The sequence below is a fragment of the Taudactylus pleione genome, unplaced genomic scaffold (assembly GCF_031769625.1).
Source record: "Taudactylus pleione unplaced genomic scaffold, aTauple2 ptg000309l, whole genome shotgun sequence".
In the NCBI taxonomy this organism is placed as follows: domain Eukaryota; kingdom Metazoa; phylum Chordata; class Amphibia; order Anura; family Myobatrachidae; genus Taudactylus; species Taudactylus pleione.
The window spans coordinates 428,359-572,537 of NW_028284710.1; positions in this window are offsets into that span (position 1 = coordinate 428,359).

A 144,179-nucleotide genomic window follows, 5' to 3' on the forward strand; every position below is an offset into this window, starting at 1 on the left:
ACTGCACTAAGAGTACTATTAAATGAGGTCATTAAGAAATTGTATAACATAACTGTATTAATATAATAGAGTCACTATAGCAGTGTCACTAGAGATCATGAGTGGTATAGCGTTGCCCTGAGATCTGTATGGTATCAGGGTGTTTTTGTTGATAATACCTGTGGGCATTGAGTGTACTAACAACCCCATGTGTAGGTGTATGGGAGAGGATGTCATAGGCTGTATCAGATTTTTTAATAAGAACAAACATCAATAAACAGCTACATCATACCTGGCGTGTAGATGTACTCCTGCACACTTCATATACCCTAATGTGAATGACAGTATAATACGATTGCAATATTTAGGAACATATGAAATATACAGTTGGATAATTGTGAGCCACCTAAATATATTATATAATACTGGATCTACAAATGTGATAACATCAACCCTATCTCAAATTGTTTGGAATTTGAGACAAATGGTGACATATCGTTTATATTGTAAATTGAGGGATAAAAGGCTATACAGAATTATAGCCTCACTGTAGGACTCTATATAATAATAAAGCCCATGTAGTTGGGTAAATAAAGAATATACAGCAGTGGTGTAGACCTACCAATAAGTGGAGAGACAATATATAGATGTTATATGGAATTTATATGACTCCTAAATAGGTCCCCTGATTTGGTATCTGTTATAGAGTCTCCAGACATGAGGTTGACTTTGTAGAGCAGGGATGGGAACCTCAGGCTCAGGGGCCGTATAAGGCCCGCGGAATAATTTGGTCTCGCCCTCTAAGCTCCCTCTAAGCTATTTTCTGCTAGCCTCATCGGGCTAGCAGGGTGCCTAGAATGGCACCCTGCATCCAGAATCTATGCAGCAGTGCTGCCTGGAGCACCCTTAGGATGCTTCAAATGGTTCCCCCTCTGCCTTTACAGCTACCCCTGAGCATCCTCAGGATGCTCCGGGCATTGCTGTAATCACCAGCGGTTTTGGCCCGCCCCAATGTGACATCACACAGAGGAGGCATGGCCTGCACCAGGCCCGCAAATAATGTTATATATATCAAAATGGCCCTTGGCAGAAAAAAGGTTCTCCAGCCCTGCTATAGAGAATAGTCCCATGTATTTTGGGTAAAGACATACTGTATGCATTCTGAATATTATACCATATGAACATTAAAAAAATCTAGGTCATCTGTTTTGCATTAATTAATATTGTCATTCCTAATGTAGTATCTATTAAAATAAGGCACTATAGGCATCTACCATGCGAATATGACTACATACTAAACTAGACTATCAGTTTTGAAACTATCTTACCGTCAGGGTATCACTGTGTGAGCAAAAGTATACTGCTTTATATAATTTAACTAACACAGTATTATGTGTATAGAGGTATTGTGACTGTGCACAACTGTATTTGTAAAAAAAAAATTCCTAATGTAAGTTTTTTTTATATTGCGGTATTTTATGCAACCACGTAAGTGGCTATTAAATTTGAGAATAAAAGTTATGTTTAGTGAAACTTTTATTGTGAGATATTGTGCACTCATATTGGGATTCTTTGCTTCTTCTTTGTATTGTTGAACTGGGTACCCCTGTCAGACACAATGTCCACCGGCAAGCCATGCATCTTAAAGATATGCTTGATTAAACAATGAAGTGAGTTCTTTGGCTGAAGGAAGCTTGGTCAGTGGGACAAAATGAGCCATCTTGCAGAAGTGGTTCACCACCACCCAAATGGTATAACAACTGGAGGATATGGGCAATTCAAAAAAAAAAAATCAATTGAAATATGTGACCATTGTTTGGTGGGAACAGCCAAAGGCATAAGTTGTCCAGCAGGAAGTGTTCGAGGACTTTTATTTTTTGGGCAAACCAATGGCTACATGAAGTGGAGGAGTCTCATACTTGATCTTTCCGTTCAGGAGAGAATTACCATTGAGACCACAAATGTTAATTGCAGGAGTTAGTGTAATTCCAGAAATGGTATTTGTAGAGACTGCGCAAGCTCAATGTCCAGAACATTTCCTGCCACTCTGATATCCACAAAGGCAGAGATATCCACTGCATGTTACTTGAATGGTAACTGAGCAGGTACTAATGCATAATTTTTAGAAGACATTAGATGTATGCCCAAATTAATGTCCTCCACTTCATTTAAGCTTTGTAATTTCCCGACCTGTTAGGACAGTCATGAGTAATGTGGCCCTTGCTGCCACAATATAAACATAGGCCTAACGTCTGTCTCCTGTGTTTTTCTCCTGCTGTAAGCTAGAACGCTCCAAGCTGCATAGACTCTGCTGTACCCTTCATTGTTACTGGAGAGGCAGTCTGGGGAAAAAGGAAGGACATTCTTTCTCCATCCTATGTTCCTTGATCTGTCTATCAATTTTAATGGCAAGCTGTATGAGCTTATCCAATGTCTCAGGAACTGAATATTGCACCAAACAGTCTTTAATTTGTTTAGCTAACCCCAGATGGAATTGGCTACGGAGAGCCAGATCATTCCATCTGCAGTCAGTGGACTGCAATAAGTCTCTGCAGTGTTATGATCCTGCCTCAGGGTGTGCAGGTATGCCTCTGCCGATTGCAGCCCGGTCAGGATCATCATACAGCAGACCAAAAGCAGTAAAGAAAGCATATACAGACTGCAAGGCAACATGATCCTGACTCAATCCAAAACTCCAGGTCTGTGTATCTCCTTGTAGCAAGGCAATAATCACTCCTACTTTCATGTTCCATGTTCTAGTGTGTTGTCTGAATGGAATCGGTATGAAATGCTGGTGCTCGGAATCCCGGCCCTTAGAATCCCGATGCCAGCATCTCGAAAGGGTTAACATACTGACACTTGTTGGTCGGTATGCTAACTCTTCCCCTCTCCCTCATTAACCCTAACCCCCCCTCTTTCATGCCTAACCTTACCCCCCCTAGTGCCCGAACCTAAACTCCACCTCCCCGGTGCCTAACCCTAACCCCCCTTCCTTAGTGCCTAACCTTAACCCTCCACCTAGTGCCTATCCTTAACCCCTAAACCTACCCCCCCATAACATCCCGATACTTAATGTTGGAATGTGTCAGTGGAATTGTATTAAAAAAATTGAGTCAGGCTAAATAAAAAACAAAGATAGCGTGCATTGTTGTGTGTGGTCCTTGCTGTCAGGAAAAGGGCACTCAGTCATTTCCACTTGTTAAAAATACTTAAATTAGCAAAGATCAGTTTTTGTAAAGATACTGATAATGAGAATCACTTTTGCACCATCTACAATTTTATGAGAAACATTATGCACTTAACGATACTGAATTAGAACCTCTATACACTCCTTCTTATACCTTCTAATATCCTGCCTATATCTTCTAATATCCTGCCTATACCTTCTAAGGATGATGCTAATTTGCGTTCGCAGTCATATAGTAAATAAAGACTTCAGACCTGGAATCTGTGGTTCCAAAGCACAAAGTATTATTCAAGTAAAAGTACAGTCAGTTACACGCTATTGATCCAGACACAATTCGGCGCAAAGGAATTACACAGACCCAAGTACAGTATACATACGCAGCGCTTCCGGAATCAGATGTTAGGCATCAGCAAGAAACCCCACGTCAATCAGCATTCAGCATGAAGACTAAGACCCAGTGTTGGAGCACACATATTTGTACCCCCCAGAAATAGACAACAAAATAGAGAAGTTTGTTGCTGATGCCATTGGTTCCCAAGGGGGATGCATCTGTTACAGAGCATTTAACAGGCTTATTCAAATAGACCCAACCCAGTCTCTAACAACTGGGGGTCTCTGGATTCCCGCCTCATGCAACATCCTAACAGTTGTTCATATAATATACATTTTATTGCTTGAAGTCTCTGCGGTCCATAAATTGAGAATGCATGATGCGATCTCCACACCGATAATACCGGATTTCTGATGAAAGAGTACGCATCAGTACAAAACCAAACACGGCTTACTTAGCATGTATAAAACCTTATTTACAAATAATCTTTATTTCACAGCATTTAAACTAAATGAATAAACTTAAGTCTTATACCTTAAAGCTTATGGAACCTTGTATGTGGATATGTAATGTGTGAGTATGCGGGGTTTGATATAACGATGCTAGTTAACTTGGAGCAGATCCGTGCGCATAAAGCTAATAAACAGCGTTTTCATATAGGATCTTATGCATTCGCTAATATGCGACTAGTTAACAGCGCAATTGTGCGTATTAATGTGTATATGAGGAATGGTGAAAGATGCAATCGCATGGTGCTAATAGTAATATCGCCATATGTACTTAATTGTGAGTTTATTAAAATGGCGCTTGGGCGGCCATTCGCAATATGGCATCTTGCAATCTCATTTCCAAGATGGCGTCTTGCGGCCAGTCGCAAGATGCTGTCGCTGCGATCCAATTTTAAACTGATCTTATCTCAGCCAATAATATAGCTTTGACAGTCCACCCTTTGATAGCGAACAACATGCTATCACAATCTGATTTTAAAATATAATTTAGGCTTTTATTTATATACTATTTAGTGTTATTATGGGATGGCACAAGGTGGTTCTTAATCCACCAATAATGTGCCTCTGGGTGGGGACATAAAACTACTATTATACGCACACCGCGGATCTTGGAAGATCATGCACCATTCTTATAAAGGCAGTCTTGAAGAGGAATTGAGACTTTACATTATCTGAGGTGTTTTAAAAATAACATTTCAATTATACCTTCTATGCACATCTAAGTCTAAATATAATACATTAAATGATGGTATTTCCTAGTTCAGGGTTGTAATGCAGTTCTATATTTACCTCGGTATTCATTTTGTCATTACTGACCACCATCATAGTTTCGTTCTTGCATTTTACTCTATTTTTACATTTTCCACACTTCAACACAATAGGAACATACCGGACACATATGCCAATTATTATGATGACAATCTTTATAAGGATCAAGAATTTGCCTATGCTGGCGCTCACTTCCTGAACCCATTCCCCTAGACCTGAGAACCATTTCACTGGGTTCAGCCATGAAACCCATCCTTCTATCTTTTCCCCTACTTCAGCCACTGAAACGTTATTGTTCTTATGAAACTCGCATTTTAGCTGCAGAATTTCATCCATCTTCCAGTCTATCACCTCCTTGGGGTCGCTGGTATCATTGGTGACATAGGTGCAACATTTTACTCCAAATTGGGTGGCTAACGTTACGCAATACCCTCCAGGTGCAGCAGTTAAATAATTTAATACTAGCCTGTGTTGCAGCAGTTCTTTCTTGTATGCTTGCAATTCTCTCCCTGTATACCTGAATGTGTCATCGTACATCTCGGTGATATTATCTATCAATTTAGCAAGTTCCTGAATATATCTAAAATTTAATGTACCCCGAGCAATCCTGGTGGGATCCAGTGCGACTAAAACTTGAAAGCCAGGTGTCTCACTAATTAACTGAGTGGCTTTATGCATGTCACCAGGTATCATATTTATTTTGCCTCTGTGTATTCCAAGTATTTCAACATGTGTGAGGGTCATAACTTCTGGGACTACTCTTCCCAGGTAACACAAACCTTTGGAACTCGGGGAGAGCCACTTATACGCTTTTCTTCCACATATAAAATATGCATTATCAGGGAGAACATAAGGAATGGTATGCATCATTACCATTAAGCACATTTCCCTTGCAAACAATGCTATTTCTGGGTCTTCCATCTGGTTCATGCAAGTCTCTGGCTGTATTATATTAGCACAATAACCATCTGGCACCTTACCAATAATTTCTTTGGTGGAACTCAATGTATACCGATACCTAAAATATTTCCCACCATATTTCATTGAGCGTAACAGATGATGGTTTATGGACTCATTATCAGCTCTTTGTGAGAAGGTCATCATCTGATTATTCCCCGTCACTTCCCAACTCCCGGGTTTATTGGGGTTGGTTATGTTTAAACACAAAAGTGATCTATCTACTTGGAATTGATAGAGTTTGAAATGAGGTAGTTTGGATGAGAGGAATTTTCCATCCAATGTTTTCCCTTTTTGTAATTCTAAAATTTCCATGATATTCAGCAGAAATGGTACCAACCCTAAGTTATGCTGTCCCTGTGGTACATGTGAACACACCCAGCAATCAGTTTGATTTAACACTTTGCCTACCATGCTATGATAATCCTCTAAAGGATACCCACCCCAGTACGGGTTATATTTAGGTTGGCACCGTTGGATACAGTTCTCATCAACTTGGGACCCACAAAGCTCACAAATACAGGAATCTTCAGACAATAAACCTCCACACCATCCCCAAGTATCCGGAATGACAGCTCTCTTTACAATAACAGTACTAAGATTGGTCAGACACTCCCCTGATTGGCATTGAATTCCTCCTGACTCCACTCCATAAGCACTGCCATCAGCTCCCATTTCCTCAATCGGTCTCCCATCACAGAAACTGGATATTCCCGAACCGACCAGGATGGTGAACACTCTAAAAGAGAATATGAAAATGAACACAGCAGGCCCGTCCATTGTCACAACAAGACTTGCAAAATTCTCTTAGTTCAGGTATCCCACTACAACCTTTTCAATCCTCCCAGAACAAGCTCGCGAGCGACAGGTCCACGCTATCAGCCTTGTCTCAGACTTGTTTCTCCACTGGTTGATTGACCTTTTTGCAGTGAGTGGAATGGACCCAGGTATCTTTCTCAGCCACCTTCAAAGATGTAGTACTTGTCAGCAGCACCTGGTACGGACCTTCCCACCGATCAGTCAAACAACCTGAACGCAAGAAATTTCTGATCATAACATATTCTCCTGGTTCAACATCATGACAGTTAGTTTCAGGCATATCATGGGACAACAGTTTCAGTTTCTGCTGCTGTTGCTTTAACTGCTTACTCATAGGTATAAGATACTTTACAGTTACCTCATTGTTACCCTTCAGGTCTTCCTGTGGACTTATAATCAAATGAGGTTGTCTACCGAACAGTATTTCAAATGGGGACAGATTTAGAGGAGGTCTAGAAGTGGTCCTTATGCTATGTAGGACCAAAGGAAATGCTTCTGGCCATCCTAGTCCAGTCTCTGCCATAATTTTACTTAACTTATTTTTAATAGTCCCGTTCATCCTCTCTACCTTGGCACTGGCTTGTGGTCGGTAGGGGGTATGAAGTCGGCTAATAATACTCATCAGCTTACACATATTTTGAAAAACATCACCTGTGAAATGAGTACCCCTGTCACTCTCGATGATTTTAGAGATCCCGTACCTGCATACAAATTCCTGAACTATTTTCTTGGCAGTAAATGCAGCAGTATTAGTGGCCGCTGGGTAGGCCTCAACCCAATTAGAAAATACATCAGTGCACACTAATACATACTTAAGGCTCCAGCAGGGTGGTAATTGGATGAAATCAATTTGTATCACCTGGAAAGGTCCATCGGTCGGTGGAATGTTGGATGGTTTGGTAGGGATCGCTTTCCCTATGTTCTTCCTCAAGCAGGTCAGACAGGACATTGCTATCTTTTCTGCTTGTGAAGAAAAACCTGGTGCACAGCAGTATGCTCTCACCAACTTGCACATACCTTGTTTTCCCAGATGAGTCAGACCGTGTGCTGCCTCAGCCAGGCTGGGGTAATATGCCTTGGGGCTACTGGTTTACCTTGTCCGTCCCTCAAGAGCCCGGAGGACTCTTGCCAACATCCCTTGGACTTCCAAATGGATCTTTCCTGAATTGAACACAAATTTTGCATCTCAATTAATTTCAGCATATCAATTGCTTGGAAAGACATAATTTTTTCAGTTGGAGAAAACATTTTTAACCCTGCTGCCCATTTTGCGGCTTCATCGGCTCTGTTGTTGCCCAGTGACACCGGATCATCCTCACATGTATGGGCTTTACATTTAATTACTGCCACCGCTTTGGGCAGTTGGATTGCTTCTAAAAGATGTTTTATGTGTCGGGAATGTGCAACTGGTGTGCCTGCTGCTGTCATAAAATTTCTCAGACGCCATAGAGCCCCAAAATCATGCACCACCCCGAACGCGTACCTCGAGTGTAAATGTTAGCAGATTTGCCTGCTGCCAGTTCACATGCTCTAGTTAGTGCTACTAACTCTGTCACCTGGGCTGAGTGAGGAGGACCAAGAGGTTTAGCTTCTATGATGTCTGTGTCATTTACAACAGCATAACCTGTACATAATTCACCTGTGTCTGTTTGTCTATGACAACTCCCATCCGTATAAAAAGTCACATCCACATTCTCTAAAGGTGTGTCATGTATGTCAGGTCTAGCAGTAAAGGTCTGATTCAGATATTTCATACAATAGTGCGTATCATTATGTCCGCTGAACTCACCTCCCACCAGCAACTCACCTCCTTCCACCCTTTGAACATCATGTTGCACATATGGTAAATACGTTGCTGGATTCAGCGTGCTGCAACATTTAACAGTGATGTTTGCGGGTGCGATTAGAGCTAGTTCCCATTTGGTAAACCTAGCCAAAGAGACGTGTCTGGTTTAAGCTGAGTTCAACAGAGCAGATACAGCATGGGGAGTGTAGACAATCATATCATGACCCAGTACTACGTCCTCACTTTTACTCACCATTAGAGCGGTAGCTGCTACACTTCTCAAACAAGTGGGGAGTGATCTTGATACAGTAACCAATTGGGCACTGTAGTATGCTATGGGCATACTGGCATCACCATGTTTTTGTGTAAGGACACCTGCAGCACAACCATTGGCTTTCGTACAATACAAATCAAAAGGTTTTTCATAATCAGGTATTCCCAATGCAGGAGCTTTTGTCAGACTATCCTTAAGATTAAGGAAAGCCAGCTCTGATTCCTCTGTGTGTATGACATGATCGGGCTTTGAGGAGGAGACTAATTCCTGTAAAGGCAAGGCCAAAATAGAAAAACCTGGGATCCACATTCTACAGTATCCACACATTCCCAAGAAGGTACGAATTTGCTGTTGATTCTGCAGCAGTGTCATGTTCTGTATGGCCTGGATTCTATCATTTGTAAGATGTCTTACCCCCTGGGTTAGGCAGTGTCCCAAATATTTTACTCTGGATTGGCAAGGCTGTAGTTTGTCCTTAGCCACCTTGTGTCCTGTATGCGAGAGATGAAGTAACAAAAGTTTAGTATCATTCAAACATGACATAAATGAGTCAGAACATAGCAATAAATCATCCACATATTGAATTAGAAAAGATCCAAAGGCAGGTTGAAAAGATTGTAAACAGTCATGCAATGCCTGGGAGAAGATACTGGGGCTGTCTATGAAACCTTGGGGTAACTATGTCCATGTATATTGTACACCTCTGTATGTAAATGCAAATAGATACTGGGTGGAGAGGCACAGAGAAAAAAGCAGAACAGAGGTCAATGACAGTGAAATGGGTTGCATTTGGTGGGATCTGCATCAGAATGACAGCTGGATTTGGCACTACAGGGAATTGGCTCTCTACCACCTTATTAACACCTCTAAGGTCTTGTACCAGCCTATAACCCCTACTACCACTCTTCTTCACTGGAAAGATGGGACTGTTGGCTACACTAGCTGTATGAACGAAAATTCCCTGTTGCAATAATCGCTCAATTATTGGAAAAACCCCTACCTCTACCTCCTGTTTTAGTGGGTACTGAGGAATTTTTGGCGCTTGCCTAATGTTTTTTAAATTCACCATTACAGGGCTTACGTTTGCTATTAATCCAGTGTCCTGTCCATCCTTAGTCCAAAGGGAATCTGCAATTTGGGACATTTCATCTACCTGAGATGGATTTTCATTTAAACCTGTAGAGTGACACATTATCCTTTGGGGAGTGTCCAACATATCCCTCACCTCGTGTGCAACTCTCTCTGAGATATCTAAAAATACACCATCAGGGGTGCAATATATAACACATCCCATTTTACATAACAGATCTCTACCCAGTAGGTTAGTAGGAGTCGCAGCAGCCAGAATGAAAGAATGCCTGGTATGCGATGGCCCAATCGTAACCTCTGTGGACTTTGTTAAAGGATAATGTTCCACTTTACCTGTTACACCCATTGTTGGTACTGTCTTGTTGGTCACCTGTAAATTAACGGGAGATTTTATCACTGACCTGGTCACCCCTGTGTCTACAAGAAAAGGATATTCAGTACCAGCTACATCAACCATCATGACCGGTTCTTCCCTAGTACTTCCTGTTAACCTGACTATCTGTAGACTACAGGAATGACCTGACCCCTAGCGTTGGCTACCATTCTCCAATAAAGCATTTACGGCCACAATTGGAGCTGGTGCCTGCTGGACATTTGTTGGTGTCTGTGCATATCACTTATGGGGATGTCCAGGTCTTCCCTGATGTGGGGTTCCTACTCTTTTTACTGTACAGTTTCTACTTAAGTGTCCTGTTTGTTTTCAATGAAAACATGTTCATGGATCAGGTGAAGACATGTGTTGTTGTGAGGTTTAAGCAAAGGGTAAAGGTGGTGGATATGGGTAAGGATAGGGAGGGTAAGGGTATTGTGCGGGATATGAAGTTTGTGAGTAATATGGGACCTGTGGTTGTATTGGGGTAATGGAATAGAGGTGTGTTTTTTGTTGTGTGGGGTTAGTGAGGGCATATAACTGTTCAGATGTAAGTGTGTGTGCAGGTGCGAGTGTGTCTATTGGCTGTGATGTTACCGTCATTCCCTCCAGAGCTTGTATACTGACAGCCATTAGTTTTTCGCTCTGGGTCTCTCTCTTCTTTGAGATGTTTTTATCATGTTCTATGGCAGATTCTATGAGGGTATCTATTGTGAGTCCCCTCCAGCCAGGCTGTGAGGTCTGAACCCGGGTCTTTAAATTCTCTTTCAGACCGTCCATGAGTATCGTGACTATCATTCCCCTGTGGTGAGTGCTATGTACTGGGTGATAGCCTGCAGAGCCCAGTCGCAATAATCTTCTGCAGATTCACTCTCCTTTTGCTTACTTGGTCTGTTAAGGGAACGTCACCATCCAATACACAATCCGTGATAAATTTTGTCACGTCGGTATTGCGTGGTAGACAGGCCCTTAACACCACATGCCAATCTTTATTAGTTGGCTCATGAGAACTACCCAAATTTCTCAAAAATCTTTGACATTTGGCAAGTTCCTTTTTGGGATCGGGGAAATCATTTATGATGGAATTTAGTTCTGCTCTTGTCCAGGGACAGCACATAACTACTTCCCTCATGGGCGTTACACCGTTCGCATATGCATTTCCATTCGGAATGGTTATTGTCCGAATGGGATGCAGACCGACAGCGATGCTACCTTTGACCTTGTTACTTGGCTGTGGGTTTAATCTGTTGCTGCTACGTATGGTATTAACAACTTCCTCTCCGGGTGCAGAGGGTGTTAGCACTTGCCTTGCTGTTACCGATGGAGATGGCGGTACCACTCGTGATTGTGGTGATGCAGCATCTATCATTTGCACAGCATGGGAAATGGCAGACATTACAATAGGCTCATCATCCACATCATAAACATTTTCTTTATGGTTGCTTAAGAGAGGGTATAAATTGCTTGTTACATTTTTATGGGTATTTTTGGTAACTGTACTTGCACCTCCATCCACACAAGGTGGGGGAGGTGAGCGTGAACTGCTGGCAATACTCTCCACAACACTACCTTGCTGCACGTGCACGCCATTTTGTGGCTCGCCCATATTGCAATTCAGCGTCACGGATGTATTCTCTGGCAATGCGCTTGCAATGCTAGTTTGCGTTGCTTGCGCATTTTTAAGCCACGCATCCCCTTCATGCTGCCACAACTTTAAACATTCAGAATATTTGACCTATTTCTCTCGGGAGCGCATCAGACTGATGTGTTCCCGGACATTATCTAGTACATTTTTATCAAAACTACCAATTCTGGGAAACGGTCTAACAATCTTCATCATCATTTTAAATCATACATCACAATACCTAATCGCGTAAGTACCGTACTTAGTCTGCATAATACGATGGGCCGATCCAATTGGCGCTTCCATTAGCAGCACATCATTATCTAACATCTCTACTGTTTACGCGGCTCCCATTCTGAGACAAATCCTACGTTTTTCAATAAAGATTTAAACTGGTGAAAGACAATCAAGATACTTTCACTTACCTGTGGACGATTTAAACAGCAGCGCCCAACACACCTGGATAAGATTTGAAAAAGACAACTTCAACACCTGGATAAGATTTAGTAAGGCAACTTCCACACCTATGGAAGTTTATGTCGGCTACTTCCATGCCCCTCTCTACAACAAAGACAACATGTACACCTGCTACTGTGTATAGAATGGTAAGCTGCTTACCGAGCGACTAGCACTTAGCCCTTAAAGGTCATACGGTACCTCTAACAGAAGGGAACAAGTTACCCCTACCAACAAATACTCACTGTTACACACTTTTTCCTGTGCAGACAAATACACTTTAAATCAGATATTGATAACAATTGAAAAATGTAAACCTCAACAGCTTTATTTAAACACGTGGCAGCACAACCGGAAGTATGCATACGCTATTGTGCGACCAGTCGCATACACAATACTGCGACTACCACACAAGTGTATGACAACTTTATAGCTGCATACGCAAAAGTGCATCTTTACTGTGCGCAAAACTGCGACTCAGCCGCGTACTCAATACTGCGGCACCCCTTTAAACGTTAGGTTCTATCAACAAAGGAAAACAAATTTTTTCCTCTCTTGTCCCTGGATTCTAGTCAGCTTCCTTGGCTCACACAGAAATGGATAGCGATCTTTCAGCACAAAGCAGTTGCAGGTAAACCCTGCATGTTGCCACTCCACCCTTTGCTGAAATATCGATAACCTTATCTACTGTGTGTATAGGTAAGTGACTTCACTACGAGCCCCAAATAACGATACTGAATTAGAACCTCTATACACTCCTTCATATACCTTCTAATATCCTGCCTATACCTTCTAATATCCTGCCTATACCTTCTAAGGATGACGCTAATTTGCATTCGCAGTCATACAGTAAATAAAGACTTCAGACCTGGAATCTGTGGTTCCAAAGCGCAAAGTGTTATTCAAGTAAAAGTACAGTCAGTTACACGCTATTGATCCAGACACAATTCAGTGCAAAGGAATTATACAGACCCAAGTACAGTTTACATACGCAGCACTTCCGGACGAGATGTTAGGCATCAGCAAGAAACCCCTCGTCAATCAGCATTCAGCACGAAGACTAAGACCCAGTGTTGGAGCACACATATTTATACCCCCCAGAAATAGACAACACAATAGAGAAGTTTGTTGCTGATGCCATTGGTTCCCAAGGGGGATGCATCTGTTACAGAGCATTTAACAGGCTGATTCAAATAGACCCAACCCAGCCTCTAACAACTGGGGGTCTCTGGATTCCCGCCTCATGCAACATCCTAACAGTTGTTCATATAATATACATTTTGTTGCTTGAAGTCTCTGCGGTCCATAAGTTGAGAATGCATGATGCATTCTCCACACCGATAATACCGGAATTCTGTTGAAAGAGTACGCATCAGTACTAAACCAAACATGGCTTACTTAGCATGTATAAAATCTTAGTTACCAAATAATCTTTATTTCACAGCATTTATACTAAATGAATAAACTTAAATCTTATACCTTAAAGCTTATGGAACCTTGTATGTGGATATGTAATGTGTGAGTATGTGGGGTTTGATATAACGACGCTAGTTAACTTGGAGCAGATGCCTGCGCATAAAGCTAATAAACAGTGTTTTCATATAGGATCTTATGCATTCGCTAATATGCGACTAGTTAACCTCGCAATTGTGCGTATTAATGTGTATATGAGGAATGGTGAAAGATGCAATCGCATGGTGCTAATAGTAATATCGCCATATGTACTTAATTGTGAGTTTATCTAAAATGGCGCTTGGGCGGCCATTCGCAAAATGGCATCTTGCGATCTCATTTCCAAGATGGCGTCTTGCGGCCAGTCACAAGATGGCGTCGCTGCGATCCAATTTTAAACTGATCTTGTCTCAGCCAATAATCCAGCTTCGACACACTCTTTGCCCAACATAATTAAACAAACTCAATGAGGCTAAGCCAAGCGGTATGTTGGGACAAAATGTTTTAATGAGTGGGATGACTCTACAGTAGTAGGAGGCTGGACTTTGCACTATAGAATCTTCAGATTTGTGTCCCTATCCACAAACTTCAGTGCAGTAGATATTTTCTGCCAGAACATATAATTCAGCAATTTGACCCAGCAAATCACTGGTGCATAATAATAACTACATATGAAGATAGTTATCAGTCCTTTTTTATCTTCTGATGACTTCTAAAAGTTTCCCTTGGTTATTAAGAATCTAAAATAATATATGACAAAATAAAAATAAAAAACAACAAAATCCCTCATTACTACATATATTTGGCACCACTGTCAGGAGTAAAGAGTGTATTTTATGTGATTTTTGTTTGTTTGTTTGTTACATATCAAATAATAAGCTATTTCAAAATCTTAACAAGATAAATCTATCTATCCATCTATCTATCTATCTATCTATCTATCTATCTATCTATCTATCTATCTATCTATCTATCTATATATATATATATATATATATATCTCCCTCACAAAGATGAATAGATGCTGAGGTAGACTAATAATTTGAATGTAATTCCCAACAAAACAAATGCTGAGCAAACATAAAACCAGTTATGTTGTTATAAACCACCTTTGATACACTATTTCCCATGTCTGAGTTTATTTCCTTTTGCCAAACCATCCTGTTGCACTAACTCAAAATCAATGTTTAGCACCTGTAAATAGTACATGAATAACACACAAATGGCATGTCTTTATGTTCACTGTTATATGTTGATGAACATATTACTAATAACTACTTATGATGGTTCAAAGTGAACCAAGGGCCAGATTCAGAGTTGAATGCTATTCAGATGTTCATGCAGTTGAGCAATTATTGGTGGTCTGTGCATGCGTCCCAGCCATATAATGCATGCTCTGTGATCGAATTGTGATCGCTCTCGCTGTGAGGATTCACTCACAATTGATTGACAGGAAGAGACCGATTTGTGGGTGGTTACAGGGAGTTCCGGCCAAATCGCAAGCGTGTCAGGGCTGTTGCCTGGGCGAGTACTAGCCAGTGTCTGCCATCGGGCACACAGAGAACAAAGCTCCAGCGTCTCAGTTACCACGAACATTCTGAGTGACCATAGACTCACTCCAGAACTCAGGGCCTGATTCAGAGCCGAACGCTCTGGCCAGAGCACTCGCTCTGAATCAGTGCCCTCCTCCATGAAAATGGAGCGGCCTCCTGGCCGCTCGCATAGCTGTGGGATACCACCCACAGCATATGCGAGCGTCCATGATGATGGTCGCGATGGTCTTGACCATCACGACCATCGGGCTTGCGACGGAGACCCTGCGGTAGGGTCTCGCTGCCGCAAGCCCTGGAGTGATTTTGGCTCTATCAGAGCCAAAATCACTCCCACTGACATCACTAGTGATGTCAGTGGGGCCGGCTTCAGACGGTAGGCGTTCCCATGGGAACGCCTCCGTCTGGCAGGCACGCCCCCGGCACGCCCACCAAAGGGGGCTTGCTGTCAATCAACATCGACAGCACGCCCCCTTTGGTGCGAGACCCGGAGCGATGGAGAGCCCGTCGCTCGCCGGGTCTCACGCATGCGCATGACGGAGATCCCTCCATCGTGCGCATGCGCAGTGGGGGAACATCGACCCGCTTGCGTGCATCCTGCGCTCGCGAGCGGGTCTGAATGACCCCCTCAATGTTTTCAGGATCTGCGTCCAATGCTGCGTTTGTGTACACAGTTGCGGGAAGCTGTGAGGGCTCCGGTGGGTGTCTCAATACAAAATCTACTGCCTGATGCATTGGCATATTTTAACAACTGCTAAGCGGCACAATTCGCAAATGCGTTTCAATTAGCGTACAGCTCTGAATCGGCCCTAAGTGCTGTGATTACCACTTTCACACTGTAAATTTTCATTCAGATATGGGCCTGCTACATGCAAATATTGGAATACTGAATAAGATATATTTTTTATTGAGTAACCAGAAATCATGGATCTTTCACAAAAATATATTTTGTGATTGCAGAACATGATTTAAACTGAAAAGGGGTACTTTTAAAATCCAGCTTATTTTATATCAAATTTGCTGGCAATAGAACAGTTTAGAGACAGTATCTATAAGAAATCAGTTTCACTTAGGAATAGTGAAGTGTTTTACCTTTCTATAAAGTCTTAGTCAGCTCAGCTTTAGGGCATGACATCTAATTACAGGGCATGATGAAATTGCATCTAAGTTGCAATAAAAGCATTTATAAAGATTGATACTGTCTTAACTTGTGCTGCATAGCAAGTGGTGAGTGGAAAGAAACCCAAACTGCCGAATTACGGTTGTATAAGACATCTGAAGGCACAATAGTGTTAAATAATTATATTTGATAGATTCTTACATTTGAAGGAATAACAGACAATTGCGGCAGGATGTATGTAGTATCTCTTTATTATACATTGTTAATTTATATGCCTTTACCATTTTTTCCATATCATTAATATTTGTCCTCAATATGGAATATCGATGCTCGAGGCCAGAGTTAGAGCTGGGCAATGCGCCATGTAGAAATGATGGGTTGGGTATGAAATCTCGACAGCTGAATAGCCGCTGGTTCATAGCCCGATGGCGGAAGATGCTGACAGGGGTGATAAATAGCCTAACACTAAACCTCTACCCCAACTTACCATCCATTATTGGTGCCTAACCCTAAACTACCCCAGGGGGTGCCTAACCCTAACCTCCCCCCTGGGGGTGCCTAACCATAACCACCCCATCTCGCTCCCTAAACCTAACCCTCCCCAGGGGGGTGCCTAACTTTAACCTCCCCCCAGGGGTGCAAAACCCTAAACCCCCTCTCCGTAAACCTAACCCAAACCCTACCTGGGGTGTGCCTAACCATAATCTTCCCCTGCTGTCCCTAAAACGAACCCTCCCACCACTGCTAACAGCTTACAGGGCCCACTTACCTTCGTTCAGGATACCAGCTGTCGGTATGTTGGTGTCAGGATTTCGACGCCTATCTTTAGTCCCCTGTCAGGCTTCTGATGTCGGGATTCTGACGGCCGGCATCCTGGCCACTGGAAAATTAACTACACCCCGAACTACAGTTGAACTTATGTTACATATATTTGCACTTGGAGAGGTGGAGCTGGGCATTCACATGTAAGTGGGGCATGAAGATTCAAATCAACCACACCCCATAGAGATGCATCTGATTTTCACTTACATGTATATCAATTGTGCCTTTTAAGAGCCTTATCTTTGTGTATCCCAGATGCCTGGTACAAATTTCTGACATCTGATAGTGAAGGCACTATTAATGAGCTGGATGCACCTATACACAGGATTAAAAGAGTACATATGTTAAAAAAAAGTTGTGCTTGCAAATTCAAATGTGAATATGTGTAGCCCAATAGAAATATCATGTAGGGACATATTTTATCAAAACATTGACTCTCACAACACAAGATCAAGATACCTAATTTCTGTGATTCCCTGCATACACATTTATGATCCATCATCATTACTGAAATCCATTTAAAAACATGTGCACCCACTACATAGAAAGCTAAAATGTGCCAGGAAGGTTGTTTTTTAATCCATACATGAATAGCTCATATTAGCCTGACCAGACAACAGCCAGAACAACATTAGTCATTATTAGGAAACAATGAGATATATACCTGTGCTCAACTTCATCTGCGTATTTTAGGGGCCAAGCTGCTTGAAAATATAAATCCACAATGGATACTTTTACCCAGGCACATTTTTGTGAATATGCATTTGTCACATCCTTATGAACTCAGGTCCACCCTCTTTATACGCATCTTAAACATTTGTTACAATTATAGGGCCTAATGCTGAATTGAAGTATCTTACACGTTTTCACACTGTGCATGCTGTGGAACTGTGGCCCTGATTCAGAGCCGGACGCTCTGACAGAGCACTCGCTCTGAATCAGGGCGTCTTTTTTTCTTTTTTATGGATCGGCCTCCTGGCCACTCGCATTGCTGTGGGTTGCAACCCACAGCTAATGCGAGCGGCCAGGATGATGGTCGGGATGGTCAAGATCATCGCGACCATCGGGCTTGCGACGAGACCCTTGTGGTAGGGTCTCGTGGCCGCAAGCCTCAGAGAGCTTTCAGCTCTAACAGAGCCGAAAGCTCTCCCACTGACCTCCGTCTGGGCAGCCATCCCCCCAGCCCGCCCAGCAAAGGGGGCGTGCTGTCACTCAACATCGACAGCACGCCCCCTTAGGTGCAAGACCCGGAGCGATGGATTGCCCGTCACTATCCGGAACTCATGCATACGCACGACGGAGCCGGCTCCGTCGTGCGCATGTGCTCTGGGCCACCATCGACCCGGTTGCGAGCGCTCAGCGCTTGCGACTGGGTCTGAATCATGCCCTGTGAGTACACAAATGCAGGTTATGTATTTCAATTGCATTCTCACATATGACTGAAGGGACTGTAATGGGGCATTCTCATGCAGGCAAGGTACAGTGAAGGTGTGTAAATACAATGAAAGGCTATGCAGAATGGACAAAAGCTTAAATACGCTTGTGCTAGGGGTATCCATTTCACCTAGCATAGTACTTGTACAAATGTGCATTGATGATCAATACAAGTATCAAAATTAGTTAAATGACAGGCACACCACAAGATATTTACAATCTGCATATCAGAATATGGGCAAATATCAGGGTCATAGCTAGGGTTGTGCCACATATGACATCGCAAAGGTCAGAGGGTCCTGGGGGAGGCACTGTGAACGCCTCACAGCCATTGTTACCCGCTAGCAGGTTGCCTAGATTGACACCCTGCAGCCAGAATGGCATTCTTGGGGCACTCCAGGCAGGCATTCTGAATTCTGTGCAGCCGCTCAGAGCATCTTCAGGACGCTATGGGCAGTGCTACAATTCCTGTTGCTGGTGTCCGAGCACCCCTCTGTGCATCATCATCATGATATCATGCTCAGAGGGCAATACTGGCACAGGTCCAGCCAATTTGTTACAGTGCTGGCAAATATACATATTTAAGGTGCATGCAATTTCCGTGCAACTCAGCATGAGACCCATAATATCTAAAGAAAATATCTACATTTCAAACACAGCCTGTAACATGGCAGTTAGGAGCTGTGGCTGATACTTTATCTCCATCCAAGGCTTTCTACATAGACCCCATTGTATTGGATATTGTGCCGTGAGTAAAGCTAGTTACACACTGACAGATATATTGGCCGATCAATTGATCAGTAATTATATCTACTATCCGTTGGCCAGTGTGTGCCCGCGATATGTCTGTGAACTATGTCGTTGTCTGTGAACATATAGCATTGGCTGTGCTGCACAGTCGATGGACAGATATGTCTGCAGACATATCTTTACCCGCCCACAGACCAGCAGGACCCGTCCCCTCCTACACACTGAACACAGATGATGGTTGTTCAGTGTGTACGAACAACCATCATCTGCAGATATATCTATTTAGTGTGTATCCAGCTTTATAAAACTGGACATTTTTTTATGACCTTAACTTACGTGGATTAGATATTTATATTTAAATAGTGAATTACTTGCAGATATCATTCAGTACAAAACCATATTTGAAATGATTATGGTATATACTTGGTAATATAGGGCCGTATTCAATTAGTTTCGCATCTGCAAAAAAGTTCCGCCTGCCCGACTTTTCACCTACATCATGTGTTTTGAACGTGAAAACTTATCGTGCACGTCCCCGCTTTTCACCATATTCAGTTGTTAAATAGGTGAAAACGGCAACTGGCGAATGCAAAACAGGCAGAAAGTACTGTCAGAATTGGGGAAATCAGACTGAACCCCCCAAAAAGATGGACTAACATTGGGGATCAATGTAGAAGGGTTTCAATAGCCCTAATAAAACTAATTTGGGGACTGAAATTGTTTAAAATGCTTGTTATTAGCATCCTTGCAAAAGTGGTGAAGAGTGGCATTGAGCAGTATTTTTTGGTGAAAATAAGTAGTCTTGTCAAATTTGGGGTCTTGAAAATGGGTACTAGCATATTTTAATGTCTCTAAAGTGAAGTTTTAGAAAAGTCAAATTCCTCCATCATACAAGCACCTGCAATCCCAAAACACTTGGTCACTTCTTAGAGCACCCCCAGAGGCTTATTTGACTAGTTTTTCAAGTTGTCCCCCCACTTTTGTCATTTTTGCCCCAAATTTCAAAGGCGTTTTTTGGGATTTTTCCTGGAATTTTTTAATTCTATTTTTGGGGCGAATTGTCCATTTGGGGGGAGTGTACCAAGGGTTTTGAGTGGTTTCCGAACATCTGCACCCCAAAATATAGATTTTACACTTTTTTTCACCTGCTATTCTGTGGAGAAAAAGTATCGCCTATTTCAGTGCCTTGACTTTTCGAATAGGCAAAAACGGAATGGAATTGAATACGGAGAAAAAAAAACAGGCAAAATTTGAAAAAAAAAAACCACGCAAAAACAGCTTTTTGCTCCGAATTGAATACGGCCCATAGTGTCTCACAGAATACCAAAATCAATATTATATTTTTTTTTTTAAAGAGTGTGTACAGTGTTTGCGTGACCAGTATGTACATCAGTGGCTTCACTATGGGAGTGCGGATTGCACCCTGGTGTCACCCTCGGAGGGGGTGACATCAAAATGCTGGCTTCTTCTCAGTGACAGGAGCCGAGTGCTGCAGTGTGACATTATCATGCAGCACCCGACTCCTGTCACATAGGAGGAGCTGACAGTGCAGGCACTATACATAGAGCATATATGGTGTAAAGCAGGGATCTTCAACCTTAGCCCTCCAGCTGCTGTGGAACTACACATCCCAGCATGCACTGCCATAGTTTTAGCATGCTGTTATATCAAAAAGGTGGCAGTGCATGCTGGGATGTGTAGTTCCACAGCAGCTGGAGGGCCAAGGTTGAAGACCCCTGGTGTATAGTATACATTTGTATATACTGTATGTGCGTGAAGTATGTAGCTAATGTGGGTATGTGTGTAATTTGTATACAGTCTGCACAGTATGTATTCTGTGCATGCAGTATGTATTAAATTGTGTTTACAGTGTATTTATAGTTGACGTGTTTGTGCAAGGTTTATATAGTGTAAATAGAGTGTAATATCATGTATGTTATGTTTATATTATAACATTCTAGTTAGTCCTGTGTAGTTTTCATATTTTTATTTTTGTCCAAATCTGATGAATTCTAATTAGATTTAAGATTCATTTTTGATTTGTATATGCTACTGGCACGTTGTGGTGCAACTACAAAAATATATTTTCTTGTTTCAGTTTTCACTACTTTTAGAAAAGCTAACCTTGTATTTATCTACAGAAATCAGATTTTTTTTTTCTGGTAGCAAAATGGTCATGATACTGTAATTGAAATAATGACTGTATTTGTATAATTGTTATATAATAAGGCAATTTAAAGTTAGCTGTGTAATTACTTTTTATTTTTAATGTAGTTGATATTCACTCCAGTAGGCACTTGTCTGGTAACTTGATTGCAAAACTTAGTAAGAAGCTACTACCTATTTAAAAACATACATATACATTTATAGCGCGTTACATAAACTACAGGGACAAATTAGGATAATTGGATTTTGTCTGTGTGTATATATATTCACCAGTCCTCAATTACAAGTGATTTAAGCATTGCCACTTAGTGCTAGTAATTACCAATTCATCTCAAAGTAAACATTCACATTAACTGTTTTATTACAGACTTTTCAATATAACTCATAGGATTTAGTAATTTAATGTCGTCAGTGAAAATAGATTTTAAAACCTTTAATTTTTTTAGGGAACCAGCACTGATAATTACCATTTTGTACTGCAGTAATGCAGTTATGATTATGCATTAAAGATTGTAACGATTGATTAGTTTGGCTTTTCTAATACTGTATGTTTTAATTGTTTTCCCCTTTTCTTTTTCTGAAAGTTTCTCAAGAGTCACAAACAAGAGAACATGGTTAGCAACTTGAATTGTTTACAAATTGGAGACTATTTAAGCTGTACTATAGATAATTTGGGGCTCAAGTGGAGTTGGATGTATTTGCTCTCAAGTCATATACAGTAAAAAAAAAAAAAAACATGCATGAAAAAAAGCATTTATGTGCATTTGTTCAGTTGCATTTGAGCCAGGTATATGTAAACAGTAACAAATGTGTACTTATCCCCTATGATAGAAAGATGTTTCCTTATAGATTGTAAGCTTGCGAGCAGGGCCCTCTTACCTCTAATACTGCTTTTATACCTAAATTCCAGGTCTGACCCGGAGGTTGGAACAAGGTTCCGAACCGGATCAGAAGCTGAATTTAGCCAGCGCCGACCCAGGAAATTCCCGAGTTGGTGCCGTTCACATCGGAGCAAGGTCTGCAGTGAAGTGGATGCTTGGAGATAACGTCATATCTAAGCGCCACTGAAGCCGGCCAATCGGCCGGGATGCGGTACGCTCCAGGTCATCGTGACCCGGATTTACACTGCAGGGTTTCACGGGTTATTCCCGTGTTAAACCCTGCAAGTTACCTGGGTTGGATTGCCGGGTCACTCGTCCCAGAAATCCAGCCCTGTCCCCTTTTACACCAAGAAGCTACCCGGGTTAACCATGCAATAACCCAGGTTTTAGCTCTGGTGTAAAAGGGGTATATGTCTGTCTGTTTTTACATAGTCTTGTTATTTTAGTGTTCCCAATTGTAAAGCACAATGGAATATGCTGGCGCTATATAAGTAATTGATAATAATTAGGGGCGAGCGGGTTCGGATTTCTGAAATCCGAACCCCCCCGAGCCCCTCCGATCCGAGGCCGATCCGAGTCAGGCTCGACTTTTCTCGCCTGACTCGGATCTGAAATCGAGGCAAAACGTCATCATCCCACCTTCAGGGAGTCGCGGGTTTTGGATCCTATATAAGGTACCCGCGTCGGCGCCATTTTCTCACTCGGCTGTGGACAGTGAAAAGGGAGGGTGGGAATTAGGGCTGGCTGGGCTGTGTAGTGTAGTGTAGTGCAGTATATTGTTGTGATGTGCTGTGCTGCGCTGTGCTGCTGTTGTCCATAGGGGGTGTGTCCACTACTTCAAAGTCCATAGGGGCTGGCTGGACTGTGTTGTGCAGTCAGTTGTCCATAGGGGCTGTGTCCACTCCAAAGTCCTGTGCAGTGTCCCAGTCCTAAAGGGGTGCTGTAGTGTTGTCCAGGGGGTGCTCTGTCCTTCAGGGGTGCTCCCCTCAAGTGCAAAAAAAAATAATATTTTTTCTGTGTTTGTGAATTGTGTGCACTGTGGCTGCACGTACATCAACAAAGGAGCCGTGCCACGCGTGCGCCTCTGTCCCATAAGTAAAAGGCCGGCTGGCTTGTCCATTAAAGGGTGCTGTAACCCCCAAAGGGCACTCCAAACAAAATAAAAAAATATTTTTTTTGCGTTTGTAAATTGTGTGCACAGTAGCAGCACGTGCATCAACAAAGTAGTGCCAAGTGTGCGCCTGTGTCCCATAAATAAAGGGCCGGCTGGATTGACCGCTAAAGGGTGCTGTAACCCCCAAAGGGCACTCCAAACAAAACAAAAAAATATTTTCTGTGTTTGTGAATTGTGTGGGCTGTAGCTGCATGTGCATCAACAAAGGAGCAGCGCCAAGCGTGCGCCTGTGTGCCATAAGTAAAGGGCCAGCCGGCTGGCTCATTTCTTAAAGGGTGGTGTAACCCACAAAGTGCACTAGTCTCTAACAAAAATAAAAAATTATTTTCTGTGTTTGTGTGCGCCTTAGCTGCACGTATATATCAATATAACATAAATGGAGGACCAAACTTTCTCCGATAAAAATAAAATAGGGAAAGATCAAGAACCACTTCCTCCTAGTGCTGAAGCTGCTGCCACTAGTCATGACATAGACGATAACATGCCATCAACGTCGTCTGCCAAGGTCGATGCCCAATGTCATAGTAGAGGGCACATACAATCCCAAATGACAAAGTTCAGGAAAATGACCTTGAAAAAATCATTTAAATCATCTGAAGAGAAACGTAAACTTGCCAATATGCCATTTACGACACGTAGTGGCAAGGAATGGCTAAGGTCTTTCCCTATGTTCATGACTAGTGGTTCAGCTTCACATGATGATGGAAGCCCTCCTCCCACTAAAAAAATCAAATGAGTTAAGCAGGCAAAAGCACAGCAAAGAACTGTGCGTTATAAGAAGATATCACAAATCCCCAAGGAGAGTCCAAGTGTGGAGGTGGTTGCGATGCCTGACCAGGGCCGAAACTAGGATTTTTGTCACCAGGGGCAAGACAGTAATTTGGCGCCCCCCATGTAATTCCCCCTGCAGTATTGCCCATATTGTAATGCCCCCATAGTAATGCCCATATGTTAATACCCCCATTGTAATGCCCCTGTAGTGCCCACCATACAGTAATGCCCCTGTAGTGCCCATGCTCCCATATTAATGCCCCTGTAGCGCCCATGCTTTCATAGTAATGCCCCTGTAGTGCCCATGCTCTCATAGTAATGCCCCTGTATTGCCCATGCCCCATAGTAATATCCCTGTAGTGCCCTTACAGTAATGCCCCTGTAGTGCTCATGCCCCCACAGTAATGCCCCTGTGGTAATGCCCCTGTAGTGCCCATGCCCCAATAGTAATGCCCCTGTAGTGCTCATGCCCCATTAGTAATGCCCCTTATTGCCTATGCCCCCATAGTAATGCCCCTGTGGTAATGCCCCTTCCCCCATAGTAATGCCCCTGTGGTAATGCCCCTGCCCCCATAATAATGCCCCTGTAGTGCAGCTTATTAAAAAAAAAATACTTACCTTGAACCCCGCTCCTGCATCCAGCGTCGCGTCCGGTCCGCCGGCTGCTCCTTGGAACTATGGGGGAGATGTCATGACGTCTCCCCCATAGTGCCCGTGGGGAGAGCCGGAAGCTGGAGTTCGGGAGAGAACTCCGGCTTCGGCTACACCGCGTCGCTGCAGAGAAGGAGCCGGGCGCCCACTGGTAATAAATATTACCAGCGGACGTCCGGCTTGGAGCCTCTCTGCAGCGCCGGGCTGGAGGTCACTGGCACCAGGTACAGCGGCTCACCCGGTGCACGTGCACCTCCAGCCCCCCCCTAGTTGCGGCCCTGGCCTGACCTTCCCAGCACTGGACGGGAAGAGGTGGCTCTTTCCACCATTTGCACGCCCCCTGCAAGTGCTGAAAGGAGCACCCACAGTCCTCTTGCTGATATGCAAATTGAAGATGTCACTGTTGAAGTACAACAGGATGAGGATACTGGTGTAGCTGGTGCTGAGGAGGAAGTTGGCGAGGAGGATTCTGATGGTGATGTGGTTTGTTTAAATCAGGCTCTGGGGGAGACAGTTGTTGTCCGTGGGATGAAAAAGCCCATCACGGTCATGCCTGGGCAGAAGACCAAACATTCCACCTCTTTGGTCTGGCAATATTTCTATCCAAATCCGGACAACAACTGTCTTGCCATATGTACCATATGTAAAGGTGAAATAAGTAGGGGTAGGGACGTTAACCACCTAGGAACATCCTCCCTTATACGGCACCTGCAGCGCGTTCATAAAAAGTTACTGTCAAGTTCAGAAACTTTGGCTAAGACCGTAAGCAGTCCAGGGACACCTAAATCCCGTTGTCCTGTTGTATCCAAGCACCTGCAAACCACACCGTCAACTCCCTCCTCGTCAATTTCCTCCTTAGTCAGGATCAGAAGTAGTCCTGCAGGCCATGTCACTGGCATGACTGACTCTCCTATCCGGGATTCCTCCGGAGGATCCTGCATTGCTATGCCTCCTGCTGCTGCTGCTGCTATTGCTGCTGCTGGGAGTCATTCATCATCCCAGAGAGGATGTAGGAACACCACTACTTTTACTAAACAATTGACCCTCCAACAGTCCTTAGCGAGGAGGATGAAGTATGACAGCAGTCATCCTGAAACAAAACGTATAACTGAGGCCTTGACTGCTATGTTGGTGTTAGATGTGCATCCGGTATCTGCCATTAGTGCAGTGGGATTAAGACAATTGATGGAGGTAGTGTGTCCCCGGTTCCAAATCCCATCTAGATTCCACTTCAGTAGGCAGGCGATACCGAGACTGTACAGAAATGTCAGAAAAAGTGTCCTCAGTGTCCTGAAAAATGCCGTTGTACCCAATGTCCACTTAACCACGGACATGTGGACAAGTGGAACAGGGCAGACTAAGGACTATATGACTGTGACAGCCCACTGGGTAGATGTATCACCTTACGCAGCAACAGCAGCAGCGTCACCAGTAGCAGCATCTCAGAAACTCCAGCTCGGTCCAAGGCAGGCTTTAATGTGTATCACTGGTTTCAGTAAGAGGCACACCGCCGACAACCTCTTAGAGAAACTGAGGGAAATCATTGCCCAGTGGCTTACCCCACTTAGACTCTCCTGGGGATTTGTGATATCTGACGCCACCAATATTGTGCGGGCATTACATCTGGGCAAATTCCAGCACGTCCCATGTTTTGCTCACACAATAAACTTGGTGGTGCAGAATTTTCTGAAAAGCGACAGGGGTGTGCAGGAGATGCTTTGGGTGGCCTGAAAAATTTCTAGCCACTTTGGCCATTCAGCGACTGCATGCCGAAGACTGGAGCGCCAGCAAACACTCTTGAACCTGCCCCGCCATCACCTGAAGCAAGAGGTTGTGACGCGGTGGAACTCAACCCTCTATATGCTTCAGAGGATGGAGGAGCAGCAAAAGGCCATTCAAGCCTATACATCCACCTATGACATAGGCAAAGGAGGGGGTATGCACCTGACTCAAGCGCAGTGGATAATGATTTCCGTGTTGTGCAAGGTTCTCCAGCCCTTCGAACTTGCCACAAGCGAAGTCAGTTCAGACACTGCAAGCTTGATTCAGGTCATTCCCCTCATCAGGCTTTTGCAGATGCAGCTGGAGAAAGTGAAGGAGGAGCTAAGATGGAGCGATTAAGCTCGGCATGTGGGACTTGTGGATGAAGCACTTCATTTGCTTTGCCAGGATTCCAGGGTGGTCAATCTGTTGAAATCAGACTACTACATTTTGGCCACCGTGCTCGATCCTAGGTTTAAAGCCTATGTGGTGACTCTCTTTCTGGCTGACACAAGCCTGCAGAGGTGCAAAGACCTGCTGGTGAAAACACAGTCAGCTGAAGCGGAACGTGACACGTCAACAGCTCCTTCTTCATTTTCTCCCGCAACTGGGGCTGCCAGGAAAAAACTTAGGTATCCTAAGCAACCCGCTGGCGGTGATGCAGGAGCAGGCAGGACCAAGTTTGGACATCTGGTCCAGACTGAAGGACCTGGCAACAATTTCTGACATGTCTACTGTCACTGCATATGATACTGTCACCATTGACAGAATGGTGGAGGATTACATCGGTGACAGCATCCAAGTACGCATGTCAGACAGTCCGTACCTGTACTGGCAGGAAAAAGAGGCAATTTGGAGGCCCCTGTACAAACTGGCTCTATGTTACCTGAGTTGCCCCCCCTCCAGTGTGTACTCCGAAAGTGTTTAGTGCAGCCGGGAACCTTGTCAGCGAAAGGCGTAGGAGGTTGCTTCCACAAAATGTGGAGAAGATGATGTTCATAAAAATGAATTATCAACTCTTCCAGGGAGACCAGCCTTCAGAACGTACAGAGAGACCTGTGGTGGTGGATTCCAGCTGGGACGAGTTAATTCTCTGTGAGGATGAGGATGTACAGAACACTGAAGAGGGTGAGGAATCGGTGGATGAGGAGGATGAGGACGACATCTTGCCTCTGTAGAGCCAGTTTGTGCAGGGACACATTAATTGCCAGCTTGTTTTGTGGGGGCCCAAACGAACCAATCATTTCAGCCACAGTTGTGTGGCAGACCCTGGCGCTGAAATGATTGGTTTGTTAAAGTGTGTATGTCCTGTTTATACAACATAAGGGTGGGTGGGAGGGCCCAAGGACAATTCCATCTTGCACCTCTTTTTTTTCTTTGCATTTGCATTATGTACAGTTTGGGGCCTAGTTTTTCAAACTGCCATCCTGTCTGCCACTGCAGTGCCACTCCTAGATGGGCCACGTGTTTGTGCCGCCCACTCGTATCGCTTAGCATAGTCATCCAGCTACCTCAGTGCAACCTTTTGGACATAAAAACACTATTGTGAGGTGTGAGGTGTTCAGAATAGACTGGAAATGAGTGGAAAATAAGGTTATTGAGGTTAATAATAGCATAGGAGCAGAAAAACCCACAAATTCTGTGATTTTAGCTGTTTTTATGCTTTTTTTAAAAAAAAATACAGATCCCAAACACAAAACCCAGAACCCAAAACACGGAAGGGTGGTTTTGGCAAAACCAATCCAGATCCAAAACACGAAGAAAGATCCAGATCCAAAACCAAAACACGAAAAGTGGCCGGTGCACACCCCTAATAATAATAAATATTTTTTTGCAGTGCAGGTTGAGTCTCCCATATCCAAATATTCCAAAATATGGAATATTCCGAAATACGGAATATTTTTAGCATGACTGAGAAAGTGAAACCTTTGCTTTCTGATGGTTCAGTGTACACAAATTTTGTTTAAAGCACAAATTATTAAAAAATATAGTATAAAATAACCTTCAGGCTGTGTGTATAAGGTGTATATGAAACATAAATGAATTTCATGTATGTACACAAACTTTTTTTGATGCACAAATTTATTAAAAATATAGTATAAAATGACCTTCAGGCTATGTGTATAAGGTGTAAATAAAACATAAATGCATTCTGTGTGTATATTTGGGTCCCATTCCCAAGATATTTAATTATTTTATGTAAATATTCCAAAATACGGAATATTCCGATATCCAAAATACCCCTGGTCCCAAGCATTTTGGATATGGGAAACTCAACCTGTATTAGTAATATACAGTATATGCACCTTTTGCATTAGCCAATTTATACAGAATATAATAATGCAATGAAGTGTCTCATACATAAAAAAGAATGTTTCTTGACAGTTACTGATAAATGCAAAGTCCTCTTTCTTCCTCCCTTATTATTTCAACTTCTCTACTTTCCTTCTTGCTAGTGTGTACCCAGAACTGTTTTGTATTCTGCACCTATGAAACTCATAATACATAAGGAAGAAACCCTATACCCATCAACCTAACATGAATCCTCTAATGGATGCTATTGACAATTCAAACTATCTATTCACCTTGTACTTCTAATCACTCCAACCTAATCTACTTATCTCCAATACGGGATATAGTCAGCATCCCGGCGTGCAGGATGCCAATGGGCGACATACCAGTGTAACATCTTGACAGCATTGGGATCCCAGCACCTGAATCCTGACCACCGGCATCCCGAAGGCAAGGGAGAGGGTTAGAGTTTGGGAGAGGGTTAGGGTGTGGGGTTAGGCATTAGGGTGAGGCTTAGGGTTAGGCATTATGGGGGCGGGGTAGATTTAAAGTGCGGGGAGGGGGACATTAGCTTTAGGCACTAGAGGGAGGTTAGATTTATGCATCGGGAAGGGAGTGTTAGGTTTAGGGTGAGGGGAGGGAGAGGTTAGGTTTAGGCATTGGGGGGAGGTTAGGGTTAGGCAATGGGGAGGGAGGGTTAGGGTTAGGGGTAAGGGCTAGTCTTACCTTGTTCTGACTGTTGGGATGCTGCTCTCGGTATGCTGACCAGCAGCATCCCGACCTTCAGGATCTCATACCCAACCCCTCCACTATGATCTTATCATATTCCTGTGCACTGTGGAAGGTGTTATGTTATTTTAATTTCAAAATCCCTCAACTTCCTTGCCATTACAGAAACCTGGCTGGCATTGGCGTAACTACAGAGGGTGCAGGGGGTGCAGTTGCTATGGAGCCCGTGGCCTGGGGGGCCCGAGTGCAAGCAATCTTATTTTTTTTTAATTTAAAGTTTATTTAATCTGGTGTGGGCCCCCTGTACCCTCTGTAGTTATGAGGCAGCCACCGGAGGTTTAAACCGCACTGGAGGTGGGCCCGGCCAGGAGGATTCCAGTAAAGAGAGGTGAGCCGCCCGCAGCCGCCCGCTAGAAGACTTGCGAGATAATGACAATGACGTCATCATCTCGTGAGTGACGGTCCAGGAAGGAGAGGAGATGGTGCGCATAGGCAAGTAAGAGCACAGAAACCGCTCTCACCACACCACCTGGGCCCGGGCCCTCCGGCCATTACTGCTGCTGACCCGCAGACCTCAGCTGCATTCAGTTGCGGGCTGGGCCGGGGGGCAGGCTGCTATGGGCCCCCCGAGCCATAGTGCCATGCATGTGACACAGGCTGCACCGCGCGTGTAGCGCTGACGGAGTTCGGTCAGCGCTACACAGTGACAAACACACAGCCGCCAGCTCCGGCAGCTGTGTGTTTGTTTCAGCAGCTGATGAGAGTCTGTCATCTTCTGGCTCCCGCAGTGGGTAATGGGAGAGACGACATGATGTCATGACGCCTCTCCCATAATGCAAAGCGGCTCGGGAGGACAGACGGAGGAGCTGATAGCAGCGGCGGAACCAGGAGCGGGGCATCAGGTAAGTGTTTTTTTATTTACGTGTCTCTCTACTGCGGGGGGGCTACTACTGGGGGCACTAGAAAGGGGATTACTACTGGGGGCACTACAAGGGGGGGCTACTATTGATTGCATTACAAGGGGTGACTACTACTGGGTGCATTACAAGAGGGGGACTACTACTGGGGGCATTACAAGGGGGGGACTACTACTGGGGGCACTACAAGGGGAGAGCACTACTAGGAGCATCACAAGGGGGGACTACTACTGGGGGCACTTTAAGGGGGAGAGCACTACTGGGAGCACTACAAGGGAGGGCTACTACTGGGGGCACTACAAGGGGGAGAGAACTACTGGGGGAATTACAAGGGGGGACTACTACTGGGGGCACTACAAGGGGGAGAGCACTACTGGGGGACTGCAATGGTGGACTACTACTGGGGACTCTACAAGGGGGAGAGCACTACTGGGGGCACTGCAAGGGGGGGACTACTACTGGGGGCACAACAAGGGGGACTACTACTGGGGGAACTACAAGGGGGTATTACTACTGGGGGCACTACATGGGGGAGACTACTACTGGGGGCACTACAATGGGGGGCTACTACTGGGGGCACTACAAGCTACAAGGGGGACTACTACTGGGGGCACTGCACAGTGGGGACCACTACTGGGGCTTAAGGGGCTTACTACTGGGGGCACAAGGGGCACTGCACAGGGGGGACCACTACTGGGGGCACTGTATAAGGGGCATTGCATAGGAAGATCACTACTAGGGGCACTACTGGTGGCATGCATAAGGGGGTCCTCTCCTGGGCCACAGGGGGCACTGCATATGGACACCACTACAGTGGGCTGCCCCATATCATATCTTTATTTTTACTTTACATTAATTCCAAATGGAGCCGCCTCCTCCCTGGAACACTTGTTGGGGGGGCACCTAAGCATGCACATGCTCCGTGCCCCCTGGCTACATGCTACTCCTCTGCCAGGGCCACCTGCATGCATTTGCCCCCCAGGCTAAAAGTTGCCAGCCAGCCCCTGCATTAGTCCTTTATTGAGTCAAGGTGGACGCGGCTGGGTCCGGAAACACTCGGCTATAACCGCTGCTGCCCCCGGGCCGGGACACTACCATCTACAGCAAGAAATGAGTCTTTACTCCAGATGATGGTGTCAAGGCCCGCGGTCAGCAGCGGTAATAGCTGTTACCATATGTAAAGCAGGACACAGTGTACAGGCATACCAGCGACATTGGTTGCCTTAATAGGCTTTGTGCAGGAGAAGGTTTGTACATTGCATAAAAATGATAGTCAATGTTAAACTCGCCTCTAGTGCGGCAGTAGGCATTGCCACTGTGGTGGATACCTGACTTGGGGGGCCCATTAGAAATTTTGCTATTGGGCCCAAAGAGTTCTAGTTATGCCCCAGCTGGCTGGCCTCCTCTGACTCTACATACACTGCAACTCTCATAAGGGCAGGACTGTAAGCTCTCATGGACTGTAAGCTCTCACAAGCAAAGCCCTTTTACCTCATGTGCTCTTCCTTTCCTCATGTAAATTAGCATATCCTTCTTAATGCCTTCAACATCACCTATCACTTGGGCTCTGCCACCCTGCTGAGTATTTAGGTATTATGGGGTCTAGTTACTAAGCAGTGTTATGAGACAGAGTGAAAAGTGATAAGTCTGTGATAAGGTGCCAGCCAATCAGCTGCCAACTGTCATCTTACAGGCTGTGTTTGAAAAATGTTAGTTGGGAGCTGATTGGCTGGCACCTTCTCACAGACTTATCACTTTTCACTCTGTCGCCTAACACTGCTTAGCAACTAGACCCCTATGACTGGTGATGCAGCAATATTTTTAAACCATGTCCATATCTTGCAATGTTATGTACTGTAAGTCACTTTTTTCTAGTTTTGTTCACACTGTTTCTGTTTATGTACTTTGTACAGTGCTGTGGACCGCTGGTTGTGCCATATAAATGTAGCCATATTGATGTATGGCTGGTATAAGTTATGCACAATACATATTTACTAGGGTACTTTTAGTGGAAGAGAGAAATAAAAATGTTGGTATTGTAAAGAAATTAATGTATGTACACAATTCTAGAGGGATAAATATTTAAAATAGTAAATATATATGTAAGAGCATGTGAACTAAAACTTATGTGGTAAATGATGTTAAAATGTCTGTATTGTAATTCAGAAAATATATATTTCATGTATTTGCCTTATGCATGAGGTAACATGTGTATGCTTGTATATGTCATGTATTTGCATATTGGTTTGTGTGGTACTCCTTTCTGTGGTGAGGATGTGCCCCAGTGTAAGAGATACACATATACTATAAAAGAATGGGCGGAGGAGTATGGCTAGGAGTGATTTGATCCCATCAGGGAAAGAAGGGCCAGGGACAGAGAGAAGTATGCAAAGGAACTGCCAGCAGACTAAGCAGTAGTCTGCAGATCCCTCCCTCCAGTGCTCACCCCCCCTGTGTCCCAGGCAGCAGCTGAGCAGTGGATAGGCTGCCCGGCACAGGGGGTGGAGTTGGAGAGGGAGCAGGGAAGCTGGTGGGAGCAATGGTACTCACTCGGCCAGAGAAGAGGCTGATGGTGCTTCAGGCAGCTGCAGCAGTGAGCAGAAGTGAAGGCGAGTGTGGCCAATGACAGCCATGGCAGAGTAGCAGAGCAGTGCAGTTGGAGCAGTCAGCTGTGACAGAGAGGTGGAGCTGTTCTATCACTGGGGCTATCCTGGTGATAAATGGAGACTGCTGCTTACCACCAGTTTCTACAAACTCCAGACTGCAAGCCAATGTCAGTTAAGTGTTGGAGCTAACCCTGAAGACGTATCCCATACCTCAGGAGGTGGTGAGACATTACTGTGGTTTTATTTATTCAGCAGCCTATTAATATATGTCCCAGTAGCCACAAATTCTTCCCATTAGTGGATTGGAGTGGGTGAATTAATTGGATTACAGTGGTGTTAGGAATGCAATACATGAAAAGAGAAAAAAATACTGACCATAGAGAGTTTGTCCTTCAGAAGAGAAACAAATAACAATCATGTCAACATACTATAATGCCTGCTGAACTAACATTATTATAGGGAATCATTGGGAGAGGAGTATATGTGCAACTACTGTAATTTACAGTCAGAGGCGTAACTAGACTTAGGGGTGCCCCATAGCAACATTTTTCATGGGCCCCCCTAGGTCAATCACTCCCCCCTCCGACATTCCTGGCACTCCATCCATTTATGCATATACTATATCTATCAATATATAGAATGTTAACTATTAATATACTCTGTGTGTGTGTATATATATATATATATATATATATATTGTATATATATAAATCTTTCTATTTGTGTATTAAATGTCCCCCCACTCCTTTCATTTTTTATATATATATATATATATATATATATATATATTTATATATATATATATATTTATATATATATATATATATTTATATATATATATATATTTATATAAATAAAAAAAAAAATATATATATATATATATATTATAAGGGCCATGTCATGCCCTTATAGTAAGGTTGAATTTTATATATATAATATATATATATATATATATATATATATATATAGATATGCAGGGTTCGACACTCACATGGTCTCCATGATGCAAACTTCCCCAGTGTCCCCTATAACAACAGTCAGAGTCACTGTTGGGCAAATACCATAGATATGGGCAGCACTCCGGTATAATAAATCACTAGAAATGTAGCATTTTCATATAAACGTTTCAGCGCTTTAATGTAGCACCTTCATCAGGAACAGCATAACAAATACAGTACAATAAAACTCTCACCTTAAGTACCCTTCACCAGTGTTTGCTTGACGCCGCTGCCCGTAAACCTGTCCGTGAAGACGTTGAGGGAAAGTGACGTCAGCAAAGCGCACCCTGTTGCTAGGCAACCTACGTGCACAAAAAACATGTTATAGCAATAATCAAATTGATACATTTTAGCTACACAGACACATACACATGGTTGCTGAAAAAAGACCAGTAAAAAAGACATGGCTAGAAATACACATGAGGTTACATAAACAAATACATATACCAGATAAGTCGTACCTACTTAATCTGTCCATAGTAAAACTCAGATACTAAATACTTGATAATATTATTATTAAGTCAAATAACAGTTATTACTAACCTAACTGATAAATCAATGATATATATGGTGTATACTTTTACACATTTCACCTGTTCAGAAATTCATGTCATACAAGGACCTCATTTACTTCAAAGAAAGCAATGCAGTCCTAACATCTCATTGAGACCACCAGAAGCTAGAGTCCCAAATCTATGTATCCATTTTGTTTCTAATTGAAGTAGCAGTTTGCCCCTATCACCTCCCCTAGGCAAGGGGGGAACCTGATCAATGATAATATATTGTAAGGAAGATAAATTATGTTTTGCCAGTGCGAAATTATGTTGTTCACTGGTTCCTTTTGGCTTTAGCTTCTCTAATAGCGGACCTATGTAGCGCCATGTGCTCTTTAAATTGGCCCTCTTTTTTACCCACATATTGTTGGGCACAGGGACAAGAGATAATATACACAACAAACTTGCTTTGGCAAGTTAGATGATGTCTAATTTTAAATTTCTATCCTTTATAAGGGTGATGGAAAATTAGACCATTTGTTACAACAAGCTTGTGAGAATTTGTTTATTACTGAGCAAGTGAAGAAGAGTCTGTCAGTTGCATGCCCTATCAGACCATTGTTGTGCACAGTCCCTAAAGTACACAAGCACCCTACTAGACCACCAGGGAGGCCGATTATTTAGGCTAGAGGCTAACATTCTCAGCCAATTTCAATCTATCTCGATGCTTTTCTACAACCATGTGTGCAAACAAAAACCACATTCCTTAAGGACACTAATGCCCTTCTGGTAGTATTTGAGAAACTTTCCAACTTTTCACAAAGCAACCATGTGTATGTGTCTGTGTAGCTAAAATGTATCAATTTGATTATTGGTATAACATGTTTTTTGTGCACGTAGGTTGCCTAGCAACAGGGTGCGCTTTGCTGACGTAACTTTCCCTCAGCGTCTTCACGGACAGGTTCCCGGGAAGCGGCGTAAAGCAAACACTGGTGAAGGGTACTTAATTTGAGAGTTTTATTGTATGTACTGTATTTGTTATGCTGTTCCTGACGAAGGCGCTACATTAAAGCTCTGAAATGTTGATATGAAAACGTTACATTTCTACTGATTTATTAGTGCTGCCAATATTTATGGTATATATATATATATATATATACACAGGTTGAGTCTCCCATATCCAAAATGCTTGGGACCTAGGGTGGTATTTTGGATATCAGAATATTCCGTATTTTGGAATATTTGTCTACCATATTGAAATGTCTTAGGAATAGTGCCCAAATCTATACACAGAATGCATTTATGATTCATACACACCTTATAAACACAGCCTGAAAGTAATTTTATACAATATTTTCAATAATTTTGTGGTTCAAACAAAGTTTGTGTACATACATGAAATTAATTTATGTTTCATATATACATTATAAAAAAAGCCTATAGGTCATTTTATACTTTATTTTTAATAATTTTGTGCCTTTAATAAAGTTTGTGTAAATTGAACCATCAAAAAGCAAAAGGTTTCACTAGCTCAGTCATGCTGAAAATATTCCGTATTTCGGAATATTTGGATATGGGAGACTTAACCTGTATATATATATTATATATATATATATATATATATATATATATATAAATATATATGTGTAATATATATTATATTTAAATTATTTAGACTCCCCTTACCCCCACTCCTATATAATGCATTTAATGCCCCCCCACCCCTTAAATAATTTAATTATTCTCACCCCCAGCCCTTATATATTTAATGATTCCACCCCCTCTCCCCTATATTAAATATATTAATGATTAATTCCACACCTAGCTTTAAAGTTTTACCTACTGACCTGTGGTGGGCTGTGATAAGATAAGTCCTCCCATATTCCACTCCCAGCATGTGAGGCAGCTCCACAGTCCAACCTCTGTCTACTGCAGTGTAGCTCGGCTCCTCTTCATCTTCTTTGGTGATGAGACGTCATGATGTCTTATCCCCTAGTGTCAGTAGTGCAGCGCCGCCACCGCCGGTGAGTCATTACCGCACAGGAATCAGGAGGGAGGGAAGTAAGTAGTAAGTAGACAGGCAGTGGTGACGGGGACAGATTCTGATAGTCTCCAGCCTCCGCCATCAGCGGTAGAGGCTGAAAATAAGCAGAATCTGCTCCTGAGAGCAGCGCCATAGTTAGGATGGATGAGCTCCCCTGCACCTACAGTAGTTATGCCACTGGTTACAGTACATGCTGCCTGCAGCAGTTAATGGTTAATATGATCTATATTTAACTCTGGAGCATTGAAGCATATAAATAGTTAACCTATAAAAGCTAATAGAGGTATGGGGAATATAGATAGCTGAGAAGTTGCAAGGAAGTACATGATAAACCTACCCAAAGACAACAGGGAGGGAGAACAGTTAGCCTTACCACCAGGAGCACATCTTCTACTATATGAAGTGTGAGTTAGGAACCCTTTACAACTTACTTCCATAAGTAACACATAACTTTATTCCTAAAGAAACACTTATACATTCTTTATTTGTGCTTCATACAATAATTCATGGATTCACAGGCACAATAAAGACGACAGAGCTACAGGAGGATTTTCAAGACTCAGTATTAAAGAATCTTATAAATATTTCATCATAAATTAATTTTTCAAATACCTCTGAAGGTGTTAAAGTGTGTATTATTTTGTTGTAATATTCTGTAATGTGGTAATATCTGTTTATCCTACGTTGAACTAATTATATAAATGAAACTGTTAAAATATATATTCAATGTCTTATTATTTACCTAGAGAAAGGCGTGAGGTGTCCAGCCCAGCAGAGTGTAGAAAAACAAGGAACAGGTGGTCAATTGTTATATATGTATATCAGGGTTTGACAAATTTTTGTAAAAACTAGAAGCCAGCTTAAAAGTTTAGGAGCCAGACCATCGTCCATGACCAAAACATATGAAAAGTCATAGCACAGGAGGCAGGGAGGAGGACTGTACTGTATATGAAATGGGGCAGAGAGGGAGGACTGTATATGCACAGGGAGACAAGTAGGAGGGACTGTATATGCACAGGGGGGCAGGGAGGAAGAACTGGAGGACTGTATATGCACAGGAGGGCAGAGAGGGGGGACAGTATATGCACAGGGGAGCAGGGAGGGAGGACTGTATATGCACAGGGGGCAGGGAGGGGGGACTGTATATGCACAGGAGGGCAGAGAGGGGGGACAGTATATGCACAGGGGAGCAGGGAGGGAGGACTGTATATGCACAGGGGCAGGGAGGGGGGACTGCATATGCACAGGGAGCAGGGAGGGGGACTGTATATGCACAGGGGGGCAGGGAGGGAGAACTGGAGGACTGTATATGCACAGGGGGACAGGGACAGAGGTCTGTATATGCACAGGGGGCAGGGAGGAGGGACTGTACAAGCACAGGGAGCAGGGAGGGAGGACTGTATATGCACAGGGGCAGGAAGGGAGGACTGTATATGCACAGAAGGACAGGGAGGGGGGACTGTACATGCACAGGGGGCAGGGAGGGGGGACTGTATGTGCACAGGGGAACAGGGAGGTAGGTCTGTATATACATAGGGGCAGGAAGGAAGGACTGTACATACACAGGGGGACAGTAAGGAGGCACTGTGCATGTACAGTAAGTGATAGACCTGGGAAATATATATTTAGTTAACCTTTTCCCTCCTGATGTGGCTGCTCCCAGTCACTCTCTCATGGCTCTGCTCCATCCTCTGGCTCCTTGTAGTCTATGCACTGCGGCCTCTGTTGTTCAACTGGTTGGCTGTGTCTCCCCTGCTGGCAGATGGCAGGGACCATTAGCTTCAGGGGTACTAGGCTCAACTGGTCTGGCAGGATTCGAACAAATTGTGCACGGTGGTAGCAACTCAGCAAGTGACATCACATGTCACAATGAGGGGGCAGAGCTGATCCTACCTCTCTGCCAGGCAGGCTCCATTGTGACTGTAATGCCTGACAGTGCCGTTGATCGTGGCCCCGAGATGCCGCCTCCTTCTTAATTCCCACAGTTACTGACTGGCCAGCATACTATAATGTGTCACTCAGACTCATTTTTAGAACTGCTAATGCCAATTAGCTTTATTTTTTACAGTACCTGGCTTTTGTAAAATCTGGTCGCCAGGAGTAAAAGTTTAGTAACCATGGCAATCTGGTTCCCTGGATTGTCGAGCCCTGTATGTATATAGTGGGTTGAGTTTATGTTATGCGACTTACTCAGTACACTTCACTATATGGGACAGTAAATATATTACAAGTTTATTAGGCTCAAACCTAAACTGCTTAATAAGCTTTTCCCAAGTAGGCCCAGGCCGACTACCAATACTTGGATGGAGGCACTGATAAAATGGTACACCACTTGAAGGACAGTTAAAGGTGGGTATATCATAGACTTCAATGGAATTAGTTACCTAGAGTCGCTTTATAGAGTAATGGGGGGTTAAATAAATTGAGGATAATAATAATAATAATAATAATAATAATAATAATAATAATATAGACAAAATGGTGGAGTAGGCAATGTACAGTACTTCATCCAAACTGCACCTTTCTAAGTCATACCCCTGGAATCCCCGTCTACTCTATATTTAGATTGTCCAACTTGGTCTTTCAATAATTTTCTGTGTTTCCACCTCACCTTACATTATGAACCTCAGATGTACACAAATCCTCATGAACCCTGCAGTACTTAAATACTCTCAACCCAATCTAATTCTCATTTTCAGTAAAACCTTTCTATCCTACAGCATGACTACTGTGTCCTGCCCTGATCAGGATATCTCTTTCTACTACAAAACACTCACTTCAGCCTTCGACCGCTGCATACTTCATAAGAGACACAGGGGTAGATTTACCAAGCCTTGGAGAGAGATAAAGTGGAGAGCGATAAAGTATGAACCAATCAGCTTCTGTCATTTTTCAAACACAGCCTGAACCAATCAGCTTCTGTCATTTTTCAAACACAGCCTGTAAAATGAATTGCCCTATCAACGCTTTACAATCACAAATTTATTGGCTACCTCTCTTCCACTGCATGCTCACTACCTGCTCTCCTTTTCAACCTGTCCCTGGTACACTAGCACATTTCCCAATCCTAAGGAAACCATATGTATACCCACCGTTTCTCTTAACCTATTACCATATTTCTCTCCTGCTTTAAAAATTACATTGTGAATGTAATGACAAAAGTGTTCAATGATCTCACAGCAGTCTTTTCTGCATACTTATGCTTTTGGACCATTCTGCTGTTTTTGATACTGCTGATCGCCCTCTTCTCCTGCACACCATTTACTCCATTGGCCTGTGTAACAAAGTTCTTTCCCTCTCACAATGTGTTGGGACCATAAGTGATCATTAGTTTATTGAATATTTCAGTAACACAAATATACAGTAAGGGTGACACTGGTCTGATTCAGATATGTACATAACACTGATGGTTTACGTACATATCCAATTGTTGTGGGTCTGCGCATGTGCAGAACCTATTCCGCAGTCCCTCTTTAGCCACAGTATGATTGACATGCTGCAGCTTTTGGGGTGCAGAGAGGGGGCTGAGACCAGGACCGTTGTACAAAAAGGGGGGAAGCGTCTCACCAATTTTGTATGCGTGCCAAGCCCAGAGTCTTTGTCATGGGATGCAGACTTCTTGGTCCTAGCAGAAGGGTTCTGATCACCAGGCTCTAAAAAGCTTCAACTTACACAGACTGGCCAATGTCAGCGACCATTCACGATGGTCGCGATGGTGTTCTGAAGCAGCATCTGTGAATGCTGCATTCAGATTGCAGAATTAGCATTTTAGTTGGACAGTATTGTACAGTAGCTTCCCAATACCATCCACATCTAAATCAGGCCCTGTGTGTGCATGGTGATTTGGATTTCTTGAAACTGACTTTAAAAAGAAAAAAAACCCTTAAAACAAACCTCCTCCAGACTGACCTAATTCTGCACAGGTATTTTTACAGGATTTTACTTTATGAACTATGCGTTCTCAGGAAATGACACACCTGTTACAACATGAGAACACTGCTTTAAATGGATAGAACATTATTTTCCAGTGTCATAAATTGCAAATGAAGATAAACATTTATTTGATGAGGGTGTAAACCTTTGTTCAGTACATTTTCATCTTGGCATGATTTTCACATTTCTAAATATACAGTAGATGTAATAAAGTGTTCTGGTATCTGATATACTGGTATATAATGAATTCTGTCAGCTAATGTACTGTTTTAGTATGCAACTCTCATAGATGGTTTGTGGAAATCATTTTAGTGATACCTGTATGTTTTGTCAACCAGCTCAGTGGGTACTGCTACATAAATTGTTACTACTATTGTGAAAGGACCATGGTCAGCACAGCTTTCATATTCCCTGCTATTACTTGGTGGATTACAGGACTTTGTCCACCTAAGGTAAGATGGAGGCACTGATAGACCCTGGATGGTCTGCAACCTCACTCATACCCCTTTTACACCACAGCTAATTGCAGGATTAACCTGGGTTGCTGCTAGGTGTAAAAGGGACAAGGGTTGGATTCCCAGGTCTAACCTGGGTAGCTTGCAGGTTTTAACAAAGGAATGACCCATGTAGCCCTGAAGTGTAAACGGGTAACCCGAGTCGTCTGAACCGGGTCCCATTTACAGCATATGGACTCCCAGGCTTCACGACACTTGGAGATCATGTCATTTCCAAGCACCAGAAGAACAGTTCCACTGCACCAGTGTGCAGTGTGAATAGCTCCGACCATACCCTAGGTCTATACTTCAGTGGGAACAGGGTCTGTCCAAATACCAGGTCAGACGTGGGACTTTAGTGTAAAAGTGGTATTAGTCTCTACCTCTCTTATGCCTGCCATTGCAGTGATAGCAAAAACAACAGCCACAAACCTGAATGTGGGAACATCAAGTCAGAAAACCTGTGGAGGCCTGAGGCCTTTTATTATTTAGGCCAAATACTCTATTGAACAACAGTGAATAGTAGAGAACTGAGCTGACTGACTAGGAGCCTATACCGCCCTCACAATATTTAGCGCTGTCTAGTTACAAAACAAGAATATAACACAGCCTGTAATAGTAATAATCCAGTGAAAACAGGGCATTACTGTCCAATAATGCCTAGACTAGGCTCCACCTCAGCCATCAACTCCTCCTACAAGATCAATCTCACTCACCAAATCACTCAATGTCTCAAAATTGATGGATGCTGGTCTCACAGAGACCGGGACCACATGAGTGTTATCCTCTGATTAACTGGACAGTTACCCTTGGATTTGAGCCTCTACTACATCTGGAGAGTCACCATCATGCTATACAATACAGCAGGCATTGCTCCTAAAACCACCAAGAGGACGCACCAGTTTGAACACTCTAACTGAGGTACTCTACTTACTGGTCCTACTATACTAAAAATTAATAAATCCTACTATCAGCGTGCATCAATTCTGAAACTTTGGAGAGTGATTTGGCTATTGATATTGATATTTCATATTTATTTATTACATTTTTAATTAAATTTATTTTTCAACTGAACGCTATTGCTGTTTATCAGTTAAATATATATATATATATATATATATATATATATATATATATTTATATTTATGTTAATGGTTATTATTGGCATGTAATAGCGATGCAAATTCTCTGTTTCTAATTTATTGTTGTTGTGAATTACCCAGAATTTACTTTTAGTGCCAGAGTTGCTAGAATAGTTTGCATATTTTTAACATCTACCATAGATAAGCTCTACTCTGAGATATACAGACAGCATAGCATGGACATAGGAGACATGCAATGCTCAGAGCTTACAGTTATTAACATGCAGTGTGTTGTTATGGAATAATAGTGGTGTCAGATACTTTTTAATGACTGTTATTAGGTAATCTTATATTTTATCAGTCTGATTAATAAAATATGTAGGACACTAACCATTGTGTGGTGTGATCAATACATTGTGCATGATCTGTATACAAGCATCAGTTCAAATGACTTGAACATGTAAACAAGTAATATGGAATGCATTATAATTAATTACAGGCTAGTGAGCTACCTACAGTATGTGGCAACATCATATGTCTACACTCTATCATTATATTTTATAAGGTGTACAATTAATCTGAAATAATTTAAACATGCCATAATTTATATTATTACACCAATCCTATAATCTACTTTACATGTGCATAATAATTAAGTTTGCATTTTAATTTTCTAAGGAGTAGTTAACTATTATTTCATGGGACTGTTCTAATTGCACATTTAACAAGCTTCTATGGAAAAAAAAGTTCTGACTATCATGGGACTGGTCTGTCTGCATTTATCTTTGTCTTTATTATTTTCTACTTTGACTTTATGTTTTGATATGTATAAGTGTTGCAGGTAATATACTTTTAAGCCAAGTCCATTTATAATGTGTAATATGAAAACATAATGATTAATATTAGGCCTGATCAGAGTCGTACGCAAAGCTGGTGATTTACATACAACTCCGAAGTTTGGCAAACAGGATTTGTACTGTGCACTTGCAGATCTGTCTCTGTGACAACTACGATTGCAGTGCCCCCTAACTTTAGGGGTGGGGAAAGGATGACTACACAGAGATTCACAGAAAACAGGGGGCGTGTCTTCCCAGACCCCAGCAGTGTGATTTACCAAGACAACCTGCATAACCTGAGAAGCCAGCTTTGCATATTGTAGCACAGTCGTTGCGTAAAAAGATGCAGCATCTGTACTAAAGCATACAGCTCTGAATCAGGCCCATTATTGCAATAGATGTACTCTGTTAAAAGAAACTATTTTATAATCTTCTTTTGTTATACTGTAGATATATATAGAAATATTATACAGTGATTTCAGCGTTGACTTTTTGTAATTGGTTTAAATCTTTTATCTATTTTTTTATAATTGTTTATTGAACAAATTTGGGAATATAACAAGTTGGTAAAGTAGCACATCGTTATATGTCAAAACATAATAAATCTGGAGGAGCACATAGGTACATCCCAATAGTAAAAAGGACAACAAGAAGAGGATGTAAACCCATAAGAGAGGGCAAATACAACTACAATTGGAGAAACTATAGTGGATCAAAGAGAATAATAAGAACAAGTATAGGTTGGGGATGAAGTAACAGGGAGGGAAGAAGGAGTGGAGGGGGGGGAAAGGGTGTTGGGGAGAGAGGATGAGGAGATTTATGATTATAGGGGAGATGTTCTGAAAAGGATCAACCTGGGAGAGGTACATTATGGTAGGAATACCAAGAGTTCCAAACAGATTGAAATTTTTGTACAGTGTTGTTCTTTAGACTAGTAATGTATTCCAGTTTTGATACAAACCAGAGGATGGAGCTCAATCATGACTAAACTCCACCTTCTGGCTCCTGCAGTGGGCATTGGGAGAGACGTCATTATGTATGTTTATGTGTGTCTGTCTGTGTAAGGGGCACCACTACTATTACTATGGGCACTTCTACAAGGGGCACTACTAGTACTACTGTGGGCACTACAACAAGGGGCACTACTACTACTGTACTACTACTGTGGGCACTACTACAAGGGTCACAACTACAAAGGGCACTATTATTGTGGCCAATGTATTGGGGGCACTATTACTCTTACGGGTAATGAATAGGGGGCACTACTACAAGGGGCACTACTACTGTGGGCAACGTATGGGGGCACAATTACAAGGGGCACTACTACTGTGGGCAATATTTAGGGGGCACTACTATTGTGGGCAATGTATAGAGGCACCACTACAAGGGCACTACTACTATTGTGGGCAATGTATAGGGAGGCACTACTACAAGGGCCACTACTACTGTGGGCAATGTATAGGGGGCACTACTACAAGGAACACTACAACTGTGTACATTGTATAAGGGGCACTACTATTGTGGGCATTGTATAAGGGGCACTACTATTGCGGGAATTGTATAGGAGACTATTGTGTGGCATAATGTGTATAAAGGGGTACTATGGTGTGGTACACTATACTGATGTAAAAGGGTCATGCCCTAAGATACGCACCCTATTAAAGTGGCCACATAAGTACAATCTTGGATTTTTCATACCCCCACTTCAAAATTTCCACTTCAACCACTGATACAAACCATATTCTGTTCAGGAGTTCCTGTTGACTGGGAGTATTCAACACCTTCCAATTATGGGCTATCTGATACTTAGCTGTGCAAGATATGTGGAGAACCAATAAATTGGATGCATTAGAAATATGATCAATCGGGGCACAAAGTAGTAGATAGGACAAATAGTGGACATGTCTACCAGATATGAAAAAAGTTCTAATTTGGCCGCAACATCTCCAGCATAAGTTGTAAGTGCTAGGATATATCTGATGGAGGTGTTCTGGCACCAAGTACCATCTGGTATATACCTTGCAGGAGTTCTCTTGGATAGCACTGCTGATAGAGCATTTTGAAATAGCCACATATGTGGCTTCCCAAACTTCATCATCAAGAGATAGGCCAAGATCTGATTCCCAAGCCTGTTCATGAGCTTCAAGTGGGGGTGACTCAATGCCAGGATAGAATGGTATAAGTATGTGATAGCCCCTTTATCATTAGATCTATAAATACAAGAACTTTCTAATGGGTAGGGTATGGATGATGAAATGGCAGGAGGGATGCGATGACAAAGTGGCAAATTTGTAAGTATTGGTAATGGAGTGAGTTGAAGATCCTGTATTTTTCTTGAATGCTGGCAAAAGACGTAGGGGCAAATTTCCCAACACATGATGGGATCTTGTAATGCCGTCCGGAATCCAAGGACGAGCCATTGTATGGGATAGGCCCAGGGGAGATGCAGGATTGTTCCAAATGACGATTAGGGGGGACAGGTGCAAGGAGAGATTAATTTTTTTGTTGAGCGAGTCCCAGCTGCTGAGTGTCAACACAACAGTAGGAAACAAGGAAGCAGATTTGGGTCTGTGTTTTTGGGGCAACCATGGTAAGTAGGAGATTGAGTATGCATCCACCAGGTCACTTTCTAGGTCAACCCAGCATTTAATGTGATGGAGGGAATGCCAAATGATCATCTGGCTAAACCAGGAGGCATTATAATACCGATGAAGGATAGGTAGTCCTAGCACCCCATTCCATGGGCATTTGAGGAGGATATCTATTCGAATTCAGGGATTGAAGAGTGTTGAGAGTATGTAAAGGACAAAGGAGTTTCTGAAAGAGATATAGCAGCTTGGGAAGGATGTTCATTTTTACAGCATTGATGCGACCTACCCATGAGAGGAAATACGTACACCATTGTTGTAGGTACCTGTCAATTGATTTAATGAGGGGGGAGTTGGTTTTGAAGAGGGAGCCATACGATTTTGTAATAAAAACCCCAAGTAATACTTTTATATTTTTTTAAGTGTAAACAAACAATGTGACAAAAAACTGGAAAGGTTATCAATGGGATATATCTATACCCCAGGTTTTTAGTTTCTTTTCTGGAATATAGAACTGATTAGCAGCCAGACCACCAGTGAGAGGCTTATAAAGGGTGTGTTAATCTCTGTAGTCAGTTTCTCACTGCCTGGGGAACAGGTCAGAGGCCTGTTGAAAGACATTGTGAATACTGAATGTAAGTACTATGCTAATGACTTCTGTAATGTGAGCAGGACATTAGGTCCCTCCACTCTGGGAGAGGGAATCATTTTATTTAGTTAGAGCCGAACAGGCCAAGATTTACTTTTATGTTTTGTTTTTTATTGTGCTGCTAATAAAAACTATCTACTTTACTTAAACCAAGGAAGTGGACTGGTGTATTACTACTTGGCTGCTGCAACTATTTACCCCATGAGATTTTTGCCACAAACAAGTTTGGATAGTCAAAGAACTTCCTAATTAATGAAGTACTTAGATGACAAATGAAAAGCAGACAAATATATTTGACTGGGGGCCCTATTTATCACATTCTGTAGCTCATATGTGGATGTAATGTGCTAAATTTGCCAGGATTCACAATGTAATATCAAATATCACATTCAGGGACAGAGCTTGAGAAAAAGCACAGTCCCTGTGAATCTTCTAAATTTAATTTTATACAGTATGCTATTGTATGGTTTGTGTATTATTAGTGTATGGTATTATACATTTAGTTTATACCCCTTTTACAGCACAGCTAAAACCTGGGCTATTGTCAGGTTCACTGGGTTGCTGCTCAGTGTAAAAGGGGCCAAGGTTGGATTTCCAGATCCAATGTTCTGGTAATTTAATATGAGAGCGACACGTATAATGCTGCAGTGTAAACGGGTAACCGGGGTGGCTGTCATGTTATGTTAAGAGCATGGGGAGATCCGGATTTCCCGGCGCTGGGAGATGATGTAATATCCAAGTGACGGCAAAAGAGTTCCACTGCACACGGGTGCAGTGTGGACAGTGCTGACCTGGAAATACCCTGGCCTGGGCACCACAGTGTGAAAGGGATCTGCCTGGGTCTGACCTAGTTTGAAACCATATTCCACAATCCATGTATGTTCCAAATCTGGTGTAAAAGGGGTACTACTCTAAGACACATGATTTTCTAGTGTGAAATAGAAGCGCAGGTCCTACACTATAGTTGTTTTTTCTGTTTTTAAGGGCTCTATTCATTATCACTTAACTTCTACAAAAGCAGGTGAAAATTAACATTTTCATCTGCTTTTGTAGAAATTACGTTTTCAGATAATTCATCAAAAAGGTAATGCAGGAGATATCCCAGAATAGCCCAATGTCCCCATACCACTAGTATGGGGACAGAAATTAATCAAGATCCAAAAATACTATATATTCGAGCTTAACTGTGGGGGCATTCACCATCTTCAGATGGCATTTGCTCCAGCAACCTGCTCCTTCCCTATGGGAAAGTGTCCTGGGTTGCTAAGAGGCATCCGTCCACCCCTGTCTGGATCTTTCCAGCGGACGCTGGGGCTTTTGTGCACCTGCGTGACCTAGAGTTCCGAAAGGAGCAGTGAAAAGTTTTGGGGAGACAGCCGGGAGCGTAGGAATTATGTTATGTTAGGAGGCAACATAAAATCGTTCCAGCGCCACCCCCCTTCCATCTCTGCTCCCCTCACTCTTACCTAAGCGGCGGCCACGGGCTGTCAGGGGCTGTGCTTTAAAGCAATAGGCTGCACCGCACAGACGATGAAGTGTAATGTGCAGCATTTATCCACATGATAAATTTCAACGTGATCAATGCATGGTCAATGTCGACATGATGCGGACTGTCAGGGGCTGTGCTTTACAGTAATAGGCAACACCGGCACATTACACCTCCTCCGTGCGGTGCAGCCTATTACTATAAAGCACAGCCCCTGACAGTCCACATCATGTCGACAATGACCATGTCGCCATTTATTGTGTGGACCCTGATGAAATGTCGACATGATAGGCTGTCGACAAACTGTCCCTTATGGCCCAGCTTTCTTTTTCCCAGTCCCAGCAGCAGCGGCTTCCTCGGTAGCAGCTTCCAAGTCTGGGTGCTCACGTATGGAACATATCCAGTGCACATATCTGACAAGTGGCATTTCAGAGAGTGTTTTCCCCCACTCTTAACCCTAATCCCTACCCCTAATGCTAACCCTCTTCCTGGTGCTAAACCATAAACCCACCTGCTGAAATGTGCAGTACCACACATCAGACACTATATGGGGTAAATTTACTAAGGGTCGAGTTTGTGTGAGTTTGCAAACTCACGTGAGTTTAGCCATTTTTTTAATCTCGCAAATTAACTAAAGACAAACTCGAGTGAGTTTGAAGTGAGTTCTCTTTTTTTACTGTTAAAACTCATGTGAGATTGCAAACTTGAAAAAACTCAATTTGGCCAAATTAGGAAGTACTTTAGATGAAAAAGATGCAACTTGCAAATTTGCTAAAATAGGAGTTTACAATTATGTGTGAGATTGAAGCGAACTCACTGTGAAAAAGAAGTTTTAAACACTCACCTTCTGAGCTGCGAGTTTGGCAGAAACTTACACAGATCAGTGTGATTTGTGTATGTTTCAGTCTGTATACCTAATATAAAGTGTTTTTATTTTTTTTTAAATGACATAGGGTCCCCCTTCCTAAAGCATAACCAGCCCCGGACTTGCCAGATAGTCCTGGTTCCTAAAATTACGGGGAACAAAATGAGTAGGGTTTCACTGTAATTTAGGAACCAGCACCAGGCTGCAGGGCCAGTCCTGGTTTTAAATATAGGGGGTAAAAAATTGCATAGGGTACCCCCTATATTTAAAACCAGCACCAGACCAAACCAACCCGGGTGTAATGACACAGCCTGGAGACCCTTTCACCGGAGCTCCGTGGCCAAAGCATCACAACCCGGTCAGACCAAGCCTGGGATCTCAGGGGAGGTGGAGGCCCCCCAAGAAGGGACCCCCCTTCTCCCAATACCCCAGGCTTGTTCTGAAGCCTGGGGCTCTTCCCCACACCCCTGAAGCGTTGGGGATGGGGGTAAAAATGGTTTAATAGTAGCAAAGTATTGTATTTTACAGTGGCACTACAGGTGCCAGCATGCCTGCCCTTTGGCACTTGTGGAACTACAAGTGCCAGCAGACGGGCAGCACCCACTGTAAAATAAATAGTTAAATAATGACAGGACACATACACCGTGACAAGTAAAAGTTTATTACATACACCTACCCACGCACACATACTAACCTGCTGCCAGGTGATCTGTCCACTTGTCCGAGTAGAATCCCATTTCAGTACCTGCAAGAAAGTTCCTATACTCACCTCCTACATCGCGCTGGTCTCCATAGCATCCAGGGGGGTCTTTGCAAAAAAAAAAAATTAATACCCAAACCATTTACTAAGGTTAGCGCTGCATATGTGTGACCACCTACTGCGCTAACCTGCTCCCGACTGACAGTGAGTCCAGAGCTGCCAGCCAATCAGCGGCCGCTGATTGGCTGGAGGCTCCTGACTCACTGAACAGCCCACGTGGGAACTGTCAGTTGCAGGAGCCAATCAGTGGCCGCTAACTGTCTCTCTTTCAGCTAAACTCACTTCTTAGTAAATTTGTGAGTTTGATAAGGGAAAACTTACCTGAGTTTTGGTGAAGCAAAGTGAGCTTAAAAACTAAAAAACTCGACCAAATTCGAATCTTAGTAAATTTACCCCTATATGTGTGGAGTTTGTATGTTCTCCCTGTGTTAGCCTTTGACCAGTTAAATTTCCTCCCACAGCCCATAAACATACTTTCATTTATTTATTACATGTAGATAATTTACTGTGTGCTACACAGAAGCACTGAATTATAAACAAATATATGAATCAAATGTCCTCACTGACTCATAAATGCCTAGCCCAAACCCCTGGACCTTGAAACATAAAAATAGGGGAGTATATGCTATCCAAGACATAGGTAACCAATAAAAAGGGATTTTTCAAAATTTGACTCCTAGGTGGGTTAAAAGGGCTAAAATATTTATTCCCCCTGAGCAATGTTCTGACAAGTACACAGGTGAGGGAGGGTAATTTCTTACTATAGCAGTGAAGGATGGAATGAATTACTATAGAGGTGAAGGATTAATGTGTTACTGGAGTGGTGAGATGGAAATGGAAACAGTAAATATCTAAGGTATACCCTGGTAAAACCAGGTACATCAGCTAGTATGTCTATATAAATTACAGCTATTTATGATAAACAGTGGAAATTTGAATTTTCTTGATCCAAACCTGAAATCTATTACTTAAAAGTACTTATTCTATTGTAAACATTTGAAAATGAATGTGTTTTCTACAATGCTGTGCTCAGTATTGCAAATTTAAAATTACCATTGTTTAAGTAATCTACAATTTAATATCTATGTAAATGAGGCAATTACAAATAATCCAAGTGATCTGTGGTCTGAAGCTATATAGGTGATAAGTCATATCACAGAAGAGTTCTGATAATTGCTAGCATTATGGATGGAGTGCTGTATACATTTGTAAAAAGTGTATAAACAGGATGATACATGTTCTAAATATACAATAAACAAATGTTGCAGTATCCATTTGGTTCTTCCACAGAGATACACAAATAGCCCTCTTAACGTGCCAGGTCCCATGTGTATTTGCTGCACAGGGTGTCTTTCTCACTCAAAGAGCCAAATGTAATAGGGTGAGAGTTTAGAAAATGTGAGCAGTAAACTCTAACACTTTTTATACTCGCCCAGTGTTATAGAATCCGAGAACATGCATACTCACATGTTTTTAGACTAAAAACTCTCACGATTTAAACTCTTCTCATCCAGATGTTTTAACATTTTTGAGATAAAACTCCACCAATGTGAGAGATTACTGCTAAAGACTGACATTTTTTAAACTCTCACCCTATTACATTTAGCCCAAAGTGTGCATCTTATTTAAAACATCTGGAAGCAACAAAACTACTTTGCTCGTTTACACTGATCATTTTTATGTGCCACATTTGTACATCTGTTTGTGAATGAGTCTACAATGCAGCGGCCACATTTTTTTTTCCTCAATTTGCTATGGCTGTTAAATTATTACTGGTCTGACTGAAACGGGAACTTTAGTTCATTATTAAAAATTTTAAGCTCTCCCCCCACTAAGTACACCCTGTGTTTGGGTGTATTATTTTGTTATAATTATCCTAGGTACAATTGTATTGTTAACCCCTGCACGGTGCGGAGGATACCTTGTGGCACCATATACAAGAAGTTTTCTGTATTTTGAAGATTTGCATATTGTGGCAATACTGAATACCTATTTGACATCTATTAAAGGTTTTGCGATATGTATTCTTACATCGGAATGGGTATGATATACCAGCGGCAGCCCGACAGGAGCAGAGTGTGAAGCAGCGGAAGCCCGACAGCGCTGGAAATCCCGATCGTGGATAGGTAAGTATCTGCTAACCTAACCCCCCTAACCCTAACCCTCCTTAGGGGTGCCTAACCCTAAGTTCCCCCCAAGTGCCTAACCCTAATCCCCGCTCTAAGTGCCTAACCCTAACCACCCCCTTCCCCGCTGCATAAACCTAAGTCCCCCGGGGGGTGCCTAACCCTAAGTCCCCCCCGGGGGTGCCTAACCCTAACCCTAACCCTCCCTCCCCCTAGCCTAACCCTAACCCTCCCGGGGGGGTGCCTAACCCTAAGTCCCCCCCGGAAGCCCTAAACCTAACCCTCCACCCCATGGCTGTCCGCTCACGGCGCCCAGCATCACTACGATCGTGATGCCGGGCGCCGGTCTCCCGGCATCGGGGAAATGCGGGCGTCTACTTCTAGACGCCTGGCATTTCACCCATGCCGGGATAAGACAGTCGGGAAGCCGGCTGCCGGTATTTAGGCAGTCGGCTTCCCAATTGCTTCCCCTTACATCAAATCCTTTTGTGCTTACATAGCCTTCTTATGTGGAGATCGTCTTTCTCTATCTGCCATTGTACGATCCCCTCCAGTAATTGCCTGTCTGCATTGTTTGTAGATTAGATTATGACAGGTGTCTGATATCCTGGAACACGACACAAGACTTGTTTAAAGAATTCCATTGTTGAAAAGCAGGTAACATGGGAGGAGTAGACACTGAATACAATATACAGTAGTGATTCAATGTTTCTTTTGTTTTAAGGCCAGAATCAGTTGCATCTCCTACTGTCAATTTGTTTCTGTAATTTTTTTCTTGCAAAAAGAAAAACAATTATTGTTTATATGTTGGATAATTAGTAAAGTAATATGTCTTATAATAATTACTATGTCAAAAGTTAGTGCAATATATCATATAGAATCATCAAGCATCATTTATTTCGAAAGTGTAAAACTGCAAATATGTCATACACAATCTTACCAGGTTTTAAGGGGTAATACATGGTTTTGCAGGTCAAAATAAAGTTGTTGATTGGAGGAGATGGTACTTGCCTTGCGTCAGTGAGCTGCCAGGTCTCGTGCAACTCTAGCGTTTGGAATCTTTTGTTAAAAAAAGTCAAAATGAGATGTGACTAGGATGCACCAGCAGACAGTGCTGATTCAATTGATATGTGACACTTGTATCAGGGCCGTAACTAGGGTAGTGCGACCTGTGCCATGGCACAGGGTACCGCCAAACAGGGGGCGCTGTTTGGGCCTGTCAATTTTCTGTTTATTATCATTCTCACTTAAATATTCCCCTTATTTTATCCCCAGCATCTTCTAACCTCCTCTATCTCTACCCTGGCCCTTCCCCATCAGGCTATGGCCCCTTTTGCGGGTGTGTTATGTTCCTATTTTAAAAAATAGGGGGGCACCACTGCTCTTTCTGGCACAGGGCACCAAAAAGTCTAGTTACAGCTCTGCTTGTATATCTGTGTGCAGCTGAGGGCCTGATTCATTATGGATCACAATATTGCGTACGCACGCAGTTCAACTGCGATAGAATGCTAATCCATAGCGATCGCAATGCAAACTCAGCAAAACATAAGGACGCCCACGTTACCTTACACACATCCATAATGCTTAGCAGAAAAGCAAAACCATTGGTACAATCGCGTACCATTGCAGCCTCATGCACACTTGCAGAAGCCCTGAGCTTACTCAGAATTGCTAACAACCACGCACACTATGAGACCTCACACTGCATATGGCATCGCAGTGGATCATTTATGCACGCACTCACACACCTGCGTTTCACCAACCACCCACCCGTCACCACCCACAAATGGTGCTTCCTGTCAATCACTCTGCGAGGGGTCTGCGTCTGTGATTGCAGTACTGATCGCAATAGCTAGTTTGCACATGCGCTCTGCAACGTATACACAGTACGCAACAATCAGCCTGGGTTCCTTGCTGAATCAGGCCCCGTGTCTATATATGAAGCGCAATGGAACCTGGAATTAAAAAAGCTGTGGGAGCTACATAGTAGCACTTTGTATGCAGAGTATTTTTTTTTTTTCCTGTCCGCTCGTTAAGCTGTGGGTGCCCACCCACAGCTAGTGCAAGCGGGCAGGAGATGGTAGCGATTATCGTCCCCAGTGGACTTCGAGCTCTAATAGAGCCAGAAGTCCACTACTGACATCACGAGTGATGTCAGTAGGGACACCCACAAACGGCAGGCGTTCCTTCGGGAATGCCTCCGTTTGTTTAGCCACCCCCCTTACCCACCTACAAAATGAAGCGAGCCATCGATTAACATTGACAGCCACCCGTTTTGCTGCGAGCTCCAGAGCAAGTGAAGGTCTCACTCGCTACAGGGGCTCACGCACGTGCATTGCGCATGTCGTGCATGCGCACTGGGCCACCATCGACCCACTTGTGAGCGCAGTGCACTTGCAAGCGGGTCTGAATCAGGCCCTCAGAGAGTCACACACAGATTTGCAAGTGTCACATATCAAATTAATCAGCGCAGTCTGCTGGTGCATCCTAAACTGGGTACAAACTGAAGCAATGTCTGGCCAATATGCCATTTTGTAATGACATATCTCAGACATACATCGCTCAGTGTGTGCCAGAGATTGCGTGCTCCCGCAGTCGCTAGCGACGGTCGCCAGGTTTGATGTGCTGCAGTCATCCAGTGTGTATGCACAATCACTTTTCATGGGCATTCGTTCCGATGTCGGAACAAATGCATGGCTCCAGTGTGTATGCAGCCCTAGTCGCATCACATTGTGACAGACACATTTTCAGCAAATAAGACTCAAAAAAAGACACCCATCGCTAGCAAAGTCTCATGGACCTGGCCCATAGAGAGGGGCTTTTACTGAGACTGCAGCAAAGATGTGTAAGGACACTGCAGGTGTGAAACTCCAGAATATAGATTGCAAATTATGGAATGGAATGATTGAAATAAAATAAATTGACAGATATAGCAATGTCTTATGTGTCTTATCCCTATAGCCATACGACTCACTTTATACCTTCAAATTGCCCTTCTGCTGGAATATGTATTTATGTATTGTGCAGGATACAAACACTGCTGTGGTGCTCAACATGTAAGTTTAAAAATAATAAGTTATTTGGAGACACAAAGCAGTATTATTAGAAACAAGTGACTTGTCAAAAAGAACAGTTTGCTGCTATGAACCCATAGGCAAACGCAGGGGGGGGGGGTTCCATCTGCCTAGAAACCCCCCTCCCCAGCACACACTAAGAACACAATCGAAATAGTAATATAATAGAATGTTACTAGTGCTGCATGTTGTTCTCAGTATCACAAATGAAAAGATTAGCACCACCTGTAGATCTTTTAAAATGTGTCAGCTAGTAATAAATATACCTGTGCACCAACTAGGACATGTGGAAAACATGCACTGTTATACCACTTTTACACCGGAGCTAAAACCCGGGTTTTTGAAGGGTTAACCCCGGCAGCTCCCTGGTGTAAAAGGGCAGAGGGTTGGATCGCCGGGTTGAGTGACCCGGCAATCCAACCCAGGTAACTAGCAGGGTTTAACACTGGCGTAGCCCGTGAAACCTTGCTATGGGAACAGCGCACTCCGGGTCACGATGACCTGGAGTGCGCTGCTAGCCGGCCGATTGGTCCGGCTTCAGTGGCGCTTGGAGATGACATCATCTCCAAGCGTCCACTTTCACTCCACAAAAGCCGGGTCTATGCAGACCCGACTGCGGTGTGAGTGGCGCAGACTCGGGAATATCCCGAGTCAGCGCCGGCAAAATTCCAGGTCTGATCCGGATAGGAACTTTGTTCCAACTCCGGGTCAGACCCGGAATTTAGGTGGTAAAGGGGTATTAGAGGTACACTGCTATAAACCATCAATAGGGTTAATTATTAATACTCTATAATAACACAGTATCCAGTACATAAGGAAACCGATATCTATATATATGTCCAAGGCAGTGCTAGATTCTTCTGCCGCTCCCCCAGACTCCTGGACTTGCTCCAATGCTCTGGAACGGTGCCCACATCTGAAGAAAAACATTCTGCTCAGACAGGATGGACCTACTGCAGCATCTAATGGCATACTGTGATCACTGGTCCTGTATATGCTGGAATTATGATACACAATATACTTTGTATGTAACATATTAAAGCTGGATAAGTACTAATTCTACCCTCTTCATGGACTGGCCACACTCGCTCTAAAATCAAGCATTTGGAAATACCCCTCTAGAAATCCTGCGTTTGCCACTGGAACCAATGCAGTTTGACCATTTGGATGTGCCATCCCCAAAAGTTAGCTGATATCAGTTTCAGTTTACACTGAATCTACAAATGAGAGAACAGGGATCATTTTACTAAGGAGCAGTTTGTCAAAGCTGCCTATCATTGGCGACTTTGAATAAATAGTTTTACAATGGCAATAGGAATAAATGTTAAACAAGCCTGGTTTAGCATTTATTCCTGTTGCCATTTTAAAACTTTCATTTAAAGACACCGATGATAAGCAGCTTTGCCAAACTGCTCCTTAGTAAATTGATCCCTGGTCTCTCATTGGTAGATTCAGTGTAAATCAAACCAGGGCCGAAACTAGGATATCTGTCACCCGGTGCAAGGCAGCAATTTTGCGCCCCCCTCCCTTCCCGTACCTGGATTTTGTCCTTGCTCCTCCATAAGGCAGTGCATTACTCAGACGTCCCTGGTATAGTGACTTACATTATTCCATACACCATAATGCCCATTACACATTATGCCACACACTGTAATGCCTATTACCAAAGTGCCACTTACATATTTGCCCGACACCATTTTATGCCCCACAGTAATGCTTCTAATTACTTTAAAATTACCTGCTCGTTGCCATGGGGTTTCATGCTTGTTGTCAGGGGATTTATGCTCATTGCCAGGGGGTTTCATGCTTGTTGTCAGGGGTTCCATGCTCGTTGCCATGGGGTTCCATGCTCGTTGCCATGGGGGTTTATGCTCAGCCAGGGGGGTTTATGCTCGTTGCCAGGGGGGTTTGAAGGGAGAAGATGCAGCTCTCAGCATCCTCTCCCTGCAGCGCCAGTGTTCCCGGCACTTCCGGGAACGCTGTGTGCATTGCGATCTGCTAACAGACACTAGAGGTCCAGTAGGACCTCTAGCATTAGTCTCCTCTTTGGCAGCGGCCATTTTCAGATGGCAGAGTCTGCTTTTTCACCCCCCCGCAATCCCCTCCCGGTGCACGTGCACCTCTAGCCCCCCCCTAGTTGTGGCCCTGATCAAACACAATAAATAAAACCTGATTTTATGTTATTTGTAAACTATATAACTGTCAAACGTCACCCAACATGTACACATTTTATATTATTATTCTGGGGAAAACAGGACAAATTAATTGGAGGCAACTTTTTAGATTTTCACTAATTAGGTAAAAGTAAAAACACACATTATCAGCAGGAAATCAACAAAGGCCTAACAAGGTATCAAGCTTGATACATAAATACACTATGTAGACAAAAGTGATTGGACACCGACAGCAAATAGATAAACAAGATTTTTTTTTTACATCAGTACTTTGCAGGCACACCCTGTGCAGTGATTACTGCAGACACCCTTCTTGGCAAACTGTCCACAAGCTCCTGGACAACAGCAGGTGATATTTTTTGCCATTTTAACCTTAAGTACAGTGACCAACTGTGACACTGAAGAAAGTTGAGTCGGCCTAGGATGCACCCATCATTCCAATTCATCCAAGAAGCCAATGCATCTGGGTTACCAATTTTCTGTATGCCAGTCCAGCGTCGCCCTGGAAACATGACAGGTTGTATTGTTATCCTGATAAAAAAAATAATTGTTTCCATAGAATTGCAAGTGCATGGGCCTCCCTATGAAGTATTCTTGTTGAAACCACCACATTAGTGGCCTTTTGGAACTTGTTTGCAATGCTATGCATAGTATATTTTTCACTTGCAAGAGATTGTCTAATGACTTTTTTGAACATAGGGGCATATCCAATTACCCGCTGAACCTCTCCTGCGAGTAATTGGGGCTTGAAAGTCCCGCGGCCCGGGATTAAGCTATTCAATAAAATAGCTTTCTCCCTGCGCCGTTAACTCTGCTGTCATGCGCGGGAACACACTGTTTCTGCGAGCAACGCGGAAACAGTCTGTAATACCCTCTCGCGCGAGGCCGAACAGGGCGGCCTCACGATGATTTTACCTCGCACCTACAAGAGGTGCGAGGTAAAGTCAAACAGCGGGGACTTGCACGCGGGGTCTCAGGGACACCCGCGCGTGGAATCCCCGTTAATTGTATCCCGTCCAGCGCGACAATTAGCCACGGGGTAAACCCTGCGGCTAATTGAATATGTCCCATAGTGTAGGACAAGTGAATCATAGGTGCCCCCATTTTTTCTTGGGTAGTGGGAAAAACCAATACCAAGAAAAGCATTTGCATGGCGAAAAAGCAGATCCTGACAAACTGGAACATTGCCTGGACCCTTCTGCAAAAAATCATCTAAGTAGTAAGCAATTACAGTTCCCAGTTCCCACCTATACACACCACGATAAAAAAAAGAACTAAAACATGCCAAATAGGTATAAGAAATGAAGTAGCCATATCTATGTAATAGAGGCCATCAACTCTGAGTCCCATGCATTTAAAAGAATCCAGATGCAAGGGGAACAGACAAAAAACAGATTTATTATCCATTTTAGCCAATAGTGCCCCAATCCCAAATCCTTACAGAATACACAGAGCTTTATGAAAAGACTGGTAGAAAACACAGCAATCAAATTTGATTCAATGCATCATTTACCGACCCCTCAACCGGGTAAGACAGATTTTGCATCAACCTAAATCTCCTTCTTTGCACCACCCCCAACTGTGAAATACATAAACCCTCCAAAGAAAGAGAAAAATATGTACCACACATGCAGTCGAGTCAACTTCTGCCTTCACTTTAGCACTAACTATGCAGGTAAAATTCTTGCTGACTTACGGTTTCTTCTAGCAGCAACTCAAATAGGATGAGACCCCATACTGCGGTCCGCTGGGCATCGGTGGTTGCTAGGTGACAATCTGAGGTCGCCCTGCTTCCGCCAGAGGTCCTGCCTTCCTCAATCCAGGGACGTACTGCGTTCAGACAGCCTGCATTCATTTGTACTTCACTTCTTTATAAGGTAAGCACTTATTTGTATACACTTGTTTGCTATGTTATAGTCCTGATGAAAAGGACCTTGAAATGTTGACTCTTTGTACTTATGCTGTTGGTCACTTGAATACACATCTTCTTGGATACTGAACACAGGAGTGGCGCCTTATTTCCTTGAATTTGTGGGGCTGCTATGCCTTGCTATAGGAATATGTTCTATTATATATATATATGTATATATATATATATACAGTGGTGGCCAAAATTGCTGACACTTTTAGAAACTTGAATGTTTTTCAGCTTCGAATGCTTATAAAAACTGTTACACTTCACGCAGTGCAATGATTCATATATCAAATTATCAAATGAAAGGAAATTTAATACTGAATTCAACACAATAAACATAGGTCAAATATTTGCATTACAAGGGAAGTTATGCAGTGACATCAACACTTAGGGTGAAAATCCCTGTGTACTTATGATGTTACTGTCCTATCAGTATTTCATTGGGATCCTTTATTTTTCAGGACAGCAGCACAGCAAGGTGTCATTGAGCCAACCAATGTTTGGAGCTCTTCCTTCTTTTTTATGTGGTGCCATGAGACAATTATAGCCTCAATTAATTGTCTTTTATTGGATGGACGCCTCAGATGTACCAGTTTTTTCAAACAGAACCACAAATGTTCTATGGGGTTCAGGTCTGGGCTGTTTCCTGGCCATCCCAGCACCTGTATGTCATTCTCCGTGAACCCCTTTTTGCATGTCCGTGCAGTGTGGCAGGGAGCTGAATCCTGCTGGAAAAAAAATGGGGCATTATCTGGAAAAAGATCCCTGATAGAAGGTAGAAGTTTTGGTTGTAGGATGGTGTCAATGTACGTTCTGCTGTTCAGTGTGCCATCTATGACATAAAGGCGGCCTACAGCATCTGCTGTCAAACATGCCCAGATCATAACACTTGTAGGTTTCTTTGTTGTCGCTTGAATAAAATCTGGATGTACCTCTTCCCTGATTCGACGTCTCACACATTTTCTCCCATCACTACCAAATATCGATATCTTAGTTTCGTCACTCCATATCACTTGTTTCCACTGACCTTCTGTCCATGCAATGTGTTCTTTTGCCCACTCTATTCGTTTCTGCCACTGCTTTTTATTCAGCAATGGCTTTTTTTGGGAAATCCTACCTTTTAGGCCAACCTCCGTTAGTCTTCTCCGTTCCATTCTTGCACTGACAAAAACACCAGATGCACTCAGTTTACTGCTAATGGCCGCAAATGACATCCATCTGTCCCTGATACAAATTTGTTTATTCTCCTATCATCAACAGCTGTTGTGCACTTTTTCCGGCCTTTTCCTTCTTTGTTTTGTATAGATTGTGTTTCCTGATAGCGTACATAAAACTTTCGGACTCCTGATGTTGTCACATTCCCACCAATTTCTCTCGCAATTGCTGCATACGAAAGACCATTTTTACATAACACCACAATCCTGGATCACGTCGCTGTGCTGCGGTCTTGAAAAATAAAGGATACCCAACGAAATACTGATAGGACAGTAACATCATAATTACACAGTGATTTTCACCCTAAGTGTTGTTTTCACAGCATAACTTCCCTTGTAATGCAAATATTTGACATCTGTTTATTGTGTTGAATTCAGCATTAAATGTCCTTTCATTTGATATATGATTCATTGCACTGCGTGAAGTGAAACAGTGTTTATAAGCATGATAAACATGCAAATTTCAAAATGTGTCCGCAATTTTGGCCATTAGTGTATATATTTATATATATATATATATATATATATATATATATGCATATCTATCTTCATACTAGCTAGTGATGAGTGGGTCCAATTCACCAAAAACTGGACCTACCCAAATATAAGGGATCAGAGTAGGATCCAAGTCTGGCTTGGTTTTAACCATCTAACTCAGAATCCAAAACAAGGCAAAACATCATCATCCCACTATCAAATTCTAGTGGATTTTGGATTCTATAAAGGTCCCGGTGACTCCGGCTGTGCAGAGTATACAGCACAGGCGTGAACTGTGCTGCTTTGTCTCTGCACATGTTTTCAACTTCTCAAGGGTGGAGTGTTGTCGGGCTGGGGCTGCTATCACTGATGTCCTGTCAGTCAAGGGGCTGGGACTGCAGTACATAAAGGGGTGCTGCTACATTGTCCTGTCATCAAGGGGCTGGGGCTGCAGTACAATCAAGGGGCTGGGGCTGCAGTACCATCAAGGGGCTGGGGCTGCAGTACATAAAGGGGGGCTGCAGTACATAAAAGGGTGCTGCTGCATTGTCCTGTCATCAAGGGGCTGGGGCTGCAGTAAAATCAAGGGGCTGGGGATGCAGTACATAAAGGGGTGCTGCTGTGTTGTCCATAAAGAGGCTAGGCTGCCGTACATAAATGGGTGCTTTGTCACCCAGGCATGTTCTGTCAATCCAGGGGTGCTCTTCCCCAGTATACAAAGGGGTGCTGCTGTGTTGTCCTGTCCATCAAGGGGATGGGGATGCAGTACCATCAAGTAGCTGCAGTACATAAAGTGGGGCTTCTGTGTTGTCCATAAAAGGGACTGGGGCTGAAGTACATAAAGGGGGGCTTCAGTACACAAAGGGGTGCTGATGTCTTGTCCTGTCCATCAAAAGTCAAGGGCTGCAGTACCTAAAGGAGTGCTGTGCCATCCAGGGGTGCTCTGTCAATCCAGAGATGCTCTTCCCCAGTGTAAAAAAAATAAAAGTTAAATAATTTATCATTCCACAAAAAATGTTTTTTTGTGTGTGCTAGCTAAGCTATTATTGTTTGGTGACATGGCCGTCCAGACCACAGTTTATCATCCACATATTGTTACACTATAAGACATAGCATAGTGTATTATTCTTATTCATAAAATATCTTGTGACACTATAAGTGGGCGTGCTGTGTTATTCTTTTCTTATTCATAAAAAATATTGTGACACTGTATGTCTCTGATACTGCAGTGTAATATTTAAAATTGGTACAAATTGATGTGTGTGCGGTACCCAACTTTTTTGTGTTTGTTTATATGGAGAACGATCAGTTGAGAGGGGAGCAGAAACAACATACTAGTGCTGGAGCTGCTGCCAGTGCCACCAGTCATGACGATACTAGTCTGTGTATGTCATCTACTAGCCAATGCCCAAGGGAATACAGGGCTTAAGTCAGTGCATCTAAAATCTACTAAAGCCAATGCCCAAGGGAATACAGGGCTTAAGTCAGGGCATCTAAAATAAAAGAAGCAAAGTGGTAAAGAAAAAAACATCAAAGGGAAAGTTTTCTGCAGAAAGACTTAAAATTGGCAATATGCCTTCCACCACATGAAGTGGCAAAGAAAGGCTAAGGCCATGGCCTTTATTTATGACTGGTGGTCCTGCCTCTTATGATGTTTTAAGCACAAGTGAACATGCTAACATAGAAATTGAGGATGCTGCCGTGGAAGTGCTCCAGGATGAGGAGGATATTTGTGTAGCGGACGCTAAAAAGGATGCTGATGATGATGTTGTTGTTGATGAGGATGTTATTTGTGTAAATCACACACCAGTGGAAGAAACAGTTGTTGCCCATGATAAGAAAAAATCCCATTGTCATGTCTGGGCATACGACAAAAAAATCCACTTCTTATGTGTGGAATTATTTCTACCCAAATCTGGACAAAAATTGTCAAGCAATCTGTACCCTTTGTACAGCCAAAGTAAGTAGAAGTAGGGACCTTAAACATCTAGGAATCCTTCTCCCTGCTATGTCATCTGCAGCACATCCATCCAAAAAGTTTTTGTAAAATTCAGAAACATTGGCTAAAAAAAGGAACAAGCAGTCCAGCGACAGCTAGCTCCCTTCTCTCTGCTAGATCCAAGCCCCTGCCATCTTCACCACCAACACCTTCATCAACAATATCCTCAATCATGTTGTGGTTTGTTTGGCGCTCAGAATACAAGCTACCAATGGGCAGCTGACATTGCTGGCAATGATCTCTACGTGCACAAACTGGCTTTACAGAGGCAAGATGTTGTCACTATCATCATCCGATTTCTCACCCTCATCAGTGTCTACATCATCTTTCTTCACAAAATATTAATTAGTCCCCACTGAAATCCATCATTACAGGTGCCTCTGTAATTTTTGGACATAATTGGCGGTAAAGGTCTTCCTCGTGGAATTTTTTAGTTAATTTTAATGAACATCATCTTTTCCATATTTTGAGGAAGTAGCCTCTTACGCTGATCGCTGACAAGGTTCCCAGCTGTGCTGAGAACTCTTTCGGAGTACACACTGGAGGGTGGGCAACTCAAGTAAAGCAAAGCAAGCTTTTGCAAGGGCCTCCAAACTACCTTTTCTTACTGCTATTTGTCAAATGGACTGTCTGACATGCCTATTTGGATGCTATCATTAAAAATAGTCCTCAACCATTCTTTGTATTTATGACCATATCAGAAGGAGTCATGGTAGAGGTCTCATTCATTTAATTCTAGGAAATTTTATACCCAAGCAGATGTCAAAACTTGGTTGTATTGACTCATCTACATCACCAGTGGGTTTTTTGGGAAAGTTTAGTTTTTCCATGGCAGCCGCACTTGCTGGAGAAACTGAAGGAGCAGCCATCTCTCCATCACAAGCCACCTTAGCTGACAATTTGCTTACCAACAGGTCTTTGCATTTTTTCAGATATGTGTCCGTTGGGAAGAAAGACACGACATATGACTTAAACCTAGGATACAGCATGTATTGATCATATATTGAACTGATTGAAAGATCCTGACAACCCCTGGATCCTGGTGAAGTGATTAAAGGACTTGATCTACAAATCCAATGTATTTTGCAGAATTGCTTCATTTCAGCTCCTCCTTCAGTTTCTCAAGTTGCTTTTCCATCAGTCTATTTAGGGGAATTACCTGACTCAAGTTGGCAGTATCTGAACATACGTCACAGGTGATTACTTTGAAGGGTTTCTGCACTTTGCACAACACAGAAAGTATTTTTCACTAAGCTTGAGTAAGGTCATGTCCCCTCCTCTTCTTATGTCATAGTTCACTGTGTAGCTTTGGATGGCTTTTTGCTGTTCCTCCATCCGCTGAAGCATATAATTGGTTGAGTTCCTCCTTGTAATTACCTCTTACTTTAGCTAGTGGCAGGGCAAATTCAACATTTCTTGCAGGTGCTGCAATCTTCTACATGCACCTGCTGAATGGCAATAAAGTCCAGAAATTTGTAGTGCCACAGAGAGCATCTCCTGCATGGCCCTGTCATTTTTTTAAAAAATTTGCACCACCAAGTTGATTGCATCAGAAAAACATAGGACTTGTTGGAATTCACACAGCTTAAATGCTTTCACAATATTTCACAAATCTGAGGAGAGTCCAAGTGGGGTATGCCATTTTGCAATAACTTCCCTGAGTTTTTCTAAAAGATTGTCAGTGGCATGCCTCTTAGTGAAACCGGTGATACTCAGAGTAGCCTTCCTCTGAATGAGCTGCTTTTTCTTATACAGTATGCTGCTGCTGCTGTTGGTGCAGCTGAAGGCAATACACCCACCCAGTGGGCTGTTACAGTCATGTAATCTTGTGTTTGCTCTGTTCCACTTGTCCACAATTCTATGGTTAAGTGGACAGGGGGTACAATGGCATATTGGAGGACACTAATTAATTTTTTTTTAACATCCCTGTACAGGCTGGGAATTGTTTTTCTAGTGAAGTGGAATCTAGATGGGATTTGGTAGCGGGGACACAGGACCTCAATTAACTGTCTAGATCCCACTGCATTATTGGTGTATATTGGATAATACCAGCATAGATGTTATGGCATCAGTGATCCACTGTGCAACTGTGTGACTGCTGTCCTACTTACTCCTCCTTGTAAAGGATTGTTTAAGTCAATTGATTTTTTTAAAACTACTACTAGTAGTCTTCCTGGTCCCCTTCAGGGATGGAGATACACTCCCAGCTGCAGCAGCAGATGTAGCGCTCAAGGATTCTTCTGGGGCAAGAACTGATGTCAATTATTTAAATATTTTTATAAATGCCTCCCCTCCCTCATAAATTTGCTACGGAATCAAAAAATGTAATTAAATTTACTACTAATCAAACCTTCCTTTGCCTGCCTTCAAGTACATATATACTCCAACTTCCTCGGGCCTCTGAACAAATGTACATGTAATAGAGTGAGAGTTTAGAAAATGTGAGAGTTTAGCAGTAAACGCTCACACTTTTTAAACTTAACCAATGTAATAGAGTCTGAGAAAATGCAAACTCGCATGTTTTTAGATTAAAAAAACTCTCACAATTGAAACTCTGAACCAGATGTTTTCCTATTTTGAAGATATAAAACTCGACCAATGTGAGAGTTCACTGCTAAACTCAATTCCATCTCTATAACCTATTACATTTGGCTATACAGTAAATATATTTCAACAATTCACATATGGAGGGGTTGTGTCACGACTTGGTCTGGATTTGGATCCGGAGAAGAGACAGGAGACGTCAGTGGGACGGTTTTGCTGGTATTGGAATGAAGCCGGTTTCAGGGGGGTGCAGACTGTGACAAACTGCAACAGCACAGAGGCTAGGGAGCTCAGGTACTAACACACAGCTTGCGCTGTGTAAGACGTTGCACTGGCAAGGAAAGAGTGTGTAAAACACCCTTAAGTACCAAGGGACATGCAGGGATTGGCTAGACCTCCCAGGGAGAATGCAGGAATGGGATTGGTTCCCCCAGGTCACATGTCACATCAGAGATGGCGGCGCCCAGCAGCCGCCGGTGCTACTCCGGAGTCCCCTGCCACCAGTCCCTAGTGCCCGGATCACCTCCAGAAGCCTGCACCACCACAGGAAGGGCCCTGCCAGAGCTCCCGGACAGGTAAGGTCCGAGCTCTCCGTGGCCGCGCAGCCTGGGTCATGACAGTACCCCCTCCTTTAGGGATGGCCTTCGGACATTTCATAGGCTTCTCTGGGTTCTTGGAATGGAAATCAAGGATCAAACGAGGTGCCTGGATATCTTCAGCTTTCACCCACGACCTTTCTTCAGGACCGTAACCCTTCCAATCCAACAGGTATTGTAATTGACCGTAACGGAATCTTGAATTTAAAATTTGTTTAACCTCGAATTCCACTCCTCTCTCGCTCTTGATTTTGGGAGCTGGAGATAGAGCTTGGAAAAATCGATTGAGAATCAATGATTTTAATAGGGAGACGTGAAAGGAATTTGGGATTTTGAGGTAAGGGGGAAGCTTCAATTTGTAGGCCAGGGGGTTGATGACTTCAATGATAGAAAAAGGACCAATAAACCGAGGAGCGAATTTCATTGAAGGAACTCGGAGACGTAAATTCCGGGTAGATAGCCACACTTGATCTCCCACCTTCATACTGGGAATGGCCCTTCTTTTTGTATCCGCCTTCAATTTGTATCGTTGAGATATTTTTCGAAGAGAGGAGTGAACTTGACCACAAATTTTAGAGAAGTCTCGTATAGTGGAGGTCACAGCAGGAACATCGAAGGCTGGTAAGTCTGTAAACTCGGGCACTCGAGGATGAAGACCGTAGACAATCATAAAGGGAGTTCATCCGGTAGAAGAGTGGTAGGAACTATTGTGCGCGAATTCCGCCCATGGAAGAGAATCGGACCAGTTATCCTGGGATGATGACATATAGATCCTTAAAAAGGTTTCAAGATCTTGGTTTACTCTCTCCGTAGATCCATTGGCTTGAGGGTGATAGGCGGTAGAAAATTTTAATTTAACCTGGAACATAGAGTACAGAGCCCTCCAGAATTTAGCCACGAATTGGACCCCTCAATCAGAAACAATCTCCATTGGAAGTCTGTGTGGGTGGAAAATATGGAGAACAATGAGTCGAGATAACTTGGAGGCAGTGGGCAGCTTGGTGAGTGGAATGCAGTGTACCATCTTCGAGAAGCAGTCTATTACGACCCAAATGTTTGTAAAGCCGTTGGAAGCAGGCAAATCTGTCACAAAGTCCATAGACAAATGAGACCAGGGTCGAGTTGGAATGGAAAGCGGCAAAAGGGTTCATGCCTGGGGTAGCCTGGACGTCTTATGTTGAGCGCATGGGGAGCAGGAAGCAATGAATTCGGTTACTTCGGACTTCGTGGTGGGCCACCAGTAGAAGCGGCATAAAAATTCCAGCGTCTTGCAGATGCCAGTATGCCCAGAAAAACGTGGTGTATGTGCCCAAGTGAGAAGTTGTTTATGGAGGGCAGGAGCTACAAAGGTTATCCCGGAAGGTGGCTGGATATGAGTAGTAGCGATAACCTTCGATTCCAGGACCATAGTTTCCTTGGGAAGGCCAGAGAGAGCTTTGGAGGAGTATGAACGGGAAAGAGCGTCTGCCTTCTGATTCTGAGATCCTGGACGAAAGGTCAAAACAAAATTAAATCTGGAGAAGAATATAGCCCATCTGGCCAAACGAGAACTGAGGCACTGGATGTTTTTCAAATACAATAGATTCTGATGATCCGTGTAAACAGTGATGGGAAACTGGGCTCCCTCGAGGAGATAACGCCACTCAGAAAAGGTCGCCTTGACTGCCAACAGTTCCTGTTCCCCAATCGCATAATTTCTTTCTGTGGGTAGAAATTTTTTGGAAAAGTAACCACAAGGATGGTTTCTGTTATCTTCGATCTTCTGGGATAATACCGCCCCTACAGCTTCGGATGAGGCATCAACCTCCAACAAAAAGGGTCTGGAAATGTCGGGCTGTTTCAGGATGGGTGCTGAATTGAAGGACTGTTTTAGCTTTTGAAAGGCTGTCTCAGCTTCTGGGGACCACTGCGAGGGATTAGCCCCTTTATGAGTTAAGGTTGAAATTGGCGCCACTAGGGTTGAGAATCCTTTAATGAATTTTCTGTAATTTGTGAACCCCAGGAATCTTTGTACTTCTTTCAAGGAATTCGGGCAAGACCAGTCCAAAATGGCTTGTACATTCTTGGGGTCCATCTCCAACCCAGAACCAGAGATGACATAACCCAGGAAAGGGATGGAAGGGACCTCGAACACACACTTTTCCAGCTTGCAGTATAAATGATTCTCTCTCAGGCGTAACAAGACCTCCTTCACATGAGACCGATGTTTTGAAAGAGTCGAGGAAAAGATCAAAATGTCATCCAGATATACGATCACGGATACATATAACAAATCTCTGAAAATTTAATTCACAAAATTCTGAAAGACGGCGGGAGCATTGCAGAGTCCAAATGGCATTACAAGATATTCAAAGTGGCCGTCTCTGGTGTTAAAGGCGGTTTTCCATTCATCGCCGGTACGGATTCTGATGAGGTTATACACTCTTCGTAGATCCAGTTTGGAGAACACTGTAGCTCCTTTAATACGGTCTAACAATTCAGTGATAAGGGGCAGTGAATAACGTTTTTTTTATTGCAATGTCATTCAGACCCCGATAATCAATACAGGGCCGGAGGCCCCCATCCTTCTTGGATACAAAAAAGAATCCAGCACCAGCAGGAGAAGTGGATGGGCGAATAAAGCCCTTCTGGAGATTCTCTTGAATGTAATCTGACATTGCCTTGGTCTCTGGTAACGACAGTGGATAAATGCGTCTTGCCAGGTACCAAATCAATTGGGCAATCCCAGTCCCGATGCGGAGGAAGTTCATCAGCTCTGGTTTTACTAAACACATCACTAAAAGACCTATAATGAATGGGAATGGAAGAACTTTCTGATAATTTAATTTCTTTTATACAGGGAAGACAAGAGGCAAAACAGGAGTCTCCCAAGGCCGTGACTTGCATGGAGTTCCAGTCGATTCGAGGGTTATGTTTACGTAACCATGGATACCCCAAAATTATTCCATGAGAAGCTTTGGGAATCACTAAAAAATGGATGAAGGGCACCCACACGAACACGAAAAGCTTGGGATTGTAAGGAGACATTCCCGTTGATAATTTGACTACCGTCTACGGCTGACAGGGTGATGGAATGGGTGAGGGGTTTGACGGGGATCTGGAGTTTCTGAACCGACTCTGTAGAGATGAAATTTTCAGCGGCTCCTGAATCAAGAAGAGAAGAAATAGTTTGAGGTCCTTGTTTCAACTCTAGTACAAGAGACATAACAGATTCGTTCATATTTGGAGACAGAGACATGACTCCTAACCTGGTGTCTCCAGTGCCAGTTGGGAGCGGGGGTTTCCCGGACGCCGGGTACAGGAGGCGACCAGATGTCCGGACTCTCCGCAATACAAGCATAGATTCTCGTGGCGGCGTTTCTGCCGTTCTTCAATAGAGAGTCGGGCCCGGTTAATCTGCAGAGGTTTGTCAGCCGGAGATTCGGACACAGGCGTCACTGAAGAACTAGTAGCTCGGAACCTAAAACGATCTCCCGTAACTCTCAGCCTGTCTCTCACGGTAACGCAGGTCCACTTTATTACAAAACAAAATCATATAGTTTAATTTTGCTGGAACATCCCGAGTGGCTAGATCATCCTTTAATCTCTCCGAAAGGCCATTCCAGAAGGCAGAGACTAGGGCTTCCTCATTCCATTTTAGTTTGGACGCCAAGGTCTGAAATTGTATAACATACTGGCTGACTGGTCGAGTTCCTTGGCGGAGACGCATAATCTCGGTGGAGGCGGAAGTAGTTCTTCCCGGTTCATTGAATATTCTTCGAAAGGATGCCAAGAAATCCGTGTAACTGTCCAGCAAGGGATCCGATCTTTCCCAAAGTGGGGATACCCAGTCTAGGGCTGAGCCGGACAGAAGGGAGACGATGTAGGCCACTTTAGACTTCGCAGTTGGAAAGTTTGTTGGTAGGAGCGTAAAATGAACATCACACTGATTTAAAAAACTGCGGCACATCTTGGTATTCCCATTGAACTTGCTAGGAGTGGGTAGATGCAGATGCGATGGGGTGGCAGGTGAGGTAGTGACTGGAAGAGATGGCGGGTTGGCAGCAGCGGGCATGTTCACCGTAACAAGGGAGGCTTGCAGAATGTCTTGCCGAGAGAGATGTCTTGCAGGAATTGAGCCAGCTGCCGCTGCAAGGCTTACCAGCTTTCTAGCCAGCTGGCAATACCTTGTAAAAGGTCTACACCTGGACTCTGGGCCTGATTCAGAGCCGGACACTCTGACAAGAGTGCTCGCTCTGAATCAGGGCCCTCCTACCTAAAAATGAAGCGGCCTCTTGGACGCTCGCATAGCTGTGGGTTACCACCCACAGCTTATGTGAGCGTCCATGATGACCCCATCGGGCTTGTGACGAGACCCTGTGGTAGGGTCTCGGTGACCGCAAAATCACTCCCACTGACATCACTAGTGATGTCAGTGGGGCTGGACCCAGACGGCAGGCGTTCCCATGGGAACACCTCCGTCTGGCAGCCACGCCCCCGGCACGCCCACCAAAGGGGGCGTGCTGTCAGTCACCATCAACAGCACAACCCCTTTGTAGCAAGACCCGGAGCGACAGCTTGGCTGTCGCTATGCGGGTCTCGCGCATGCGCACGACGGAGCTTCCTCCATCGTGCGCATGCGCATTAGGGCACCATCGACCCACTTGCAAGCGTCCTGTGCTCGCAAGCAGGTGTGAATTAGGGCCCCTGCCCACTAGCCGTATCCATGTGGCCAGTGCAAACTGTCACGACTTGATCTGGATTTGGATCCGGAGAAGAGACAGGAGAAGCCAGTTTCAGGGGGGTGCTAATCATGAATGAAGAAGCAGAGGGGAGGTCTGGACGAAGGGTCTGTCGAAGTGAAGGTAAGTCGGACCCTGGAGCTGGAGTGGGAGGCAGAAAGGACCACAAGTCCTGGGGATGGCAGACCTCCCTGGGGGGTAGGCAACAGAGCAATGCTCACAGGAACCGGGAACAGTGGTGGAGCAGGTTGGAACTGATAGCGGATGTTAGGCAGACTGTGACAAACTGCTGCAGCACAGAGGCTAGGAAGCTCAGGAACTAACACACAGCTTGCGCTGTGTAAGACTTTGCACTGGCAAGGAAAGAGTGTGTAAAACACCCTTAAGTACCAAGAGACATTCAGGGATTGGCTAGACCTCCCAGGGAGCATGCAGGAACGGGATTGGTTCCCCCAGGTCACATGTCACATCAGAGATGGCGGCGCCCAGCAGCCGCCGGCGCTACACCGGAGTCCCCTGTCACCAGTCCCTAGCACCCGGATCACCTCCAGAAGCCAGTGCCACCGCAGGAAGGGCCCTGCCAGAGCTCCCGGACAGGTAAGGTCTGAGCTCTCCGTGGCCGTGCAGCCCGGGTCGTGACAGGTTGGGTATGAAATACCGGTGGGTCAGTAGCTGCCAGTTCAAATCCTGACAGTGGCAGCCCAAACATGAAGATTCCTGATGGTGGCTGTAAGTGTACTAACCCTACCCCTGTCCACCCTAGCCCTAACCCTTCCTTAGTTGTGCTTAACCCTAACCTCCCTGGGGGGTGCCTAACCCTAAACCCCCTGGTGGTGCCTAACCCTAACCTCCCTCCACGCAGCCTAATCCTAACCCTCCCACCCACAGCTAACACTTTCCTGGGTCCACTGTCTTATGATCAGGATCCTGGCTGTCTGGATTCCGACGCCGGTATCCCAATCCCTAACGGGATAGCGGCATTGGCATTTTGCTGGGTGGCAGGACTTCGGCGTTGGTATTTTGAGGCTCGGCATCCCGTCCTCAAGCAATATAATTATATCTCCATATGGAATAAAAGGCAAAATGGAAAATAACCTTTTTTTCCATTATATATCCATTCTTTTTATATATATATATATATATATATATATATATATATAGGGTCTGACATTTTTACTGTCTTGCTTTGCTGTAATATTGATATTTGTAAAACTGTTTAAAATTCTGAACCATTGATAAATGTGGGAGGCAGTTTAACACTGAGGTCAGCTAAAGACTGCATGTTCCTATTGGTTAGAGAGGGAAAAGAGACTTTGGGGCCCATTTATCATTGAATATTTTGAGGTAAAATCCCCAAAAACACCAATTTTCGGGAGTTTACCTCAAATATTAAGTATCCCCCTGATGTATTAAGGAGGGGCCGCAGCAGCTGTGATCCCTCCATTCCTGCAGGCAGCCGCACCCCCCATAGGTTTCTATGGGGAATACGATGCTGCCAGATTTTCCTATATCTGGAATGTGCTGCATTCCCGATATTGGCCCCCTGAGCTAACGCCATCTGAAGATGGCATTAGCCGCTGTAACCTTTGGATACACACCACATAATTAGTTGGGGAAGGTTCCTCTGGAACCCTCCCCCAGCAATGACCGTCAGTCACCAGGAATGCACATGCTCAGCAGCCCTGGCACTGGCCAGCAACTCTCTGGAGACATTGCAGGGACAGGCTCCTTTTAGAGCCCGTGTCCTTTAATGTCCCGGATGATACATCCGGCCATTATGATCACATTTTGTAATGCGATCATGGGCGGTACTGACATGCCCTGACTGCATTACAAAAGCAATCATTAATAAATAGGCCCCTTAAAAGTTTTGGAGAAGCCATTAGAAGGGCAACTAGGTTTGTTGATGAATTCAAGGCCAGCCAGCGAAGGTGTCAAGGTCTCACCTAGCCATAGCAAGATCTTGGAATGAATCAGTGCAGGGCTGTATTAAGGTCTGTGGGGGCCCCTAGGCAACAAGTGTGTGGGGGCCCCTATCAATAAAAGTTGTGTGTGTGTATATATATATATATATATATATATATATATATATACACGGAAAACGCATATATATATATATACATATATATATATATATATATATATGTGTATATGTGCGGTATATATATATATATATATATAAATACATATACATACACACATCGGACTACCTGCCTGATGTCCAATGCCCCCTGTAGTTGTGCCCCTTCTTCAATGCCCCCAATTGTTGTGCCCCTTCTCCAATGTTCCCAGTAGTTGTGCCCCTTTTCTAATGCCCCCAGTTGTTGTGCCCCTCCTGCAATGCCCCCTGTAGTTGTTCCCCTTCTCAAATGTTCCCAGTAGTTGTGCCCCTTCTCCAATGCCCCCAGTAGTTGTGCCCCTCCTGCAATGCACCCTTTAGTTGTGCCCCTTCTCTAATGCCCACTGTAGTTGTGCCCCTTCTGCAGTGCCCCAGTTGTTGTGCCCCTTCTCATATACCCCTATAGTTGTGCCTCTTCTCCAATGCCCCCAGTAGCTGTGCCCCCTATAGTAGTGCCCCCAGTTCTAACTCCTCCCCTCCGCCCACACCCCTGTGATAAAAACTTACCTGTCTTCGCTCCATGCTGTCAGGGCTCCTGAGTCCCGGCGTCGCTGCTGCTGCAGCTGACTGCTGGATCTAACTGGAGATCCAGTAGAGGCACGCAGGCTCCTATCATCGCGGGTGATGTCACACTGCATCACTGGGAATGCTGGCCTCTGAAGCGAGGCCAGCATTCCCAGTTACCTTAAGTAAGTTGGTCGCGATCTACCGGCGGGAGCTCCGGGAGCTTCTAGTAGATCTCGATCAACCTATTTGCCATGCCTGATCTGGGTGTGGATCATTAAGTCTACATTGTCTAGATAGATAATGTTTGGGTAGACAATAGAAGATAGATAGGCAATAGAGAGACAGGGACTGAAGGTTGACAGGGTCTGAAGGTCGACACACTAAAGGTCAACTGGTAACAAGGTCAACATTTACAGAAGGTTGACAGGCAATAGGTCGACAGGTACTGAAGGTCGACAGGCAATAGGTCAACTGGGACTGAAGGTCGACTGGGTCAGAAGGATGACACACTAAAAGTCAACTGGTAATAAGGTCAACAGGTATGAAGGTCAACAGGCAGTAGGTCGACAGGGACTGAAGGTCAACACAGTAAAGGTCGACACACTAAAGGTTGACTGGTAACAAGGTCGACATGTATGAAGGTTGACAGGCAGTAGTCTACAGGGACTGAAGGTTGACATGGTCAGAAGGCCAACACACTTAAGGTCGACTGGTAACAAGGTCGACAGGTATGAAGGACAACAGGCGGTATGTCACTACTCATATAGTCAAATGGTCGACACATTTTTCTTTTTTAGGGTTAGTGTCGGGGTTAGGGTTAGGCACTTACTCCGATGGATCGACTAGTAACAAGGTCAACAGCTATGAAGGTCAACAGGCAGTAGGTCGACACTCATATAGTCAAATGTTCAACACTTTTTTTTTTAGGGTTAGAGTCAGGGTTAGGGTTAGGCACTTAGGGTTAGACACTTACTCCGACGTTTAGGCACTTACACCGACGGGTCAACCAGTAACAATGTCAATAGGCAGTAGTTCGACACTCATATAGTCAAATGGTCAACACTTTTTTTCTTTTAGGGTTAGGGTTAGTGTAAGGCACTTACTCCGACGGTTAGGGACTTACTCCGACGGGTCGACTAGTAAGGTGGTAAACACTTTTTTTTTTTAGGGTTAGTGTCAGGGTTAGGGTTAGGCACTTACTATGATGGTTAGGGTTAGGCTCTTACTCCAATGGTTAGGCACGTACCCTGATGGTTAGGGTTAGGCACTTACCTTGACAGTTAGGGTTAGGCACTTACCCTGACGGTTAGGGTTAGGTACTTACTCCGATGGTTAGGGTTAAGCACCAGGAGGGAGGGTTAGGGTTAGGCACCAAGAGAAGGGTTAGGGTAAAGATTAGGGCTCAAAAACAAAACAAACCAAGTGTAAACCATTTGTATGTCGACCATATGAGTGTTGACCTAATGACCATGTCGACCTTCAGTCCCTGTCGACCTACTGTCTGTCGACCTTCAGTACCTGTCAACCTTGTTGCTAGTTGATCTTCAGTGTGTCAACCTTCAGACCCTGTCAACCTTCAGTCCCTGTCAATCTATTGCCTGTCTATATTCCATTGTCTACCAAAACATTGTCAATCTAGACAATGTAGACCTAATGACCGGATACCGCCTGATCTGGGGCATGTGGCCAGGGGTCGGGGAACAGTCTGTGGTAGTCCCCTATGTGTGGGGGCCCCAGGACGACCGCCCCTGTTTCCCTGCCTATAATCCGGCCCTGAATCAGTGCTTTACACATGCTCCCAGAAACATTACATTTAGGTTTCTAAAGTGCATTGAAGTTTCATGTATCTGATGCAATAATGCTAAATAATGTCAACAGTCCTGCATCAAATAAATTATGGGATACAGATTGATGCACAAGCTTTATTGCTCCTCGGAAACAATGTATGATATATATTTATCTATGATGTGTAGGTAAACTTGCAATTGACTCATTTATTCAGAGGAGATTAAATATATTTTATTCTTTTAACATATAGGATTCTTTGCTTGTTAACACAACAAAACTGGTTTTCTGCAATCATTTACAAAATTCTTATATATTACTGTTTTATATTGCGTTATTTAATTAATTAATTTTTTAAAATTGAAACACAAAGTACAGGCTCATTTAGAGTCCGCTGTATTTGTGTCAAACGTGCTGGTACATTTTCAGTTCCATATAAAAACATACATTATTTCACATGAATTTACTGTACTTTAAAAGCGCAATGTGATATTCTGAAGCGTAACATGATGCCATATTTTTGAACCACAATTCATCATCATCATCAATTAAAAAAAAACATTATGTTAAATATAATTATATTCTATGCATGCAGCAATAGTGCCTGCTTTTCATGTATAGTTCCACATATGGCCAAAGTTACCATTAGATGAACCTGCTGACAAGAAGGAAAATTGGTCAGCAGTTTCATACTGTATATATGTGAAGCTATTGGCAACTGCAGACCAATGTCTGTATGACAAAAATCCAAAGTGGGATATGTAATGTCTGAGGGGTTGAGAGCCAAACTGAGGACCTCATTCAGAGCCGGTCGCACAGAGCGTGCGGTCGGTCTGAATGAGGTTAGGACGTCTTGAATTTTTAAGACGTCCTCCTTTGCGGTGGTAAGGCTGTGGGTCAACACCCACAGCCTTACGACTGCCTAAGGTGATGGTCGCGATGGTCAAGACAATCGCGACCATCGGGGCTTACGACGAGACCCTAGGGTAGGGTCTCCCTTGTCGTAAGCCCCGGAGAGCTTTCGGCTCTATCAGAGCCGGAAGCTCTCCACTGACATCACTAGTGATGTCAGTGGGGCCACCCCCAAACGGTAGGCGTTCCCATGGGAATGCCCCCGTTTGGGCTGTCACCCCCCCGGCCCGCCTTCCAAACGGGGCGAGCTGTCAATCAACATCGACAGCTCGCCCCCTTTGGATCGAGACCTGCTACGACGAGCGCTGTTGGTCGTAGCGGGTCTCACGCATGCGCACGACGGCGCCGGCGCCGTCGTGCGCATGCTCTGTGGGGGGCCATCAACCTGGTCCGAGCGCATCGGCGCTAACGACCGTGTCTGAATTACCCCCTGAGACCCCATGGGCTTTTGGCAGTGTTTTTTGCTGCCATATTGGCTACGGTCCAGACACAGTCACTCATGTGAGAATAGTAATAAACTGGAGCATTTACCAGGTGAGAACTGAGGACGGAAAGGTTTCAGGGAAACCAGGGGAATGAAATGGGTGTCACCCGATATGTGATAACTGGAGCAGCTATTGAACTTTGAGAGCAATGGAAGTAATATATAGTACTGTGCAAAAGTTTTAGGCAGGTGCGGAAAATATGCTGCAAAGTAAGAATGCTTTCAAAAATAGAAGTATTAGTCTATTTGTATCAATTAACCACTTAACTGATGAATACTTTTTCCAAAAACCGCTCCAAAATTGTCGGTTTCTTTTATGATTGAATTAGGTCAAGAACATCATTTTAAACTTATCCATCACTATTTTATTTGAAAAAAATATTTTTTTAAAACACAGTATACCATAAAAATAGCAATTTTTATGTTATTCTCTAGTGATGGCCGTTGACAGCTGTACCATCGATGGTTCAACCATCGTTAGAAGCCATCAATTCTTTAGCGATTGGTCAAGATCTGTGTAGACCACAACTGCTGATGTTTCCTAAACATCGATTGAGGGTTACCATCGATGGTGCAACATTGATAGTCACCAGCAATGGCAAACCACTTGTTCTCAGTCATACCATCGATGGTCCACAAACCATCGATGGTCGGCTGCCATCCCTATTCAGAGGCTCTGTGATATCTACCAATATATATATATCTGTATACAGATATATATATATATATATATATATATATCGAACATGTATGTGTGTATATATATATACACATACATGTATATATATATATGTATATATATAAATATATATATATATATATATACATACACGTGTATATATATATATATATATATATATATAGGTATATAGGTATATATATATATATATACACATACATACATAAGTATATATATATACATATGTATGTATGTATGTATGCATGCACACATATAGATATATATATATATATATATATATATAGATATATATATATATATAATAGCCCTTATAAAATCGGACATCATTGGGGAGGAGCTGAGTCCGGATGGAGTGTACTGGGCTACCTGGAACTGGAAGCAGCAGCCAAAGCCGCGGCTGCTGATCCTTCACACACAGTGATCACATAGTGATCACTGTAGTTCCTAAGCTGCAGTGGGAGGGTGTCCCGCTTGCGGTCCGGATACATAGTAGCGGCGGTGGCTACCAGAGCCACCGCCGCTGCTCCTTCACACACAGTGATCACTATGTGATCATTGTAGTTCCTGAGCCACAGCGGGAGGGTGTCCCACTGGTGGCCCGGATACATAGCAGCAGCGGCGGCTGCTAGAGCCAGCGGCTACTAGAGATTAGCTTCCCACAGCTGCCTAGTGGGCATTGCTGACTTGTCGTATCAGATACGACCATGTCAGGGAAAGCCCAGCCTGGTGTGGTCGTATCTGATACGACTGTGCCAGGCAAGTGGTTAACAAAATGCACGTGAATGAACAGAAGAGAAATCTAAATCAAATCAATATTTGGCGTGACCAACCTTTGCTTTCAAAACAGCATAAATTATTCTAGGCACACTTACACACAGTTTTTGAAGGAACTCGGCAGGGAGGTTGTTCCAAACATCTTGGAGAACTAACCACAGCTGTGGATGTAGGCTTGCTCAAATTCTTCTGTCTGATCAGGGCTCTGTGGGGGCCATGTCATCACTTCCTGGAAAACTCATTCTGCTTTATGCTGAAGATAGTACTTAAAGACATTGGCTGTATGTTTGGGGCTGTTGTCCTGCGGCAGAATAAATTCGGAGCCAATGTTAGCATGGAATGCTTATTTAGATTATTAAATGCTCTATCTATGTGTATGTCGCTTTAAGAGTGCTTTTAAGAGTTACATAAGTTTGAAGTTTCAGAAAACCATATTATTCACCATATGGTCTGGAGTAGAGAAGATAAAGTACTATCAAGGGTGGAGACCTTTGGACAGTATAAAGATAACAAGATAGAAGATGTTGACGAAGATGGCAGGTGAGGAATACAACAAGAATATGCGTCATAATGTCATATGTTTATCTTATCTATATGTCCAGCCAGTATTGGGGGGCACAAACAAGTTGTTTGTGCACATGCATAAAGCTGACTCATGATGACTAACATTTTCAGACCCCTATAAATAAAGGCAGCACTTGTACCATTCTCCAGAACGGTCTATGCAGTGCTATGATGTGTAACTACATCATTGTCTGTTTCTGATTTGTTCTCCAACCATGGTTGTCTGTTTGTCTGCTTGCTTTGTCTTATAACGTAAGCTACTGCTGATTCCAGATACATCGAGGAAGTAGTACAGCTCTCAAAACTACGCTCACTACTGGTGACATTGGCCGGGAAAAGCTTATTCTGGAAACATTGACAGATCATCTCCTGCCTGCCGAGGGATATGTTGAAAGCAAAACTGGTGAGTACATGAAAAGCTTTACCATTTGATGCAACTGTGTACTCATTTCTGCTAACCCTCTGGCAGCTGGGAGCGTTCAGTGGTAAGGATAAAAACGCTTTTCGAACGGGTTTACCCGATGTGTTTGTAATCTACTGTTTGATGTATGTGTGTACGCTTAAACTGTCTTTTTTCCTGCTCACTCTCACGTTTCCTCATCCAGTATCCTTATATGTGCTGCGCAGATGGGGTTTTGTAAGTAACTAAAGATTAAAAGTGCCAATTTGTGGCATTTTTCCAGTATAACCTCTCATATGCAAAGTGCAGTATGTGTTAACATTTTAAAGTTATGATTGGGAATATATTTTTTTATGGGGAAATGGTCAGCGGGATGGTTAAAGATAACTTGTAGAAAGTGTACATGCAATGTTTTGATGTTTATGTTTTTAAATGAGAACTGCTAGAGAATATAGTTTGTAATTAATAGATCAAAAGAAACAAATGACATTAATGCTTGTTAGAAGTTATGTAGGAATTGCAGTATTGATGAAATGTTTGTTTAGATTTCATTGCACCAACTGTACATATTGCTGGGTAAAGTTAGCCAGAACAAACGCACTACGAAAACCCACAATACGTATTGTAAAGAGAAGACAGTACCACTACCAATGCAAGGGGGAAAAAAGGGAGATTTCAGTGGTCATATAATGTGTTCATGCACTGACCTCAGAAGCAGGATAGCTGCTCATATAGAAGCTGGTATTTTGTCATGGGATTACTTGTGGCATTAAGAAGTAATAGAGGTTCACCTTCAGGAGTCCCTCAATAATAGCCCCCTCAAGAATAAGCTGGTCATATATTATAGTCATGCAGAGGAAAGAATTTAAGTACATGCCGACTCAGTTGTGTACAGCCCTAATAGGACAGAGATCAAGTATACGGTGCCACAGCTGTGTCGGGACCCTAGCTATGATTATATATACTGGCAATTGGTGCCCACACCAGGCATCACTTAACCGGCTCCCCGCTTGTGCTGGATGGCCCGAAAGAGGGGTTGGGAGCCATAGCACCAACATGGTGGGACTCTAGAGACAGAGTGGGACTCTAGAGGCCCGCTGGGGAGTATGACCAAGTGCCAAAAAAGGCAAAAGGGAATACTGGCCATATTCCCTCATTTGGTAAGGAAAGTAGGAATGTAGGGATGTAGGCAACATCCCACAGTTGCAAATTTCTGATCCAGCAGCATCCAGTGGGTTGCTTAGATAAAAGCAAGTGGGGAGTGGTCGCACCGGGTGGGCTGCCTTGGCTCCGGGCTAAGTATCCGGGCGAGAGGCGCCTCATGCGTTGCTGATCAATATCCCACAGTATTTTTATATAAGGGGAAGGAGGGAAAATAGGGTAATGGGAGAGAAACAATTGCACAGGAGAATCCACTAATTGTACATGGTGTTATAGTTACTTATAAAGAGGTGCACCCTCAGAGTATAAATAGCATGTAGAAAAAAGAAGAAAGAAGCACTCCTATAGTGGGGCACACTCTAGTTGTATATATGGGATCACATAAATAAAATATACCTTTTATTAATTAATCATTAAAAATATTACTGCCAGGCAAGAAAAACACATACATAATGAAAAGGTGCAAAAATAGTAGTAAAAATATAAAATACAAAATATGTAGTACACACAAGGATGTCACCTATATTTGGGCCCAGATAGTATTAATAATCTCTGAGAATAATATACAATATGAATTGGTGATATTGGTCAACACTAATAATCCTTTCAGGTGGAATATATCCTTCCTAATAATATGGGGTTTACCAATTCATAAAGAAGACATACCTTCTATGCATACATAACAAACCAAAAAAATACATATATACATGTGTGAAGTAAAGATCTTCAAGTGTTTAAGTGAGGCGAAATATGTGAGACATAACATAAACAGTGAACATGTTAAAAAGCTGATCACCACGTATAATATATAATATCAAACACAATTGGTCAATAATTGGAGACGTCCCTCCCTTCTGCCTGGGAGAAAAATTTTAGAAAAAAATCCGGACTGGATAGTCATGAACAATAGAAGGTGGGTGCACTTATAAGTCAGATGCTGCTTTTCCACGTCATACAAGTATCAGGCAAGGAATGAGTGTCACTGACATATGGCACCTATAAGAAAGTCCAGATTGCCTCTGCTGTTAATGTCTTCATAGTCTAGGGTCCCTGTTGCCAATTGCAGCGCAAGGAGTCTGGTTAGTGACAGCTAATGAGAGAGCAATGAGAAGTAGATAAAGGCAAGATACCTGTCACTTAAACTCCCAAGGCAGGAACGTGGTGTGGGGATCCTACAGTGCGCACTGGGTCCCCTCCAGCTCTGTGGCCGACGCGCGTTTTGCCGGAGGCTTTGTCAAGGAAGCTGTTGGCACAGTATGTGTAGGCCTGGTTAAATAGCACCGGCTATCCAGTAATTAATTATCAGGATTAGCTTCAGCCTTGTAGAATGATGTCATGTATATGGGCGGAGCTCCATGAGTCAGGAGTCAGATGATCGGTTAACAAACCACCAAGCTAAACAATCGGCGGAGCCATGTGAGTCAGTGATCACATGATCGGCAATTACCCAATCAGATTATGTAAAGTCCTTGCTGCCTAGTAAAGACTATAACAGATACTGACATAAAGTCAGTGTCTAAGTCTAATTACCGTATTGGAACAATTTGAAGATCTGTGCCTATTCCTAATAAAATGTTTAGGTCAAGTGATCAGGAAAATCCACTAAGATCGGTGCAAGGGACCATATAGGACAGTGGTCACGTGATCGGCTATGCCGGGGGTTGCGTAGCTATACCCGATCAGACTTAATAGTATCCTCGCCTCATAGCAGTGTCTAAAACTACTTTTTAATTTTAAAGCATTTGAGGATCAGCGCCTCTTCATAATAATAATGCTCAGATCACACGGTCAGAAAAATCCACTTTGGTAGGTGGAATGGTTACCAATGTTACCAAGCTATACAATAGGTGAGACCATATAAGACAGTGGTCACATGATCGGCAATGCCGCATAGCCATACCGGATCAGACTATATGGTATCCTCGCTGCATAGCAAAGACTATAATAGATACTGACTATGGGTCAGTGTCTAAGCCTACTCCCCCTATTAAGGGCATGTGAGGATCTGGTCTCTTCATAGTAATAATGTTCAAGGCAGAACTACATTACTTAGGACAACTGGTCAGGGAAAACCCCTTAGTAAGTGAAATGATTGCCAAAGTCAAATGATAGGGAGAATCCCGATTTAATAGTTCTAATCAGAAGCATATCAGGATTTTTTTAGAAAAAAGGAGTTTATAACATGATTATAGTTATCCTCTACCACAATCAAGAAGTAAGAGACGGGGAGGCATTTTAGCATAAGGGACAAAAAATAATATTAATTTATATGACATCCACATAACAGTGAATCAGTCTAAGATGAATAAAATCAAAAACAATTGTGAAAATATCTGATTGATAAATCCATAAAAATATTCATAAGAGTATACAAATAACAATATATCAAATAATGTATCAATAAAAATTGTGTATCAAAAACAATCAACAATAAATGAAAATAAAAATTTAAAATTTAAAATTAGCACCCTGCAGGGTATAGGGTATATTGATGCTCATTAATAATAGAAGCAAAATAAGTCTATATTAGTGATGACTGAAAAACAAACAAAAATGTGCACGTATATAATAGTGTTCATGGTGTATATGCATGTGTACACATACAGACACTGATATACACATACAAACACCACTAGTAATAAAATTGAAAAACTATGAGTATAAATAACCATAATTTATTTGTTATATAGCTCTAATAAGTGTATAGGCAATTGTATACACACATGCAAACGCATGTATATATATATATAAGTAAATATATACATACACACACACATATAAACAATTGACCCATAAATGTAGTAAAAGAAAATGTAGAAAATTAATACTATCAAAATGTAATAAGTTAAAATATTTAGAGTGATATGAGATTGAAATGTGTAAATAAAGAGATAATATACATATATATATATATATATATATATATATATATATATATATAAAAATATATGCACACATATATATATATATGTACACATAGACAGATATATAAAGTGTCACATTAATATATTCAATCAGGTATCAAGGAAAGGACTATAATTAATCATCTCATTCATACCATGTGGATTCACTGTACCCATTTTGAAGATCCATTCACACTCCTTCTTGAGGAGTTCTTTAGTTAAATCTCCTTTTCTCAAACCCATGGATATCTTGTTGAGACCAAAGGCTTTAAGGTCTTTCCAAGATCCCTGGTGATGTGTATAAAAATGTCTTGCTACTGTCGTGATCTTCTTCATCCGTTGGATATCCGTAGCTGAATTCCTGGTGCTTCCAATATGTTCCAGTAACCGTTGTTTCAAGGGTCTAGTTGTCATTCCAATGTATCTCTGTACACAAGTACATTCAATGCAGTAAATTACTGCCGAGGTGTTGCAGTTAATAAAGTGCTGAAGAATCAATTTCTTACCAAAACGGTCTATTATTTCCTTCCTCTTAATCATGGTAGGGCATGCTTTGCATTGTCAACATGGGAAGGAACCCTTCACATCCAGATTTTTCTTGGATTCACCTGAAAAATGGCTACGAACACACATATCTTTTAAGTTTTGTGCCCTTCGCCAACTTATCTGGACTTTAGGATCCAGATGTTGCTTAAGATCGGGATCCAACATCAGGATTTCCCAATGTTTTTGTATGATCTCTCGTATAAATTGCCATTCATAGCAAAAATTCCCAGTGACTCTAATTGTATCCATTTTTTTCTCCTTCTGTTTGTTATTAGGAAAGATAAGTGTTTCCCTATTGATTTTGGATACCATATGATATGCTCTTTTTATAGATTTATTACTATATCCTCTTCTCTTGAGTCTGTTGGACAAATCTCTACTTTGTATGTGAAATGTGATGTCATCTGAGCAGTTCCTTCTCAGCCTGAGATATTTCCCTTTGGGAATGTTTTGAATTGTAGATGGAAAATGGCAACTGTCATGGTGCAATAAACTATTTGTTGCGGTAGGTTTCCTGTATAGATCTGTTTTCAAGTTCCCTTTTTCATCAACCAATATTCTTAGGTCCAAAAAATTAATTGACCTATTACTAGTCTCATAGGTAAACTTCAGATTGAGATTATTGTTGTTAAGCTTCTTCATGAATTCATGGAATCTCTCAATTGTTCCATTCCAAATTACCAGGATGTCATCTATATATCGTATCCATAAAGGAATCAATGTGTTAAATGCCTCATTCTCATCATTAAAGACATGCGTGAGCTCCCACTACCCCATTAAGAGGTTAGCATAGGTGGGAGCGCACGCTGATCTCATGGTTGTCCCTCTTGTTTGCAAATAGAATTTATTATTAAACACAAAATAATTCTTGTGCAATATAAATTCTAACAGCTCCATCAATAAATCATGGAATTCAGATGTCTCATCCATGTTCAGAAGTCTTTTAACTGCCTCCATACCATGATGATGGTGAATGCTGGTATATAAGGATTCAACATCAATACTTGCCAGTATCTGTCTCTCATCAAGTTTAATGTCATTAATCTTCCTCAATACATCCAAAGTATCCTGTGCATAGGATAGCTTGGTAACATTGGTAACCATTCCACCTACCAATGTGGATTTTTCTGATCGTGTGATCTGAGCATTATTATTATGAAGAGGCGCTGATCCTCAAATGCTTTAAAATTAAAAAGTAGTTTTAGACACTGCTATGGGGCGAGGATACTATTAAGTCTGATCGGGTATAGCTACGCAACCCCCGGCATAGCCGATCACGTGACCACTGTCCTATATGGTCCCTTGCACCAATCTTAGTGGATTTTCCTGATCACTTGACCTAAACATTTTATTAGGAATAGGCACAGATCTTCAAATTGTTCCAATACAGTAATTAGACTTAGACACTGACTTTATGTCAGTATCTGTTATAGTCTTTACTAGGTGGCGAGGACTTCACATGATCGGCGATTACCTGATCAGATTATGTAATCACTGACTCACATGGCTCTGCCCATTGTTTAGCTTGGTGATTTGTTAACCGATCATCTGACTCCTGACTCATGGAGCTCCGCCCATATACATGATATCATTCTACAAGGCTGAAGCTAATCCTGGTAATTAATTACTGGATAGCCGGTGCTATTTAACCTGGCCTACACATACTGTGCCAACAGCTTCCTTGACAACGCCTCCGGCGAAATGCGCGTCGGCCACAGAGCTGGAGGGGACCCAGTGCACACTGTAGGATCCCCACACCACGTTCCTGCCTAGGGAGTTTAAGTGACAGGTATCTTGCCTTTATCTACTTCTCATTGCTGGATTATGAAGACACTAACAGCAGAGGAAATCGGTACTTTCTTATAGGTGCCATATGTCAGTGACACTCATTCCTCGTCTGATACTTGTATGACGTGGAAAAGCAGCATCTGACTTATAAGTGCACCCACCTTCTATTGTTCATGACTATCCAGTCAGGATTTTTTTCTAAAATTTTTCTCCCAGGCAGAAGGGAGGGACGCCTCCAATTATTGACCAATTGTGTTTGATATTATATATTATACGTGGTGATCAGCTTTTTAACATGTTCACTGTTTATGATATGTCTCACATATTTCGCCTCACTTAAACATGTGAAGATCTTTACTTCACACATGTATATATGTATTTTTTTGGTTTGTTATGTATGCATAGAAGGTATGTCTTCTTTATGAATTGGTAAACCCCATATTATTAGGAAGGATATATTCCACCTGAAAGGATTATTAGTGTTGACCAATATCACCAATTCATATTGTATATTATTCTCAGAGATTATTAATACTATCTGGGCCCAAATATAGGTGACGTCCTTGTGTGTACTACATATTTTGTTTTTTATATTTTTACTACTATTTTTGCACCTTTTCATTATGTATGTGTTTTTCTTGCCTGGCAGTAATATTTTTAATGATTAATTAATAAAAGGTATATTTTATTTATGTGATCCCATATATACAACTAGAGTGTGACCCACTATAGGAGTGTTTCTTTCTTCTTTTTTCTACACAATATCCCACAGTTGCAACCAAAAGGGTGGTGATGCCCGATGGGTTGCCTCTGTTGATTTGTCCAGGATCATTTGTTGGGACGGAAGGGTTGGCGGCACCCAAGGGGCTGCCTTGGCTCTGGGCTATCCGGATGAGAGGCGCCTCATGTGTTGCTGACCCGATTTGATCCCTACACAAGTGGTCTGTTGAATTATCCAGACCAGAGGCACCTCATGGGTCACAGAGCACCCTATGTGTGTCCAAGGCAAACCCCAAAGGGGGGGGATATGTGCAGGGGGAAAGCCACAGTAGAAAGTGGACTCCAAAGGGACTTCATGCCCATGACAAGGGATGTCAGTTATGAGTAGACTGGCCCCCGATTAAAATGTAGCAGATTTTGATCAGGGGTGCTAGTTGTTAATAGCAACAGATAGGTATGCTCCATATACCCCTTCTCCACAATGCATTTATACCACCAGCAAGACACCCAGATGTACAGCGATACATGCATTACATAGAATTCCCCCCAACATGCAGTGAGGGGAATTAAGATACAGTTTACGCAATAGGAAATTGAGAACCACAAGAAAGGATACTTAGAACAAGCAGTATACACAATTAAAAGTAACAGTTGTTTAAAATGATGTAAACAGTAATTAACAAAGGTTAAATGTATATTTATCTGGCAGTACTCTATATGTATAAGAAGGTACCTTTTAGTTTAGATGCAATTGCATAATGTTGAATAATCCTGTGAGCAAGCGGTAGTCTGTCTCCTTCAAATGCTGCTAAAGAAATTGATTATAAGAAGCTGCTAGCAGAAAGAGAGGGGGAGTGACTAAGTCACGTCAACTACCAATCTGTTGATATAAGATAAGAAATTATTAAAAGTTTTTGTGGCTGTGCACATCATATTTAATATGTGAATGCATGACCACAAATAAGGAAGGCATGTCACTTTTTGCATTCTTTTATATATAGCACAGACAATGCAGGTTTGTGACAGGAATGCAGAATAAGAAAAATGTTTTAATTATAGAAAATGTAAAGTACGTACAGGATTAATGTTTTATTAAAGAATGGTTGACCAAAGAGAAAGTAAACGTTTATAAAGTTAATGTTCAAGGTTTAGAAATATTAGAAATATTTGAGCAGAAAGAAATTTATTTAGGATATATTGTACAGATGATAGCTATGGTTTGTTTAGCTGTGTGCTGCTAAAGGATGTTTCAGATGATCCAAAGTCACGTTATGAGTTATAGTTTAGAAGCTCATTGTATTTTTAGGACTTTTGAATTGATAATCTGAGATATAGTGATAACAGCTACATCTGACAATATCAGTAAGCAAGAGATTGCAACCAGAGCTAATGGCAGGGTCAGAGAAAGCTCTAGCTGATATGACACCAATAAGCATGGGCACACCAGAACCACCACCAGATGAAGTGCCTCCAATATGTCCTACCCAAGACCAATGTGTTGTTGACAAAGCAGGACACTTGGAAGGAACTCAAGAGCAACGCAGACCCTGGGCATTGTCCGGTATGCAAGATATAGTGGCATTGTTTGCGCCAGACCCCTGTAACAAGGATAACCAACTGATAGAGGCGACGAACGACATGGAGACCACGGTTGATGCAGAGGCTCGAGCACCAAAGCAAAAAGGGAATCTCGCTCCAGCAGCACCTAACATCAAGCAGAACTTAAAGCAATACCATGACCAGTTTACACAAACACCTGAAGAAGATTTCCTCATGACAGATCCACAACGTGAAAAAAAGTGTAAGACTTGATTATTGAAACTATATGGACAATCATATCCAATAGAACCAGAAGCAGGATGGAAAAATCCTGTTGGAAAAACCACGAAGAGGACTTGTCTGAGTCTTGGACAAATGAGAAGACTGAGCCTTTGTTTTTTCTGCAAACAGGAAGGTCACGTGAAAAGAGATGGTGACAAATACAAAAATTGGCAGGAAGAACAGAGAAGAACCCAAGAATAAGATGTAGGTGCTCCCTAGTACCTCCCACTTTATATTGCTGACCAATTTCATCAAGACAAGAATGAAGCAAAGAGAAATGAAGCAATGACTTTACCCACTGGTCAGCAGTGTGAATGTTTAATGAAGAGCGGAGCAAAGTAAACTAATCTATGATGAAGAGGAGGTACCAAACAATCTATTATCCAATAAAGTTTAACAGTGACTGGACTTGAAGGAAGTGAAGTCAACTTACAAGAAAGTAAGCCTGTACTAATGAAGATAGGATCTGAACAACTACAGGTACCAATTAAGTTTTTGATTTCACCTAAATGTCCAAGTCAACCTACTGGGAGCAGATGTATTATTGAAGTTAAAAGCATGTATCAAGTACAATCTGGATGGAGTGGTACTAATTTCAGGCCTCACAAAAGAACAGAATGAACAGTTGACCGCAGCGGTACATTATTCTCATCAGAGAACCCCACAAGCTTCAGTATTACCGGGATGAAAGTTCGAAGTAAGATATGCTACAAAAGAAAAGAAGATGTGGGACTTCTAGCAGTACAGCTTGTCCAAACTTACCCTGAAGCCAAATACTCTCCCAGTACCAATAAGACAGTATTCACTGACCCAAGAACAGAATGAAGAAAATGAACCATGCAAATTAAGCTAAGTCGAAAATTCAGGAGTACTTCCAGTAAAACTGAAGAATCTGAATTCAAGACATTATACAGTAATTGGTCAAGAACGAACCAAGCACGTGTCCACTGCAAGATTAACCAGGTATGAAGTGGCTTCGTTAAGCACATCTCATGTAACCATCTTAAGATGCACAAGTTCTCAATCCAGTAACTCACCTTCCTATCAATGATTCATAAGAGGGGAAATGAGCCTGTGAAATAATCCCTCAAGTAGGAAAAAGTACAGATGAAGTTGAATCATGGGATAAGGAAGAAGGTACTGAGATTACAGATAAAGACAGATCAAGTAATAAGGAGGAAGAAGTTGTCAGAAGTTGTCAGTAAAGGTAGTAAAGAAAATATACATACTTTTTTTCTCTCATCATGATTGTTTAGCTCTTATGTAAGTTAAAGTTAGGGCTCTTCTTCATGTAATGGATACTCCTTTACAGAATCCTGAATGCAGATGGCTCCAGATACTATGTTAATGAGAGCATACACACAGGATATACAGACACTTCAAATACAGACATCTTAATTTTCACAGCACTACCTCCATAGTGCTCAGCACAAGAAGAAGAATGGTGTGCACTCAAGGAAGCTTGAATCTTGGCAGAAGGACAAGCAGTTAAAAAAGTTCCAGGTATGTGATCCACAAAGTTGTCCCTACCTGAAGAATCCAGAAATTATATCAAGCATGCAACTTTTTAATCAGCTATTCATTGCCCTTGAACTAACATCAGGAAGAAGCAATTGTAAAGATACAGCCCCCCTACCCAGAAACAGACACCAGAAGTAAAAGGTAACACTATTGCAGATACAACAGCAAAGAAAGCAGTATTGCAAGACCCAGTAACTGTGTACCAAGTTCAAGTACAAGAAGCTCAAGTCCATGAGGACACCTTACAGCACTTCCAGGAACAGGTTTCCAAGGGAGAGAAGGAATCGTGGATAAAACATAGGAGCCGTAAAAGAATGAACAAGGTATATGGGCAAAAAGGACAACAAGGGTGTCTACCAAGGTCTTGGTATCTAATCATGTTACAGATAACGCATGAAAAGATGAACTGTTCAAAGAAAGCCAAATTGTGTTGCAGCAATGGCTGGTACCAGAATTCAATGCAGCAGCATGCGGGATGTATGCAATATGTAATCCAGAACAGAAAAGTAAAGACCTTACAGAAACATACCCCAAGGCCACTCTAACCTTTTCAGAAGCTGCAGAAAGATTACCTACAGCTATTTAAGAGAGGGCCTTGCATATCAGTATAAAAAGTAATAGGAACAGGTAGGCCTTGATTACAATGTCTACCAACAGTTTTGTTCTCTTAGAAATACCTCTGTAAATACACATAAGCTTTGATACAGTACCTAAGACAGGGTGCTACTTCCCTCAGCAGTTACAGCATAACTATGAAGATTTAACTGTCTATGTACAAGCAATGTGTAAAGCTTTAACTAACCTCCATTGTCAAGTATTCTCTTCCCTTCCAGATCCAGACTCTGATGACAGTACTCATTCATTGAGTCCAGGGGACTGGATCTATTTCAAAAGAAATGTGAAAAGGGCACTTGAACCTCGGTATGAAGGCCCATTTCAGGTGTTACTGACTACATCTACTGCAGCAAAGCTGGAAGGAAGAGACACTTGGGTTCACAGCATCACACCGTAAGAAGTGAACAATGGAGATAGAGATCAAGCAACTTGCTACAGAGTGAGGATATGAATTAAGTAAGCAACTAAAGAAGATGAGCAGAAGCGCTCTTGCTTGAGTGAAACAGATGAAGATCAAGAATTCTGAATTAGCCCTCGACACATGAACTATAGTCCTCCTGCATTATACTCAGTGTTTGCTCCAGGTACCAATCTTTGGGGCCGCGACCTATTCACTTGGTGCAGCAAAGCCCATATCCCGCTTGGAGGGGTCACTGGTGAATACCATCAGGTGGACTAGACTCGGCGCCCCAGGTCTCATTAACACCTGGGAGTTACATATGAAGGGGGCCTATACTCTAATCCCCGATGTCCAGATACCAGATTCCTCGATCTTTCCTCCTGGCATGATTGACCTTCAAGAAACAGTAAGAATAGTTCCTATGATAAACACCAATGATACGTGCTGAATGATATTTGCTCTATCTATATGTGGTCCTTAGGATAACATATGGGTAACATAGGCACTATAAGATCATATGCTGGTTATCGTAGGTAACTGATAGGCAGGAAACAAAAGTCATAAAGGCCAAATAAACATGAGGAACAACAAGAACATCAAGAAGCTCCAGAAGAAGGAGCTACTAAAGAAACATGGACATTGCTACTGAAAGATAGATCATTTGATAATAAGAGGGGAATGTTAGCGTGGAATGCTTAATTAGATTATTAAATGCTCTATCTATGTGATTTTAAGAGTTACATAAGTTTGAAGTTTCAGAAAAACATGTTATTCACCATATGGTCTGGAGTAGAGAAGATAAAGTACTATCAAGGGTGGAGACCCTTGGACAGTATAAAGATAACAAGATAGAAGATGTTGACGAAGATGGCAGATGAGGAATACAACAAGAATATGCGTATAATGTCATATGTTTAACTTAACTATATGTCCAGCCAGTATTGGGGGGGCACAAACAAGTTGTTTGTGCACATGCATAAAGCTGACTCATGGTGACTAACCTTTTCAGACCCCTATAAATAAAGGCAGAACTCGTACCATTCTCCAGAAAGGTCTACGCAGTGCTATGATGTGTAACTACATCGTTGTTTGTGTCTGATTTGTTCTCCAACCATGGTTGTCTGTCTGCTTGCTTTGTCTTGTAATGTAAGCTACTGCTGATTCCAGATACATCGAGGGAAGTAGCACAGCTCTCAAAACTACGCTCACACCAATAAGATACCTCCCTGATGGTATTGCATGATGGATAAGTACCTGCCCGTATTTATCTGCATTGAGGACACCAATAATCCAATCCAAATCCCCAACTCCATTTTCTGAAATGCAGCCCCAAACTTGCAAGGAACCTCCACTATGCTTCACTGTTTCCTGCAGCCACTCACTATTGTACCGCTCCCCAGCCCTTCGGTGAACAAACCTTCTTCTGTTACAGCCACATATTTAAAATCTTAACTCATCAGTCCAGAGCACCTGCTGTCATTTTTCTGCACCTCAGTTCCTATGTTTTTGTGTATAGTTGAGTCTCTTGGCCTTGTTTCACGTCGAAAGTATGGCTTTTTGGCTGCAATTCTTCTATGAAGATCACTTCTGGCCAGACTTCTCAAAACAGTAGATGGGTGTACCTGGGTTCCAACTAGTTTCTGCCAGTTCTAAACTGATGGCTCTGCTGGGCATCTTCCAATTTCGAAGGGAAGAAGCGTGATGTGTCTTTCATCAGATGCACTAAGTTTCCTTGGCTGACCACTGCATCTATGATCCTCAACATTGCCTGATTCTTTGTGCTTCTTCAAAAAAGCTTGAACAGCACATCTTGAAACCCCAGTCTACTTTGAAATCTCTGCCTTGGAGAGACCTTGCTCATGCAGTATAACTACCTTGTGTCTTTTTGCTGTGCTCAGTTTTGCCATGGTGTATGGTCTGTTTCATGAAACTGTCTTCCACAACCTCACCTTTGTAGCAGAGTTTGGTTGTTCCTCACCCAGTTTTAAGCCTCCTACACAGCTGTTTATGTTTCAGTTAATGATTGTGTTTCAACCTACATATTAAAATGATGATCATTATCACCTCTTTGGTATGATTGGTTAATCATACACCAGACTATAATCCTACAAACTCCCTGACTTTGTGCAAGTGTACCTAGAAGAATTGATGCTGTTTTGAAGTGAAAGGGTGGTCACACCAAGTATTGATTTGATTTTGATTTCTCTTCTATTCATTCACTTTTGCATATCGATAATTGATAAAAATAAACTTTTAACACTTCTATTTTTGAAAGGATTCCTAAGCTGGGCATCCACTATACAATTGGTTAAATTTGTGTGTTTTAACCAATTTGTCTGAACAACCATTATTGGCTATTTGCCAGTGTGTGTGAGCAAATTGACAACTGTCATTTGCTCCCATACATTACCAGGTTTTCATTCCAACCAGCCAGATTGGACAGGTATCTGACAGAAAATTGAATAGTGGATGCCGAGCTTGACTTTGCAGCGTTGTTCCCACAACTGCCTAAAACTTTTGTAAAGTATTGTATATGCATCAATATTATGGATACAATCTTAAGGGTGTAAAGTAAGCAGTCATACAACAGGTGTAGAGAATGTTAAGGATAATCCTGACAAATCACTGCCATAGACAGTTGCCTTGGTTGCTTTTTGGGGTAATCTGGTTCTTTTGAGTGGTTTGAGGGAGGATGAGATGTAGCCCAAGGCACCCCAAGGTCTAGCAGCAGCAGAGGTACCACACAAATTCTTGTCTGATTTATATTTACATTGTGAATTAGAGTTTTGTCAAAGACACACCCTTCTCCAAACTCTAAATCTGTCCACACATCATGTTTAAAATGTGTCCTCCCTTTAGTGAAACATGGTTTAAAAGCTATAATAAATGTTTTCAAAATGAAATAACTAATCATCAGAAAATGCAGATATAAATAGCAGTACTATTGCCATCACATTCCACAAAAATAGGTCTAGAAAGTCCTCTGTCTCTTGAATGTATATGTCATTGTAAAGTGATGCTGCTGAGAATTAAGAATATTAATATGTGGTACTACTTTCATTTCAGTGCAGGGATCTACATAAAAATATTATCCCTAGATCCCTAAATTAAATTGTACTGTATGGTTTTAATTAATTGCTAGAAAGCTCTGGAATGTCAGCACGGGACTTGCTAAAAAATTGTACTAATTATCCCCAGACAAAAGGACTTTTGTGAGTGCAATTAATTACCCAAAACCTTTGGGATGGCAAGACATGGGCTGGCAAAAACGAAATACAAAGGATGGGAGTGTTTTGGTTGAAACACTGAATGGCTGATTATTTTAAAGTAGTTTTTTTGGCAAAGTAATAATAATAATAATAATATAATATTATATGAAATAAAAGATATAGGTGATTTTGTCACAGTGACAGGATTAAATTATTCATAATCCCCACATCCAGTAACTTGCGACCTTCTAATACTTCCATACCTCCTCCCTTGTAGCGAGAGCTGTTTAGCTGTACAGGATAATAATAGCCACACAGCAAGAATAGCTTTTGGTGGCATTGTGTGCTTTGACACAATAAATTATGTTGCAACTAACCTTTGCCAGCACAAAGTGATAGTTTTTAGAAGTGGAGATGTTGTCCATAGCAACCAATCAGATTCTAACTATTATGTTCAAGAACAGGGGTTCCCATCCACGGTCCTCAAGGCACACTAACAGGTTTTAAGGATAGCCATAGTTGAGCACAGGTGATTTGATTAGTACCTTAGGTATTTAGATTTAACCATCTGTGCTTAAGCATGGATATCACTAAAACCAGGACTGTTAGTGTGCCTTGAGGACAGAGGTTGGGAATCACTGTTCTAGAACAGTGATCCCAACCACGGTCCTCAAGGCACACTAACAGTCCTGGTATTAGTGATATCCATGCTTAAGCACAGATGGTTAAATCAAAATAACTGAGGTACTAATTAAGTCACCTGTGCCCAACTATGGCTAGCCTTAAAACCTGGACTGTTAGTGTGCCTTGTGGACCATGGTTGGGAACCCCTGTTCTAGAAGGTGCTAGTTAAATGTTAAGTGGAATCTGATTGGTTACTATGGGCAACATCTCCACTTCTAAAAACTCACTTTAGTAAATATACTGGTGACTGCAGAATCACTATATCATTCTATTTCAGTGCAATGGACACAGTATGCCATTCAACACAGCTCCCTTTTCTTTGCTTCCCTTATATTGACTTAACTGTTAAGTTGTTATTGTCTCTACTATTCGATCACTAGAGCACCAAGTACAGTGCTTGCCTGTGAGTAATGTACACTGAAATTCCCTATAGGTAAAAGTTGTGAAAATGCACTGGGTCCCTGCATTTAACAAACTAATTTATGTTCTTTAAAACACAGAAATGCGGAAAATGTTTAAACTTATGTCTTGATTTGTCACAGTGAAAAAAGGGCTTTTAAACATGTTTTTTTATTGCCAAGTACATTTAAAGATACAGTATACTTTAGTTGAACTATTACTACAAAAAATCTATAGAAAAACAGACCATTAAATCAATGTTGATGTTTCCTTATATATTATTTTAATAACAATAATACTGTCCTCTAAAATGTCATTTTGAACAATGTAATTTTTCTGCCAGCACCATAAAAAAATATCTGTTGTTTCTGATGCTCCCTTATATGTTTGTAGCACAAACCAATAACATACTTTATTTGAAAGCTAATTTAAAAAATAACTTGAAGAATAAGTGAAGTACTTTATATATAAAGCAGAAAAATATAATAGTAGCTATACTGGGGAAAGAATTACGTAAAAGGTTATATTTCCATGTCAAATGCTGTAGAGCAAATGGGGAAATAAAGTGATGAAGTCGGGTCCTGCTGCCTCTTTTTCTTTCTATGACAAGCATATTTTTGTAACAGTGTTAAACGCTTCTCCTTAATTGGATTACTTGCATAAATTGCTGTGCTCGTGGACATTTGATAGATGTTGATCCTGTTTATTTTAACATGGCCACATCAGGGGATCCATATGCCCAATTCAGCAGTGTGCTGGTGAAATAGTAATTTAAAAAGATGAGAATATGGAGCAAGGTTAAAACTGATATTTTCCTTTCATAACCGATAGCCCCGAGTTGTAGATGCCATTATTTCTTGTATTTTCAGAGCAAATGAACTTGACAGATGGCCGTGTCACCTAAACCCCTACCTACCAACTTGATTATGCAGAAAACAACACAATAGAAAAGAAATCATTACTGAAGGAACCTGGTTAGTCCACAGAGGGCCGAGTGATGCAGAAGAACAAAATTACAGTTGTGGAATTGAACAGCAAGAATGCATTTAACATAAAGTGGGTTACAGCAAGGCAATCAGTCATGGCTAAAGCTATTGTCTGAGCTTGCTTGCATGGTATATGAAGTAATCTGTCATCTCCCACTGAATTTATGCTTAGTTTTGAGCAGGAAAGTTCCATAGTTTTGCCAGAGCATGTTGTGTGCTGTTATAAACAGCTTGTTACTTCAAACTGACAATTTGCATTACTTTAGTGATTTATAGATTAGTATGTCATAAAAGTAAGATAGTATATACAAATATACTGTGATTGTTTGCAATATTCACAGCATCATTAAAATGTACTTGAACTTATTCAGTAAAATTATAATTTTCCACCGTGTATTAGGGCCTGGAGCCTATGACTATACAGCTCTATGCACCATTTGGAAAAATAATTTAAAGACAGACAGACAGATAGATAGATTGGAGCAGCAGACAAACAAGCAGATGAATTGATGGATGGACAGACAGACAGGCAAAGCAATAGGTATACTTATGTGAACAGACAGATATTGGGGTCTGAATAACAGATCCTATACAGAAAAGATTGTATGAAAAAATAGAAATTCAAAAAAACACTTTATTACCTGTCTCAAAGTAAAGATTTTTACTATTTTTTTTAGTGTAACACATTCCTAATAATACTGTAAATAATAATGCTGTATTTTTTTTACATATTTTCTTAATTTGTTATATCATGTCATCTACTACAATAATATAAATGGTATGTTTAGTGTTAAATAAATCTCATAGCTTCAGTGATATTACATTTTAATATGATATTCCAACATTGTGTCACTTGCAATATATAAACTGTAGCTAGTGTTAATGTAAGCAACAAAAAACCCTGACACACACACATATATATAAATTTAAGATAAGACCTTCAAAAATTGCCTAAAATATATTGTCAAAGTACGAAATCTCACAAATGGCAGATATGTGCATGGTCCTACACATTTTGCAGTTTACAAAAGGTGGGGTGATTAAATATATATTGCCCTTCTGGCTTTTGTTCTCGTGTGAGCAAATATATGCAATGTTTAATATGCATAAAGTAAGACTGAATAGCGTACAGTTAAGCTTGTTAAAGGGACTATGTGTTGCTGCTTAGAAACTGTATCCTGCCTCTTATTTAATTCAGGGAGACTAGACTGTGCTGAATCCACTAAAGCTTTATGCATTCCCAGCTTTTATGGTTATTTGTTTAACATTGCTTCATTGAAATGATGTTCCCTCTGAAGTGCAGGATTTAATTTGTGTCCATGTGGCTGCAGGATGGCAGTTCAAAGGTACTTAAGTAAAGCTCCAATGGAGCCCACAGTAAAATTGCTACATTTACAGTGTAATCATTTGATCCATCTCAGAAATATAACAGAATGAAACCCTAGATATTATTTTCTATATCCAGTGAATTTCTTCTTGTGTTTTGTATGCTTGGAGGCAGGCAGGTGTGAAATGAGGTAACAAAATAAACCAGGGTTAGATTAATGTAAAAGTGCTTTTTAAGATGATTATTGTCACATTTGGATAAATCATTTCAATAACAATTGGTTAATATGAAAAACTGTTTGTGGTTGTAAAGGTCATTTGGTTATTGCAAGTCCCTATTTGTCTTCCAAATGCTCTTTACAGAATTTCTATGATAAATCAGGACACTGTCTTTCTTTTTGCCATGAGGATATACATCTGTTTTAGTGGCTCTCTGCAGGATCTATTATAGTATACATCGGTCAGAGGTTTAAAGCATCTGTACAAGAAATTTAGCTCCGTATATTAATCTGCCTGATTTTTGGCGATTTGTGATAAAAGTGAATTGTCAATTTCCACTATTGGTGCACTAATATTAAAAATACAGTAAGTGCAATATTGTGTAAATACATTACTTTACTGTACTAGTGTTCTATAGTTATGCACAATGAAAATCAGTATTTTGAAACACTGGCGTTAGGTTAAAATTTTTAATTGCTAACTATATTATTTGTACTTGGGATAAGTACACAGAAATACTAAGCAATATGTACATTTTATGTCAACTAATTGATGAAAAAAATAATTTTTGGATGCTGCAAGTTAACACTCTAAAGAATCAACCGTGTAAACAAATGTCATAAATTGTATAATGTTCTGGATAGGTCTGATATTTTTTTCTTTCTAAAATGTGTAAAATTGTTGGTAAAGTACTGACCCCAGTCCAACTTCATTCATCTATGTTATTATGACAATTATGCATTAAGAACAACATTTACCATTCATCACTCCATAACATACAGCGGCCTACAGCAGATAACATGTTAAAATGAGATCATAATGCATTAAGACTGAATAAATGAAGACTGAAAGAAGGATTCACTATGTTTATTTTTACAGACAGACAGACAGACAGACAGACAGACAGACAGACAGACAGACAGACAGACAGACAGATAGATAGATAGATAGATAGATAGATAGATAGATAGATAGATAGATAGATAGATAGATAGATAGATAGATAGATAATGTTTAGTAATGTTCAATAAATATTGTTACTCTATTATATTAATAACTTAATCTTTATGTGGGTCTTTAAATAATGTAGGCATTATGGGAATCATTTAGAGTTGACTGTATGTTAATTTTATTTGCATATGTTACTGTATGTATTTCTGTAATGTGAAAGAGAACTGAAATCAGTGTATGCTTACTTCTACTATAGATTTTTGCATATTATTCACTTGCATCCCCATTTGCCTGAAGAGATGGAACAGGGATGGGCAACAGTAACCTGAGTAAAGTAATGAAGTGTTCACATAATCGCAAAACAATTACATGTTTCAGAGCAGTAGATAAATGAAAAGACATGCAATTAGTGCTTCAAGGTAGACTAATAACAATAATGCCGGGTACACACTAGATGATATCTCGTCCGATCTGGCCGGATCGGATGAGATATCAGGGACATTGTCTAGTGTGTGCCCTCAATGTCACTGACGATGCATGCTACTGTGCGTCATCAGCGACATCGCCTGTTGGACCTCCATGCTGGTCTGTCAATATCGTCAGTGGGAATCATGCTGCAACATGGACCCCGCCGTCGGTTTCTTCGCTGCAGGCATCAGCAAGTGTGTACGCATTTGCCGATACTGGCACCCCGCTACATAAATAATACTCCCAAAGCAGACCACGGGCCACTGATAGATGCAAGACTCCTTGAATTCATTTTGGTTTTGAAGAAAACTAACTGATTTAATTATTATTAAGTACTAAATGAAAGTGACATCTTTAACTTTCAATGCATTTGACATATTTATTTCTAACAGATCTCATTCAGTAATTTCAAACATCATTTCTGATCACATTTAACTTCTCTAAAATGGTTCTCAGCTGAAAACAGCTCAGGACAAAAGATATGCACTGCTGTCCAGGATAGAAAATATGCACCGTAACTCAGGACAGAAAATATGCACCGCAGCTCTGGACAGAAGATATGCACCGCAGCTCAGAACAGTAGATGTGCACTGCTGATCAGGATAGAAGATATGCACCACATCTCAGGATAGAAGATATGTCCCGCATCTCAAGACAGAAGATATGTACCGATCTCAGGACAGAAGATATGTACCGAATCTCAGGACAAAAGATATGCACCGCATCTCAGAACAGAATATATGCACCGCATCTCAGAATAGTAGACATGAACCACATCTGAGGACAGAAGATATGCACTGCATCTCAAGATAGAAGATATGCACCACATCTCAGGATAGAAGACATGAACCGCATCTGAGGACAGAAGATATGCACTGCATCTCAGGATAGAAGATATGCACCACATCTCAGGATAGAAGATATGCTCCGCATCTCAAGACAGAAGATATGTACCAAATTTCAGGACAGAAGATATGCACCACATCTCAGGACAGAAGATATGCTCCACATCTCAGGACAGAAAATATGCACCACATCTCAGAATAGTAGACATGAACCACATCTGAGGACAGAAGATAGCACTGCATATCAGGACAGAAGATATGCACCACATCTCAGGATAGAAGATATGCCCTGCATCTCAAGACAGAAGATATGTATAAAAATTTCAGGACAGAAGATATGCACCACTTCTCAGGACAGAAAATATGCACCGCAGCTCAGGACAGTAGATATGCACTGCTGCTCAGGATAGAAGATATGCACCACTTCTCAAGACAGAAGATATGCACGAAATCTCAGGACAGAAGATATGTACCAAATCTCAGGACAGAAGATAAGCACCACATCTCAGGACAGAAAATATGCACAACTCAGAATTGTAGACATGAACCGCATCTGAGGACAGAAGCTATGCACCGCATCTCAGAATAGTAGATATGTTTCGTAACTCAGGACAGAAGATATGCACCACAGTTCAGGACAGAAGATATGCACCGCAGCTCAGGACAGAAAATATGCACCGCAGCTCAGGACAGAAAATATGCACTGCAGCTCAGTACAGTAGATGTGCACTGCTGCTCAGGATAAAAGATATGCACCACATCTCAGGATAGAAGATATGCACCACATCTCAAGACAGAAGATATGTATCGAATCTCAGGACAGAAGATATGCACCGCATCTCAGGACAAAAGATATGCACCGTACCTCAGAATAGTAGATATGTATTGCATCTCAGGACAGAAGATATGCACCACAGCTCAGGACAGAAGATATGCACCGCTTCTCAAAACAGAAAATATGCACCGTAGCTCAGAACAGTAGATGTGCACTGCTGCTCAGGATAGAAGATATGCACCACAACTCAGGAATGAAGATATGCACCACATTCTAGGACAGAAGATATGCACCAAATTTGAGGAGAGAAGATATGCATTGTATCTTAGAAAAGAAGATATGCACTGCATTTAAGGATAGAAGATATGGACTGCATCTTAGGACAGTAGATATGCATAGCTTCTCAGGACAGAATTTATGCACTGCAGCTCATGACAGAAGATATGCACTGCATCTCATGACAGAAGATATGCACTGCATCTCAGGACAGATGATATGCAGCATATCCCATGACAGCAGATATGCACCTCATCTCAGGACAGAAGATATGCACTGCATCAGGACAGGAGATATGCACTGCATCTCAAGAAAGGAGATATGCACCAAATCTCAGGACAGTAGATATGCACAGCATCTCAGGACAGAAGATATGCACCGCATCTCAGAATAGTAGATATGCATTGCATCTCAGGACAGAAGATATGCACCACAGCAAAGGACAGAAGATATGCAACGCATCTCAGGACAGAAGATAGGCACCGCAGCTCAGGACAGAAGATATGTACAGCAGCTCAGGACAGAAAATATGCACCACAGCTCAGAACAGTAGATATGCATTGCATCTCAGGACAGAAGATATGCACCGCACCTCAGGACAAAAAATATGCACCGCAGCTCAGCACAGTAGATGTGCACTGCTGCTCAGGAAAGAAGATATGCACTGCTGCTCAGGAAAGAAGATATGCACCACATCTAAGGAATGAAGATATGCACCACATCCTAGAATATAAGATATGCACCAAATTTTCAGGACAGAAGATATGCATTGTAGCTCAGAAAAGAAGATATGCATCTTTGGACAGAAGTTATGGACTGCATCTTAGGACAGTATATATGCACCACATCTCAGGACAGAAGATATGCATCGCATCTGAGGACAGAAGATATGCACCATAACTCAGGACTAAAGATATGCACTGCATCTCAGAATAGTATACATGAACCGCATTTGTGTAAAGAAGATATGCAATGCATCTCAGGACAGAAGATATGCACCGCTATCTTAGGACAGAAGATATGCATCACATCTCAGGACAGAAGATATGCACCACATCTCATGGCAAAAGATGTGCACCGCATCTCTGGACAGTTGATATGCACCAAATCTCAGGATAGAAGATACGCACCGCATTTCAGGACAGACGATATCTGTCTCTGTCTACAGAAGATAAGCACAGCATCTCAGGACAGAAGATATGCACCTCATCTCCGGACAGAAGGTATGCACTGCTTCTCATGGCAGAAGATATGCATCTCATCTCTGGACAGAAGATCTGATCCACATCTTAGGACAGAAGATATGCATCTCATCTCAGGGCAGAAGATATGCACCACATTTCAGGAAAGAAGATATGTACCACATCTCAGGACAGAAGATATGCATCACATCTCAGGACAGAAGATATGCACCACAACTCAGGACAGAAGATATGATCCACATCTTAGGACGTAAGATATGCACCACAACTCAGGACAGAAGATATGATCCACATCTCAGGACAGAAGATATGCATCGCATCTCAGGACAGAAGATATGCACCACAAATTAAGGACAGAAGATATGATCTACATCTTAGGACAGAAGATATGCATCGCATCTCAGGACAGAAGATATGATCTGCATCTGCATACAGCAAGTGTAAGGATATAAAACATATTGACATATAGGGTAATATTAAATTACTTTTGCGTACGCGATAAAGTTTTGCCTGACAGACTTTTTGCCTACATTGCGTATTTTAGCAGCGGAAACTTATCGTGCATGTACCCGCTATTCACCCTATTCAATTCCAGAAGCCGCGATAACGGCGACACGCGAAGTCAGAACAGGCGGAAAGTGGTGTCAGAATTGGGGAAATCAGCCTGAACCCCCTAAAAGATGCAGAAACATTGGGGATCAATGTAGTAGTGCCCAATGGTATAATTGCCTCTAATTAGCGTCTTTGCACAAGTGATGAAGAATGGCATAAAGCAGTATTTTTTGGTAAAAATAAGTAGTCCTAGCAAATTTGGGGTACCTGAAAATGAGTGCATGCATCATTTAAAGGGCAAAATTTACTAAGTGGCGGGTTCTAAACCCCAGCGGTTTGGTGGTGGTTTGGCGGCGGTTTTGCTATCTGTAGATTTACTAAGGCCAAAACCACTGCAAAACCGCTGTCAAAACAAATTTTAGAATAGAGCAGGGCTGTCATTTAGAAACTGCCGCCAGACCGCCGCCAAACCGCCACCAAACCCCCGAGGTTTAGGACCCGCCGTCAAACCGCCATCAAACTGCCGTGGTTTAGAACCAGCCGCTTAGTAAATTTTGCCCAATGTCTCTAAAGTGAAGTATTAATAAAAGTGAAATTAAACCCTAAAAAAAGCACCTGCAATCCCAAAAACATTTGACTCCTTCTTAGAGCACCCCCAGAACCTTATTTTGCTAGTTTGCGAACTTGTCCCCCCACTTTGTGCTTTTTCGCCCCCAAATTCAAAGTGCTTTTTTTGGGTGGTCCTCACTTTATTTTAGGGATTTTTTGATGCCATTAACCTTTGGGGGCCGTCCCAAGGGTTCTGAGTGGTTTCCCCACCTTTGCACCTCAAATTTAAAATTGTGCACTTGTTTTCTCCTGCTATTCCGAGGCAAATCTTTTTCGCCTATTACACTGCATTGACTTTCCGCATATGCGAAGAGCGGATGGAATTGAATACGGAGATAAGTTTCTGCCTGGTGAAAAGTCGCAATCGACGATACTATTTTACGGATCTCTGCTTTTCGCTTCTAATTGTATTAGAGACTGTTTGAAAACTAGCCTGTGAGGGTGCCTTCCAATGTTTTTGTGGCCACCCCGGTTTTCTGAAAGCTCCATGGACTCACATATTTCCTTTCAAATAATATTTGGTCATGAATAATATTTATTATTAGTTAAATTGAAGTAACTGAGCAGAGTGAGGTAATAATAATCTATGAAAGAAGAAAATAATGATCATTTTGAATTATGGAAAATAAATATTTAAAAATATATTTTCTATAATTATTGATTTTAAAATATACAGTACATATAGTATATCACTACATGCTCTATAGCTTAGCTACAGTAACTATTGAATGTGTGTGTGTCTAGAAATCACAGTCATCATGTTGTCATTCAAAATGTTGACACCATAATGTCGATTTTGGGCTGGAATGTCACCAGGCCCTATGACAACCTCCTCAGAATGTTGACATGTTTACAGTGTCGACATTTGAAATATCGCCATGTGAGATGTTGGCATTCTCAGAATGCCAACACTTGGGATTCTGGGAAGGCTGAGAAAGTTAGGGTTAGGCACAAAGGGAAGGTTACAATTAGGCACTAAGTGGCGGGGTAGGGTTAGGAGCAACAGAATAGGATTAGGGCTGGAGGAACTTTAGTCACCATAACGCAGCTTGGCAGATGTCTGCACTGGAACTACTCAAAACTGGAGATGCTGCTGCCACCAGGACAAGATAAGTGATCGCTGGGCCACCAGAGACATTATGTTGACATTCTATCATGTTGACATGTCATCCGCGTAGACCTGATATATATCGATATGGTCACTATCGACATGCTTAGCATGTCAATATGCTTCATGTTGACGTTTTGACCATGTCAACATTCTCATGTCGACCTTATGCATGTTGACATGATAACTGTCAAAATAACATACCACAGCCATGCGTGTGTTTGTTTCTGCACATTGACATTTTGCACAAGTACTCCAGCTTGTGTGCAATTAAATACAGTATGCCACTTGTCACTATGACTGAATGAAGCTGTCAGACTAAAGTATTTTATGAGTGTACTGTAGTGATCAGCTTGGCAACCCAAAGATTGAGATGTGTTTTAAAATAACAACTTAGAAGTTAAGGAAAAGTAACTAAGGCAATAGTTTAGATACTATTGGTACTATTGGTTTCAGTTTGTTTAAGCAGAACATGTAGTTATAATAAGATTGGAAGCTGAGACTGAAGAGAGAATGCGTTTGTCCTTTAGGTCAACAACTGGTTTGAGGCATGTGAGACACCTAATATATTTCTGCTTGGGGACCACAATTGGCTAGAGCCAGCTTTAGACAAGATGTAGTAGTGCCTCATCATCCCCTCATTTACTGCTAGGACCTGCATAAAAGATAGATCTCTATTTTAAACCGTTAAGTGGTGCAACTGCAGGCTTTATCGGCTAGTCTCCAGCATGCTCAGGGGAAAAGTGCTATCTTCTATGGCCCTGAAAATTGATATTGAACATGGAAGGAAAAATCTCACAAGCTGATAGCAATTAGCTAAAAAGGATTTGCGACTCCATGATTCATCACACCAGGGAATCAAAGTCATTTGCAGACAGTGTTTCCACAGTCCCAGCATGCCGCACTAAAGATATACCTCTGTTTACCTCTCACAGTCTTGTGTGACATTTCCTTTTTTAAGAGTCTATTTTCACAGAAACATAGCAGTTTGCTTAGGCATTGCCATCCTTTGATTCTTTCCTCACTTGCTGAATGAAAGTAATTCTAAGTGTATGTTGGTCAGAAGGAGATTTCAGTGGGAAGCATAAGTGGATGTGTAGATGCTTTACTATAAGAAAGAGCAAAAGGTCACTTTGTAATGAAGAGGAAAAGGCCACTCTTGAGATTTATTTAAGGGGACCTATGGGGTTAAAGAAAACCAAGTCTGTACCAATACTGACTGCATTTTAAAATATAGCACATTAAAATGGCAAGGCATTCTCCTTCAAGACACTTGGAGATTTTAGCAATGAATAGAAACAAGTAAAAATAGCTATTAATATGTTTGGTGGACAAATGAAAGATATATAGTTTAGTTTAAGAGCAAAAATGAAGCTGTTGTATGTACATTGCTACTCTACAGTAACTTGTGAGCTGATTATCTGCATTGCTTCCCAGGAAAATAAAACACGAGTAACTGATGCATAATAGACAGAGACTTATGGTTTGAATAGCATCTATATATCAAATCGCAAATATAACTGTTTATTTAAATAATAATGAAATTAAAAAAATATTTTTTTTACCTTTGTGTAATTAGTTTTAAACCTTCCAGTTTGTATACAGTTTTAGCAATATGTACTCTTCAGTTTTCATACATTATAAACAATTGCTTACTTTGCTATTTAAAAAAAATCTTTATAGAATGCAATATATTAAAGGCAAAACATATTAATAACATTTCATTTGACTGCACATTTGTTTATTAAAACAAAATCCCCCTTGGCAGTTCCACCATATTTAACCTAGCTGCGGGATGTACTGACTGATCTGTTCTCCCATTTTGTGAACAGTCCCTTCCTATAGCTGTGTAGGTTACAAAAACAAAGGAGTCATTCATGAGTAGACTGCATATCAATAATAAATGTTCCTGAACACAGAAACAAGAGTGAAGGCACTATTGCATGATGCCTCAACAACATGGGTAAAATAGCTTTTTGTGCTTTTTATTCGTAAATGACCTCCATTTTGGGCTCTTTAACATGTGGATGACAATAAGATAGAATGACGATTATTCATATATGTACTGTAGGGTGGTGGCCCTTGACCTACTGACCGTTAGTCTTCTTATTAAACACAGTATCACAGCCTGCCTGAAGTTTTTTGAACACACACACAAAAAAGTTTTTGTTAAATTATTATTTTGATATTTATTACACACTGCTGCGACTCACTATAGTAATGGTGGCACACTGATGGCGAGTCCATACTAATGTAATATCCCTGCTGCAGATATTAAGTCCTAGGAGGAAGGTTGTGTAGGTGTGTGTGTTTGTGTCTGAACATACCATAAAACAGAGAGTAAGTTATATATTTGTAACCTCTGGTCTAAATGTATATCTGAATTTCAACTGCTCAAGTTCAAATTAAATAAATGAGGTCAGCTCAGTCAGCATACAGCTCTCTCCCGCAGTTCTGTGTGAAATAACCTAGGTCAGCTGATTTCCGCACTGTCAACAGCACACTGCTCTCTCTGGCGGTCCTGTGTGAAATGGCGCCCGAATTACAAAGGGAGGGGCTTATATCCAATCCAAAACATGCAAGATCCAACTCCGAAAGATGACATTTTGCCTCATTTAGGAATCTGACAATGGCACCAGCTCAGATCCACTCAGAATAGGTAAGCTCCGGTTCGTTTGGTTTTCAGAAAACCAAACCCGCACATCTCTAACTGACAGCAGTCAATGGGCCTGATTCGGATTTGAGAATAGAGTAAAGCTGGCCGCACATCTAAAGATTATCTGTCCAACCAGCCAACTAGCTGATTGGTTGGAATGAAAATCTGGTAAGGCATGAAAGCAAATGACAATCAGCAATTTGATCCCAAACGCCGGAAAATGGACAAAAGCTGTTGTTTGAACAAATTGTTTAGATCAAACATTTAACAAACTTGTCTGAACGACCATTTTCATCTGGTTTCTGGCATTTTGGAGCAAATTGCTGATCATCATTTACTCCCATACGTTACCAGATTTTCATTCCAACCAATCAACTAGTTGGCTGGTTGGAGAGAAAATCTTTAGATGTGTGGCCAGCTTAAGAAAGAGCAAGTAACTGTGCATCTTGGTATAACCATGCTGCACTGCAGGTGGGGCAGATGTAAAATGTGCAGAGAGAGTTAGATTTGGGAGGGGTGTGTCCAAACTGATATCTAAATTGCAGTGTAAAAATAATGCCCAGCATTTGTGGGGTACATGCAAAAGCAGCCAGTGTTTACCCCACATGTATGCATTTGCACCCCTTGCATTGCAGCATGGTTTGTCCAGGTACATAGTTACATCTTACTCTATTCCTAAGGCCCGTATTCCAGTTGAGGCAAAAAGCCTGAATCCGCCGAAAACGTCATTTTGCCAGGCGGCGAAGTATCGCCGTATTCAATTTGATAGACTTTCCGCCTAGGCGGAAAGTCAAAAGTCAATGCAATGTAATAGGCTGAAAAGTTTCACCTATGTATAGCAGGCAGAAAAAAGTGCAGAATTGGGGTTTTGGGGTGCAATGTTTCGGGAACCCCTGTGCAGCATTCAGACAATCCCCCAAAGGTAAACTGCATCAAAAATTTAAAAAATACTTAAGGACACCCCAAAAAATCACTTTGAATTTGGGGGAAAAAAAAAAGGTGTGGGACAAAGTTAAAAACTAGCGAACTATACTCTGGGGGTGTCCCCAAGTATGCCCCATGTGTTGTTTCTATTGCAGGGGCTTGCAGCAGGTGGATTTTTCATGATTTTTTCAACTTAACTTTAGCAACTTTAAAATATGCTGACCCTCATTTTCAAGTAGACCAAATTTGCTGGGATAAGTTATTTTCTGCAAAAAAACCTCCTGAATACTATTCTGCACCACTTGTACAAAAACGCTATTTAACAGCTATTGAGCCCGTTTAAAAACACCAAATACCTTCAGCAGGCCAAATCGGGGGTAACCATAGCTAACCCCCATGTCAGAGCATCTTTTGGGGGGTGTCAGGCTGATTTCCCCAAATCTGATAGCATTTTCCGCCTGTTCAAGTTTCGCCGGGTCCCGTTTTCGTGTACTATCAAATTGAATAAGGGGATAAGGGGGCACGTGCGTGATACTTTTCCGCCTGCAAAACATGCGATGCAGGCGAAAAGTCCGGGAGGCGGAAAAGTATTGCAAGTCCGCTCAAATGGAATACAGCTCTAAATCTGAATTATGTGTCTTTCTCTCCATCCTGGCGGTGGGGCACAGTCCATCAGCAATTACACCTGCTAACCCCTCCTCTTCTAGCCCACACATCATCCATTCTTGGCTTGGCTCACATGCTGGCGCCACACCCCTGCTCCACCCAAAAAAATAGAAGACTTCCTTGCAAAGAAGCCCAGCGTGTACACACTGGCCGTGCACAGCTCATCTAGAAGAAGGAGACAGTGCAGGACTGCAGCAGATAGAGGCACAAATCTGATTGTTCTGATTGCTAAGACCATACATCACCAGCCCATCCCCAGTACATTCATGACCTGTGGAGAGCTCCTGGGAGCTGAGGGTCAACTATATACATCTTCCTATTAATAAAAATCTTGAAAAAGAGAGATTGGTGACAGTGATAGCGGTATGTAGAGTAATGTTGGGAGCTCAAACATGGCATTTATTGTGGCATGTGGGAAGGGTGGTGTGACTTTTGTTGTGGCATGTGGGAAGGTAGGTGTGGAATTTGTTGTGGCATGTGGAGAGGTAGGTGTGGCAATTATTGTGGCATGTGGGAAGGGTGGTGTGGCATTTATTGTGGCATGTGGGAAGGGTGGTGTGACTTTTGTTGTGGCATGTGGGAAGGTAGATGTGACATTTGTTGTGGCATGTGGGAAGGTAGGTGTGGCATTTGTTGTGGCATGTGGGAAGGGTGGTGTGACTTTTGTTGTGGCATGTGGGAAGGTAGGTGTGACATTTGTTGTGGCATGTGGAGAGGTAGGTGTGGCATTTATTGGGGCATGTGGGAAGGGTGGTGTGGCATTTATTGTGGCATGTGGGAAGGGTGGTGTGACTTTTGTTGTGGCATGTGGGAAGGTAGGTGTGACATTTGTTGTGGCATGTGGGAAGGTAGGTGTGGCATTTGTTGTGGCATGTTGAGAGGTAGGTGTGGCATTTATTGTGGCATGTGGGAAGGGTGGTGTGGCATTTATTGTGGCATGTGGGAAGGGTGGTGTGACTTTTGTTGTGGCATGTGGGAAGGTAGGTGTGACATTTTTTGTGGCATGTGGGAAGGTAGGTGTGACATTTGTTGTGGCATGTGGGAAGGGTGGTGTGACTTTTGTTATGCATGTGGGAAGGTAGGTGTGGCATTTGTTGTTGACTGTAGAACATTAATGTATTTTTATTAAATGTCAAGTTAGCCTCACATGCTAGCCACGCCCACTTATTCTAAATTCAGTGCAGGAGGCATAGCATAAGAATGCACCAGACACCATGGCTCCACGCTACACCTCGGGCTATTAATATCTGAAGTTAAGTGGGAATATACACCAGATTTATAGATAATGGTCAAATATTGCACATATGCAATCACAAAACAGCAAACAAAATGAGAATGGAGTTGCAGAATCTACATGAAAAACAAACATCAGCAATACAGTACATTGTATTTACTCAACAATTCATATCAATTTAAAAACTGGGATGCCCGACTTTCCGATGCCATGGAAGAAATTACACATTAAGCTAAAAATAACTGTGTAAAGGGTACACATTAGATAATTGCTCAGAGGATCAGAGCATTTATCTGATCTGCAGAGAGATCTGCACAGTGTGTACCAGGCTTTATTATATGCTTGTGACAGCTATGCGACCAGAGCACAATCTGCATTAAAGACACAAGATTGATAGCAATATGAAACATGTAAATATTTTCTTTTCAAACTACCTGGTGACATTAAGGCCAACTGCAGAGTTACTACTGTATAACTAGAATGAACAGCTCTGAAGGAGCAAAATAATGTACAGAAAACAGAAAATACTTGATGTAAATGAAAACACTTCAGGTATTGAGGTCACATCTAACATAAGTGTAGGTGCAACATGAAAGGAAGCTTTGTGTACTGGCTCTGAAGCCATATGACTAGTGATAAAGGCTTCTCCTCTCCTCTTGACCAAAGTAAGACAAAAAGTGTTATTATAGCTAAAAAACAAATTTGGCTCAGTTGCACTGACACCAGCAGCCATGTTCAGTCGGACATCCTGCACCTGTCATAGTGCAGGTGCAATGTCCTATGGTGTGGTCAATGGTGTGCTGATAGAGCATTTTTGTACGCACATTGATAGATTGGCACCTCAGCCAGTGGGCATCTCAATAGCATGCCCATGGGTCATGACATTAGAATAAAGATGCAGTAGCGGCTCCAACAAAAGACACAGATGCTACTGCAATAACGTCCACCTCTGAATCACTCCCTATATAACCTCTGAAGATCTACAGAATGTTCCATTCACTCCCCTTTCTTCAACAGTAAGTAAGATGAACAGGGTTGTTGAAGAGTACTATAACTTCTTTGGCCCTCTCCCCAGTTCATCCTCTCATTGAGGAAAAAAAAAATCCTGCTTCAGTATGTAAGAAGAAACAAAACAAATATCTTGCTCAACAAGTTTGGCAGAACATCAAAGATTATATTTGCAGGTAATAGAAGTGATTAAGAAGCAAGTCTTATTGTAATATACTGTAATGGGATTCTTCTGTAGTCCACAGTACAATACAAAATTATATAACAGAGAGAAAGATCCATATTCTCTGTGAATGTATCAAAACTATTATTTATAATTATTTATAGAGAAAACTTCATACAAAGAGTGGAAAAGAAATAATCCTGCACTTTAGATTAGAATATATGAAATCATGACCCATACTCATAGTCCAAAATAAAAGTGCACAATTTGGAAGTTCACGCATAGATAACACATTCTTGTACATCAAGAAAAACATCTTTGAAAAAGTCATGGACCAAACAAAATGCATCAGTCACAATTAGAGAGGCTATTAGAGGCACTGATTGAGTCACTCCTACTAGTGTTTCTAAACTTGGCTCTTTGGAATTTATTGCACTTTCCATGAGCAATAGGAATGAATATTTACTATTAAACATCTATGGAGGTTCTACTAAAGTGTGTTGGAAAGAGCGGCTTAATATCCATTATACCTTGGTTTGAAGTACAGTTTCACTTTAGTTAATGGATGTTATATATTTCCTAGCTGATGATCAAAGAATGTGCACTGTCACATCAAGATTTCACTTATTTCACTCTTGCACACATTGGGCCTGACTGAGTGGTCGACGTAGACGCGTCTGTGTCTTTGGTTGCAACCACGTCTGCATCTTTTTTGCTAATGCCGCAACCGTTTCAGAGTCTACTGTGACACCCACTGACAGCAACTCATTGCATATTTAAATTCACCATTAGCGAACCATCAGTCACAACATTGAAGCTTGCACCAGTCCTATGGCAGGTGATATTTTGCTGTCTGAAAATGATGTCCTGTGTCAGCTCTACTGCTTCTTGAGATGCAGTTACTACCAGCGACACAACTGTGCCATGCCTGTGTCTGGCTAGCCACCCCTATGCTACCTCTCAGGAAAGCCCACTGAAATCCCCAGCTCCTGATTCCAAAACCATTCTACACTTAAAGTGGGCATTTCAGCCCTTGCATATTCACACGCATGGATGTACACCAGGGAAGGTATTTGTAGCATCATTTGCATAAAGCCACAGTCAGAAGAGAACCAAAAGGCAACCACGTCTGCATCTAGCTCTGTATCAGGCCCTTTTGTGTATAGATTTTATTTTATGCCCCCTCCATGTTGGTTAGAACAATTAAGAGGATGTCATTTACAAAGCACCAAATGGCAGACAGTACAGAACCCTCATTGATGGTTCTCTGTACCACAATTTCAGCACATGCTGACTAAATTCTGTACCCACTTTTAATAGGTATAGTAGTACAGATAGGATTATGAAGGGATGGCAAATGCATTTTTAATGGCATTTTCTACTCTGCAAAACATCTTGATTTTAGCACTAGCTCTTAACTGGTGTACAGTAGATCTGGTATACAGTAGATCTGGTGTACAGTAGATCTGGTATACTGTAGATCTGGTGTACAGTAGATCTGGTATACAGTAGATCTGGTGTACAGTAGATCTGGTGTCAAAAATTTTATTTTACATTTTTCAATGTCAAGTTTTAAGATATACTTGCCAATGTCAAAAACTTAAAACACACAAAGGTGTCACATTCAATAAAGGCAATTCCACCATACACTTACTTTCATGATTAATCTAAAATATAGATGGGCTTTACTAAGTGGCATTTCAGAAAGGATACAGTCAATATCCTGACCACTGGGTTTCTGGTGGTCAGAATGGCGATGCCGGAATCCCGACACTAGTCAGAATACCGGTGCTGGCATCCCAACAGCCAAAATCCTGAATGTAGGTAGTGGGGTTAGGGATAGCCACCAGGGGGAAGGTTAGGCTTAAGGGGGGAGGGTTAGCTTTAGAGTGCAGGGAGGGGGAGGTTAGGTTTAGTCACTAGGGGGAGGTTAGGCTCAGGCACCAGGGAGTGAAGGTTAGGGTAGGAACAGGGAGAGAGTTAGGTTACCGACTAACAAAGTGTCAGTATTCTAACCCTGTTGGGATGCCAGCATCGGGATTCTGACCCCCGGGATCCTGAACACGGCATCCCATATATATTCCTTTCAGAAGATACAGTGGAAAGTTTCATACAGTACAATGAAACAGGTGTTAGGAAGTTGGATCTTAATGTGAGATAAAGAAATTTACAGAGTGCCCCTCTTTATTTTCACCTTTCTGGAAGCCGAGAAACACTTCTGGATTGGGAAGACGTCTCACAACAGTAGAGATTGTGGGGTAAATTTACTGAAGTTGTTGTACAAACAAACCAACATAAAACCACTCAAATGACCAACATTAGAACACAAAAGAATTGCAGATGTACTAAGTATCTGTTTGCAAATCTGACTGAAACTGCCCAAAAACCAATGACCAAAACACCCAAATAATAGACTACACACTGGTGCGATGTCGTGTCGATATGCTGTTTGGTAACTACATATCGCCTACTTTGCTCAGTGTGTACGCATGTTTGCGCACTCCCATGGTAGCTAGCGACATTTGACAGGATTGATGTGCTGCACATCAAATCTAGCGAAATCGCTAGCGGCCAGTGCATTGCTAATGAATGACATAATGGTGATTGTTACGTCGTTCATTAAAGTCGTCCAGTGTGGATGCACAATCAGTGTTGATGGGCATGTTGGATTGAATGCCCATCGCTTCAGTGTGCACCTGGCTTTAGAGGCAAGTTTGAGCACTACAAAAACATTCCATTGGAGAAAGCTTTATTACGATGCCTATAAAAAGGGACACAACCATATGGTGCATTGTGCTTGTAGGAACTATGGCCTATCAAGGTTACTCTATGGTCAGCATATACTGTACCTCAGATATGCAGCACACCCCCACCTAGAAGAGAGCCAGGAGGTCAAATAGCAGCTTCATTAGGTACCACAGAGCCTACACAGGCCTAGATTATTTTGTGGGTGGTTAAACATCAATGCAGTGTCTGATTGTGAGGTCATACAGTGTGTTCCATCTCAGCCGTAAAAACAATTTAATGAACCTGTCTGACATCTTCTAGGATCAGCTTATGCCAAACAAAGCATGGGCACATGCCATATAAAGCCTGCACAAGCTGGTGTGTGCTTTGCATTTTTTTTACACTGGTTTTGTGCAATCAGTCTCCTCTTCGGTACTGGGCATAACACAGCTAATTTTCAGCTGTCATCTTATCCAGGTCATGGCAGCCCTGAAGACCCTCTCCTATTCCTATATCTGTTGTCCTAGCCAGGAGCCACAGATGAACCAAAGGTTGCTTTCTAGAGTCTTTCAGGTATACCTAATGTCCTCGGACCTACAGACTGCACACACTTAGAGGTGCACACTATTGCTGCCATGAGTATGTCTTTTGCTGCAGCACGTCCAGGGCTATTTTTCTGGAAAAATCGGTACAGGAACTGTGGACCTCATTCAGAGTCGGTCGTTGCAGCCGCATGGTCATACGCCACTGATGTTCGCTAAACTGCGCATGCGTAAAGTTCGCAATGCGCGTGCGCAAACTAGCTGCTATGATCAGAAATTTCTCTCTCCTTGAACACAGCCAGGTCGGTAGTTTGAGTGACAGAATGAGGCGTTTGTGGGTGGTAACGGGAAGGTGCTTGAAAACGGGGGAGTGGAGATCCGAATGCAGGCGTGCCTAATTATGCGAACGGCGTTTTATGGGAGTGCATAATTAACAAAGTAGTGTCATGGCACACGTGACATAGGTGGTTTGTACACTGACCTGATTGTAGTGCTTAAGAGAGGGTATGGTCAACCTTAAGCTCTACGACCAGTTCCGATGGTTACCAATGGTTTTGATTACTCCTTATATGGCCAGAGATGACGTGTAATGCGTATGAGAAGGGGGCATATTTTTTGTCTTACGGCCGCATCCTCCCCTTGGTCGGCCAGCTAACGATCCGATCTTAAGGACACAACTTGCGAGTGCATCATTTGCTTATCCGGCCCCTTTTCCTTTGCGGCCGCAACGACTCTGAATGAGGTCCAGTATGTGGAGCTACTGGTGGTGGAGCTGTAGAAAACCAATTGTATCTAAATATAATATAAATATATATTATATATACACATATATATAGTATTTGAAAATAAGGCACTCCAAGACACGCTAAAATAAAATTGTCTTATGGAAAATACATTTTGGCCCAGGACATTACATCACGGTTAATGAGAGGTTCAAGAACAGAGTTCCTGCTTCTTCCTGCACTAAGCACTGATCGCGTCTTTGATTTTATGATAATGCCGCAGTTTATGGGATTCATTCAGAAACGGCCACCGGCTGCTGTGCTAATCTGCCACTGTGCATATTAAGTTTCATCATCGGACACATCGGCCATACCATCGGAAACACCATCGGTGCAATTTCTCCATCTGAAAATTGCCATGGTGGTCAGTGCAACTGCATCTTTAGACACAGTCGCTGAAATTGTCTCTCTCTGCATCTAAATTTGTTCTGCTGCTTAGAGCAGTAACCATTGGGGTGCATGTGTAGTAACCATTCTGGTGCATGTGCAGTGTGACTCACACACATCTGCAGACTGAAATCATTGGCCACTAGTGTGCACCTTTGACACTATGGGCCTCATTCAGACCCACTCGCAAGCGGCTGTCCGCTCGCAAGTGGGTCGATGGTGTGCACTGCGCATGCGCACGACCGAGGGAGCTCTGTCGTGCACATGCGCCAGACGCGACGAGCGAAGGACTTTCCTTCGCTCGTTGTGTCTGATCAAAGGGGGCGTGCTGTCGATGTTGATTGACAGCACGCCCCCTTTGGTGGGCGTGCTGGGGGCGTGCCTCCCAGACGGGGGCGTTCCCAAAGGAACGCCTACCATCAGAAGCCGGCCCACTGACATCACTAGTGATGTCAGTGGGAGTGATTTTGGCTCTGATAGAGCCAAAATCACTCCGGGCCTTGCGGTTGAGAAACTCAACCGCAGGCTCCGGCTCGCAGTGGCGATGGTCGCGATGGTCAAGACCATCGCGGCCATCAACCTGCACGCTCGTATAGGCTGTGGGTGGTGACCCACAGCTATATGAGCATCCAGGAGGATGCTCCATAATTATGGAGGACGGCCCTCATTCAGAGCGTGCGCTCTGCTCAGAGCGTCCGGCTCTGAATGAGGGCCTATGTCCACTCTTAGGACCTCATTCAGAGCCGCTCGTAAGCAGACACTCGTTCGTTCTGACCGATGTTTGCACATCTGCGCATGCGTACGGATTTTAATACGCATGCGCGAACCAGTCAGTGCGTCCGAAAATCGTTTGTTCACTAAATAGCGAATGCCTGCTATTTTGAGTGACAGGAGGAGGCGTGTGTGGGTGGTAACAGGGGAAGGTGCTTGAAAACGGGGAGTGGAATTCAGAACGCAGGCGTGCTTAAAGGTCAAAACGGGCGTTTTATGGGTGTGCATAATTAAAACAGCAGCGTCATTGACCACGTCACTTGGGTTTTTTTTAGTCAGAACTGCTCGCAATATAGTGGTAGGAAAAACCAACCACAAGAATAGCGATCAGTTGATACGCTGTTCGATGTACTCGATTAATCTAATAAATAGCGGACATGACGTATGGTGCGAGCGGCCAGGGGGCGTCTTTTTCAAAATTACGACCGCAAGTTTTGCTCGCTCGTTCAGACTTAGAGGCGTGAACAGACCGCAAAGAGCGAACGGTTCATTTGAATAGCCACCCCTTTTTCCAGAACGAACGACCGCAAATAGCGACCGGCTCTGAATCAGGGCCTTAATCTGGCCACAGCTGCTTCTTATGCCTGGGTGAGGCCCTGGCAGCCGGATTCAAAAAATGTGGCTCATAATTAGGGACCAACGCATTAACCAGAGCCACATTCTATTCAAAACAAAACCGGACATTGGGCCTGATTCAGAGATGGATGCAATGGTGATTACGTACACAGACCGAGCAGTTGTTTGCCTTTGCGCAAGAGCAGGGCCGGGCCTGGCCCGCTCTAACCACCCACCCACCGCTACTGCCAGTGCAAGTCACATCCTCTCCTATGGCTACGCCCGCCTCTTCTGCATAACCCGAGGCCCAGCGTTCACAGTTCCAAGGCACGCACCTACTTTTTAATGCGGCTTCTTGGAACTATGGCCCTCATTCAGAGCCACTCGCAAACAGCAGTACGCTCGTTGCGTTCCGATGTTGAATAACCGCGCATGCGTCGGTGTAACAGTGCGCATGTGCGTACGGCAGATTGCGAGCTTTTTTGGTCTCGTTCGTCAAATAGCGTACAGGAAGTGACATGTCAAATGTGATTGACAGAACAGGGCGTTTTTGGGTGTTGACGGGGGTGGAGATGGAAAAACGCAGGTGTGGCGAGGCGTTTTTGGGGAGTACATACATTAGCAAATGCGAGCGTAAAATGTGTTCGGACCGACTCACAGCTTAGGGTCTGGATTACTCGACCACATTGGCGATGGCCTTCTCCTCCGTCCCGGGACTCCACGATGTTGTTGCGATTAATCGCGGGAGGGCTGAAAAGCAATTAGTGTTGGATTGAAAACCGGCTTGGTATGTGTTTTGAAATCAGTTTTTTGGGATAGCACAAAACCGTACGCAGGTGGAAATCAGAGCTGCTAATGTCAGGATGACACAATCAATTTGCGTACATTTGTGGGGGTTTATTTTGCCCTCAATTTGGTGGTTAGGGCCTATTGTAACAATAATGTCATCATGTTTTAATTTTCGCACCATTTTATTTTTGCCTCTTGAATTTGCCTCGTTATATGATTTTTTAAACATTCCTTAAAGAGCCCATTTTTTTTTTTTTGTTTTTTTTTTTTCCCAGTTTTTGCCTTTTGGTCCAGGATTAAATTTAACCCATTTGTACAATAATTTCACAATCCAATGTCAGATTTTTTGTTTCAATTTATTGCTCAAACAAAATAAAAAAAAATAAAAAATTTGGGAACATCTTTTTTTGCCAAAGATATGTCCAAAAATCAAACAAATTGGCCCAACATAACTGTTGACATAAACATACAAAAAAAATTTAAAAACATTTCACAAGAAAGGAGAGGGAAGTTTTGACCAGAAAGGAATATGAGCCAAGCACAGAAGGATTGTGGGAAAAGTCACCATTGCTGTCATCGTTTTTTCACCCGTTTGGATGGGGGAGGGAGGGCGCCAGACCGGGTCCGGGATGTCATCGGGCTGGCCTGTCCAGAGGCAGATGTTGTGGCCTCTGGACTAGGCACAGGGCTAGGCACATTTGGAGGATTGGCTGATGTTGTGCCAGAGGTGGAGGATCCTGATGTGCCGGCAGGAAGGGAGGTCGGCTCCACCATGTGCTGGCGAATGAGCTGCTCCAGGGCATTGGCGATGCGGATGTTGGCCCTGGTATTTTCCGCCAGGGCCTGACCAATGGTCACGTTGGCCGCAGCATTTTGCTCCAGGGCCTCAGCCACCCGTAGCAGACTGGCGTCCATCCTCTGCAGAATCTCCGTATGGAAATCCGATTTGAAATTGAGTTCTGTGAGGAGGGACACTGCCTGCGAGGGGGATTGCCCTGGACTGGCTTCTGCAGGGTCCTCAGCCGGATGTACTGGTTCCTCCCCTGCCGAGCCAGCAGAAATTCGGCGGCCAAGGCTCCCCTCTGGAGCAGACTCATCCGCCTGTGTCTCTGTTAGGAAAAAAGAGAAAAGCCTCACATTAGAATCTACATATTGGCACAATAACATTTCAGAGTTGATGACATCCAAAGATTTACCTGGGACAACATGAGGAGCCGCAAAGTCTGGCATGTCCGTATCCATGTTGGACACGCCAAACACCTCCACAGGCTGCACACACCCCTGTGCCAGCTCTTCTAACTCTGTCAACTCCAATGACACAGGGGTGGGACCCCCATCTGTCCCCCTTGCATGCCTAGCCCTGTCCGCGAGTTTTTGCTTTAGGCGATATTTGAAGTCGCCCCATCTGTGGGAAAAAATGGAAGCCATTATCCTTTTGTTTAAAATGGGGTTTGTTTTTAGGGGGGGCAAGTGTTTACTTACCGCCGTTTGACATCCCGGGCTAGACGGACATAATCACCCACCCTATTGACAGCAACGGCTACCTCTTCCCACATTCTCCCCTTCTGGCTTAGACTCATATTCCTGTCTGCCTGTGGCAGGATGTCCACACACTTCTGTATCAAAACCTCCATCTCCTTTCTTGTGAAATGTGGCTGCCTTTTTTTTTTGGCAGCTTTGGCCGGAATACTGGGCCCGGCAGCCTCTTCCATGTCATCCTCCTCACCTATTTGTGTAAATATTCAGATTTCACAAAATCACAACTTGCCCAATCTTATGTTTCAAATTAATCATTGATACAAAATGCATGAATGACTTACCGCCTGACTCTTGGGCATTGTTTCCCTGGTCTGTCGCCATGTCTGAGGTCCAATCAAGAAATACCCCCGAATTTTAATGTGTTTTCGTGACGTATTTATACATGCGTCCTTATTTTGCGGCCGCATCATTGATTGTGCGTTCCTATGATCCCTCCTTAATTTGTGCGGGAAATGAAACACTATTTATGGCTTGGTGTGTCTCGAGTCGAGGTGGCATTTTTGGATTGTTGGAGGTTACCTTGGCTGGAGTTTATTGTTTGCGTATAAAGGAGTTGGCGGTTGGAGATTATGTTGTTTGGTAGATTTGCGTTTTTATTTTCCGTTCTCTTTTTTGTTTTTTATTTTTTTTACCTCGTTTCTTGATTTGGTAAGTTTTGTGAAGTCTAACTTTTGATCAATTGTTGTTTCATTGTGTTTCTTCATTTTTGTAAATTTTGGATCCATAATTTCATATATTTTAGCTTTTGATTAATTTCGGACCCAAAGACCTTTTGATTTGGACTCATATATTTGCTCTTGGTAAGTCCATTTTTTATCTTGTATTTGTGAACTAATTAGCGCATTTTTCACAGTTTGTATAGTGACTTGTATTTGCAAACTAATTTGCGCATTTTTACTACTTACTATTGGGACTTGTATTTGCGAACTAATTTGCGCATTTTTACTACTTACTATTGGGACTTGTATTTGCGAACTAATTTGCGCATTTTTAATACTTACTATTGGGACTTGTATTTGTGAACTAATTTGCGCATTTTTACTACTTACTATTGGGACTTGTATTTGCGAACTAATTAGCGCATTTTTACTACTTACTATTGGGACTTGCATTTGCGAACTAATTAGCGCATTTTTACTACTTACTATTGGGACTTGCATTTGCGAACTAATTTGCGCATTTTCACTACTTACTATTGGGACTTGTATTTGCGAACTAATTAGCGCATTTTTACTACTTACTATTGGGACTTGTATTTGCGAACTAATTTGCGCATTTTTACTACTTACTATTGGGACTTGTATTTGCGAACTAATTTGGGCATTTTTAAATGCTTATTAATCATTTTAATTTTTTTGAGGTTGCCCTTTCGCTTTTTGGGCAAACATTTCAACCCATTTTGATGTACTGTGTGCAATGTCGTTTTGCTCTTTTGCCAAATGTGTGTTTCGCATATTTTAAGTTTGGTCTAGCACAAAATTTAGAAACAAAAATGCACAGAGTGAAATTTTTCTAATAATTTTTGTGATTAATTTCAGTTTGGACGTATCATGACAATACCCCGGCATGTAAGCAGCAAAGGATGGTATCATCATGCTAAGTTGTTTTGAATTTTCTTTTGGGGTGGGTCCAAAGCCTTACATTACAATCTTGCCATTTCAGGTTGATCTAGGGCGGATTGTTCTGGCCATGCTCCCGGAAGCCGACCAACCTCAATCTCGTCCCAGGCGTAGGCATCGTAGGCGTGCAAGGCCCCAGATATTTCGAACACGTGTCACCCTTTTTGGAATGCCCGATGATGAGGTTTTAAGATGCTACCGTCTTCCTCCCAAAATCATCATAGACACTCTCTCATTAATAGAGAGTGATCTTGAGCGGCAAATTGACAGTCCTACAGCAATACCACCACTTACGCAATTTATGGCGGTGTTACATTTCTGTGCCTCAGGATCGTTTCAAACAACGGTGGGAATAGTGGCAGGCATCTCACAATCCTCCTTTTCCCGGATCCTGAGGGCAGTGATGGAGGCACTTTTCAAGCACCTCCATCATTTTATTCAAATGCCTTTGGATATGGGTGCCCTTAGTGTGGCCAAGGCCAATTTTTACCAAATAGCTGGCTTCCCACACATCATAGGGGTTGTGGATGGTACTCACATACCACTTCAGCCTCCAGCATGGCTGGAGGCCATATTTCGAAACAGGAAACACTATCACTCCCTGAATGTAATGGTGGTATGTGATGCCTCCCTCCAGATCCTGTCCCTGAATGCAAAATTACCAGGAAGTGCACATGACTCCTTCGTCATCCGGCAATCAGGGATATGGCACAAATTAAACAACCTACAAGCTGGTGATGCGTGGCTTCTGGGTAAGTGTACACCTTTATTACTTAACAATGTTAAGCTTGATACACAGTGATCCTGATGTTGTCTATTCTTTTTCACAGGAGACAGTGGATACCCTTGCATGCCCTGGCTGCTCACTCCTTACTTGGCTCCCACACCAGGTCCACAAAGTGAGTTTAATACCGCACTTACAGCCACCAGGCAAGTGGTGGAGTGCTGTATCAGCCTTTTAAAAGGCCGATTCAGATGCCTCCACCGCTCTGGTGGCGAGCTCATGTATTTGCCGGATATGGTTTCGAAAATTGTGGTCCTGTGTGGGATCTTTCACAACATCGCCATAAGGAGTGGTGTTCCAATGCAGCCAGAGGATGCCTTACCTGAGGATGGCCCCCCCGAGGTTGGTCGGAGGTCAGTAAGTGGGGGGGCCATACGCGATGATGTGGTGGCCCGATATTTTAGGTAATTATTGATCAAACAACAGTGTGTATACCCAATGTGTTACGGTTTTTTAACGTTCATCTTTTTTTATATTAATTCTTGCACCATCTTCTGTTTGTTTGCATAATCTTTGGCACTCCCACGATGACTACTTCCTGCTACCCTTCAAAAACCTTTCTGTGGAAACTTCGGGAATATATTCTGACACCAATATTGCAACGCCATATTTGTGAAATCATGTGGGCATGGACCTTTGTCAACCAGTTCTTGATTTGTTGTGTATTTGTTTAGTGTTTTTGGTATGTGGAGTTTTTCTGATTATCACTGTGTGTTTTGTTTGTGAGTGACCACTTTGTATTTTGATTTCTGTTGTGAATAAATATTTGGAGAGTGTAATTTGTTTCCTTTTTGGGCACGTTAGAAGCAAGTGTAAACAAAATCCCAAACGTTAATTTTACCTAAGGGGTAACCCAGTAATGAAGCAAGTGGAGCTAAAATGTAATATGTTTTCGGGGTACTAACCAACACAACAAGGAATCGTGTACAATCAGTTGCCTTCGTAAGATTGTCCTAAGCAGTTTGGCCACCAAATAGGAACCTGAAAAATGGTGTAAACTATCATGTTGACCACCACAAAAAAGGAAAATGACATTGGTACTGGGAGGTGTTTCTTGTGCCTGTTTGCATTCAAAATACAACACACAATCTGTAGTGAGTTTCTGGGGCAAACCTTGCTTGAAGAGTCTACTTATGTCAGTGTAAAGAATCTTGGATTTACTCCAAACGCATGAGACAGAGCTTGATTTTAAACAGATTTATTAAGAAACAATTTAAAAAAAAAAAAAAAAAAAATTAATTCCGAAGGAGGACCAACTGTTACATACAAACAGTTTGTGGTGTCCAAAATAAACTTTAAAAACATACCGTTCTCCAAAACGAGAGAGCCAGAAGCCACTCCCTGGACCACCTCGGAGGTGGCTACATTCCCCAACCAGAGGGGCAAGGTGTTTTCGCCATCCTGGGAGGGGGCATTTGGAGGAGGGACGGATGGAGGAGAGGGGGAATTGGGCTGGAGGGGAAGTAGGCCAGAAATTTCGGCCACAGGGTCTGGGGAGGAGGGGGGAATAGAGGAATTGGGGGTTGGAGAGAGGGGCCGGGACCGGTGTCTTGTGTGGCGATGCCGCCGTAGTGTTTGCTGTGCCCCTAAAAAATGACCAAAAAATTGTTGTTAGTTTCAACAGGAAACAAAGAAAAAAAAAACACAATAGGACAGACATGAAAACATGCACATGCAGATATGACTACAATGACACAATAGGACAGACATGAAAACATGCACATGCAGATATGACTACAATGACTCAATAGGACAGACATGAAAACATGCACATGCAGATATGACTACAATGACTCAATAGGACAGACATGAAAACATGCACATGCAGATATGACTACAATGACTCAATAGGACAGACATGAAAACATGCACATGCAGATATGACTACAATGACTCAATAGGACAGACATGAAAACATGCACACGCAGTTAGGGCCCACAAGATAAACTTGAAAACCACAGTCCAGAACACTTACTTTCCGCAATCTGCATGCGAAAGCATGCCAGCAAGCGGGGCGTCCGCCGGTGCAGGTCCGACCACCTGCGCTCCAGCTGGCCAATATGTCGGCGTGAGCCGAAGGAGCGCAGGCGTCGACGTACCTCCGCATATGCGGAACGCTTGCGCCTGTTGGAGATGGGTGGAGGCTGACTGGTGATCCTCCTGTCCATCACCTCCGTCAGCACCAGCAGTTCGCGCCTGGTGAATGCGGCGGATCTCATGATGGCAATGGTGTTTTTTTGACAAAATATTTTTAATAAAGCACCACAAAAAAATTTGATTGGCTAATGTATTTGGGAAATTAACAGGGCAAATTCTATTGGTTAGTGTATGAGTCATGTGTTCGACAGGGCCACAAATCTCTTGAGAGTTATGATAGGCTTGATGCAGTGACATGCGTAAGCAAATTTAAATAAAGAAATGAACCACAGAAAAATTGTGGGGAGACAAACAAATAGAACAATTGTTTAATTGGGGCTAACATGTCTTTGGAACAATAAAAGCGAAGGTTTCAGCCGTACGTATTCTGCGAGCAAATACAAACACGGACAAGATTAAAGTTTATTGCATTGTGTTGAAAAAAAAAAAAAAATTAAGCTAATTGATACATTGATTGGCATGATACGATTGAGGGAGGTAGGCCGAAAAAACGAGCAGGTAATCGGAATCTGACAGTCCCACTTCCGGTTTGTACTTGTGCGTGCGTTCCCTTCAAGCCATTTCGGGGATGTACGCTCGCTATTTGGCACGCTCGTTAGTCAGAGGAGGGGTCGGCTGAGTTTGGGTCGGATTTTTAGCTGCGTAGGAAAAAACGAGCGAGTGCTTGAATTTAAATATTTTTTTACGTACGGCGAACGTGCGTACGCCCACTTGCGAGTGGGTCTGAATAAGGGCCTACACAGTTCACAATCTGTTCCCGACGCCTCTGTTCCTCTGTGGGTGACAAAAGTTTGGGGATTAATGAATTGATAATGAAGCAACATTGTAAAAAAACAAAAAACAAGCAAACACAAACTTACAAGCTTGTGGGCCAAAAATAAATTACACGGATAAAACCCAGAACCCCAAAATGTCGTATGCCAAAAATACAAGGGCCCTAAAAAAAGGCACACAGGTGTGATATGTGTATGGTGACATCAGCAGGAACAGGTAAAGACAACCCCCAAAAATACCCTAAGGCGAAAAAAAGAAAAAAAAAATGGGGACGACACATGATTACATACAAACAGTTTGTGGTGTCCAAAATAAACTTTAAAAACATACCGTTCTCCAAAACGAGAGAGCCAGAAGCCACTCCCTGGACCACCTCGGAGGTGGCTACATTCCCCAACCAGAGGGGCAAGGTGTTTTCGCCATCCTGGGAGGGGGCATTTGGAGGAGGGACGGATGGAGGAGAGGGGGAATTGGGCTGGAGGGGAAGTAGGCCAGAAATTTCGGCCACAGGGTCTGGGGAGGAGGGGGGAATAGAGGAATTGGGGGTTGGAGAGAGGGGCCGGGACCAGCGTCTTGTGTGGCGATGCCGCCGTAGTGTTTGCTGTGCCCCTAAAAAATGACCAAAAAATTGTTGTTAGTTTCAACAGGAAACAAAAAAAAAAAAACACAATAGGACAGACATGAAAACATGCACATGCAGATATGACTACAATGACACAATAGGACAGACATGAAAACATGCACATGCAGATATGACTACAATGACTCAATAGGACAGACATGAAAACATGCACATGCAGATATGACTACAATGACTCAATAGGACAGACATGAAAACATGCACATGCAGATATGACTACAATGACTCAATAGGACAGACATGAAAACATGCACATGCAGATATGACTACAATGACTCAATAGGACAGACATGAAAACATGCACACGCAGTTAGGGCCCACAAGATAAACTTGAAAACCACAGTCCAGAACACTTACTTTCCGCAATCTGCATGCGAAAGCATGCCAGCAAGCGGGGCGTCCGCCGGTGCAGGTCCGACCACCTGCGCTCCAGCTGGCCAATATGTCGGCGTGAGCCGAAGGAGCGCAGGCGTCGACGTACCTCCGCATATGCGGAACGCTTGCGCCTGTTGGAGATGGGTGGAGGCTGACTGGTGATCCTCCTGTCCATCACCTCCGTCAGCACCAGCAGTTCGCGCCTGGTGAATGCGGCGGATCTCATGATGGCAATGGTGTTTTTTTGACAAAATATTTTTAATAAAGCACCACAAAAAAATTTGATTGGCTAATGTATTTGGGAAATTAACAGGGCAAATTCTATTGGTTAGTGTATGAGTCATGTGTTCGACAGGGCCACAAATCTCTTGAGAGTTATGATAGGCTTGATGCAGTGACATGCGTAAGCAAATTTAAATAAAGAAATGAACCACAGAAAAATTGTGGGGAGACAAACAAATAGAACAATTGTTTAATTGGGGCTAACATGTCTTTGGAACAATAAAAGCGAAGGTTTCAGCCGTACGTATTCTGCGAGCAAATACAAACACGGACAAGATTAAAGTTTATTGCATTGTGTTGAAAAAAAAAAAAAAATTAAGCTAATTGATACATTGATTGGCATGATACGATTGAGGGAGGTAGGCCGAAAAAACGAGCAGGTAATCGGAATCTGACAGTCCCACTTCCGGTTTGTACTTGTGCGTGCGTTCCCTTCAAGCCATTTCGGGGATGTACGCTCGCTATTTGGCACGCTCGTTAGTCAGAGGAGGGGTCGGCTGAGTTTGGGTCGGATTTTTAGCTGCGTAGGAAAAAACGAGCGAGTGCTTGAATTTAAATATTTTTTTACGTACGGCGAACGTGCGTACGCCCACTTGCGAGTGGGTCTGAATGAGGGCCTACACAGTTCACAATCTGTTCCCGACGCCTCTGTTCCTCTGTGGGTGACAAAAGTTTGGGGATTAATGAATTGATAATGAAGCAACATTGTAAAAAAACAAAAAACAAGCAAACAAACTTACAAGCTTGTGGGCCAAAAATAAATTACACGGATAAAACCCAGAACCCCAAAATGTCGTATGCCAAAAATACAAGGGCCCTAAAAAAAGGCACACAGGTGTGATATGTGTATGGTGACATCAGCAGGAACAGGTAAAGACAACCCCCAAAAATACCCTAAGGCGAAAAAAAGAAAAAAAAAATGGGGACGACACATGATTACATACAAACAGTTTGTGGTGTCCAAAATAAACTTTAAAAACATACCGTTCTCCAAAACGAGAGAGCCAGAAGCCACTCCCTGGACCACCTCGGAGGTGGCTACATTCCCCAACCAGAGGGGCAAGGTGTTTTCGCCATCCTGGGAGGGGGCATTTGGAGGAGGGACGGATGGAGGAGAGGGGGAATTGGGCTGGAGGGGAAGTAGGCCAGAAATTTCGGCCACAGGGTCTGGGGAGGAGGGGGGAATAGAGGAATTGGGGGTTGGAGAGAGGGGCCGGGACCGGCGTCTTGTGTGGCGATGCCGCCGTAGTGTTTGCTGTGCCCCTAAAAAATGACCAAAAAATTGTTGTTAGTTTCAACAGGAAACAAAAAAAAAAAAACACAATAGGACAGACATGAAAACATGCACATGCAGATATGACTACAATGACACAATAGGACAGACATGAAAACATGCACATGCAGATATGACTACAATGACTCAATAGGACAGACATGAAAACATGCACATGCAGATATGACTACAATGACTCAATAGGACAGACATGAAAACATGCACATGCAGATATGACTACAATGACTCAATAGGACAGACATGAAAACATGCACATGCAGATATGACTACAATGACTCAATAGGACAGACATGAAAACATGCACACGCAGTTAGGGCCCACAAGATAAACTTGAAAACCACAGTCCAGAACACTTACTTTCCGCAATCTGCATGCGAAAGCATGCCAGCAAGCGGGGCGTCCGCCGGTGCAGGTCCGACCACCTGCGCTCCAGCTGGCCAATATGTCGGCGTGAGCCGAAGGAGCGCAGGCGTCGACGTACCTCCGCATATGCGGAACGCTTGCGCCTGTTGGAGATGGGTGGAGGCTGACTGGTGATCCTCCTGTCCATCACCTCCGTCAGCACCAGCAGTTCGCGCCTGGTGAATGCGGCGGATCTCATGATGGCAATGGTGTTTTTTTGACAAAATATTTTTAATAAAGCACCACAAAAAAATTTGATTGGCTAATGTATTTGGGAAATTAACAGGACAAATTCTATTGGTTAGTGTATGAGTCATGTGTTCGACAGGGCCACAAATCTCTTGAGAGTTATGATAGGCTTGATGCAGTGACATGCGTAAGCAAATTTAAATAAAGAAATGAACCACAGAAAAATTGTGGGGAGACAAACAAATAGAACAATTGTTTAATTGGGGCTAACATGTCTTTGGAACAATAAAAGCGAAGGTTTCAGCCGTACGTATTCTGCGAGCAAATACAAACACGGACAAGATTAAAGTTTATTGCATTGTGTTGAAAAAAAAAAAAAAATTAAGCTAATTGATACATTGATTGGCATGATACGATTGAGGGAGGTAGGCCGAAAAAACGAGCAGGTAATCGGAATCTGACAGTCCCACTTCCGGTTTGTACTTGTGCGTGCGTTCCCTTCAAGCCATTTCGGGGATGTACGCTCGCTATTTGGCATGCTCGTTAGTCAGAGGAGGGGTCGGCTGAGTTTGGGTCGGATTTTTAGCTGCGTAGGAAAAAACGAGCGAGTGCTTGAATTTAAATATTTTTTTACGTACGGCGAACGTGCGTACGCCCACTTGCGAGTGGGTCTGAATGAGGGCCTATGAACGTTGGCCTCTTCAGAGGTCGCACCTCGATTATGTATGCCCATAGGAATTCATCGCAGAGTGAGTGACAGGTTGTCAGCGTTTGGAGTGGTAATGAGGAGTGGTCAGAAAAATGCAGACGTATCTATCTGTCCATTTGAACGCCATTACATGGGCGTGCATAAATTAGCCACTGCGTTTGCATATGCAGCTCTGCGTGTCAGAAGAGCTCCCAAGGCTGCGGTTGGTCAGACCTGCTGCAACGGCAAGATGGCCACCTATGTGCGTCATTGTTACCGATATTTACACAGGTATGCGTCACACATGCAGGTAAGAAGGCAGTAGTGGGCGTCTTTATGCCCAGGTGATCTTTGCTAACATTATCATATATTCGTAGCTGCGTCGCTTACTAAATCACAGCACCGATCGCATTTGTGTCCATCTCTGTATCAGGTCCACTAAGTCTAGACTTTGTTTTTCCTGCTTCCCTCTCCTCCTCTGACCCTGACTCCTGTTCCACCGCCTGCATATACCTCTCTGCCTCAGCCTCCCTATCTTTCTCTCTGCTTCTTCTCTCCCCCTCCATCTAAACAAATAACAGATTACATAAATAAGACTCACAAAACAAACAAACACAAAAAAATAAAACCTACACTAACACTAACACTACACTCCTCACAAGCACACCACAGGCACACACAAATAAACCCTGACAAAACAGCATTCATATGCCGAAATTCTATAGAAGAGCTTTCTTACTGGCTCATAAAGTGCCTATGAAAGGGAAATTATTAGTAACTGTTGTTGTGATGCGTAAGTGAAAGAAAATTATGCTTAAGACAAGTCCATTACAAATATAACCTGTATCATTTTTGCAATTTATTTCTGGAAACATTCTGTAGCAGAGTAAAACTACCGCTAACATTTTGCAATTCCATCTACAGTGGGGTGGGAGGTAAATAGAAGATTACATTCATGCCCAGTCCCCATTGCAAATATAGCCCATCATCAGTGCTAGTCACTTCAAACCTGAATAAATTCTTTTGTGAGACATACAGTAGGCTCCTATATCCTGCAATCCACATTTAAAATGTGGATGTAGTGAGCTATTTTCAACTAAATTTGCATTGCGACATCCGCAAGCTCTGTCCCTGCGAATCCTGTTTGCACAGTTCTCAATGTATTTTTTGTGCATGCGCCGGCTACCATATAATGCCATATAATGCAGAGAGAGTCGCAGTGGTCACAATATAATATAGCGAGCGTTGTTGTGACAACCATATAACACAGAAAACATCGCAATCACCACCATGTAATACAATGACCATTGCAGTGACCGTCAAATAACACAGAGAACATTAAAGTGACCACCATATAATACACAGACCATCAGTTCCTGTCGTATAATGCAGAAAGCTTTACAGTGACCACCAGATAATGCAGAGACCATTGGTGACCCACATATAAATTATAAACCTCTCACACAAACATGCACATAAAATTAATACACTCCCCACACACACACTGCATACTACCCTAACCATAGACAGAAATAAAACAGACACCAATGCCCCTCCCCCCAGAAAAAAACAAATACCTCCTTGCCCATTGCATAAATATACCACTCCCCTCGATAACACTAAGGGGCTGATTCAGACCCTCTTGCGAGCACATAGCGCTCGCAAGCGGGTCGATGGAGGGGTACTGCGCATGCGCGGCGTGCACCATGTGCATGTGTAAGCACCGGAGCGAGAGAGAAATTCTCTCACTCCGGGACTCACTACAAAAGGGGCGGCTGTCGATGTTGATCGACAGCTCGCCCCGTTTTGTAAGTGGGGAGGCTATGCAAATGGAGGCATTCCAGGAGGAACGCCTGCCTTTTGTGGGAGGCAACACTGACATCACCAGTGATGTCAGTGGAGAGCTTCCTGCTCTGTTAGAGCAGGAAGCTCTCTGGGGCTTACGATGGACGAGACCCTACCACAAGCATCTCGTCGCAAGCCCCGATGGTTGCGATGATCTTGACCATCACCTGACCATCGTGACCATCACCTGGCCGCTCACAAAAGCTGTGGGTGGTCACCCACAGCTTAGCGAGCAGCAAGGAGGCCGCATAAAAAAAAACGCCCTGATTCAGAGCGAGCGCTCTTCAAGAGCGTTCGCCTCTGAATCAGGCCCTAAGGCCCTCATTCAGAGCCACTCGCTAGCGGCAGTACGCTCGTTCCGAGCGATGTTCGCACATCTGCGCATGCGTATGGTTTTTAGTACGCATGCGCGAACCAGTCAGTGCGGACGAAAATCGTTGGTACGCAATATAGCGAGGGCCTGCTATTTTGAGTGACAGAATGAGGCGTATGTGGGTGGTAACAGGGGAAGGTGCTTGAAAACGGGGAGTGGAGATCCGAACGCAGGCGTGCTTAAAGGTCAAAACGGGCGTTTTAAGGGAGTGCATATTTAATACAGCAGCGTCATTGACCACGTCACTTGTTTTTTTTTAACTCAGAACTGCTCGCAAAATAGCGGTTGAAAACACAAACCACAAGAATAGCGAGCAGTTCATACGCTGTACGATGTACTCGATTAATCTAATAAATAGCGGACATGATGTATGGTGCGTGCGGCCAGGGGGCGTTTTTATCAAATAAACGAGCGTATGTTTTGCTTGCTTGTTCAGACTTAGAGGTGGGAACAGACTGCAATTTGCAAACGGATCATTTGAATAGCCACCCTTTGTTTTTGAACGAACGACCACAAAGAGCGAACGGCTCTGAATCAGGCCCTAAGTCCCCTATTTACTACAATCCACATTTAAAATGCAGTTGTAGTGTGATATTTTTAACTACATTTACATTGCGAATTTAGGAAATATCACATGGATGTACTAACATCCGCATGCATGGACAGAGCTTGCGATAAAGCTCTGTCCCTGCGATTCCCATCCACACACATCTTAGGAAAAAATACAAGGTGAATGTGTCTGCACATGCACTACCGCTGGCTACCACTACCCTCCCCCTGCGTGCTCAGGTTAAACTTACCTCTGTGTTTGGGGCTCTGGTGAGGTCCTCTCTTTGGGGCTCCAGTCAGCTGGTCTCCAGCCTCCTGCACTGTGGCTCCGGTCAGCTGCTCTATGCAGCAGCTGACCAGGGTCACAGTGCAGTAGCCCAGAGACCAGCTGACAAGAGCCCCAGAGTACCTCACCAGAGCACTTATCACCAGTTCCTGGATGCAGGTAAGTGGGGGTTTCTTACCTATTATTCAGCTAGTGGTCCTGCCTGTCAGAGCATAGCAGGAGTCGGGAAACCAGGAGTAAGCCCCAATAACACCACAGTTTTTTTTCACAATATTTTTAGTAAAACTGGGAAGATCGCATTCCCCACTACAAGTAATTTTTCACGAACACTACTTCAATTGCCCTTTAATAAATGTATGTGATACTAAAATAATTTGAAAATTATAGTAAAAAAATGTTAATAAATATGCCCCTAAAACATTTTCACACCTCCACTAGCACTTATCTGTACTGAAGTAGGATCTGTGTGGGCCCTGTAGGACTCCATGGCACAGGAAAAGAGAAAAAGGGCTAGACTGGAAAGGAAGCAGAGGGGACTCGGGGTTAGGGGGCGGGCTCCCATGCAGGGAAAGGAGTGTGTAGAAGAATAGACAAAGGAGAATAGGGGGCAGGGACTCAGGGTAAGGGGGTGGGGTATCAGTCAGGGATAGGAGGATGTAATACAATAGACAGAGGATAGGAGGTGCGGAGACTACAGGGAAGGAGCAGAGGGAAACAGAGTAGTTATATAAAAAGTCACTCTAGTCTAGAGTGACAGGTATAGGATACGAAGGGGGGGGGCTCCTCTTCTTCGTCCGGACTGCATTCTACTTTGTTATGGTCTGCGGTCAGCCACAGCGTATTGTAATTAGTCAGTTTGACTCATTATTAGTACTGTACTGCTCTCTGATAATGCCACTGGCTGCTGGCCCCTTGATTGCCCTAGGCCCGCCAGTAGTTTGTTATCTGGTCCTCATGTCTGCGTTAAACATATAAGTAATATTTACTTCTTAAATGATGTGCTTTTTAGAGAAATGTCTATACATTCATGAATTAAAGAAGAATTGACCATTATTGTTTCTTCAGTTGAGTTCACATCGCTTTCTTCTTTTCCTGTCTGTGTTTTCTCCATTTTCTCCACACTCACTTGATAAAAGCCTCTGCTGTAATATTAGATTTATAATATGCATATTTTACATGTGATGCAATGAGAGGTGGGTATGTTCTTTTTCTATTGACTAGACAGGGACCTACAGTCAGGGTAGGCAGGAGAGGCTGAGCCTCCACTGCAATACTCATGAGATTTGATATAAAAATGATTAGAAAAATACAAAGAAGATATTTATAACTTATAAACATCTTCTTTGTTTATTGTAATAATTTTTATAAGTTAACACAGCTTTTTGGAGGTCAATGGGACTGCAGGGAGATGGGAGATGAGAGTTGAGGTAGGGGGATGTAGTTATCAGATCGGCTGACTGCATGCCGCTGGTCTGAATCCTGACACGGGGCTTAATATAGGCATTGAAATACTGACACCTACTGTATCTTAATCCTGAATGAGGTAAGTCCAGGGTGCCCTTAGTGTTAGCCATGGGTGGGCGGTGTTAGGTTTAGGTAGCAGGGTGAGGGGTCAAGTTTTTTGGGGGGAGGTTAGGGTTAGGCACCCCTAGGGGGGAGGGTTAAGGTTAGGAACCACTGGGGGGGGGTGAGGGTTAGGCACTAAGGGGGGAGGATTAGGTTTAGGCATGAAGGGGGGAGACTTGGATTTAGGTACTATCGGGGAGGGTTAAGGTTAGGCACGAATGGGGGAGACTTAGGTTTACTCACTAACAGGGAGGATTAGCATGTGGGGTGGGGATTGTTAGGGCTAGGCTACAAGAAAGAAGTGTTAGGGGGAGAAGGGGGGGTAAGTATACTTACCCGACCCCTTTTGAGATACCAACAATCTGGATCAGCCAGAATTACATACTGATTCCGGGGCAGGAACAGCTAAGCCATACTTCTGTATAGTCAGACACTGCTTGCAAAGCTGAGGGCAGGGCCACACCATGTGCAGTAAGCTAGACAGAAGGAGAGCTAATAGAAGCATGCCTTTGAGTTTGGAGACTGTGCCTTGAGCACTGGTGGACAACTTGGATGTGTTATGTGACCAGAAAGTGCACTGCAGTGTTTAGAGATCAGAGCTCAGGGCCTGATTCAGACCCGCTCGTGAGCGCTGAGCGCTTGCAAGCGGGTCGATGGTGCCCTAGTGTGCATGCGCATGACGGAGGGAGCTCCATCGTGCGCATGCGTGAGACCGAATAGCGATGGTGAGTGACAACTTGGATGTGTTATGTGACCAGAAAGTGCACTGCAGTGTTTAGAGATCAGAGCTCAGGGCCTGATTCAGACCCGCTCGTGAGCGCTGAGCGCTCGCAAGCGGGTCGATGGTGCCCTAGTGTGCATGCGCATGACGGAGGGAGCTCCATCGTGCGCATGCGTGAGACCGAATAGCGATGGTGAGTGACAGCATGCCGCCTTTGGTGGGCATGCCAGGGGCGTGGCTGCCCAGACGGAGACATTCCCATGGGAACGCCTACCGTCTGGGGCCGGCCCCACTGACATCACTAGTGATGTCAGTGGGAGTGCTTTTGGCTCTGAAAGAGCCAAAAGCACTCCTGGGCTTGCGGCAGAGAGACCCTACCGCAGGGTCCCGTCGCAAGCCCGATGGTCGCGATGTTCTTGACCATCGCGACCATCTCTTTGGCCGCTCGCAAAAGCTGTGGGTGGTCACCAACAGCTATGCGAGCGGCCGGGAAACTGCTCCAATTTTAGGTAGGAGGGTCCTGATTCAGAGCGAGCGCTCTTGTCAGAGCGTCCGGCTCTGAATCAGGCCCTCAGTCAGCAGAAGCAAGTGAAAACATAGTGATGCAGGTAGCAGAATTAATGTAGTGAGGGGAGAGTTACAGTGCATAGGGGGTGAGACAGGCTCCCAGCACTCAGACCCATCTCAATGTGGGCCTCCTCAGCCATTGACCTCACTGCACATCACTGGGAATAGATTATCATGTAAGTAGTACTACAATACAATGCTTTTACAAATAAGCATAGCTAAAGATAGGTGTATAAGCAGAGATGAAGACAGTGTATCGGTGGGCATGATTTTCTAATTATTATTATTATTATTATTATTAAAAAGGGTCTCACAGCACTCCAGTATAAGGCAAGATTGTTTTTTCTAATTCAAAGACAAATTAAACCATACTTGCTGACATTTTGGCTGCCTCCTCCAGGCGGAAGCAGCCAGGTTGGCATTGTGGTGTGCGGTGCTCGGCGGATGTGGAAGGTCTGGGGATGGCGGGGCTCAGCAAAGGTGGATAGATTTGGGGACATGACAATGCATCCCTGCCCTCTGCTATGTAATGTTGTGATGACATGATTCAATGACAATTGCATCATTGGCCACCTGTGCTGCCCACTTCACTGGGGAGGTGGACAGCTGGGTAGCCCAAAATCTGGAAGACTTGTCCATCATTCCAAGTGGCTGGGAGTTCCACCCGATATTTGGTAGTCCCCCACCTGTTCTGGGAGGGTAAGAAAGTATGTCTTAGCCATACAGTACAGTACATCAAGGTCAAACAGAGCTCAGTTGAAAAGCTGTATCCTATGGTTCCCAAAAAGTGTTTTCAAATGTGCACCTTAAATAAAATGCCTCACTATAAAAAAACATTGCAACACAGTTTATTATTATTATCATTATTATTATTATTATTATTATTATTATTATTATTATTATCAGGGATGTGCGTGGTGCCCCGTGTTTTGGTGTTGGTTCTAATTTATTGCAGAGTTGTAGTTTTGGATTTGCCAAATCCACCCTCACATGCTTTGGTTTTAGATATGGATTTTTTAAAACAAATTGATTAACAGCTAATATCATGTAATTGGGCCCTTTTTTTGTTCCTACAGTATTATTGACCTCAGTAACTTTAATTTCCAGTCATTTCCAGTCAATTTTGACCACCTCACAGCTCACAATACTTCATTTGAGACATGGCCTTGCAAAATATATTTTTCAACAACTGAGAAGAGAAAATGCCATAAAAGAATACATAGTTTTTGTTAATATAGCCAAGGATTCCTGACAAGGGTTGCAAGAGAAGCTAGCCAAACTACACCTACTCCTTTCTTCTTAATTGGGTAACAACCCATGTTGTACATTTGTAAGGTGCACCATAGAGTCTGAGGATGAGGAGAACTAGCTCAGAGGCCCGAGGGCACTACAATGAAATCCATGTGGAGTATGTAGTGGAAGGCAAGTAAAGCTTTGATTCATTTATTGATTGATTGATTGATTGATTGTTTGATTAAGAAAATTTAATTTGAGACATGGCCTTGTGAGATCTGTTTTTCATCATCTGAGAAGAGAAAAGGCCATTAAAGAATATAATGTTGTTAATATAGCCAAGGATTCCTGACAATGGTTGCAAGAGATGCTGGCCATGCAACCCTCCTGCCTTCCTAATTGGGTTACAACCACTTTAGTACATTTATTATGTGCACCAGAGAATCCGAGTATAAGGGGAGCTAGCTCAGAGGACCTAGGGCAGTACAGGGAAATGGGGATGGAATATGTAGTGGAAGACAGGTTAAAAAGAATAGTCAATTGATTAATGAAAAAAATTAAATTGAGATGTGGCTTGTATCTTAGATAATACTAAATATGTTCCATAATTCTGTATTTTTTATTTTTATTTTGTGAGGCACTACATTATTTCTGGTTAAAAATGTGTTGCAAATTAGTTGCGTGTTAGAGCAGCGTTTTTCAACCACTGTGCCATGGCACACTAGTGTGCCATGAGTAGTTGTCAAGTGTGCCGTGGCGATCAGCTCAGTGCACTGTACTGTAGTGTGTTTTAATCCTGAGGAGGCCAATGTAGTGTGTTTTATTTCTGAGGAGGCCAATGTAGTGTGTTTTATTCCTGTGGAGGCCAATATGTGTGTATATTTTTGTTATTTCATTGGTCACCCACACCGCATAGCTGGATGACATGCCTTGGTAATTTTAAAATCTTGTGTAGTGTGCCTCGAGTTGAAAAGGTTGAAAATCACTGTGTTAGAGTAATAACTAATATAAATGTTTGTCTATGCAGAAAAAAACAGTCAACAATGCACCCCCCAAAATACAACACATAATGAAAAGAAAAGCAGTCCACAATGGAATTGTCCTTGGAGCCTCACACACAACCTTATGATGTATATTAAAAGCACATGTATAGTTTTAAAAACCAAGCAGTTCAGCAACAATGACTGACACTTTTGTGGCTGTAGTGCTTGGTTTGTTTGGGCCCACAAAACAAACTTAAGGTGGTTTACAGTGTTGTTAATCATCTCTACACTGGGAAGATGTCAATATCATCCTTATTCTCCTCTCCTTCAACAGTGTTTAGTCATCTCAACTGGAATCCACCATTACAGAAGTCTCTGTACTTTGTTGCAATTGGCAGCAAAAGTCTTCCTCATAGAATCTGCATTTAATTTTTATGAACATGAGTTTTTACAAATTTTGAGGAAGTAGCCTCCTACACTGATCAGTCAAAAGGTTCCCAGCTGTGCTAAACACTCTTTCCAAGTACACGCTGGAGGGTGGGCAGCTTAAGTAAAGCAAAGCTAGTTTGTACAAGGGCCTCAAATTTGCATTTTTTCCCCAGTAGTCAAAGGGACTGTCTGACATGTTTATTTGTACATTATAATTAAAGTAATCCTCCACCTTTCTATTGATACTTAGTCTATCATATTGACTCATGGTGGAGGTGACAATAATTGTGGCCAATTGCAAAGAAAGACATTATGTAGGACTTAAACCTAGGATGAAACATGGTTGCCAAAATGTAGTGATCCAATTGCAAGATCTTGACAAACCTTAGGTCCTGGAAAAGCAAATAAATAAGTTAATTTACAAGTCCAACATTGTCTGAACTAACATCATTAGTTACTGCTCTAAATGGCCTCAGTAGCTCGATTAAAACAAAGAGTATTATCCAGCGTGCACTGAAGCATATAAAGGGTAGAATTCCAGCTGGTCACTACATCTTGCTTTAGTTGGTGACATTTTAAAATGAACTGTTCTTGCAGCCACTACAATCGTCTACATGTAGTTGCTGAATGAGGAAATGTCCAGCTTATTTTCTGTACACAGGCAGCATCTCCTGCATGCCCCTTTCATTTTCAAGAAGATTCACCTCCAGCAGCAGCACTAGCATGCAATGACTCTTCTAGGCAATCCTGGATAGGTGTGGTGTCAGTTAGCCTTTGCAAATTGGATACAGGAGGTCTACATCCAATCATTAATAAAGAGATTGATGATTAAGGTGTTGGTGGAGGAGATTGCATGAGCTGGGAACTAGCTGAGAACTGGGATCTGATACTTTACTGCTTGCTATTATTTTAGCAGATATTTCAGTTTTCTCCAAAAACTTTACATGAACTCACTGCAAATGAATATGGAGTAGGTTCATAGATGGTTAACGTCCCTACCTTTATGTACTTTGGCTTCACAAATGGTATAGATGGCTTGACAAATGTCAGGATTTAGGTAAAAATAATTCCACATATAAGAGGTGGATATTTTTGGTCTTCTGTCCAGGCATGACAATGGCCTTCTTCTTATCATGGGCAAGAACTGCTGCCACTGGTTCCTGACTTACACAAACAACATCTTCATTAACATCTTTAAAGGAAATTGACTTAATTGATTTTATAACTGACAATACACATTACAGAGGAAAAGCAGGCACACATCTGAGACTAAATGAAGTAGCACTATGATGGATGATAATACACAGTATTCAATAAAAAAAATAATATAAATGTAATAATAAACAATAAGAAATTGCATAAAAACAATTAATAAGCTAGCATGGGCCTCACCCTCACTCTCTATACAAATAGTGCCTGTTCCTATAAACACTTCTGGATTCAAAATGAACACTTATCAAGTTGCAATAAACACCACTCTCATTTTGAGAAACAGAGGGACTGTCCAATGGATGTATAGTTACCAATTTATTTCACCAATAGAGGAATGTTCCTATTAGCATAAAGTCCATGCACAGCATTTGGAGGCCTCAGATTATAGTGTGTGTGTCCAAAAAAGGGCAGATGGAGAAAAGTCCCATATCAGCGTTTGTATGGTGAATCCAGTAAGTTAGTTCAGGCTTTTGCAGGAAAACGGTGACAGTTTTACAAAGTCACTTGTTGGTGAGGCTAGGTCACTTCATGCGTATTGCTGTCTAAATGTGGCAGCTTTTTCAAAGGTGGTGATAAGATGTCCTGGAGGGTCTTTAAATACCCCTCTAATTACTGCTGCTTGTTTACACATGGAAACAATCATCCATCTAATTTAATCATGTATTTATAAAAACAGTTTAAAAATATGAAGGAGGCAGACCTATATACAGTACATTAGTTTTATCCATTTACATGACAAACAATTTACATCAGTATCTAATTAGATCATATGAAAATTATTACCTTCTTCCGTTTACTGCTCTATTCCCAGTCACGTGATGTACACATTGTGTTGTGTGACTCCTGGATAGAGTTCAGTCCGGGCTGTGCGTCTCACTGTTACCAAGGAGATTGTGTTTTCTTACACTCAATGGCCCTCACGATCACGTGTTCCAAGACACGTAACCACGTTGGTCATCACTAATAAATTATATAAATAAAGGAGTTTTCTGTCAACACAGCACACATGAAAAAATGTAATGAATGTCCTGCTTTGCAGGTGATTTGGAAGTGCCGGCAAAAACTATTAATATAAAGTCATTTGTATGTATCCAATTTGAATAGGTGAATAAAGAAAAAATGAAAAATAAAAATAAAGATGTTCTTCTTGATATTCGGTTACAATAAACAACAAATGTGGTAGTCCGTTAGTGCTAACCTGTGATCGAAGTTGTCTCAGCTGGGTGTAGCATATGGAGGGCAGTGTCCGGATTGCTGCTCCAATGATGTAAGCCAGCTGCTTATTGGGATCCACATCCCGTGCTTCGGAAGTGGAGCTCTCGCTGCTAAACACTAGTTTGTTGCCAATAACTTGTAAGAGCCAGTCAGCAAGTGTGGTAATTCCCGCTGCATTGTGAACTCTCTATGGAGGTAGCGCTCGGGTGGTGAGCAGGTCCTGGAGCATTTGGCTATTACACGTTATTGCCAACAGATTAGTGTTTAGGAGTGAGAGACACCTTCTATCTGGACTAGCACCCCTCCCTCATTGGTTTAAAGCATGGAGTCTGGTATTGTGAATGCATACTAGTAATAGGCACAATTTTAGGTAAGTCCTACAAATAATAAACTGTAGTGTAACTTTGGTTTGATTTTTAGGGCGTGGGTCCCCTGGATTGCTTTGGCTGGTCTGCTTCAGGGCATCACATTATAACACATTTTCCCTTTTTTCACCTATTAACAGTTTTACTGTTTGTTTTTATTATATTTGTATTTTCACTTTTCTATCCTATACATGCAGCAGCAGCTGCTCTTACCTTTCTTACTTTTGACTTCACTTTTCTCATTAGAGCGATGCTCTGGGGTGGCTCGGCTGAGCTGGTTTTTGGGGTGCTCTGCGCTCTGGATTTGAACCCTAGTATGTTAGGGACTTACCATACAGAGGTTACCTGGATATGGTGGGTAGGCCCAAAACCTCTATTTATTGCAACATTTTATTGCATAATGTATTTATGTATAATCAGTAATTTTTAGTAAGGCATCTGTGATTTGTTTGTTTCTGTGCCTGAAATAAAGTAACTAACCTAACCCTCTCCCCCCCTAACCCTAACCCTCCCTTAGGGCAGGCCTGGATTTCCCACAAGGCAACCTAGGCGCTCGCCTAGGGCCCCACAAGTCCCAAGGGGCCTGTGGATGGGCCCCTTTTGACTTGTGGAGCCCTAGACGGGTCCCTTTTCCCCGAGAAATCTGGCCGGTAAAAATGCTCCCAGAAGAGCACTGTACGAGTACCACGTGACATCATGATGTCACAAGGACCCGCTTATAGAGTCCCGCTGCAGCTCCGCTGTCTGCATTGTCACAGAGTGACTGTGCATAAGAGGGAGGAGGAGGGTCACCGGGTCCCCCGACCAGCCCCATCCAGCTCCAGCCCACCCCCAGCACAGCAGCCTCTTCAACTGACTGCCAGGATTGCAGCTTGCCACCAGCAGCACGCATTGGCGGCACCCAGCTAGGAGCAGAGGGACAGGCCAATGCAGAGTCTGGCTGAGTGAGACAGTGACCGAGGATCCAGATCTCAGGGAATCACAGCAGCCAGGCAGGTAGGGTCAAGTACTGTGCTATTTTCAACTACTCTAATATAGACTGAATTATGTAGGATTTATTTTTTATGGTAGATGGGGTCTGGGAAGTTGAGAGGACTGCCTTATATTACAAGCATATAGTAATATACATTATGATGATCATGATATTATTAGTACATCAATCCAGGATGATGGTATTTTGATGTTAGGTACTTGTAATATGTACTATAATGCAGTCCTATCCACTCCCCACCTACCATTAAAAGAATAAATCCTATAGTGTACTTAAAAAAAAAAGGGGGGGTGTAATGGTGATGACTCATCCCCATCATTGTACTCAGCTGAGCACAGTCACAAACAATACTAGGCATGGCCACACCACAACCCCCACTGCAGATGCCACCTCGCAGCTACCTTCTAATCCTTAGCACTCCTCAAGCTTATGTGATGTATTTAATGGATAATGAGGAGTAAAACCTTAGGGTATTATGTTTCGTTTGGGTTTTGGCATTAGGGATAAGGTACTAGGGTTGGTGTATCAGTTTGGGTTAGGGTATTAGGGTCAGGTTAGGTGTTTGATTTGGGGTATTAGGGATGGGTTGGGGTAGGGTTCAGCAGTTAGGGTATTAGGGTTAGAGGTTATGGTTAGGGTCAGTATTAGGGTAGGGATGCTTTGCATAATCAGGAATGCAAATAAAGCGCTATGGATTGTTTGAGGGAGGGTGGCCCCAAACTGGTATCTTGCCTAGGGCCCCATGAGGTCTAAATCCGTCTCTGCCTTAGGGGTGCCTAATCCTAACGTCCCCCCCTAGTGCCTAACCCTAATCCACCCGCAAGTGCTTAAACTTAACCCCACATCCAGGTAGCCTAAACCTAACCCTCCCGGGGGGTGCATAACCCTAACCTCCCCCCCAGGGTGCTTACCCTAATCGTCCTAGGAGGGTCCCTAACCCTAAGTCCCCCCCCCGGAAACCCCAAAACCCTGCCCCCCGCGGCTGTCCACACCCGCCGCCCAGCTTACCTTTGTTCGGTGTGCCGGGCGTCGGGCTCCCGGCATAGGGATAATGATAGGCATTGGGATTTTGACGCCTATCATTAGTCCCCTGTCGGGTTGTACGGTCGGGATTGCACAGTCGGGAAGCCAGCGGCCTTCACCATTGTATTTTATGACAGTAAGGGAGATGGCTTTAAATTTGCCCTACTTTAAAAATGTTTTTTTTTTATTTTACTGCTTGGTCTAGGAACAGTTATCCATTTTACGCATAAATGTGCAGTTTTAGCCATGACCATGTATAATATAACAGATGGGAGACCAAGCATGAAGCTTCCTTAGCTCCCTTTAAAAAATAGGTATGGAAACATGACTGAATAATAAGAAAGGTAAGAAAAAGTGTTAAACTGCATTTGCTTAAAAATCACCCTTATACTATTATCCATAAGGTCATAAGTTAAAAACAGAGAGAAAAAACATGAAATATGTCATATTTAATGCAATTTAATAGAAATCGGTCACATGAAATTCTATACAAATAGTTACAAATGACGGTCGTAAATTAAAAACAGTATTAGTTAGGAAAATCACATATTTTATTAATATGTTTTTTCTACATTGTTTTATATTATTTGGTGAGAAGCACCATGGCATTCTTTTATTGCTAGAGTTCCTGCCAAGATATTTGCTTACAAAGAAATGCCTCTACATTATATTGTGTGTGTGGTCACTCTCATATGGATCTGTGCATTCGCATCACCACAATGTAAAGCTGGTGCAAGGTCAGCTGTAAGGCAGACAGCCTATTGTTCATCACCTAATGTGATTGCTTTGCCAGTGTGTGCAGAAATTGTGCAAGGCACACAAATTTGGTGTCACTTAAATTGGGAAAATAGCTGAGTATGTTATTAGGTTTGCACTAACTGTATAAAAGTAACCATGAAAAGAAGGATGTGTACATTGCTCTGGCGATTGAGATCAAACACCCCTGCAATCTCATGTTTCACTTTAGATTTAAATGTAGTAAATCAGTTCTTCTATCAATTCAAATAGCAACTAGTTTGCTCCTAAGGATGGAGGTGACAATATATAACATATTAGCTCTATAACACGGTAGGGATGAGTAGGTCTAGATAAACTAGTTACATTTGGAGAGAAGTCTGTAGGTCCATTGTACAGTAATTGGCATTACTAGCCACCTCTGCTACTGGGATGACATTGAGCATGATCAGAGGTGGGCTTATCCTGTCCTCTCCGACCACTGAACCCAGCTGCTGCAGCCGCTCGTTGATACAGGAAGACAGCCTCCTGGAGTACAGACTGTAGTTGTTACTCCCCACTACTGTCTGCCTGCTGCCATTGATTTATTACTGCAAGGAGATCTCTCCCTGGAGCACAGACTGCTGCTGTTACTCCTCACTGCCGCGCTTTTGCCCAAAGGACTGTCATACTGGGCGGTGAGTATAGAGTATGCTTCAGGCAAGAAACTCCATACTATCTTTATCATCAGGCAGCACATAACTTATTTATCTAACTCAGAACATTTGTGGAAATTATTTATTAGTTATAATTAAGTGGGACTTGAATATTATCCTGGAGATTTATTCCCAATTTTCTGGAACTCATATATAAAGTATGTACATATTTCATCTGGCAAGATGATAAGTGTTTAGTAATTATTATTATCTATATGATTTTGGAGATTTAGTATTTATTTTATTCATGGCATTAGTAGATTGTAAGCTTGCGAGCAGGGCCCTCTTACCTTTATATCTGTCTCTTATCACCCAGTCTTGTTCTATTAATGTTGTTTCAAATTGTAAAGTGCAACGGAATATGCTGCGCTATATAAGACACTGTTAAAAAATAAAATAAATAAATTAGTATTGAATGTTATTTTTTTTTAAAGTATCATTGTCTCTATCTGCAACTGTTTGATTGTTAGTCTGAAATTTTTTTATACAGTATATATTCTGAGAGAAGCCATTTTTTCATTTTTATGAACCGATTTGTTAATGTTATTAATAGCTCACGAGTATTCCATCACTAGTGCAGTCTTTCTCCAATGTTTTTGTAGTTTTTCTTCTTTCAGACCTAGTGGCAATCTGTCCCTTAGCTTTGCTGCAAGTGAGGTTAGGTACTTTATATTTGATACAATTTACAATTTTAATATACACACATTATAAATCTCTTAAGCTCTGGTAGTGTGGCTTCAGAATTTGGATAAGAACTTTACTGGGGTATGAATCAAAGCTTGGAGATAGATACTGTAAAGTGGAGAGAGATAAAGTACCAACCAATCAGCTTCTAACTGTCATTTTATAGGCTGTGTTTGAAAAATGACAGATGCTGATTGGTTGGTACTTTCTCTCTCTCCACTTTATCTTTCTCTAAGGTTTGATACATGTCCCCCATAACCATCAACATGAAAGCAAATAATGTGTTGACATAAAGGTCAACAGCCAAGTTTGGAAAGCAAGAATGTACAAGCTGATGTAGCAAAATAAAATATAGAATTCTGAAAAATGTCATAAAAGGATTAAAATACTCCAGGTATTTTGGTTGCTTCTATCACCAGTGCGGTTGTGTCATAAAAGCATGCATGTTGCATTGACTAATCAATAATGAACTACTCTATGTGTAACTAGTTTTACAATCAACCTGTTGTCAGTGTAGAAAATCACAAAGCAAAGCAATATGGTTACATTCAAAAATGACAGGTACATCATCAGAATAAAGAAGGACAAATCATTGATGATTTGTACCAGTTAAACTGCTAAGTAGTGGTCAACACCACCAAGCAAGAATGACATACAGTATGAACTGCATCCACATGTGTCATCGGCATCTAGGACATTGGAACCTTGAAGCAATCAAGAGGATAGCTAAAGGCCAGCTTGCTACCAGTATAAAGATTTATGGATGTTCCTGATGATAAAATGCACAAGTTGCTTGAAATCGAAAATGACAAGGATATATTTTTTTCAAAAACCAGGAATAGCAGAATTGAACAGCCTTTGGACTGCACACCAATATACTGATGAGCACTGGGCCCGGAAAAAGGTAGATGTATTAACTCAAAGAGAGGAAGAAAAAAACTGTGCTGCAATGGTGAGAAAAATATATATTAAGTGATGGTGCTTGATAGTCCAATTAAATACAGACTTCTGTCTATATATAAAAAACATTTATTCCAAAAACACATACAATATAAGATTAGTAATATCAGTAGTATAGTCTCAAAAAAAAGCTCCTGAATAGGAGCGAAACTAGTTGATATGGGCCTTTCTGTATTA